Genomic DNA, 120147 nt, shown 5'->3' on the forward strand with positions numbered 1-120147 from the left:
TTCACATTTCACACATTATTTTCACATTTTATAAGCTATTTTAAAAATAAAAACGATTTCGACTCCAAAATCAACAAACAATACAACTTCGATACTCATGCTCCATTCTATAGTTTTCACATCTTATTTTCACATTTCGCACTTAATTATAACATTCCACACGTTAATTTAACGTTTTCACACGGTTTCACACGGTTTTCACACTTCAAAACCCCATAGTTATAGAGATATCCATGGTTAAAGTTTTGAGGTTGATTGATCAACAAACGATACAACTTACGGTAACTATGCTTCGATCCGTAGCTTTAAGATGTTATATTCACATTTCGCACTTGATATTAGCATTTTAAACGTTAAGTTATTGTTTTTACACGATTTTTTTTAACAACTGAGAAATAGATGTTTTAATAAAAAATGACAGGCCACTTATCGTTTCGTTCTAAAACAATATACATTGTTTTTGTTTAAATAACTGTAAAGGCAAAAGTCTTACATCATACAGCCTTGTTTCATATTATATTTTTTAATTAAATAAATAAAATATAATGAAGTAAAAAACATGACATGAATAATTTTTTTTTTACAATAATCTGACTTCAGAAAAAGACCGAAAGAAACCCATACCTATCTAATTTAAAAATTACACCGTTTGTAGACATAGTTTTGTTACAAAAAAAAAACCCTAACCTATCTAATTTAAAAATTATATCGTTTATAAACATAGTTTTGTTACAAAAAAAAAAAAATAATAACCCTAACCTATCTAATTTAAAAATTATATCGTTTATAAACATAGTTTTGTTACAAAAAAAAAAAAATAACCCTAACCTATCTAATTTAAAAGTTACACCGTTTATCGACAATTTTGTTACAAAAAAAAAAAAATAACCCTAACCTATCTAATTTAAAAATTATATCGTTTATAAACATAGTTTTGTTACAAAAAAAAAAAAAAATAACCCTAACCTATCTAATTTAAAAGTTACACCGTTTATCGACAATTTTGTTACTAAAAAAAAAAAAATAACCCTAACCTATCTAATTTAAAAATTATATCGTTTATAGACAGTTTTGTTACAAAAAAAAATAATCTACCACCTTTAAAGTTAGAGGAACGCTTGGCTCCGGCGCTGCGGGAAGTGCAGCCCTTCCGCCCTTGCGTGCGAAAGCACGCTCACTCATGCTCCGTTCCGCAGCGGAGGCTGGTCGCCTTCGGCGACCAGCCTCAGCCGCTCCTCTACGCATTCGTTCGCGCGCTTTCGCACGGCGGGCGAGGGCTGCCCTCCCTCCGCGCCTCCGCGACACAAAAAAAACACTCTAGGGGTAGGACAGACCAAGACCACGTGGACAGTGGGATGCTCCGATTCGGTTTTGGGTATTTTTCGAATTTCTAAACCTATATTCTAGCACGCAATGTTACTAAATATAAATTAATTTTGATACTATAATTTAAAATTATAGACCATAAATTTTGAAAATTAACTACATAGGTATTTATAAATTTATTTTAGTTCTATAGAATATTTTACACAATTGTTTGTTGAGATTGTATATTTCAAAAGAATGATAACTTAAAGAGTAAAAGTATGTATTTAAATAATAAAAAAAAATTTTACCACACACACACCACCACACACCTATATTCAACATATTTTTATATTTATTTATTGTCATATAAAATGAACTAAAATATTGAGTATTTTTCGTTTATAACAGTAAATAATTAAAAATAAAATATATTTAATTAAAAAATATAATATGAAACAAGGCTGTATGGTGTAAGACTTTTGCCTTTACAGTTATTTAAACAAAAACAATGTATATTGTTTTAGAACGAAACGATAAGTGGCCTGTCATTTTTTATTAAAACATCTATTTCTCAGTTGTTAAAAAAAATCGTGTAAAAACAATAACTTAACGTTTAAAATGCTAATATCAAGTGCGAAATGTGAATATAACATCTTAAAGCTACGGATCGAAGCATAGTTACCGCAAGTTGTATCGTTTGTTGATCTTGAAATCGAGATTATTTTTACGTACTTCTGTTCGAAAATAACTTATAAAGTTGCAAAACGGCGCATGAATTGCACTGCCCGCAGCGTTGGAGCTAAGGTGAAGTCAGACGCGGAGCTCAAAGGTATAATAATAGCTTTAAATTCTTCTTCTAACCTCAAAACTTTAACCATCGATATCTCCATAACCATGGGGTTCCGAGGTGGGATAGTGGTACCAGGGGTAGTGTTCCCGAGAAAAGTATCAATATAACCGCTAGAAATATAACCTTACATGACTTCAGAAACACAAAATAATCGAAAGAATACAAAAAACTTACCACTGTAGTAGCAAAATTTTGAGATTCAGCTAGATTAGTTTGAATATTCCACTGAGCACAAATTTTCGAATTTCGCGTATTCTCAACTGACACTTTTGGCGTCTGTCATTAAAAAAAAAATTCTACAGAGTCTTTGGTTTATAATGTTGCCATTTACTAAAAAAAAAACCTCCCAAAGACTTCTCGATACTAAAAAAAAATAAAAATTGGTGGTGGCAAAATAGTTGCCACTACCTTAAAAAGGGTTAAAGTATCGACTAGACAAGTCTTCAATTAAAACAACTCGTTTTCGTTGCTATTAAATAGCAGAAAATTATTTTTACTACTGTTTTAATGTTCCATTTAATTACATACTTAGGCTGTTGATTGAAAGATGAATTTAGTGACAATGGTCTCCCACCTGATTGCCAGCAACATCAAATATTTGATATATATATATATATTCTCTTCTTTCTTGCTTCTTCTATTAAATATTTAGTTAAATATCGAGTGTTATCCATAGATTTTATTATATTATAATACAAGCTTAATAATAGTAAAAAAAATGTGAGCCGTCACGTGACGGCTGGCAAATGTGAAACATCAAAATTATAATTATTGTACAAGTAATAGGCATAAAAGTACAGATTATGACAGGATATAAATATGGCATGATGTAAGATACAATATTACGAAATTTTTCCAAAAAGTGATGACAGTTTATTTAAGACTAAGTCGGCTGCACACAACATATATTTCATCATATAGCGTGGCGATGCGTCGTCACATCCTGTATCGCCACGCCATCAAGCTGGTTTACCCTCGCCTATAGATGTTTCACATCAAAAACTCGAATTAAATAGCGTAACATAAAGTAGATAGGCACATAGCTTAGAATCAATGGCGATATTTATCGCAAATGAACTGCATTCCGTGATTATCCGTTTACAACTTTGTAGGTAACTCTACTTGTGTTTCCTCGTCACCTATTTTTTCAGCCAAATATAACTTCATTCCACTACTCACTGCCATGCCTTTATCCTTATCATGCTTGTAATTTAATAAATAAATAGTAATTTTATTATATATTATTTTATTAAAATTAATGATGTATTTTACTGCTTCTATTTTATCTCATTATATTTTTTCTATATTTTGTTTTGAGAACCTTGTACCTGTGTTCAGTTTAAAGGCTAATTTTACCACAATATTTTTAATTAAAGGTTTTATATACGATTATTATGCTGTCTATAGAATTAGCCGAAAGCTCTTTTAAACCTGTCATTGACCTTTTGCACAATGCTTATTGTTTCAGGGTTGTTTTTAAGGGTACCTTTTAAAACGATGTAATACTATATTTGTTTACTTAATTTTTATTATTTATGACCACGTTCTATAGTAATCCCAAGCCCCCCGGCCCTTACTTATTTTTTGATGAACAAAATATATAGAATAGAGTAGTATTATCGTGAACGTTGAGCTGTAAATGTCCGTCAGCTCAGCTCAGCCTATTGCACTCCACTGCTGGACATGGCCTCCACAAGTTCGCGCCAGACATTCCGGTTTTCCGCAATCCTCATCCAGCCTACACCGGCGATGTTACGTAGATCGTCGGTCCAACGGGCCGGAGGACGTCCCACACTGCAAAAGTCCGTAAAAATGTAAAAATGGACAACTAACTTTAGATATTTTCTTACGTATTTGTAGGGAATATTGTAAAAATATGAAGTGGATACTGCCAGACACGTTCTGTCGGCAGTATGTATTGCCAGAAAGTAATATGATTGTATTTTTAAAATTCTTACAAAATAATTTAATATTTTTTTGTACGATAAATTTTTTACTTTGTTATTTAGAGGTGCTAAAATTAATGATTTAAAAGATAATACAAGTTTTACTCTTTAAAAGTTGTCGATTTACGAACAAACCCAGTCTTTAAAATAGTCTTATAGCTTAAAAATATATTTTGAAACTTTAAATGTTGTAAACACAAATTTACGTGTTTGAATATTTTACAAAGATTATACTTATTACATACAATTTTACGTGCTATTTTAGGCAGCTTCGTTCACTGTACACAAATACTACTCTGTTTGAATACACATTATCCATCAGAAAATAAGTCTCGGTCTCGGGGGAGGTCTTGAACTTTTTATCAAAAATATAATACAAATTAGTGTATTATTTTATTTTAACGTTGTCATTAAAGGTATTTTTTCTTCTTGAAATAGTTTTTGTACAAATTATTACTTCATTTAAAATTATCCTCTTTCCAAAGGTTAATTATTTTTAAGTAATTATTATTTTATGATTGTACAAAATGAATATAAAATGAAATAAAGAAGTGAATTTACTTTAAAAATTTTTAAATGGTGTGAGCAATATTATGTATAGTATGAGTTAAATGCAATTATTATATTCTGCAATTTAAGTTTAGTAAAAAAAGAAAGTCAGATTTAATAGTAGCTGTGATAATTGAAGTCAGTGTTTTGTAATTTGCTAGATTTTGTAATTAATATTAGTAAGTGCATTGTTAATACATTTGTAATGGAAGCTTGAATAAAGTATTGAAACAGTTATATTTATGTTTTATTCATTCGGTGTTTTTCATTTTTTTTTTTTTGCACAACTAAGTCGATAAACAAGCGACAGCACCTTGCCGACCTTACCGCCAATCCCTCTAGGAGCTCTGGTCACCATACCCACCACAGGAACACTACACTTCTTAAAAGAAGTATTATTTACCTGTGACAGATTTTGAACAGTGCAAGTGAGTATTTCTTGCTTTGCCCTACTAGTTTTTATTGATAATATCACGGTCGTATTTGATACAGGGCATTAGGGACTTTATTCCTGGAGCCTTGGCAAAGGAGGGAAACACTAAAAAGTTTGCAAATTTCGATCAATCAGCAATATCTTTGTTTTTTTTTTTATAATATAATAATCTTTTTGAAAGTTTAAAACAATTTAATTTGCAATATAAGAAAGAAATTAAACTTCATATTGACCACATTTGTTTAAAGTTTTGCAATACCTAGTTTCGATTCCGATCTAATTTTTTTTTGGTGGTTACCTTTTGTAAGTTACCTAACACTTAGTTACTTTAGTTTAACTACCAACCGTGGAGTGTAGGAATCAAATGAGTAAAAGTTCTAAATGTTGTATTATTTTAATGTAATATCAATGATAATGAAGTTAAACATTTTTCAATATTTAATTAATTATATTTACAAGCTATCAAATACATTATTTAAATCAAAACTGTGACAAGTATATACATATATTTCCAACAAAATTAAAACACCGTCTTATATCCTTGATATGAATCAACAATTTTTATATTGAAATAGTTCGTTGTTATAAATAAGTTGATTTTAATATTTATTGATACGGCAAAGAATGGAGCACTGGAATATTGAAATAAAAAATATATAAAAAAATTAACATTTATTAACAAAGTGCATTATTATACTAAAAGACGAGTGTATATAGATTACTGATTTTACGTTTGTAGACAGCTGCGAAAAAAAACAAAAAACGACTACTTAAATGTATAAATTTAAGGAGATCAAAAATCACATTTCTGTTCACGAAAATACGCGTTAATTTTGTTTCTAGTACTTATATATAAAATATCTACTTATTACAAAAACTTTTTAGGTTTTAGATATTTTTTTTCTTTTCTGGGCAATCTATAAGAATATTTAGTAGGTACACATATAAACGTGAAACTAAGATTTTTTGAAAATTAATTGGTACTTATTATACTCTAAAATTATGCTGTAATATTTGTCAATGAAATAAAAATAAGGACGCAAAAGAATTACGCTATAATATTATAGTGACTTTTATTGTGATTTTTTGGTAATAAAAATAATATTTGCGGTAAATACATTTGGTTCTTTTTAACATAATAAATTAAATTTCTTGAAAATATTAATAAATATTCAAAGTAAGACAATAAGACATATGTTATATTGCATAAATTGTTGATATATTTGAAATATTGTGCGTTTTGTGTGTAAACATTTTAACAAGCTTTTATGGAACAAGAACTACATAAAAAATATCTATATCTATCATTTTTGATGTATCTACTCTCTACTATTACAGATAGTTTTTTAAATGCAAAAAGAAAAAAAAAAAACAACAGATATATACGGAGGTATTTCGTGACTTAGCAGTTTCAGAGTTCTAAAACAGATTACCTACAGTGAAAAATGATCGGTGAGAAATAAAAGAAAACAAACAGTAATTGCTTAAATAATGCAATTTAAAACTATTATAGTATTTGATACGAATATTTAAGTTAATTTGCCTTTAACATCAAAGATATTAAGAGTTATATAACTAGATATATGGAAAGACAAAAAGATGTTATTATATCTAACTAAATTGTAGGACACAACTCACCATGAAGTTTCCTTACTTATTAGTTTAGAAATTTTATTAAAATTGAAACCAAATTTATAAATTTTAAGATATTAAATGACATTCCCATTAAACGTCACTAGTGTTTACTATTGATTGTGATATAATAAATATGATTATCATTATAAATGTTTGTCATACATTAATTATTAATATATTACTATTTAAAACTGTCTAGAATATGTTAAAACATTTATTTTCAAAGAATTCAAGTGACTATGTATGGGCACTAACCATTTCAATGGGCACTAACATCAACAACATCAGTCAATTTCTAAAACTAAAGAAATAATGATTTCATTTATTATAAGAATACAAATTTGGACATTTTGTGAAGTATAAATTGATATAATAGGGTATAACAAATTATACACAAAGCCAAAAAGCTCGCAAACATTTTAAAAATAAACATGTGACATAATGATAAAACAACATTCATTACAAGCAATAACGTGACACTCATGCGTGTTTTAATGTCTGGTTGATAAAAACGGAGCGAATTTCCATCGGACATAGCGTGACCAATCCCTCAGGCACGGGGTTTCTTATCTGGACGAAGGTCAGGGAGCTCTCGAATACTTGGTCTGGCTGTACGTCTATTAGGTCCGTTAAAGGTATCTATCAAAAAACAAAATATACTAAATTTAAATAGATTAAAAAAGATTAGTAATATAACATAAAAAAAGAATTGGAATAGAGTATGAAGACATATGGTGAACATAATGATCATGTGTCCATGTTATTTATATGAGTGCAGAGAAAAAATGAACTCCCTAGTCTTATCTTTGCACGTGGGGAACAAGCGCACATGGATGCACGCACGCGCACGCGCACACACACACACACACACACACACACACACACACACGCACACACACACACACACATCGTATACACCTATGAACTGCTTGATTATAAAGTTGTGATTTTTGAATATAAATAAAAAGCAGAAAGAGTTTAAATAATTGTGGTTTACTTTATGTTCAACGTACCTGACCCTCGCTAAGCGGATACAATTTCTCCATCGTCTTGTTCCCGTAACACGTGTCCAACTCTACCCGCTGGAAGGTCATTCCAATGCCTTGGTGCGTCACGCCGTCTTTAGTCTGCAGTACGAAGATTCGGTATTAATTAAAATAACTAATGCGCTTTATGATGACGTGGAGCCGAGACGTGGACACTGACGAAGGGAGTGGTCCACAAGTTTAAAGTCGCTCAACGTGCAATTTTGCATTGCAGAATTAGCAAGTTGAAGTGGCAGTGGACTGGTCATCTGTGTCGCAGGACCGATAGCCGTTGGAGTAGACGAGTCCTAGAGTGGAGACCGCGTCTTGGCAAACGCAGTGTGGGACGTCCTCCTGCCCGTTGGACCGACGATCTGCGTAAGATTGCCGGTGTAGACTGGATGAGGATTGCGGAATACCGGGATGTTTGGCGCGAACTTGAGGAGGCCTTGGAGGCCACATGTCCAGCAGTAGACTGCGATAGGCTAAAGTGTGTGTGTGTGTGTTTATGATGACGATTATTATTTTTATAATAAGTCTGACATATTTGGTAATAAACATTTATAATCCAATAAATCTTATATTATAGTCGGCATGCTATCTAAATATTACAAATTAGCCAGAGCTCTTAGGGAGGAGCTGTAGTCAACAACGCTTTTGCAATGTTTTGGTGTTGCAGGTTGTCAAGTTCCGTTGAGGCTACCGTATCTGCTTATCGTCAAGCGGGCCGTACGCTTGTTTTTTTAGATGTACATATACATTAATAACAAAAAAAAAAACTAAATCGCGGTATCTTCTTCATTAATTTTCATTCCTAAGTAAGAGCTGCGACTGCGACATCGGTACGTGTGGAGTGACTTTTTATTTTTTCTATTTTTTTAATAATAATAGTACTTAATGTTTACAAAAACATATTTCCAAACTAAACCTATTTAAAATAAAATAAGAAATATAAATAAAATCAACACTAAGCAAATTATATATGGTATCGTCACAATTAGGTAAGTATTTTTGCTATAAGTTACATTACCCTAAAAACTCGAAGTAACAACAAAAAAAAGAACAATTATTTACCAGGTATAGGTTTGAAAGCTATTTTCAAGTATGATCTATTATATTACTAGCTAGGTAGCTGAGCTATTTATATTAAACAGAAGCTATTTTACTCCCTAGAATTCTAAAATTATTACTTTTCATTAGTTTGCCACGAGTTGTTCAGAACTCAAAGTTACATTATACCTATGTTTTAAAGTTACATTATATTCTATAAAAGATTCAATATATAATTTTTAATATTAAGTAGGTTAAGAGTGAAATGATAAAAAATAAAAAAACCAAAAAAAAAGGTCAAGAAAAAGCATGACTCAACTCACTCAAAGACTCAAGTCACTCAAACACTCACCCTAGCCGACACTTGCGAGTGGAAGGCGGCCAGCACGACGTCGGGCGCGTTGAGCGTTGAGCGCGAGTAGGCGGGGCGCGGCGCGCGCTCGCCGGCGCTGTGGTGCAGCGCGACGAGCGGCTGCAGCAGCGCCTGCTGCGACACGTGCGCGCCCAGCGACAGCGCGCCGCGCGTCTGCGCCGAGTCTGGCGGCTGCCGACCATTGGGGTATTTAGCAGTGTTCACTGAGGCACAGCACAGCCGGAAATCATCATTACAGCCTATACAGTCCACTGCTGGACACAGGCCTCCACAAGTTTACGTCAAAAATAACGTGAACTCATGTGTTTTGCCCATAGTCACCACGCTAGGCAGGCGGGTTGGTGACCGCAGTACTGGCTTTATCGCACCGAAGACGCTGCAGCCCGTCTTCGGCCTGTGTATTTCAAGCCAGCAGTTGGATGGTTATCCCGCCACCGGTCGGCTTCTTAAGTTCCAAGATGGTTGTGGAACCTTGTTATCCCCTAGTCGCCTCTTACGACACCCACGGGAAGAGAGGGGGTGGCTAAATTCTTTAGTGCCGTAGCCACACAGCACACAGCCGGAAATATCTTGCTTAAAATTCGGAGCAGCCCGACTAGGGAAGTACCGAGGTATGATACACAGTACTCGGTAGTACCTTACAGAAGATCACAGCTAAATAAAACTACACTCAAGCAAGGTTGTGTTCCCGTGGAGAGTAAGGTGACCAGAGTTCTTGGGGTGTTTTGAGGGTAAGGTCGACAGCTCGCTTATGCTTTTAATCGCTCACCATCCGTGTGAGCCGTACGCTTAATTGCCAACCTAGATGTATAAAAAAAATCTAAGTCCCTAATTATAATCTTGATATAGCCCCACGTTATTATACAGTTTAGCCTGTAATATCCCACAACTGGGCATAGGCCTCTTTACCCGTGTAGGAGAAGGATGAGAGCTTAATCCACCACGCTGCTCCAATGCGGGTTGTATTCCCTACTATGAGTAACGATCGCTATCAGGCGTAGATGGTAACCGGGACCGACGGCTTAACGTGCTCTCCGAGGCACGGTGGGGAGACCCACAAGACTGCACAAACACCCAGACCGCGACAAACACCTGTATGGCCAAAACAAATGTTTGTCACGTGCGGGGATCGAACCCGCAACCGCCAGCGCAACAGGCACAATCCATGGGTGACCGTTGCGTCAACGCGGCGCCACGTGATTAAAAACATAAAAGTGTAAACGAAGGCCGGCTACCGCGCAGGGCCCGGCGGCGCGCTCCAGCAGCAGCCGGAAGGCGTGGCGCGTGCGCACGTTGTCCAGCACGCCCTGGTTCACGCCGCGGTTGTCGTCGCGGCTCAGGCGCCGGTCCTGCATTATCTGCGGAACGTTAATGTCATATTATACAGGTGTCCCGTAACTAGTGGACCGACGGGTTATGGGGGTAGTGAGACTTATTATCTAACAAAAATACTAAAAATCCTAGAACTGGTAGTTCTTGAGTTATGCTTTGTTTTCAAAATGTACTGAAAATATCATCCACGTAAGCTAAATATTAAATTTTATCATATCTGTTTATAATTTTATTGTTATTTTTTGTTCAAGGTAGTTAAGAATACATGAGTCTTCCTAATTAAAATGATACTCGAGCATTATTAATAACAACAAGAAAATTAGACCAAAAAATAGGTACAAATTTTATATTTAAAAGTTTACGAACTGAAGTTTGAACAAAGCTGGTGTAAAAAAATATATGGTGACCTTGCGAAACTTTATTTTAAAAACATCTACATCTCATATAAATTACCAAAAGATATAACTTTGTGGTTTAAAGTATTTAAAAAAGGTTAAATTGGCGTACAACGCTCAAACTTAAAAGTTATCAAGTAGTCAACTAATTATATTATTTCGAGAATTATTGCGCATATGGACGCACGCTGGAATTCTTTTGTATTGTTTCCCGCCAATCATAGACGACACTTGAACCCACTCTCCTTTTCTTTAACTCTCAACTCTTTCAGTGACTTGCTTATAGCTAAAGTTAAAAAGTTGCAAAACCATCTTGTGATTAACATCAATTTATTAATGGACGACTCCTCGGCGATAGTAAAACGCAATGGTCACTTTTTTTTTCCAAACATAGGTATCTACTGTAACTGAGTGGTTTCTAAGTATCACTACATAGTATAAAACAAAGTCGCTTTCTCTGTCCCTGCACATGTATGTACGCTTAAATCTTTAAAACTACGCAACGGATTTTGATGCGGTTCTTTTTAATAGATAGATTGATTCAAGAGGAAGGTTTATATGTATAATAACATCCATTAAATAGTGGAGAAATACTGTTATTTTTGAGTTTTCTAATGTTATGTCGTAAATAATTATTATTTTTTTCACTTAAATTGCAAACGCAGGCTGAACCCTACGAGATTTATCAAAATAATGTACTAAGTATTGTACACATTGAAAAGGTCTACAGAAAACTCCGCAATGGTATATACCTATCTCTTATGGATATCCCACAATAACATTTTTTGTCATTTACTTTTTACGACAAATAATGGCTAATTTTCGAAGCGATTTTAACCAATACAGCATTAATCTTTATCCAATTAAATACCTTAAATATATTTTTTATTTAATATAGATCTATATGGCCCTGTACAGCAAATGATTTAAATGAATATTTTCGAAGATATTACAGATTTAAAAATCGTGGTACGTAGTGTTTGCGGGCGGCGGTTCCGGCCGGCTTTTACTCTTAAGTTAACGCGTGCGGGTCACGGGCAGTAATGAATAAATCAAAACTACTGGATCGATTTTAATCATTTTTTTAGTGAATGACATAGGCTATAATTATATTTTATACCCGTGCGAAGCCGGAGCGGGTCGCTAGTATGTTTATAAAACATCTGTCTCCAATAGCAGTAGAGGCGTGCCTCGTATGTGCTTATAGGCCGTTGTTTGTAAAGCATCTATTCAAGTGGTAGTAGTGGTAGAGCAGTACCTCGATCTGTCCAGGTCGCAAGGCGGCAACACCCAGTGGCGTGGAAGTGAGCACAGTAAGACGAGTGCTCTCGTCCTGAAGAAAGGCGGCCGCTGACAGCGGATAGAAGTTCGCCTGCAGAGGCAGTTTTTCGAAGTAGCGCCGCTTTATCATCTGAAATATTATTTGGGACTTTATTATTTTTCATATCCGTTATATTTAATGTATCTAAAAAGCGATCGAAGATATTTCCCATAAAGGACCTTTCATAAATTACGTTACGTTAAAGGAGGGTACGGGGTCCACGAAGCGTGGTTTTGTGTCACAAGGAGCGGGGAGGGGTTCATAACTGTGACATCACATCTCAAAACAATAATTTTTATAGTCATCACAAAATATGAAGCCCGTTTTGAGATTTAACAAATGCCCTAGAACGTAACGAAGCTGTAAGAAACAATAACAGAATTGATAATAAAATATTTTTTAAAAATACGTACATTTTTTGGCGTGTTAAATAATATGATAGAATATATTGGGAGTGTTGTTTTCGCGCTGACTTTATAGTGGCATGCAATTTCTAATTATTACGAAACGTCTCAAAAACAGTTAAGTTCTAAGTCTTTTTTTTTTAAATACTAGTGCTGTAACGAATTAATTACTGAATTTCACCAGCTTTATTCAATTTTAATCGTAATTAAATATTGTGCAGTGATCTTGATAATAATTTATAGATGGAACATTGCAAAATATGTGACGTCACATTAGGTGGGGGAGGGGTCATATATGTGACCGCCTGTGACAAGGACGGGAGAAGGGTAAAAAAAAAAACCTGAAATTCGTGTGACATAATGTATGGATGGCCCCTTATAGGATACACCTCCATCTCTTTTTAAGCAATTAATTTATTAATTCTTTAAGCATAAGTAGTACATATAAGACTGACCTGCATGCCATTGAGGTCAGTATAGAAGACGTCCCCATTCTTGATGGACGTGGAAAACCTCATAGCCAGCTCCAGGTCGTCCACCTGAGGATCGATGAGCAGCGTGTTGGTGATCTCTAGCTCACTGTGAGGCAGCATCGGGTTGTTGTACACTGTGATCTAGAGAAAAATTATAAATTAGTTTTAACATATTATCCTAAGCATGAGCATTACAAATAGTTCGACTGTCCCTACGTATAATATCGAAATTGAAAAAAGGCCCTTTACATTTTTTACGCTGAATGATTTGTTAAGTATCGATATTGAGTATAAGCTCATGAAAAATGTGATTTTATGTGTATTTTATAGCATTTTCTTTTCTTTTTTCTTTGAAAATATACATAAAAAGTAGTTTTTTCATGCAATCAAAAAATAGAAAATTTTCAGTTTCGATACTGTACGTAGTTCGGACAGTCGAGTTCTTTCTTTTCAATACACTTCATAAATGAGAAAATATTTTGTAATTTATTAATAACAATATCGAAACCTCGAGATAGTAACTCAAAATTTCCTTTTTTCAAAGAATATATCAGTGATGAAACGGATGGCAGTTTAGCCAGATACCTGATATTCGGTCAACCGGATAACCGGAATACCGGCCGCCGAATATTCGGCCAACCGAATAGCCGGATGTTTGGCCGCCGGATATTCGACCAACTATAGCCGGATATCCGGCGGAACAAACAACGTGGGGTATTTTATGTTGAAAGCACTCCAGGAGATTTTATTGAAATATTTATAAACGGTTTTCGAAGAGTCTTCTAATAGCAGTTCCTCTTCAACAACGGCTAAATACAGTTGAGGGCAGAGTAGCTTTGTCATAACATAATAATGTCACACCTTCATCACACTGTTGGGATTACTTTGATGACTACTAAAATTTTTCTCATTAGCATTTTTTATTTTCGTGTTTTTGATTTTTTTACAACATTATTATAATATAACAACGTTTTTAAAATAATAATAAATTAAAAGGCAAACCAAGATTTCTGTTAATAAATAGTTATATGTTGTATAAAACTACGTTTGTTTAAGTATCCACACTTAGTTTATAAGTGTTTTTAAAGTCAATATATATGAACATTAACAAGCGTTATCAAATTATATTATCGAAAATGAATCTCTCATTTGATGTAACTAAAAACAGAGAAGGTATAGAAAAAGATTTTTCCATCAGTAGTGTTGTATGTTTGTTGTGATTGACTTAGTCTGTTTGGACCAATTTTTAAAACAATAGTCGATAACTTACCGAAAGCAATATTTCTGCAGCCTTCGGCCCGATAAGTCCAGAATATATGGTAGATTTAAATGGTCCCTCTGTGATTACAATTTCTGGAAATGGGTCAGGCTTGAAGGGCGTCGCGGGGCCGTCGGGTATGAACAAATATGCTCCACTGTTGTTGTCTTGACCTTTTTGAGTGTCATATCTAGAGAAAATAAAATTGTTAAGTTTTTAGGTATTTTTACACTGTTATGTTTTAAATTTTGTAAATATTTATGATCGTTAAGAATTTAATAGTATTTATATCATACTCTTCTATTACTTCTACTTCTACTCTTCGATAAATAATTTGGCTACTAACAATTATCTTGTACAAAAAATTACGTCTCTCCAGTTTTGTAAAAATTTGCGATCATGCGCGATAAAGATCTTCTAGATCGTTCTTTTATATTAACAATACAAATGTCAGTACGAAAATCGCGAGAGAAAAGGCTAATGTTTTTTATTAATACTTTATTGCACAGTAATTAAAGAATTGTACAAAAGGCGGGCTTAATGCTAAAAGCATTTTCTACCAGCCAACCTTTGTACACACGCACGCACGCATGCACGCAAACATGCACGCACATACGCACGCACACACACACACACACATACATACCTACATACATACCTACATACATAATACTTAATATTAAATAGCAACAGTTAATATAGTATAATGTGCGTGTGCTACACGTGTCATCACCATCATCATCTACACGTGCAATACATATAAACAGACAGCCGACGGCCCGAGCGCGGCGGCACTCACTGCACGAAGTCCATGTGCACGGGCGCGGCGCGGCCGCCGGGCGCCACGACTGCCCGCAGCAGCCCGTCGCGGGACAGCAGCAGGCGCGTGCCGCCCGCCTGCAGCGTCACGTCGTCCGCCAGGCGCGCCGCCGCCTGCTGCACGTCGAAGGGCGGCAGCTCCGCCGCCCAGTAGTCCGCGTTGTACGTGCGCACGCGCGCGTGCGCCGTGTACCTGCGCCCAGAGCCCACTTGCACACTGCACACGTGGCGCTTCCGCCTGGTGTATCCCACCGCTGGCCCCACGTAGGAGAAGGATCACACCTTAATCCAGCACGCAGCTGCGATGCGGGTTGGCGGACATAACAAGAGCAACGATCGCTATCAGGTGTACATGATAAGGGGCCATTCAGTAATTACGTAAGGGCCCACCCTAAGCAACTTAATGCTTGTTTTATAGGTAACAGCAGACCGTTTTAGGTAATTCTTTTTTTTTTATAAATATACATAAAAATAATACATATATAAATACAAATATTACACCCAGACTAAAGCGGGAATCGAACCCGCAACATGCGGAGCAGAAACCAGGGCCACTACAAACCGCGCCAACGGGCTAGTCAAACTTGTTGACACAACTATCGACCACTATACTTGAACTTTAATATTTCAATTATGCCTCCTTCTTTAAAAAATATCCTATTAAAAACTTACAACAACAATTTACTTAAAACGGCATATATGGAATTATGGAAAAGTGAACTTAACTACTTATGAAACTTACCACCCGAATCAACAACGAGGCCGAGATAAAGATGAGTTAAATATTTGTACTTTGAGTATTTTTAAGTATTTTACGTAACACCTACTTGTTTATAGCCATGCTGTCTCTCAAAGACACCGTGTACACTGTGATCGCTAAAGAGTCCACGGTCACTGGGAATGATAACTGGTACTTATTTGCCGCAAAACCAAGTCGTTTTTCTCCTGCCACCACGGGGGATACTTGAGCCATTATCGGGTTACCATCTGGGTCAAATACCTAATAAAACAAAAAATTTAATTATTCTACAGAGTTGAGCACAGATATTGTAAATTAAATAATACCAATTAGTATTTTTTTTACACTTTTATACACCTTTCAATTTTTAAAGTCTCAGCATTGCCCAGAACATTGTATATCCTTATCATATTAACATTTATAGCAATAATAATGAAAAATACATACTTTATCAATAAATAAAAAAATATATTGTAATTGTGCAAGATTATTACAGAATTTAATAAATGTTTATATTATTATTATTAAAGCAGTTAAAGTTAAACATTCTACCAGTATTATTGGAGTTTCTAAAAATAAATCTAGTAATGGTCGCCTTCTAATATCTTCTAATATCTATCTTAAAATACACAGGCCGAAGACGGGCAGCAGCGTCTTCGGTGCGACAAAGCCAGCCCTGCGGTCACCAACCCGCCTGCCCAGCGTGGTGACTATGGGCAAAACACATGAGTTCACGTTATTTTTGGCGTAAACTTGTGGAGGCCTACGTCCAGCAGTGGACTGTATAGGCTGTAATGATGAATGGTCGCCTTCTATAAATAACTTTTACCTCAACATGTGGCGTGGACACGAGAACAGTGACAATTTCATATCGTTTGAATACCAAAGCGTTATAAAAGAGCAGCCGTCTTGAAGGCGACATCGGATCTAAGGCAATGGTGATTCTAGAAGGAATTTCATCATGCCTCCGCCAGATGTCGTCTACGTCGAAGTATATATCATCTTGAGTCTGGTCCTGGATGGTGGGCTGCTTTAGGAGATAATATGCGGCTTGTTGGATTGCAGACTGGCTGTACTTAATGGCTGTTAGCATTCTGTAAATATATTTTTTTATTTGAAAATTAACTTTGTGAGTGAGAATTAGTTGAAGTGAGACAAAAGTAGTTAGGTGTCTGTGTACATTCTGTATTCGGCAAATCGACAATGCACATGAAGTGTTGTAAAATGCATATTTGTGTTCTAGTCACGTTGAAACACTACTAGTTGCACAGGATAACGTTTTACAATTTAACTTCAAGTAATATCACTTAGGTGCCGGTGATTTCACAGTCCGTCATACAGCTGGACTCACTTGCGAGCGTAATCCTCCCGCACCTCGTCCCTCGAGGTCCCGGTGACTCCGTCGTGGTGCTGGAACAGCGCCAGGGTTCGCCGCGCCTGCTCCACTCTATCTCGTAGCTGCAGGAACATTATGTAACTGACGGAGCGCGACGTACACGCCTGGGCCGTTATTATCTCTGCTGCCCTGTAAACAAATACACTACTGACTAATAATGTCAATTGACAAATATGAATGATACACAAGATCGAGCAAAGTGGAAGAATGTTAGTCGGAAGGCAGACCCTTGGAACAAAAACTGTAGAAATAATGCCAACAGAAGAACTTAATTTACAAATACCGATTACCCAAAAACTTTTTTATTACATTCCTTACTAACCGTACATAGGCTAGTAGCACTCTATCCATATTTTTATAGAAAGGTCGCGATGTGAAATATCCGCTCCAGTAGTGTTGGTTGCGATCAGCGTAAGTGAAGAAGTCTCCTGACAATACTGGAAAATCCGATAACTTGATATCTTCGTGAACTGCCTTGAAATAGTCTTGTAGAGTACCAAATTGTACCTGTTGACAGAATGATATATAGAAGAAAAAAATTGTGGTCACATTTATAGTAAATAATTTAAAAAAAACAAAGCACAAAAGATATACAAGTTAAATATGCAAAGTTAGTTTCATTCCTATTACCTTTGGTAGTGCAAATTACTATTTTTAACCGACTTTCTAAAAAGGAGGTGGTTCTCAATTCGCGTGTATTTTTTTTAATGTATCACTTCGGTTTATCGCAGTCCACTGCTGGACATAGGTCTCCACAAGTTCGCGCCAAAAATGGCGTGGGCTCATGTGTGTTGCCCATAGTCACCACGCTGGGCAGGCGGGTTGGTGACCACAGGGCTCGTCTTGTCGCACCGAAGACGTTTTAATCTATGTTACCTAAGAACTTTTTACAGGGTGAATTGATTTCGATGATTTTTTGTAATCAAAAAGTAGTGCACGTCATGTGGTCCCATTTAAATTTAATTGAGATCTAACTAGTACTTTTCGAATTATATCTAATAATGTGTGTTTGCTTGACTATTTTTTCGTCGACCCACGTTGACCGCATGTTATACCGCATAACTTTTCACTGGGTATACCGATTAAGATGATTCTTGTTTTAATCTAAAGCTGATGCTTATCTTGTAGCCCTATTTAAATTTGATCGAGATCTGATGACTATTTTTGAGTAATCTTTGATAACGCGAATTTACTCGACAATTTGTGTCTACTTACGTTGAATTACTTGTCGATGTAATTGAAGTCGGTTTTTTTTCGTATGCGAGCAAATACAATTATTTAATGACGTTTTAATGATACAAAACCAAAATATACTAAAGGCATAAAATAAAAATAAAAAAGAGGATTCTTGTAAAGCGTATCATAGTACAAATTGAGAAGTTCTTATCTTTATAATTACATTATCGTACTTTAAAATCAATTAACCACCAAAACAATTTTACTACTAACTCACCTCAGCATTCCACGCATCATTGCTGTTGATATAATCTATAATCATCTCATAGTTCTGGTACTGGTTGTCCCACTCGTTGGACCGGTCATAGCGGAAGTCATCACCTAATGGTATGAGCACCACATTGCTGCGGTACAGCTGTGCTTTCTTACGCCATTGGTCTAAAATCATGAATGACCTGCAACAGAAACTCGCATGTAATGCTGTAATTAAACATTAAAAAATATGATAATAAGTGCGAAATCAAAACAAACAATTTCTACGCTTGTGTTTAAAAAAGATATCATATTATGACAAATAGCTAGTTTGTCATAATTTGAAATAATTCACTTGTGTAATTTCCGAATCCATGGAAATGTCGCAATGTAGCCTATGTGTTATTTTAAATCTCCTGCCAAGTCTAATTACCAAATTTCGGTACATTCAGTTTAATAGTTTTTAGTGCGAAAGAGTAAGAAACATCCATTCATTCATCTTTCACAAGCTTTCGAATTTATAATATTATTGGTAGAAAAAAAAAATCTATTATCTCATCTATTTAGATATCATCGTTTATTATTTTGTCCTCGTTCAGATAAATTTCATAATATTTTGTACCTTTCAGCAACATTCTTTTGAATGATTTTCCTCGGCGCTATATTCCAGGGACAAGAGATGCCATTCCCTGGTAATCTTCTAAAATCAAACTGACAGCATATCTACAGAACAAAATTTCCATAAAAATAAAGATAAAATCTTTTTAGTAAGTATGAATTTCACAAGGATGTAGTTAATGCAGAATTGTAGTAATACATATATTAGATTTTTAGAAAATTATAAACATACCTTTGGATCCGGCCCGCAAGTATGTGGTATATCATATGAATAAAATGGCATCATATGAGTAAACATGTCAGTTTTTCCAACACCATCTGAAAAAAAATACATATATGAAAATGTATTGTTAAATTATGCATTTTGTTAAAATATAAATTCATATTTAGGATATTCCACAAAATGTACATGTCAACTCTATAAATTTTAAATTCCAATTCAAAAAAAAAAAGAAACAAAAGAAATTTACCCCACAATTGTCTCCATTTAAACTCTAATTGTCTATTTAATGCTAGTTCTTTCTTTATTCTATAATGAACTCTTTGTATGACAGTATTTTCCAAGCCAGTCAACTTTAATAAATAAGGTTGAGTACTGGAATGGCCAAAAGGGTCAATAGCCCAACCATTCTTAGGTATATAGCCAAGATTGTCGATTAGCCATTGTTGTCCCGTTGTTAGTTGCTGTATTATAGAAAGCCAATGGGAATTGGCTTCATCATTCATGACCCAACCACCAGTTACAATTTCGATCTGTCCCGATTTCAGTAAGCTGAAAGATAGTTTATAGTATTAATTGTTAAGGTCTTTATTTTGGCTATGTACTAATACTATTACAATTGCCAAAAATGAGTAAAAGTGTAGTTAGTGTAGCGTAACAACCGCTCCAGTGTAATGGTGCGAGTAGTCTCCTAAAACATCGACGGTTTGCGGGTTCGGTTCCCGCTCGGGATGGATATTTGTATTTGTAGAAATATTTCTTTCTGGTATGGATGTGTATCTTCGTGCTTCGCCGGAGAGTACGTTAAGCCGTCGGTCCCAGTTGTTATCATAAATACCTGATAGTGATCGTTACTCATAGTAGGGAACATACCCGCCAACCCGCAGTTGAGCAGCATGGTGGATTAAGCTCCAATTCTTCTCCTAAATGGAGAAAGAGGCCTATGTCCAGCAGTGGGATGTTAGAGGCGGAATGAATGAGTGTAGTATTTATAATAATATGCTTGTTTGCTATCTTTTTCATTTAAGCATACTAGGGGCGTCCATTTTGTGTAGATAAATTTTGTGTAACATATTTTGTTACACAAAATTTTATCATTTTGGACACCTCCCTTCTCCTTTGTCACTACGTCACAGTTTTAGTAATACTCTAAAAAAACGTGTGGCACTCGGGGACTGCCGCGGTAAAGCTACTGCATAGCATTTTTTATCAACTTATGCCAAAGAGCAACACGGAGGGGAGTAGTCATGTACAGGCGTTCCCCTCTGTCAAGGTATAAGTCCAAATGGCCATATGCGTACTAGTTGCAGTCGCACTCATCCTAGACATGAGACTAAATCTAGTTGCGCGACTGAATCAACGTCCTTCAAAAAATGCCAAATTGTTATGTTTTTTGCTGTAAAAAGAGATCTGCCACGTCAAATTTACTAAAATATGGCGTTACGTTTCATATGTATTTTTTAATCAAATTATTACTGTATACTTCTTTTAAACCTTTTTTAAACTTAAAAATTACAAATGTTATCGGTCGTGTTGTTTCGTATTTGTTTACCAACGCAGGCCGCTCGCCCTCATACAATAAATAAATAAATATAAATAAATAAATATCTACACAATACACACACGGTCGTCTGTTCCTAAAGTAAGCAACTTAATGATTGTGTTATAGGTAACAGCCAACTGGTATATAGCTACATATTTTTTTTCGATAAACATACTTATAAATAATACATATATAAATATATAAATAAATATTTATATTACACCCAGACTCGGGGTGGGAATCGAACCCACAACCCTCGGAGCAGAAAGCAGGGTCACTACAAACTGCGCCAACGGGCTAGTCAACGTAATATGCGGAAGACCGCATTTGTACATCATTCATTTTATGTTTTTTTTTGTTGTTTCTTTTAATGGTGTACAATAAAAAGATTATTATTATTATATTGCGAGCTATATTTTAATATACATAGTTATATAATAAAATTGCATTAAATTAAATATAATACAATACTCACGAGAGACACATTTTACTAGAATTACTTAATGTGAACTTCGACCAGGATGTTTTATATAAAAATTTGGCAGGTTTCCTAAAGATCCAAATTTAAGGGATATGTAGAATTTTTTTTATTAAATAAGTTTATTGGCAAAGACTTTTTTTCTTCTATCAGTTACCATTCACACGAAAATGATTTTACAAATCATAATTTGGAACTGGCAAGATTAACAAAGAAAAAATTAACCGGTACAAGAATTTCTTTCTTAATGAAAAAAGAAAACCCCCAAAAATGTATTTCTCATATATATAGAAAATTAATCCATTTTAAAAACCAAACCTACACTATACTAACTACTAACTATCACTGGTTTTTAAAATTATATAAACATTTAGTTTATTTTTAACATGATAATTTTTGTAGTATATAATAAAGAAAGTCTATTTTTATAATAACATCTTACCTTTGTATCATTTTAAAAACCTAATTTCCTTAACCAAGTTCTTGAATTTGTCGATAATGCATATCGACAGTTGTTACAACCACGGTTGTAAGCAACTTGTCAGTGTAGTTGCGGCATTTCATTATACTGTAATGACACAGAATGTATCTATGTGTGTGTGAAAAATGTAAGTATGTTTTTAATTGAGTATGTGTGAGTTTCGGTGTGACAGAGGATTATTTTTGTGTGGGAATTAGATAAAGTGTGCATGTGTGTAATTTCCCCCCGCAAAAAATGACAGACAGTTTTGTATCGGTAAAAAACGCCATGGCTACTCCCCTCCGTGTTGCTCTATGACTTATGCAATTATAATTATTTGTTTTTTTTTTTATTATTCATGCAGTATTTTTTTTCTTTGATATTAATTCAAGTTACACTTTTTGAACATGGTAACTGATAAGAAAATTTTTTTTTTCTTTTATTGAAACAATTAAATATCGTTTAAAATATTTTTATTATCTTACAATACATGTATGTTATTTTGGAATTTTTATCATTGAAACTATAGGTTTATGGTAACTGAAATAAGAAAACAGCTTCTTACGTTAGTTTTATATTCGTTACGGAATTTCTTAATTCGGTCGCCGTGGTCAAAGCTCGCGATAAAAGCTATGCAATAGCTCAATAAATATTCCGTCACAACATCTTGAACCCCTTTGGATTTTTTTATTTCGAAAATATAAACTTATAAAAATAAATACATGTACTTAACAATAAATAAACTTCTAAATATATACATGATGACCATCTGCCATCAAGAAAAGAATAAAAGAACTGTGGAGGTACTGCCCCCATTTGGAACCTATGCTTTAGACCCACACTTCGCCTGTGTCATTATAATAATATACTTTATTGCACATTTAAATAATTGTGTTTGCTCGCAAACGAAAAAAAAACCGACTTCAATTACATCGACAAGTAATACAACGTAGATCGACGAAAAAATAGTCAAGCAACTACGCGTTATTAAAGATTACTCAAAAAGTAGTTATCAGATCTCGATGAAATTTATATGTGACCACATGATAAACATCAGCTTTCGATTAAATTAAAAATTATCAAAATCGGTACACCCAGTAAAAAGTTATTAGGGATTTTCGAGAGTTTCCCTCGATTCCTCTGGGATCCCATCATCAGATCCTAGTTTCCTTATCACGGTACTAAACTAGGGATATCCCCTTTCCAACAAAAAAAGAATTATCAAAATCGGTACATCCAGTAGAAAGTTATGCGGTATAATACAACGTAGGTCGACGAAAAAAGCGTCAAGTAAAAACGCATTATTAGATATAACTCGAAAAGTAGTTGTTAGATCTCAAATAAATTTAAATGGGACCAATTGGCACACACCACCTTTCGATTAAAACAAAATTTGTCGAAATCGGTCTACCCGGTCAAAAGTTCTGATGTAAAATACATAAAAAAAAAAAAAAAAAAAAAAAAAAAAAAAAAAAAAAAAAAAAAAAAAATACAGTCGAATTGAGAACCTCCTCCTTTTTTTGAAAGTCGGTTAACAAACAACAAAATTTACATTACAAGCAATTGTAGTCAGAAATTTTACAACCAGGCGATCTTATTGCTAAAAAGCAATCTCTTCCAGACAACCTGATAATGAAAGGGATATTCCTTTTCAGATGGGCAGGTGGTATATAAGAAAGTAACAGAAGAATATTTAACTTTTATACATAAATATACACACAAATATAAACCTAAAATATAACATAAATGTATAAATACAATAATCGTATATTGGCAAATTTTATGATCTTTTATTAATTGAATGTAGTGAGTTTAAAATAATTAATAGACTAAGATAACACTATTTCAAATACTTTTTAAATAGAAATAAGTTTTGAGCACGTCTTATAGGGCCATAGGTAAGTTGTTTCGTAGCAAGAAAGCTTGTACAGCAAAAGAGATAAAAGAATGTTCTGTGAAGGAGTATTTGCATTTTAAGGTTTTTTTATGATGACCTTAAAATTTCACTACTTGAAATTCGAACTCATTCTTTAGATAAGCTGGTGTTGACTGATGAAATAATAAATAGTACAGAAGAGATAATATATGAGAATTCCAGCAATGGCAAATGGGTATATCTTGCTATGCTAAGGAAAGCCACCGCCTCCCCCTTATTTGTGAACATACAGTATGGACGACATCTTCTGACCTACCTTATACATATAAATTGACGATTATTTATATATTTGCTATATACATTAAGGAATTGCGTAATTACCTTTGAAATGCTGCTTTTTCCTTTTCAGTAGCATCAGTTGTCCACCACAGTGACAGGTAGCTTATTTCAGCCCAAATAAATTTCCTACCAACGCCTTCCTTTAATTTCTCTACCATGTTTGTAAATATCGCTTTCGTTTGTGTCTTGTAGTAATTTTCGAATGTCTTGATCCATCCTGTAATTAGATTTTTTTTTAATAAGGGCAATAACAGAAGGTATGCAGAATAAGATATGCAGATAAAGATTTTAGAAAAAACATTATTATAATGAAATGGGTGAAGCAAATTTTTCGGAAGAAATTTACATAACTGAGGTAGGGCACAGCAGGAATTCCCTGCTCAAAATATGGAGCAGCCTGACTGGGGAAGTACCTCGATCTTACAGAAGATCATAGCAAAATAATACTGTATTCAAACAGTATTGTGTTCCTGTTGGTGAGTAAGGTGACCAGAGCTCCTGGGGGGGATTGGGGATTAGGTCGGCAACGCGCTTGCGATGCTTCTGGTGTTGCAGGCGTCTATAAGCTACGGTAATCGCTTACCATCAGGTGAGCCGTACGCTTGTTTGCCGACCTAGTGATATAAAAAAAAAATGTAGTAATTTATGATATTAATAAATGCCTGACATTTAACTGCCTCAGGTACAATAAGACTCCGGCAACTGGAAATACAGTCTAATACAAATGCCCAGGTAACAATAAATATCAGTATGGCCACTAAAGTAACATATAGTTGATAGATTAACCTATCCTCATATAAGACTCTTATACTTCTTTCTATATGAGATTGTATACAACTATATATTATGATACTGCTCTCAATTAATGTTGTGTTCCTGTGGTGAGTAAGGTTGTTCAAAGTGGTTGAAATGCTTCTGATGTTGTAGGTTCCCATTTTCTATGCTATCTCCTTATTATCAGATGGACTGTAAGCTAATTTGCCATCCTTATAGTTTAAAAAAAATTACCAGGATCATTGTGTGAGTGGGGAACTATGAATACTTTTAGTTTGTTTTTGCTGCTCCATTGGTTATCTTTATACTCTATGTTCCATCCTTGCTTCCAGACTCCACCGTCAATGTCATCAAACATTATTCTATCATACATTGAGAGCATCTGTAAGTTAGATTAAGGGGACATCCATTAATTACATGAACTCAGAATGGGTGGGGAGGGGTCCAATGAAATCTCACCAAATCTCATTTAAAACAAGGGGGGATAATCAAAAATCTCACTTCAACTTCAAAAAATATAAAATATTAACAGCAAAAAAATAAAGAGTCTCCATGGATTGAGTATTTTATTGTTGTAGTTGATTGTGTATTTTAGTGTTGTTTTTATCTTTTTTTTGCTTTCAATTTTTCTTGATTTAAATTAACTATAGTATACCTGAACGGTTTATTATTTTCCTGAATAATAAAAATAAATTTAAAATACTTTAAGCATCAATCTCACGTAAGGGGGAATCTCACAGAGGGGGGTTTAGGCAAATCTCACCTAAGGGGGGAGAAGTCGAACCTGATCCAAAAATAGCTTACGTAATAAATAGATGCCCCCTAAGTATTATTGCACTAGTAAACCATTTTTATAACAACATTTTTTACAAAATTTGATAAATAATAACAAATTTTGTATTGTTGATAAAACATAAATTACATTTTTTGTGACATATTTGGAAAACATATGATAATAGGTGATAAATACTTTACAGCTAATATGCAAAAATATCAAACTACTAATTATTTCACTGTTTAATTGTTATTAACATTCTTTATTTCTATGAAATGCAACGTAACAAGTAAAATATTTAATTGTACATTTTTTCAACTTTTTTGTGAAAATATTTATCATAGATGTAATATATAAGTTACCTGAACATCTGCTTTAGCCGATGTCTGTGGAACAGGACAGTAGGACATGTTGATTTTTCTTTGCATCCTTGGTGGTTCATCTCCGACTACTTTAAATTCCCTGATCTTAGTTTCTTTGTGAACGGGCAGTCTCTTTTTTGGTGGATGATACTCGTGAGATTTCTCCACTATTTGGTTCATTGCATTTTTAATCTCTCCAACCACAGCATGATGTTGATTCAATTCATTTTCTATGTTTCGAAGTTTTGATTCAAATGAAGACCATTTATTCTAAAATTATAGATATGTTCTATTAATTTATTAATTCAAAAGCCATTAACAATCATTTTTACCAAAAAATTTTAAAGGAAATAATAAATTAAAATCATGGAAAACTATGAAACATATTTTTTTTTTCAAACTAGTCTAAATATGACTAAGTAGGTATAACTTACATCTTCAAGATCCACTATAGCAGGTTTTATACTAGGCAACTTAAAACTAAGGTCTGTTACAACGTATAAAATAAATATAAAGGCTATGATACATGTCGCCCAGAACAGGGCAGACAGTCTTCGTATTCTCATTCTGTGAGCTTATCAAAGAAATTTGCAATTTCCATTCATCACATGTCGTTTTTAATATTGTAAAAATACACAAAAACACGTAGCTTTAAAGGTAGATTAAAGATAAAAAGAAATTATAACTAATGACCCGGACCGATAACAAACTAATGTGATAATTTTCCAATTTTAATAAATATTATATTGTGCATATTACTCAAATACCACAATTTGAAAGTAAATGAATTTTTATAAATTATTTTAATACGAAATGTAATAACAAGGACGTAGTTATCGCTTAATTTTATTTTTACTTTACTATTTATATTTGCTTACGGGTTTCTGCTTACATTATATGAATATGTCAAATACATGTCAAACTTGTAAATCGTAAACTACAATCCTTTCTTAAACCTGTAATAAAACAATCTTGTATTTTCATTCTAATTGTGACCATAGTTCTACATATTTATTTATTATTCTTAAATAATAATTTAAGTCGTTATAGAAATTACTTCTCTAATATAACACAGTTTTAAAGATAATATCGAGTGTATCCGAACAAGTAACGTTATCGATTTTATAAAACATTCGATACCTACGAAACGTCAACAACAATTTAAACGTCAAACTGTTTGTGTGTGAAAATGGCGTCAAAGGAATCTCTTGATGTAAGTACATTTTCTTTTTATTTACGTCGTAAAGTTCACAATTTGACTAACAGATTTATTCCTATGTAACGGAAGATATAATTTTATTTTACTAAATATAAAAATCATCAATATTGTCTCAGTATTCTACGAAAGACCACGCCCTAATAAATCTTACTAGATATTTTCCAATAATAGCGGTTTTTCTACCAAAATTTGAGTAAAACATAACATAACTTTAATTCTAACAAGAATATAACGCAAATTTTTATTACATTTATTAGATTTTTATGTTTATTTGGGAGTTATACAATACAAAATCTCAAAAGTTTCCGAATATACGACAACAATACATACCTTTACTCGCCGGGTTATAAAACGAAAGCAACAAATATATTTGTCGGATATGATCTAAAAAAATAGCTCGTAGTTATGACCGGTATGTAGGTTACATCATATGTATTGATTTTTATCACTCAGTTATTTTAGTCAACTTGCCGAGACAGAACAATACCTACTGGAAATCAAATTCCAACTTGCTTTAATTGAAATAAATTAGATTTAGGTTCTTATAGAATTTATTTATTTATTTGTTTAACAACCGCTGTGGTGTAGTGGTGGTGTAGTAGTTGCCTAAAACACCGACGGCTTAGGGATTCGATTCCCGCGTGAAATTGGTGTTAGATTTGAGATTGTTAGAGTTGATGTTGATTTGATCATTTCAATTATTTCCAATTAACCGCAGCTTAAGCGGCTTAACCCACTATTGTACTGTCAAAAACGGACCCTGTCTCCGGACTTAAATACACTTTCAGCACTTGTCATTGGCAAAATCATCGGCGAAAAGCTGATGGAGCCACGGTGTTTAAAGAAGAAGATTGAGATATTTCTTTCCCGTTTTGGATGTCTGTCCTTGTGGGTTTCCCCACCATGCCTTGGAGAGCACTTTTAAGTCGTTGGTCCCGGTTGTTATCATAAATACCTGATCGCAATCGTTACTCCAAGTAGCCGCCAACCTGCAGTGGAGCAGCATGGTGGATTAAGCTCCAATCCTTCTCCTGTATGGAGAAAGAGACCTATGCCCTAGTAGTGGGATGTTACAGGCTGAATGCGTAGAATTTCATTGATAAAATAAGCTAATACAGTACTAAAAGTTGCAGAAACTGTGTAACATGTATAAATACATGAACATATACATATATACCATATTTCCTCAAATGCTTATTTTCTTAATATCCTATTAAATCTATATTTATTAAATTTATATCAATTATAATTAAATCTAATAATATCCTATTAAAATCCTATGATAAAGGGTAGTCTGACCCATCGTCAGGCCTATAATCACCTACGGTGCGGTAATCTGGTGGCAGAGAACAGAACTTACCACCGTTAAAAATAAGCTTCAGCGGTTTCAGAGCTCTGCAATCACTGGTTGCTTGCGCACCGCCCCCACGGCAGCTCTTAAGGTTATGCTTGACTTGGCACTGCTTGATCTGTTCATACAACAGGAAGCGGCTATGTCAGCTATCAGGCTGAAACACTTGGGCCTGTGGTGTAACCAGGAGGGTCCACACAATAATCTTTGGAGCAGCCTAGTGAGCTATGAACCACTAGTTGCCGCTCCAAGTGATAGGATTCCCAAACAACATATTTTCGAAAGGAAATACAACATACAACTATTTGAAGCTGAAAGAGACCAGGCCGGCATACGGGAAGTCCGCATTTATACGGATGGCTCCAAAATGGGGTCTGGCACCGGTGCCGGAGTGTACTCACAAGACCTTAATATCAAATTATCACTAACGCTGGGCCAACACAGCTCCATCTTCCAATGCGGGTATTGCGATAACCCACGCAGCCACCGCCGTCCTGTCAAAAGGCATTAAGGATTGTAACATCCGTATTCTGTCGAACAGCATGGCTGTACTTAAAGCGCTAGGGAGTAATTCGATCAACTCTAGTCTTATATACGAATGTCACCAAACCCTGAAAAATTTAGCCTCACATAAGGGGGTCCTCCTTCAGTGGATAAAAGGACATAGCGAATCACACGGAAACGATGCCGTCGATGAGCTAGGAAGACAGGGGTCAAATACAAAGGTCGCTGGCCCAACCATTTTAATGCCGCTACTATTTGGACAATTGTGCTCATGGGTAAGACAACGTACGAGTGCAACTCACAATGCCCTTTGGGCAAACCAAATCGGCTGTAGACAGTCCTTATATAATGAGACTCACGGAAGTATCACCGCACCTATCGTGCCGACTGCTCAGTCTAAACCGTCTGAACATTAAAATAGATTTTTATATTTATTAAACTAATTATTATTAATTCCTCCACACGTAACTGGATGATTAAACCGAATATAAAAATCATCATATCAAAAATTTCGAACTAACGGGTACATCGTTCCATAGCTTAATTGGCTAGAGCACCGACACGGTCAGTCGGAGATGCAGGTTCGATCCCCGCTAGAACGATCGATTTTTGATATGATATTAAAAAATATTTATATTGAAAGTTGTTACTAGGAAGAACTAGAAAGCTTGTAAGAAACTATAAGCTTACAAGAAAATGATAATAACCAGACCTTTGATGAGTTTCGTCTGTCTTTAATGTAATATAATATTACAAACTAAAGAAAACTTACAATTTAAGATGTTAATAAATTTGACTAGCCTCAATAGGCTAGGTCAAATTTTTTTACAAGCCAATGCTTGTCGCGTGCGCTTGCGACGCCGCGTTGGCGCAACGATTACAGCCATGGATTGTACCTGTTGCGCTGGCAGTTACGGGTTCGATCCCCGCACATGACAAACATTTGTATTGGCCATACAGGTGTTTGCCGTGGTCTGGGTGTTTGTGCACCGTTAAGCCGTCGGTCCCGGTTGTTATCATGTACACCTGATAGCGATCGTTACTCATAGTAGGGAATATATCCGCCAACCCACATTGGAGCAGCGTGGTGGATTAAGCTCTGATCCTTCTCCTACATGGGCAAAGAGGCCTATGCCCAGTAGTGGGATATTACAGGCTGAAGCGGTAATGCTCGTCATATGCTGGTTTCTGCTCCAGAGGTTGTGTGTTCAATTTCTGTCCTAATTCTAGATGATATATGTATTTATGTATGACCATAAAGGAACATTTGTTTGTTGATATGTACATTTATAGTATTTCATTAGTCTTTTACGTAAAATAAAGTCATTAAATTGCCTACCTTAAGAACTGAATCAAATTTAATCATAAATTAATTTTTAATGTATTAAAACAATTGCGACTACAATTATTTTATTTCTGCAAAAAAGTATTAGAATTTTACCGACTTGAGAAAAAGCGTATACAGCCTTGCACGGTGTTTAGCGCGATTCTATACGTACCAGCGCCAATTGAACGCATCCGCATTTGTGTCAGAGGACACAAGCATGCTCCAAGACGCGTTCATCTTCGACCAAGGTTAGTTCACCGGCATAGGAAAAATACCCACATGAGCGAGTAGGTTGTATTTTATAGCGGATATTTCGATCTTAATATTTATTCTATCTTTAAACGTTATTTTTCTAACAACTTATCAATTTCTCTAAAAAAAATATATATATTTTTTGTTACATAAAATTGATTCAGTTACTTATGGTTTTATTTGGAATTAATGTTAATAAAAATCAGAAAAGGAAAGGAGTACAAAAAATATGTGATCAACGGTTAAATTAGTACATTTAGAAGCGAAACTCGTAAGAATAGCTTATAATATTAATCTTTCTTAACGATAATTCATTTATTAAAATGATTTTCTAAGAATATCCTAACTACCTACCTACCTACCTAATAAGTAAAATAGTTTTTTGCCTGCAGGTAAATTGAACGATGAAATTTAAATGTGACCACATGATAAATATCGGCTTACGATTAAATAAAAAATCATCAAAATCGGTACACCCAGTAAAAAGTTATGTGGATTTTCGAGAGTTTCCCTCGATTTCTCTAATATCCTATCATCAGATCCTAGTTTCCTTATCATGGTACCAAACTAGGGATATCTCCTTTCCAACAAAAAAAGAATCATCAAAATCAGTTCATAAACGACGGAGTTATCCCCGAACATACATAAAATATATATATATACGGTTGAATTGAGTAACCTCCACCTTTTTTTGAAGGCGGTTAAAAATAGTTTATGACATAATTTGTATTGATTTTATAAAACGTTGCATACGTCCAAATAAGGTATGCATTACCATTTCATAAAGAGATTATTCATTACATAATATGCTCGTTACGATCGCAATAAAAAGCATTAAATCGTCGCTTTGAAGTACATAATAAAACGTTATGCATATTAAATAAATAGCTTCTAGATTCTATCGTTCCAATCGATCCGATGTATGGCCATTACTCAGACGTGAATAGCTCGACCTTACCAACCCATCCCAACATTGTGTGATTCACTTCACACGTAACTGGATGAATGGGATAACTTGAATAAATTAATCTCATTTTTTTGCTCTCATGACTATGTCGATACTGAATAAATTATTTTTTCAATGTAAATGAAAAGCAATTCTAACTATATTGTCTGAATAACGAGACTTGAAAGCTACTTACTTTTACTAATTTAATGGACTTGACCAATATAATTGCGGGGTTATTATGTCTTGTTTCTACCTTGGTTTTTCTTGTTAACATTTGTTAAATAAAATAAAAAATACCCATCACGTAAACTAATAAAATATCTCAATAATTGAACAAAAACTCGAAGTTTTTCTTTCCTTATGTGAATACGAAATAATTATTTTGCTCATGTAAACGTAAATTTATATTTACTACAATGTATCAAGATATCTTCAACATTTTTTGGTTTGTAATCGTCTGACATATCGTCTAGTGCGAGCTAAGGTCCTTAGCGCTGACGCAAGTAGTCATACTTCCCGTAGGATGTCGGGAATGAGAGCGTGTCCTTATAAAACTATCGTGGGTAGCCGCTGGCGACTGAATCCGGTCGGTTCTAATGGTCAAATTTAATGTGCAGTCTAATTTTTACACGATTGCCAAAGGCGGGTTATATTTTCGAATGTTTGTTTGTGACGTATTGAATATGGCAAGTTGGGAACTCAGGATTTTTGGTTCTTTTTTTTGGTGTTACCCTATAACTATTTTTTAGCACCAAACATTTGGTTTCTTTTTGGTCACATTTGTAAAGGATTCGTAAATAAGAACATTATTCAGGAGATCAAGACCGTCTTGACTAAGTCGCATCATTTTTTCTAGAGATTTTAGTTACAATTAAAACAGCACGTGTCTGAACTCTAAATAAATTCGTAAAGAATATTATTATTTCCACTCCTTTTACAGTGAACAAAGAACAAAGGTTTTGTCCACTGGCGCCACACTTGTATTACTTTGCTGGTTGATTATCATTAAATTATACAAAGATAATATTCGATAACTCATAATCAGGACTATGGAGGATTTGCATATAAAATACATATGCAAATATCTGTGATTTAGTTACTACCAAATCCGTCACCTGAAACTCGAACAGTTGTTTAATAAATTTTTACCGACGTCTATGTTGTATTTTTAACGTTTTCTATTGTATGTACAAATAAGATATTTTTTGTTTCGATAACTATATAATAACTTCTTATAATTTGAGGACCAATAATCAGAAAAAGTATTAATTGTCATAGCGTGATGCTCCAAAACAAACGGCTTATAAATTGAAATTTAAATTCATAAATTCTTTTGAACTGACTGTCGGCGTGAGCTGACTGGATCAAATCGAATTAATAACTCAATTAAATATAGTTCAGATAATCTCAATTACATCAGTATCAATGTTGTATCAGTGGAGTCGTATGAATTATTAAAATATGGCTTACTACAAAATCGATTGTTTTCGTCTGCTACCGGCATAAGACAATCCATTTTATGAATTATTGGAGTCCAAGCAGACTGTAGACGATACGGAGGCAGATAGGAATAGATAAAGGTTTATGCTTGCCAGACGCAGGCTTGTACGTGTATTACGTAATGCGGTTGGAGTACCAGAGCTACAGGCGGACTGCGAGGTTACGTAACAATGCGTACGCTATTCTTCAAGAGCTAAGCACCGACACAGCTAAGGATTTTCAGTAACAGAGCTGCTGACTTTCAAATTCTATTCAATCTGAAGCTCGTCAAATTTTCTACTTAGCGAACAAAAATGCGTATTAAGGTATTAAAGATTTCAGGTTTAAACATGTTGGGAAACCTTTGTACTTAATTATGAATATTAAGTGACATCTCAAGTATTAAAAATTATTTTATTTTTAATCTATAAATAAAAACTCATTAAGGGATTGAGTTCAACTTAAGTGTTCTCATTACTATTAGTAATGAGAACACTAAACAAGTTCTAATGACATACATTTATCGTTCTGTCTATAAAATGCAACATTGCAGTTTCATTTTATCAGCACTACTTCATTCATCAAATAACAAAAAGAAAAATCACCTTTAACCCTAATTCATTAAATCGCTATAACGATTAAATGAATCGTAAAAGATTTTTGAATAGTAGAGTTATGTGTAATATTTCTCACATAATATTTAATATTAATGTCATGATTAAAACTATAACGTAAGGATTGTGCGTAATTGAATTAATAGGTAAGTTAAGAATTTGTATTAATTCCACACAGCCTTATGACCTAAAAACGATACGCACTGTCCACACATATTGGTATATCCACACGTTTTTTTACATTACCATTATTTGCAAATTTCGTTAAATATTTAACCGTTAGTAATAAAAGTTACTTATACCTTTAAATAGTTCATTTCCTTTATTTCAACATTTCACTTACTTCATTTTATGTAAATTAATCATGTATGTTTTTCTTTGACTTTATTTTTAATAGTTCCTTTGCTTACTCAAATCAAATATTTCTTTATTCAAGTAGTATATAATATTCTTTACTTAATAAAAATTCACTAATGTAGATTGTGGTGAAAAAAAAAATCGGTAAGAAATTCAACTGTAATTCTTAGGAACCGACAATAAATTAATCAAATTTATTTCTAAGCTGTTGCTACGCTTTTTTTTAAATTGTGTTTTTATTTTATTTTTTTGATCTTACCAACTCAGAAACCTCTGTGGGCTCACGCACAACACTGCTGAAAATCGTGACATGTATAAAGGACAAACAGACAAACATTCATTTAAATATAGATGAGTAATATAACGTTGAGTCTACTAAAACATTTCGATACTTCTAAAAATCGTGTGAAAATATCTTTCGCCTACAGACCAAACTCCACTTTCAATTTTATAACATGCATATAAATACGACTAAAGTAATTTTGGTTGTACCGAATATCGTATGTAACTTTAGTATTTTATGTTGTTCTCCTAAGTGCTTTGATGGACTATATAAAATTGTACGGATACGTAGCGATACGTAGCGATACGTAGATAGTAACAGAAGGAAAATAAAATACTACGTTCATCATCATTCTAGCTATCGATTCGGGTCAACATTACTTAACTACGCCATCTCATCTTTCAAGCCTGTCCTACTTTAGTTTGCCGTTTCTTGGACAAACCCTTACACAATGTACTTACATCATTTCAATAAATAAGTAGATCGGAACACAATCTTTTGTTAAATGAAATTAGTTTTTGTGTATTCTTCGGAGTATATTAATTTTTCTTACTTGTAAAATGTTGTTGTATATTAAAATCCACTTTAGAATATGGACTCTGTAATCAAGTATATCCATAGACAAACGTGGATTCCAATTTTGTTTTATTTTAAAGTCTTGTTCATAGCTTATTTCAAATTTTAACCGAACGTGCCAAATGTCCAAGCCAGTAACATCGACATATCTTCTCTCGCCAACATAAATCTGAACCATGTTTGTAATACTTTTTCAATTGGAAAAAGATTTCAAATGTTAAAGTACGAAATAGTTATATAATATAGAACAATGTTTTCCCGGGCATTCAGCTAGGTGCATTGGTCGGTAAAGGGGTCGCCATCGATCGGGCAACTTGTCGCATGCACCCTGGCTAGATGCACTGGCACCAATTTGAGGGTAGTTACATTTTATGCCGTATTTTCACACGTTTTTAAATACAATTTTCATTTCATTTATTGTATATAACGCGTTTTGTTAATACAGTGTATAACAAACTTGTATTTTTAAATATTAAATATACACATGTGTTGGGAAAGATTTTTAAGGAAAATTATTCCAAATCAAATTTTTAGAGATCATTCTCCTTTTTTTGCAGTATTGAATTTTATGGGAAATGTAGTAAATATTGGAAATAGCGTATAAATGGAGAGACGGAAGTAATTAGTCGTCGAAGTTCGATTACTATTCTGAGTAATTTAGTGGGAATTAGGCGCGGCGTCATGGAATAAAATGTTTTTTATTACATTGTTTATAAAAATGATTACTTTAACCTTAGACTAGACTAGAGAAAACTTTACGAGGAGGAACTTTTAACATATTAATTATAGGTAATTTTAAGGGTTTTTAAAAACTTATGTAACGGTTTGCTTCTGAATCCTTTGTTAATAGAAGCTATATTGAAAGTAAAATGAACAAATTGTTTAGTAAAATGAACAAATTGTTTAGTAGTCCTTCGTTACGCTTAGGCTGTACTTTATTTTTGTATAATTTACTTCCTCTTTTTTAGCTTTTGTATGAAAATGGTCACGGGGCAAAGGATTTGCATTTGAGTATGCGTTGCTAACTAAAAAGTTAGACTTGTAATGGTCCTTGAAACGAAACTGAACGACCTGGAAAATGGTTTAGTTCTTTCGTGGCCATATTTTACCTAATAGAACTGCTGGTTGTAGGTTTACTTTTATTGCAAATTAGTCTACGTTGCGAAGACGTATATATTTACAGAACAACAATTCTTATAATAAAGTGTACCATTTTATTAAAACACTAATGGAACAATAAAAATAAATATTTAGGTCGTGTTTCAATCTGTTTCTAATAAAAAAATAAAGTACTGACCTAAAGTTTTTGTATGCACATGTTGCGAATAAAAATATCGGTTAGGTTAGGTTAGAAGATATAGTGGATTTGATTGTAATAAGCTAAACATATACATTTTATCTGTTCACATCCGTTGTACGTCAGATAGCTTCATCAGCTAGCGGCTAAACTGACCCTTAATATCTATACAAATAAATAAAATTGGAGTGTCTGTTTGTGATATTAAAATAACAGCTTTTTACTAAATGCATATGGATGTATACACGGTACATACCAAAATAACATTTTTTACACTTTTTGTCTGCCTGTTTGTTCCGGCTAATCTCTGAAACGGCTTGACCGATTTTGACGGGACTTTTACTGGCAGATAGCTGATGTAATAAGCAGTAACTGAGGCTACTTTTATTATAGAAATTTATTTATTTTATAACTCTGCGAACTAAAAAATAACTTTTTTTGTTAAATTCGACGCGGACGAAGTCGCAGGCACAGCTAGTTCTTTAAATAAAATATAGACAATTTTTAAATGTGCCAGGAGTTTTTTTTTTCTTTACCGTTTCCACTGATTTTAGAAAAAGGAATGGAGTGCACGTAAAGGATCGCGATATTATCTTTCACCATCCCCTTGTTACTAAAGATCGATGTTAAGATAATTTATCAAGAAGCGTTGCGAGCTTTTTTCCGTGCATTATCTTTACTTGAAGTGCTGCCGTATTGATTAGGACAGGACTTTGATGTTATATAACAAGACGCGACGCGCCTTACGCCTGCAGACTATCGTTGTAACTTACTGTAACCTACTTTTAATATAACACTGTGCTCAAGTAGTAACTAAACTTTAAAAGGATCATATAAATGTACTTGAACAATAAAGAACAGAATTTGCAAAAGATACAGTATAATTTAGAAATAAGATTGGTAAAGCTTTATTTAATATCGGATGAAAAATGTTTTATACATTGAGACTACAAAGACCATTCTTTCACGACTTAATTGAGTATTGAGCGATACTCAGTGCCTTCATTATGGCAGACGAAGCGGCTGATTAATATAATCTTATATATATATATATATATTTTATATCACTAGGTCGGCAAACGGCACGGTACGGCTCACCTGATGGTAAGAGAAGAACACCAGAAGCATCACAAACACGTTGCCGACCAAATCCCCAATCCCCCCAGGAGCTCTGGTCACCTTACTCACCAACAGGAACACAATACTGCTTGAAAACAGTATTATTTACCTGTGATCTTCTGTAAGGCCGAGGTACTACCCCAGTCGGGCTGCTCCGTATTTTGAGCAGAAAATTCCTGCTGTGCCCTACCTCAGTTAAAAACAAACAACAGCATAAAAATGAATCCTAAACTGTGTTCGTAAGCGTATAACTCAACAACGCCTGGATCAATTTTACCAATTCTTTTTTTTTTTAATGTTCGTTGAAGTCCAAGGATGGTTTTTACGGCGAGAAAAATTCGAATAATTCCCGTGAAAACCCTAAAAACAGCCCTTTTCTTTTTCCCATACAAACGTTTTCTAACTATAATGTAGAGTCAATTTGAACTTTATTGCTATTCGATAAATTTGATGTTAAATAATATATTAGGGCGCATTTTACGTAAGTTATTAATGATTAAATTGATCTTATTCGTAGACCGCATTTTATTTACATACAGTAAAAATGGTATTAACTAGCAATTTCACATTACTTATTATATTGTTGCGGGGGCGTTGACAATGGAAAATTCCCGTTTTTAAACTATCGACCCAAATTTTGGTACGAATCTCCTATATGTGATGTAGAAAATGATCGGTGAGCGGATTTGAGGATAACTCATGCCCAATAAGGATTACGAGGGTGGGCGTTAACAATGAAAATTTTAAATGTATGTAACTCCGAAACTACTGAACCAATTTGTATCAAATTTTTTAAGCATCTGTAATTTTATCCAACTTGGGAAATAGGGTAGTTTTTATCTCAATCGGACCTGGTAGGTGGCGCTGCTATCAGTATGTAACTCCGAAACTACTGAACCAATTTTTATCAAATTTTGTACGTATCTATAATTTTGTCCAACTTGTGAGATAAGGTAGTTTTTGTCTCAATTGGACCCGGTAGGTGGCGCTGCTATCAGTATGTATGCTATCAAATTTGGTAGCTGTATTCCGGGCAGGACAACGTCTGCCGGGTCCGCTAGCGGTACTCTAAAATTTTGTGTAATACAATATATTTTTTAACGTAAAAATAAAATTGTTCGGCTTCTTGATAATAGTTAAGTATGAGAAATAAAAAATTTTAATAAAAATTTAGTCGAAGAAAAGAAAGAAAATACTTAAATGTTTTTGTCACATAATTAATGAATTTTTTGTTGGATTATATACATTAATGTTCTATTAACAATGGGATACTGTTTTTCTAATACTCGTTGTATGTACCTACTCATTTTTAAAGTTGTTAAATGAAATATTTATTTTCTGATAAAAAAAAATATATATCTTTTATATCTTTTATTTTATGTCACATTTGAAAAGTTTATCTCAACACGTCAATTTTTTTTTATTTTAATGAGGTTCATTTTAACGATATGTCGCTTCTACCAGATTTTTACTGCATTTATAACTGCGTTATAACTCGTAAAAATAGACAAGAGAATCCTTATAAGGATGCAGCTATTGACACAGTTTCCTTTGAACTTATTGCACTTTGGATTTGCGAAATTAGTTTTGTCTAGATTCAGTTGCACTGCGCGAGTAAATGCATTAAATCTGAGCCTTCTTTGATGCACGCGAACTTCAGTGCATTCTGATATACTCGTTAGCTCATTTACGAGTTCATCTGTCTGAATATTTTTTTTACATTATCACTCTTTTAGAACGAGACCGATTAGTGACAGGGATATTTTATGAACAAATTTGTCAACATTTGTCTAGATAATTCTATCATTATGTAGTTACTAGCTGTGCCCGCGGCTTCGCCCGCGTTGAAATTAGTGTGTCACAAAGTTTTTCCGGCAAAATTATAATTAAACTCTCATCAAAATCGGCTTAGCGGTTCCGTAAACCTTCCTATTAGCCCTCTCTCCAATGGTGAAACCGCATGAAAATCCGTTCAGTAGATTTTGAGCAAATCGGTCACATACACTTTTGGGGACTTTGTTTTATAATACATTAACTGTTACCCGCGATTACGTCCGCGTGGTTATGAAGATATGCATTACCATTAAGTTGTTTAACGCAAATTATTTTTTTTATTTCAGTCACTTGAAATGCTTATCAAACTGAGTAACTTTTTAAAAGGCACAATTTAGTATAATTTAATAGTTATTTTTATAAAACCTCTATACACCACATTTTTAGTTTTATTTTCAGGTTGTATATGTTTCATACAAACTATCAACCCCATTAAACCCCCTTAGCGGTGGAATATCGTAAAATCCGTTCTTAGCGGACGTCTGTTAACTATAATCTACCTCCGTGCCAAATTTTATCTTTGTCCAACCTGGATGGATAGACCATCCAGCGGTTTTTGAGTTCTCGTGATGAGTGAGTTAGTGACCTTTCTCTTTTATATTTATAGATTACGATGCATTATTTGGACACCTCCTCACCATCTATAGAGCATATATTTTAAATTTCAAGTCTCTTACTTCAAAAACATAAGACTTTCATACAAACTTCCGACCCCCGTTTTATCCCTTTAGATTAACGGATGTCTACACCCTATAAGGAACGTACCTGCCAAATTTCAAGTTTATAGCTGTTATAGTTTTGGAGGTTTCGTGATAAGTGAGTCAACATACCATCTCCCGCTTTAACTCAAAAAGAGAGTTGATTTCTAAGATACATTATTTGGACATCTTCTCATCATCTATAAGGTATACATTTTAAATCTCAAGTCTCTTACTTCAAAAACATGGGACTTTCACACAAACTCCCAACCCCCGTTTTACACCCTTAATGGTCGAATTTTATAAAATCAGTTCTTAAAAAATGTCTACGCCCTGTAAGGAACCTACCTGCCAAATTTCAAGCTTGTAGGTGTTATAGTTTCGGAGATTTCGTGATGAGTGAGTCAACCTACCATCCCCCGTTTTAACCCCAAAAGGGGGTTGATTTCTAAAAATACAGTATTTGGACACCTTCTCACCATCTATAGAGCATACATTTTAAATTTCAAGTCTCTTACTTCAAAAACATAGAACTTTCATACAAACTTGCAACCCCCGTTTTACCCCCTTACTGGTCGAGTTTCGTAAAATCCGTTCTTAGCGGATGTTTACGTCCTATAAAGAGCCTACTTGTCAAATTTCAAGTTTATAGGTGGTATAGTTTCGGAGATTTCATGATGAGTAAGTGACATTTCGCTTTTATATATATTATAGATTAACATGCATTATTTGGACACCTCCTCACCATCTACAGAGCATACATTTTAAATTTCAAGTCTCTTACTTCAAAAACATAGGACTTTCATACAAACTTCCAACCCCCGTTTTATCCCCTTAGGGGTCAAGTTCCGTAAAAGTCCGTTCTTAGTGGATGCCTACGCCTTATAAGAAACCTACCTGACAAATTTTAAGTTTATAACTGTTATAGTTTCGGAGATTTCGTGATGAGTGAGTCAACCTACGATCCCCCGTTTTAACCCCAAAAATGAGTTGATTTCTAAAGATACATTATTTGGGCACCTTGTTATACATTTTAAATTTCAAGTCTCTTACTTCAAAAACATGAGACTTTCATACAAACTTCCAACCCCCGTTTTACCCCCTTAGGGGTCGAGTCTCGTCAAATCCATTCTTAGCAATAGATTACTCCCTATAAGGAGCTTACCCGCTAAATTTCAAGTTTGTAACCATTATAGTTTCGGAGATTTCGTGATTAGTGAGTCAACGTAACATCCCCCGTTTTAACCCCAAAAGGGAGTTGATTTCTAAAGATACATTATTTGAACACCTTGTTACCATCTATAGAGCATACATTTTAAATTTCAAGTCTCTTACGTCAAAAACATGGGACTCTCATACAAACTTCCAACCCCCATTTTACCCCCTTAGGGGTTGAGTTTCGTAAAATCCGTTCTTAGCGGATGTCTACTTCCTATAAGGAGCCTACCTGCCAAATTTCAAGTTTGTAGGTGTTATAGTTTCGGAGATTTCGTGATGAATGACCTTTCGCGTTTATATATATTATAGATATAGATTAAATTACCTGCCTATAGACGTTCCACGAAGAGTTAAGAGTTTTCAGAAATGTTAAAATCACTTAGCATTTCATAGATTACAACCAATGCTACAACTCGTGAGGAGTTTCTTTCAATAATATATTGTTGTTGCTTACCATATAAGCAATACAAAGCATTCCCTATTAGTAAGATGTACTAAGTGTACTGTGCTTAGAACAATGACTTAGTACCAGATTACCATACAAAGAACTTAGTTGTATGAATTAATTGAAATCAAGGTTAATTCATTTTGACAGTCTGCGTTAGTGCTAGGTAATTTGGTGACTGATGATGAGGCTTAACTGTTCTTTTCCTCTTACTCACGTCTCACTTATACCAATGAACAGTCCAAAGGCCGAAATGAAATCCAGATTTAACTGCAGTTAACAATTGCTTAACTTAAATTACATTTTATAAAGATCAGTTATTCAACTAGATGTATGGTGAACCAGTAAATTTCACACTAAGGATTAAATAAATAAGACATGATTTATACTTGATATAAAAAAACAAATAAAAAAATCAGTAGTTTTCTATTACTGTCCAGTTTTTTTAAACATAAAATTCTGATTTCATTGTTTGTTATAAAAAGGGTACAGCAGTTTTCATACTTAAACAATAATAAATAATAAAAATAGTTCATTACATGTGACAAAGAGACTTATTGCGGTAAACTCGGTTTTCTATTACACGAGTATAACACCTTATCTTTATTAGAAATCTTGCAAAAGTCATTACTATGTTTTTATCTACATGTAATTAGTAGTGTTTTCTTTGACATTGTTGACATCTATAAATTTATTTTAGTGTTATTATCATTTATTTTTTACTAATTATGTCATGATATAATAACACTATATTTTCTCTTTATGTAATCGTAAGATTTATTAATACTATACATACGAGTATATCTATGTCTCCTTTCTTACTACAGTTTATTAAGAAAGCCAGAAAGTACATATAAACTTATTTTGTATGACTTAGAATATTTTGAATAATTAAAGATTATAGTCTATTTAGACGTAAATTTTCGTAATAATCAATTTAACTATTAGATACCTCATTTTCAAAACTGTTAGACGAAACTTTGAAAAGTTTTCTCAATTTTGCATATATATATGTATATATATGAAAGACTTTTTAACCGACTTCCAAAAAAGAAGGAGGTTCTTAATTCGATTGTACCTATTTTTCCTGATTATGTCCTCAGAACTTTGGACTAAGTGGATCGATTTCGATGATTTTCTTTTAGTCGAAAGGTGGTGTGTATAATGTGGTTCCATTTAAATTTAATTGAGCTCTGACATGACTGACTCGAGGTATATCTAATAATACGTATTTTATTTACTTGACTATTTTTTCGTCGACCTACGTTGTTATTATACCGCATAACTTTTCACTGGGTGCACCGATTTTGATGATTCTTGTTTTAATCGAAAGCTGATCCTTGTCTTGTAGTCCTGTTCAAATTTGATCGAGATCTGATCAATATTTTTTCAGTTATCTTTAATAACGTATATTTACTTGACTATTTTGTCGTCTACCTAGGATGTGTTACTTGTCGATGTAATTGAAGTTGGTTTTTTCTTTTCGTTTACTAGCAATCGCAATTATTTACTGTATTTTTGCGTCGGTGACGGTCGAAAGTTCTGCTCAATAAACCAATAAAGTTTTTTTCTAATATTTGTTATTCTTCGTATTAAATTACATATAAATTAACGTGTTCTTAACCATAGATATTCTATTAAGTAATTTATGAAATATCTCATTTGATGTTTTATACATCGTCCTTATGTGCTTAACCAGTCTATGCAGGTACTCTTCGACAATGGCAGCTTAATTCACAACGATCATTCATGCGCAAAACCTACGCGCAATTTTATTTGTAAACCCAACGAACTGTAGAGTTAGCTGTTTCATTATAGTTCTTAAGGTCTAATGAATTAATTCTCTGAGAGGATTATTATGTTATACTTTTGTACCATCAATTTTCAGAAAAGACTAATAGAGTTGGTCTGTTTGGAAATAGCTGTAAGTTTGTTAAAACAGTTTCACAACTCAGCCAAGTTGCCAAGAGCTTCTGCCAAAAGGCTTGTCGAAACACTTCATCATTACGTAAAATGGTTATAAGTTTAATGCCCCCATTCATAACGTACGTTGATAAATTGTACGCCTGCTAAAGTGCAGCTCTTGTTTAACTATTTCAAGAGTGTTCAGCTTGATATTATTTTATATTTGCACTTTATTCTGTATACCTACAGTAGTACCTGCGATTTTAAAAAGCTATGGAACGATTACAATTTGATTTCTGTTTTTAAAGTTGGCAGTAGGTACTACACAAACAATGTTAAAAATACACTTAAAGATACCTAGAAATCAAGTACATAACTATTAGCCCTCGTATTTGGATTAGGGATATTTTATGATACTGTGTAGTTTTTACACCTTTTGATTCATTGTCGTATTATAATAAACGAAACTGAACTATGAAGATCAAAATATTCTCTCGACTTCGTCTCGTCTCGACTCGACTCGAGTCGACTTGTTGCAACTATAATAAATATGGTCATTGAACTGTTTGGCGTTAACGGATACAGAGAGGTGGACTCTGGATCGAACTGCCTTGAGCGGATTATACTGACGACGGCTAGTTTTAAAGCATTACACCAATTTTAGGAGTGGCAAAGGTTAGAGATTATCTCATAAAACGGACACAATATAAAATTCTTATTGACATAACTGATTTAATTAAAAGCAGTGTTATGTATTCGCAAGAAAATCGCTTTAATGCTTTAGTTCGAGGGAAACGTTTCATTTTTTTCAATTAGTTCCTATTTGAGAGATTCAACTGTTCCCACGGGTCTAACATTTTATCAGACTAAGTTTATTCTTCATACAATACCTTTGCGAGGAACCGACAGGGTCATAATTGAATTATGTCGACAACGGCAATTCTCGCGTGCACTTAACGCGAGCTGACTCATGGCTGATTTTACATAATATAAAATATAATACTCTTCACACTGTTTAGCAAAAATCCGACCCCGTCCCAGATAGCGAATTATCTACTGTATGTGAATACTGAGATTTGCGATAAGTTTAAATGTTATATCGCTAATTCTAAAAAGTAATATTATTTTTGAATATCATATCAAACGGTCGTAATAACGGGGCTAATAAATAATTATATTATCGTATCAACGGTATGGAACGGTCAATTTTTGATATGATATTCAAAAATGTTTAGAATTCCTAATGTGTGGGTAACACAAAAATAAAATCGTACATATTAAGTAATATTATTCAAATATAGGATAAAAAATATATTGGAATTTGAAATGACTACAATGTACCATTTAGTTCTAGTAGATTCTAGTGGTAGAGTTCTAGTGGTATTACTTTCGTGCGGGAGATTTAGTTAAGAATGTTTTATCTGACCAATGAGCCAAGAGATTTGCCAAATTTATGGATACATTGCCAAAACTTTAAGATCTAGTTAAATAAAGTGTAAGTAGATTCATATGCCAAGTTTAGGATATAAAGTAGAATTCTGCAGCCTACATTATTCTTCCTTGTATGTTTGTTTTCTATTATACAATACGATTGTACTAGTGATATCATTGTATTTGAAAATTGTCTATTGTTCCAATGCATGATTATAGGAATACAATAATATGGAGATACTACATAAGCCTATTTATTTAATTTATTATATGTTATAAATTATTATTTATAAATTAATTTTAAATATATAATCTATTTTCGATTTTGTCCTGTGTAATTTTGTTTTGTATTTTTTTGGAGCCTATATTTATCAAATCAATAAAATAAAAACATTATACAACCATATATTTGACACACTCGCATATATACTATTTTGTTTATTGTTAAAGACTTTGGTCAAATTGAAAATTTTTAATAAAGGTATTCTTTATTTTAATCATTTTCGGTATTTTAAAATTTAAATTTTTAATTGTGGTCGGACAACTGGGCGTCCGCTAGTTCAATTAATTATGTAAATGTGGTCTAACATTATTCCAGATGTAGTTTTTGCTGAGAAGAATCGGCAGGAAATTCAAAGTACGCAAGTACTTATTATATTTTAGTTTTTAAAAATTTTACTACAATAATAAAACAAAACACTTCTTAGTGTAAATAAAAATGTTACGTAATAAAAAGAACTGTAATGTATATTTGGTTTGTGTAAATAATTTGCAAGTAAATTTTTTACGATTTATCTTTCGTAAGCTACTTTAATCAATTACAAGAAGAGCGTTCAACTTTACCCCAGTTAATTTCGCACACTGCGACTGCGCTGTGTTCTAACGAATGCTGTTCTTTTTTGCCTAGAAAAACAAACTAAACAACACAAAATTTCTGCTCTTATGTTTTTAGGACAAGCCCTTTCAAGTCTCATTTAGCTTTTCACTTTACTTGTTAGTTGAATTTGTGGGAATGTTATATAATAGTGCCGTTGTTTCGACTTCGTCCATAGGACTTGTCAGAGATTGAACTAATTTACTTTGAATACTGCATCGCAAATTACCGCAGCTCTCAAATGTCACCTGGGTTTTATTTACGTATGCAGTTTCATGTAGCTGAAGGTTGATAGGTTTCAATGTGTAACGCGACCGCATTGTATCTCTGTAACCGTGCGCTTGGCCTTTTCTTTATTTGCTTCATTTCAATAACGTTATTATGGTATTGATTAAAATAGTTTATTTCCGTTTAAATAAATGTCGTTTATAAATTTAAAACGTATCTCCGTTAAATGAAATAAAATATATGTAGCAGATATCTACGTGTATATCTGTGAACGTTTGAACAAACTAAATCTTGCCTGCCCATACATATTCTATTAAACTCCCCTCGTCTTCACCTTCAAATGTAAATATATGAAAGGCTAGTGAATCGACAGAAACAGCTTAGCAACGGCCATGACGTGATTTGTTTATATTCGCTCATATTCTGTTTACTCTATAATAATTTCATCGACTACAACATTTTAGAAATTTTATGCTCATGCTTAGCAATCGCCGACTTTGAATGTTACCCATAGGTATACGTTTCTTCGTTACTCGCTAGAGTTTCTTGTACAAAATTATATAGAGAATATACGAACTTTTTATTACTTAATAATGTATACAATTTATAAAATTACCTTTTTACTTTGTAATCAGAATCACCTTTGCACTTAAGACGGGGTTTTTAGAGTATCAGTGATAATTGCTTCCTCTTATCACTTCGAACCTCCCACGAATTTAATCATCCATTTTTATCGCAATGAAACAGTTTTTAGGACATCTTGACATTTTTAAAGGTCCGGTACTCGTCACAAAAATTTGCGACTTCGAAACTTCTACGAACAAAACCAATAAATATAATTTAAACCAAAATATTCTCGCTTTTTTAATTTTAGAAATCCAATCTAAAATAGTTTAATATGTTTAAATATTATTAATTATTAACAATTAATTAATTATTTAACTACTGCAAAGAAATGCAAATACATACTAAAATAAAATATACATTATTAATAGAACAATATTTTAATTCAAACATAAGTAGTAAATTTTTGTGGAATAGACTAATTGTCTGCTGGACCCTTCAAATTAATTTGGATTACGTTAATTTCATGCAAAAGAGCTCACTAATAGAACTTCTTAAAATACTCATTTATTTTGTCAGAATACTGAAATGAAATCGTTTACCAAAATAAAACTTTAACATATATTGTCTAAGTTCTTATTTAATTGATCAATAAAATATAATTGTTGCTGCGTCATATTAATTTGATAGTTTCAAAAAACTTCTAATTATAATAACAATTTTAGTAATTACACTTAAGGTAAATGAACATAATAATTATCAACTCTAAACATAGATTATTTTCCTGTTTTAATAAAGAAGAGCATAAAAGAATCAAAACGTTACCAGTTTTAACTGATAATTATTAAAATTACTCCTCGCAATTTCAACGTATAATGCTACACTTAGGACCTTTTAATAATAAACTTAAAAGAATATTTTTAACATTTAATAATAATCTGGTATGTTTAGTCTGACTTTTTATATGACTAGCTTGGCAAACAAGCCGAAATGTCAAACTACCAAAAAATCTGGTGACTAACGCCGAGTTGGACGAAAAGAAATTAAAATTTAAGTAGTGCTTAAACTAATTTAATCGCAAGAATTGTATGAAATTCTTGTGATTAAATTAGTTTAATCTCTACTTAAATTTTAATTCTGTTTCGTGCAACTCGGCGATAGTCACGTGCAAGCCTGAGAACAAGCTTTCCAACTTATGATAGAAATTTCCTGCTCAAAATATGGAGTAGCCCGACTGGGGTAGTACCTCGACCTTACAGAAGATCACAGCTAAATAACACTGTTTTCAAGCAGTGTTGTGTTCCTGTTGGTGAGTAAGGTGATTAGAGCTCCTGGGGGGAACTGGAGATGGGGTCGACAACGCGCTTACGATGTTTCTGGTGTTGCAGACGTCTATAAGCTATGGTAATCGCCTACCATCAGACGAGCTGTACGCTTGTTTGCCGATCTAAAAAAAAAAAAAAAAAAAAAAAAAAACTAAATACCACGGGATTAGCAGTACCTTGAGATTCCTAAAATAAAAGTGGCGAGAAGGATAAAATACGATTAGTTATATCGACGCCGACTGTCTTTCAAAGTTTTATCGATAGAATTTAATATTGGAAATCGACATCCGACTTGAGCTATATTCGCTTTAACCTCGTCTACTTGCGAAATAGGTGACGTTGGAATACTATAATTGTGCTATTTCCGTTTAAGTACTGTACTGTAAAAAATTTTCATCTTGTATATAAATAAAAATAAAACGCTGAAATGTTTGTATGCGCATAATTTCCGAAGACATTAATTACAATTTTGGATACTTTTTTTTTTGGTTTATTATTGTCTATTATATTGGGAAGGTTTATCAAAAAGGTATTTTGAAAGTCTTACTTGATTTAAATTTGATTGTAAGAGATTTCAAAGGAATTATTTTTTTCAGCTGAATGTTTAAATATTATTCCACGCTTTCAATTTGCATACGTTCTGATAGCACCGCGCCACTTTAGTCAAATTATATGAACTTAATTTTTAGTAGAAAAATTATTCGCCAACCCGCAGTTGAGTAGCATGTCGAATAAAGTTTATTCTAGAGTATTTAAATAATGTTTTAGTTCAGTTCGTAAAGACTACAAAATCTATGAAAACCTAATCAAAAAAGTATTAATATACAGGTATCCAGTAGATACTCGGAGCCTAATGCCATTCCATCTTATTTTAATATAGCTGAGATTGAAATCTAATTAAATTTATTTGACCTGGAGGAACATTTCAACCAGCCACAGATTTTGCTGATTGCGAAAGAGAACCCTTATTTAAAATCCTTATATAAAATTTTTCTAAATGTAATATATAATTATTAAGACAGCGAAAAATATATTTCTATTCCTTGTTCCTAAATAGGAATTGATTTTAATTTTTTTATTTTACTTGCCCATCTATCATACCCGTCTATCATCTCTCATACCTATTCTCTCATACTTATCTCTCGTACCCGTTTATCATACCTACATAATATTTTTAACACATTCGTTTAAAAGTTAAAAATACTAATACGAGTAAAAACGAGTGATTTAATTTCATTATAACTCTGTGATTTATGCTGTAAATTTAGTCCAGTCATCTTAAAGTAGAGTAAATTAAGAAAATTTAGGAGAGGAAATAATTAATTTTTTAATTGTAAGCAGTATGAGTTGACTGGATGAAAAATCTACATTTATTATACTTAAAATATGGTAAAGATGTTCGTGAGCTTCCGTTTCTTTTATTATCTTTATTAATCTTATATATATAAATAAAAAAAATGTATCGCCTAATGTATCCTACGCACAAATTTCTGAACGACTCCATCAATGCGGATAGTTTATTAAACGGTTTTATTTAGCTCACCCCGTTTGTTTTATTTTTTATTCTTGGGTCAAATTTAGTAATTCAAATTTCACCCTCTTCCTGTCAACCGATTAATCTGAAATTTTGTATACACTTTGGATTTTGGTGACAATACAATTATGTTTATTCATTATCATTATAAATTCAAGATGGCCGCCGCTACAAAATGGCGGATAATTTATGTTTTATTAATCCCATCAATATGGGTATCAAATGAAAGGGCTCAACAAGCAGAATACAATATACTATAAAAAATTGAAATCCAAGATGGCGGCCGCTACAAAATGGCGGATAACGTAGGTTTTATCAATCCCATCAATATGGGTATCAAATGAAAGGGCTCAACAAGCAGAATACAATATACTATAAAAAATTGAAATACAAGATGGCGGCCGCTACAAAATGGCGGATAACGTAGGTTTTATCGATCCCATCAATATGGGTATCAAATGAAAGTGCTCAACCAGTATAATCAATGTACTATATAAAATTAAAATCCAAGATGGCGGCCTCTACAAAATGGCGGATAACTTAGGTTTTATCAATCCCATCAACATGGGTATCAAATGAAAGGTCTCAACAAGTAGAATACAATTTACTATGCAAAATTGAAATCTAAGCTGGCCGCCGCTACCAAATGTCTGATAACAATTTTTTATCAATCCCACCAATATGGGTATCAAATAAAAGGGCTTGACAAGAATACAGTGCACTATACAACCTCAATATTTAAGATGGGCCTTGCAATAATGAAGCACTAAATGAATTAAACAGAATGCGAAATAAAAACTAAAAACTAGAAAATAAAAATAGGTAAAAAAACTTTTTAAGTTAAACGGTTTTATGTTAAAAATACATTGCAATGTTTAAGATAAATGTACTAAAAACCAAAAAATAATAAAATAGATACAGTCGTGGGAATTATAAACATATGCATAGACTAGACTAAAATAAAACCGTGGGGCACGTCAATTGTCTACAAATTATCGACTTAATGTGCGATAGAAGAATCGTTTAATTCGTCGTTAAAATAGGCAGTTGGCCCGCAGACGGTGAGGAAATTACTTACTATTTTCTTGCTCATGGAAATTCCAATAGTTATACACTCCATGTAAATAAAAGAGATGTTTCAACTAGTTTATCGTTGGACATTCACACTGCTGGCTGGCGAGGAATCGTTTCACTGCTCGTAGTTTGTCTTTAATCGACAAAACATATGATAAAAGTACTACTCGCTCACCACTATGAAACCCTAAAACTCGCTTACAATCGAGCTTGCTATCTTGTTTCCACATTCTAGCCCTACTTATCACACGTCCATCGTTGTCGGTTGAACAACTGCCTAATTATAGTGTAACATTACAAAACAAACATTTTAATCAACGATTGTAGACAATTGACGTGCCCCACGGTTTTATTTTAGTCTAGTCTATGCATATGTTTATAATTCCCACGACTGTATCTATTTTATTATTTTTTGGTTTTTAGTACATTTATCTTAAACATTGCAATGTATTTTTAACATAAAACCGTTTAACTTAAAAAGTTTTTTTACCTATTTTTATTTTGTTCGTTATTGTCTGGACTACGTAGTTGTCTGGTTAGTATACAAGAAAATGAAAAAATCGATATATTCGCGAAAAAGCGGAGTATGTCGGTGCGAAGTTTGCCGACTCAACTAGAATATTTTACTATTAACGAATTATCAAATTGATTATATGGTATTATATTAAAATATAAGTGGATTTAAGTAAACAAAATATAAATTATTGTATACAGATAAAGTAAATACCAAATGTTATCCAATATAACATTGCTTACTTTATACGTTCTAAAGAAACTTTATAGCCGTATTATCTGTGACCTAGATGTAATATTTTATTTTGGAATACTACATATCGTGCAAGTGATTTTAGTAATCAAATTGAGAGCTCGGTAACAAAATCGTCACACGTAAAATAAACATAAAACGAACACTACCTCCATTTTAATCAATCAAACGTTTGGTCGAATGGACTTTAATTGTATTAATGTATAGAGATTACTAGCTGTCCTAGCGAAGTTCTTTTGGGCCTTTTTCTATTATTTACTGTTATACAAACCTTGTCCTGATAATAACGATCATTAAATATTTTTAATCTAATTTGGTGGAATCATTCAGAAGTTATGAGCGTACATACATATCGCTGATTCATTTATATTGATACTAGCGACCTCTGTCCGTTCAGATTTTTTACAGGATAAGTAATCACCAACATATCATATACTTAAACCTTCTCCGAAACACGCTGCATCTTATGGTATAAGCATTATTTCGAGTGGTTCAGTAGTTTTCGCGGTATAACCGAACAAAAAAACCGGCTCTCCATTTATTAGTAGGTATAGATTTGACCAGTGTCAAGTAGAATTAACGAAATTAATATCACGTCGTTAAACGTCAGCAATGTCAATTGTGATCCTGTAATCTAATATTGATGTAGGTATTGACGTAATAAGCAATTGCTGCGCCTGCAGCTATTTCCGATTCGAAGCCGTTCAGAGCGCCGTATGCTCGTCTATAAACGATGCCTTTATCAAGTAGGTATTATGTAAATGATTACTAAAACACTAGAAAAATTATTTCTGAGAAACATTACTACGACGCTACCCATTTACATTTTGTATATTCAATGTTCTTTCTTCTAAGGTTATTGCATCTTTAGTTATCATCATCATTTCTATTCGCCAATGTATGTGCCCTTGACTGATTCCAAAGGCACAATGTCAATTCAGGGCTATCTTTAGGGTTTTTTAAGAAACAAAGCTGTCATGAAAATAATAGAAAAAAAAATATATTTGTAAAATAATTTATTTAATCATCCCTATGCAACTTTCGTAAGAAAATAAATTTATTTTAGAAATAAATAATATTTCATAGGATTATTTTCTTGAACTTTTGCTAAAAATATATTTTTACTCAATATCAATAAAACTTTTAACTCGATCACCAATATTTTTAAGAAACATTTATATGATAAATACTCTTTTTACATCTTTTTAGTTTATATCTGGAAATATCATAAGAACCTATAAATCAGACTAATAAAACGTAAACAAATGTAGCAAGACGATATATTATAAACAAGTTCTAAATACAATTCTTGCGTAACACTAAACTTAAATCTACCGTCATGTTCATGTTCTCATAGTTAAAGAAGTCACGAAAAGAGTGAAGTTTTTCGCTAGATTCTATAAATTTGTTATATTTACTAACGAGACGTTCCGTGAGTTTTTACCATCGTTGCTATAGCTCAGTTGCCGTAAGACATTGCTTGATTACTTATAGACTACTTGTCTTTTGCTGAATAATATTGCTTTCTCCACTAATTACAAATATTTTACGATACAATTTTTGTATAAACAATGTCACTATTAATCTATTGGTATTTTCGTGATGCAAATAGAGATAGAAAATATATTTCTTTTCGCGGCTATTTATATTAATATTTGTTTAAAAATATGTCACGTAGAGACCTACAAATCACCGAATTATACCGTATTATAAAATTTAACGTAGAATAAATATAGATTATGGACTCGCTATTTAATATTTGTTACCGACAGCAATGCTATGAATATTATATTTTATGTCATACTAAAGTTTAAACATAAAATACAGACTACTGTCATAGAATTTCGAACGTATTGTATGGTTTTCTTTAACATCAACATTATATTGTAAACTGGCTCATTATTTTCATAAAAATACCGATATGAAGAAAATAATGTGATGTATTAAAGCAGTTTTTTCTCAAAACAGCGCTATTAAAAAAAAGATTCGGTATGTGATAATATTATACGGATTTCAGAAAAATTACCATAGAGCATAGCTTGATGTGAAAAGTTTTCCAAACTCGATTCAGTAAAAATGCAAATGGTCGGAATACATCGAGTATCCTATTTTCATGAAAATACATTCTTTGTGGAGGCTGAACCACAAGACGTTACATTGGAAAGCATAATATCTTGATGCTTATGGAAATAAAATGCACATTAAGCACTATTTTAATATTACATAAGTGAATTAACTTAACTTGAAAAAGGCCTGTGTGGGCTAAATGTGTCTATTACAAATAAGAGAGTAGATCGAACCTGTGATTGAAATAATGACAAAATGACTAGTGACAGCGCATCGTCGAAATAATTTATTGAATATTACATTTAAGGGCTACAGGTGCCTATGTGTTTTATTTTGGAGGCATATATCCAGTATTCCTGCGGCAAATTCTCAGAAAACAACATTTTCATGAACCAGGCGGATTTTTTTTTAAACTTTTTAAACGGTTACATAAGGCTTCACGCAATACTATTTCATGTTTACCTATATAGTGTTATCTAAAGAGTTTTATCTAAAAAGTATCCTAATAGCTTAGTTTATAACGTTGCATAGCAAAAATTTCTTCTATTTTATGCTTTCAAGACAAACAATTTGAAGTGAAGTAGTATGACGGATAAAGTTCCAATACGCTTTTCTTTAATAAAAAAGGCCGTAATCCAACCGTGGGACATTTACAGTCTGTTACGTGGAATATACGACAAAAGGACCTGCCTACCTTATCTACTCTGGCTCGTCATCGATTTATACGATTGTAAAAACTCTATATTTTACATTTATTCGTGTATTGAAGTGCTTCCAGGTGCTTCATTACTTCAGGCTTTGATTTTTAGCTCTTTTTATATGACTCATAGTGTTGGCAAAGAATTTAAGCCTTCAACTCTCTTTTAAACATAAGCCACTTGAGATTTTAAGCTGGCTAGTGATTTAGTGTTTTCTCCGCTCCTGTTACGAAACGTCTGCTGAATGAAAATAGTCCAATTATTATTAAGATTTATCTCTGTGATATATCTTTAAAAAATAAAAGAGCGACTCGTTTTTACTATAAAAATTACTAGGGAAGGTATTTTTACATTAAAATTTTTAGGTTACAAAATTATTAAAATATTTATAAATTTTACGTTACGTAAACATTCTATATTCTCAAATAGATAAAAACTTCATGGCTGTCGGCAAACTTAGGGCGGGTCTTATTTTTCCGTATTCACTGCTATATGACAATTCGCAACACATTTCTCTATATAGCCTTATGAGAATAGTTTTGAACATTGGTATTGGTATACATTATTGTTTAAAAGAATTAATAATACAATAATTAACGTCGATAGAGCAGTACACGAAACGAGTTAGGTATATGGAAAGGCGGCGCAAGTAAGAGGGTAAACGGCGCGCGCCGGCTCCGCTTATTGATCGCGGGAAATGACGCCCGGGGTGACCCAAATAGAGCCTTCGTACGCCTCCACCCCCAAACCACATGATCCACCCCCTACGCCCCACAAATGTTCCACGGTGAATTTTCATATCAGCCGATTCTCCACGCCGAAGGAATGGCCCGTTGCCCCGGCTCTGATACTAATGCCTTACATAATACATTACGGCCGCCTTGTTCAATTATCGTCGCTTAAAATCTCTTTGTCCTCTCAACTTTTGACATGTGTCAAATATTATTAGCGATGGTATTAAAATACTGCTATTTTGACAGCTATGAACTTGAAGTTTTATTAAAGTATCAAATACGTATACTGTTTTTAAGTTTTTCCACAAAATAAATGTAATCACAGCTTAAGTATAATAAATGTATGCATTTTTAATATTTATAACTTTTGCCTCCCCTTAGCATTATAACTGACCTATTCCTGGGAAAACTCAGACTGGGCGGTGCATGCGGAGTTTATGTTATTTCAATATCTGACAGACTGCACTAATATTGATTGGTGCGTTTCAGTTTCAGGTACTTATAGGTTCTGGGATTAACACATACATATGAATTTGAAGTGTCGTTAAATATATTTATTATTAAAATACAAAAGAGGATGAACACCAAATCGTTACAGATTTTGATTTTATACTACAATATGTAATATATATACAAACAGCTTCAAATTTTTTTAACGGAAAAATAAATTTGATTGTTTCTATCATGTGTGTAGAGAAATAAAACATTTAGATTGGTTTTCACATTTTAATATTGATAAATAAAATGATATGGTGGTCTACACAATAATATTTGAACGCGAAAAAATGAGTGAGTCGCAAAAATCCTATTGTTTAACATTCCGGAGCAAAGCTGCTCAAATGAAAAATTTCCACAAAAGCAGGACACGGCGGACGTTGGGAGTTGAAACGCAGGCAACTATGGGTATTGTTTTCTATGTGTACATAGCCTCTATTATACCCTTATTACAAACGGAACGACTCGTCCAATTAAAACTTTTATTTTAAACAATTGTTTCTGTTTATTTTACTAAAATAATAAGAAAAGGAAGTTTGTTTCTTAAGTGCCTGTCTGAATTCTACGTCCTTACTTAAGGCTACACATGAATTGGGGTGTCATAATATGTGAAGTGGAAATTTTTTCCATACCGTGTCTCATGTTTGAGTTTCATAAAAACTTGAGGGTGTACTTACTTCATATAATTTTTAACTTTTGACTGTGTGACGGATACAGTTAATTTAAAAAAGTTGTTTTACTTGAGTTTTTAACTGAGGTAGGGCACAGCAGGAATTTCCTGCTCAAAATATGGAGCCGCCCGACTGGGGTAGTACCTCGACCTTACAGAAGATCACAGCAAAATAATACTGTTTTCAAGCAGTATTGTGTTCCTGTTGGTGAGTAAGGTGACCAGAGCTCCTGGGGGGATTGGGGATTGGGTCGGCAACGCGCTTGCGATGCTTCTGGTGTTGCAGGTGTCTATAAGCTACGGTAATCGCTTACCATCAGGTGAGCCGTACGCTTGTTTGCCGACCTAGTGACATAAAAAAAAAATAGTATAATTTTAATGATACTTTTTTGTACTTACAAACTTGGTCGATGATGTCGTTCGCCGAAAATGTAAGAATGTTTGGATTTCATTTGTATAACCACACTTTACCACGCTATTATAAATATGAAAAATAACGTGGTGTGTTACAACTTTCAGTTTTCCGTAATATGATATAATTATATTGTTTACCAAATATTATTTTAATCAGTAGAGTTATTAAAGTGAAGCACGCTAAAACACACTGATCGACCTTCTAAATATAACGTGGACTTAAAGATACGAATTAGCCTTACGTAAAACCATATAAATTAGAATTAGATTAGTAGTAAATATTATAAGAATATATAAATGTAACAGTACATAAATACTTCATATTTTTTGTAAATACGTAAGGTACAAGGTATAACGTATTGATAAAGATAAAGTATCTAAGCATACGTACGAGAAGAATTATTTCAGTTAATTTTTGGGTCGCATTATACGACCTTTCTCCTTTCATAGGGAAAAACCAGGGGCGAATATTCCGTTGTGGGCACGGTGGGCAAGTCCTTAACTTTCAGCGAATCACATTTACCCTTATTCGATTATTTTATGAAAATATTTCATGGGCAGCTTAAAAAAGTTAGCGGAAATATATTCAGGATATTTCCCTTATTTTTTTTTTTTATCCCTTATTTATCGAATCACGATTAAGTCTGTAACATCCCACTTTGGCATTTTCCACCGCCATTTAAATTTATATAAGCTCAGTGCTATTCAAAACAATACTTTCAGGTTTTAATTATGATGTCCTTATGACAAGTACTATCCATTAATCAAGTGTAATTTAAATATGGCCACGTACATAAGTGGTGTGGGGGAACCTGACCGATGGTTAGCAACGAGCTGCCAAGTCTACATTTGTTGAGGAGCGACGTCGAGTGCCGGAAATAAATATCTGACAGGTGGCGCCCCCTCACGACTAAATTATACCCGTATTTGTTATTTCCACCTTTAATTACGTTTGCATTCGATGTTTCGAGATTTACGCAATAGCTGTCGTGAGTTATTGTTTTTATGTCCGAAAATAGGAAATAACTGACGAAGTTTGTTTAATCGTTTTCACTTGACAAATTCTATGTATAAGAAATGAATATCGTCAATACTTTATAGGTACTAAAATAATTTCGGGATATCTTTACTAATATGGAAATACTTAAGTTACACAAGTCCGTTAACCAACTTTAAACCACCGCATTATATTTCATTTTTACCGTAGCTTCGTATTCTAAAGATGAAGTCAATAAAAACCTCCTTTGTATGAAGACATCCCCTTTTAATGTGTACTTTTACTCTTACCAAATGTATTGAATTGAATTCTGTTTTACTAAAGGTATAATAAAATTCACTTGGAATTTGGAGATGACATTGCAAATATATATATTTATATCAAAATTGTAATATTTAGTTAAAAAAATAAAAAATATGTTGATAAAAAATAAATAAATAATAATAAAAGTTGATGAACTTTCATGTGTACTTAGAGTTTAATTACAATAGCTGCAGATCGTCCGTTCGATTCCCGCTCGTAGCGGTATTACCCCACGGCCCCTCATGTCTCGAAAAACGAGTAAAACAGTGATGTCCTATTGTTACTATCATGATAATCATGACTTCTCTTGGTTAAAAAATTGTCTGCAAATCACAGCAGATTTATAACCAACTTATCTTAGATAGAAGCCTTTGCCCAACTGTGTTACATTAACAGTGTAATTCGTTCAGTGCATTTTTTTTTTTAATATAAATTTATTCTTTAATCAGGTGTCCCTGTAATATTGGTATGAATTTAGAACAGGTAAAATAATAAAACATTTTTTTATCTTTCTATTTAAACCTTGCTTTCAAGGTCTCTTGATATAAAGATTTACGTCTAAAATTTATTTATATACGGCTGTTATGGCATAATCATAATGCGAATGCCATAAAACAGCCGCAAATGTGTTTGCCATAAAACTGTTTTACTGTCCACAGTAGCCCTAAATGGTTAAGACCTGAAGGCTGAAATACTCGTATTATAAAATAAAGATTGTCTTATATAATTTGTTTTAATATCGATCGGTCTAAAATTTAAAACATAATCATAACTCTATCTGTTTAATACGTTAAATAAATAAATTATTTGTACAGAACGAAATTCATGTAATAAATTATTGCAATTATGCAACTGAATTTTTATCGATTAATGTATGTGTAAGTAAAAAAAGTTGTTAAAGTATGTGTAAGTATTGAATATATACAATGTGTTCAATGTTAAATTAATATTGGGTGCGTCGTTTTAACTGACCTAAGAATAAAAACCTGTAACAAATTTGCATTTTTTTTTTTACTTTATTATTCGGTGCAGGATTTCAGTAGAATATAAATGTTTTAGTTAAGCTACGGAGTCTATTACTGGTAAGCTGTCTTATTGCGTGAGAATATAAGTGTTATCGAAGGCGGTTGTCATCGAGTCGGTTGTGGAAGGTTACGTGCGGGGCGGCCGGTGCGGCGGCGCTAGAGGGCGCAGAAGGGTGCGCGCGCCGGTGGTGTCGGCGGCGCTGGCGTCGTGACGCAGTGTGACGTCAGCGCGCCGTCGGCTCGATACACGCCAGCCCCATCGTCAGTCGCCGCCCGAAACAGGCCGCCGAAAGACGCGCCCTACGCGCCTCCTCCACCCGTACACTTCTCTCATACCGGGTTTTAGTTTCGTACCATAATGACATAGCCCCAGTGCCGTGCGACGAGACTACGTGAAGCGCACATTTTAGTTTTTTCGTTGAGACGAGGAAGCCGTAACGGTCTCCATTGTTCCAGAACTAGCGACGATCTACTTCATTTCGTCGAGGAACGCAGAAGAGACCACAAGGCGGTCTACTCTTTTAAGTCCGCCTTTGCATAAAGACTAGCTAAAATGGGCGAGGTGAGTGCAGTGCGCTTGCAGTAGTGTTTATCTGGGCGTTTAAAATAGCAAAAATTTCCTGATGGCGCAGTGCTTTCGTGAAGATGTGAGTGCATGCAGCCGGTAGTGAGTGTGAAGAAACTCCTTGAATACCTACATCAGGGTCGTCAGCAATCGTTGCTTGTGTATAGTGCTCGCTTACAGATTTGCCCCCTTGCCATCCTTTCGAGGGGATCCATCTGCACGTTTCATTGTCTTTGTTCCTCTACATATTCAAGAACAGTCTTAGCTTGTGCACCAGTTAGATACATTATACCAATCATACCTTGATAGCTTGTGTTATCTTGATTTATTTTTTTTATTTTGATAATTTATTGCAACTTCTTAAGTATACACCATTGTTCTTCAATTCTATAATGAATAGAATTAAGAATATGAAAGACAAGAATGTGAAAAGTGTAAATTTAAACATCAGACATAGCGACAGTTGCGTAACAGCTCGTATCGATCTGTGCGGCGAGACACTTTGCTTTGTGGTCTCCTCATATGCCATCCTTCACTCTTCATACAGTCTGAAACTTTCAATTATTGTATTAAGTCTTACAAGATTAGAACGTAACGAATTGAAATAAGTTTTATTTTAATTTTTTTATATTTTTGCAATCTAACCAAATTAAGACATTTTCAGTCTCTAATATCTAATCTCTCATCTCTTATTGAAAAATAAATGATTTTACTGGAATAATTCAACCTATTAATAGCTTTACTAATTAAAATGAAGGTATATGTCAAGTATCATATTTTCTGACGTACAAAGCGAAAGTACATCATCATGTCTGTCTGTCTTCATTTAATTAAAGTCGAATAAAATAACATTTACATAAAAGTGAACTGCACGAAGGACTGCTTCGAGTAACTTCGATTTTTGTCTGCCATTAAAATAATTTCTCAAAAGGTGTCCCAAAGGAAGTACCTAAACAGGTTGTCGCGGGAGGCGGTTGCGATTCGAACACGAGAACTAGATATAAGAGCACCGAAGGTTTATTAGAAAATTGCCATGTCATTATGTCATTTAAATCGCATAGAGTGCCGTCGTTCTATTGGAGTATTTCCTTTATCCTTTATGACGTTAACACGCACGGAGCAATTAGGTTGCTAGACAAAGTCCTTCAAGTTCATTTCACACGTAATTTGTATGAAAGTTGAAAAAATTGAATCGTGACCCAGTTATTTTATCGCAGATATCACTCATCCCTTTTAATTCTGGAAGACAGGAAGTGTTGAAGTTGAATGTGAAGAAACAGTAATTTACTGTTTCTTAAGTTAGTCTTAAGCTTACGTAGAAATTAATTTGGACCTTTGTACTTTTAATAGCAATAGATTAATTTTCATCGAGATTTGATTTTATAACGGATTTCGTTTCATTAAAAATATATCTAAATTTCTTTAAATTTACAATTAATTAAATTAATTAATTAGTCCGTGATATCTCATCTGTCATAATTTCAATTTAGTAATGATTAGTTGTTAAAATATGAGACCATAAAATAAACTATTTAAGTTTCTTTTATCTCAAAGGAAATACTTAAAATCGAATAATATGTCTTAAAATATTTTTCCTAATATTCAATCGCAACTAAGTAATTATAACTTATTTTAATAAGGAAAAAGAACAAAGTCACTTCGCATGGAAGTAAAAAATAAAGAATTTACCTTTTTGTTTTATATCGTCCCATTAGTATCAGAAATATTGTTGTTTTCGATTTCGTTATCACTATAATTAATGCATATTAAAATAACGTTTACGTAAATAAAACAATACATGGCTCAAATAATAAAACATATTCGAATGTGACTGCAACTATCTACAATTAGAGTACAATGACTTAAAAAAGATTTTTCATTTCAATGTTAAATTACTAATCTAGATATCTGAAAGTCAAAATCTTTGAGAAGGCAATGTACCGGTATTTTTTTGTATTTTAGACAGTATTTTGATACAAATTAAATTGGAAATACAAAAGTAAAAAACTTTAGCTAACGTGTCTGCTAAAAAATAACTGGATGCACCGTTGCCCTCTCTTATCTCGAATGCCAAACGTTAAAGATGCACTGACGCACATGTTAGACGGCATCAACAAACACACGTGAATTTGGCTACTAATAGTGTTTTGGCAACAGCCACGTATTATAATTGCATGTCGGGAATCACGCGTCGAGCGTCGCGACGCCGCCTTTAGATAAAAATAATTGTCTCATTCATATGTTGAGGAACTACTATAATAGTAACCACAAATTTTCAGTTTAAAGCAGTTTCGTGACCGTGGCAATGAATTTCTGATCGCTGACATTTCGTGTTATTGGTTCCAATTTTTTTCATTAAGTATTCAGTTTGTCGAGCGAACTCTATTACGTTATACTCTCTGCGAGTCATAAGAGCAAACAAACTATTAAAAATTGTTACAGAAGACATCTGGTACATAATTTTAAGCGAACTGTCAAGTAACTTATCGATTTAGAAGAGACGCGGTAGCGACTGTTTAAGTTACTAAAATAAAATATGTATTTTTTATAAAAATCATTCTTTTTGTCGTTCTTTAGTCACAAGGGGAGCCCTAAAACTTAACATGAGATAGTTCTGATCTCGACAGAATGGACTTCCACTTTTCACCATGTATTACGGTTTAACCTTTACAGATATTATAGAATGCGGTCGCTGGGGCCCAGGGGTGGCAACCTTGTCTTTTAGCTATTTATGTCGAGGGTAGCGGGGGTTGAGGCTCAGTGCGCATGCGTACTGAGCGCCTATTATGTAACGAATCGAGCACGCCTTCCTTCCAACGTGCAGCCGTACTTCCATTTCCATCGTATGAATTTTTCATAATTTTCATACCTTTCCATTTACTATAACAAAAAATTGCTACTTTAGTCGTTTATTCGTACTAAAATTGCAATTCTGTGACTATAAAGATAAAAGATAATAATGAAAGTATAATATGGCAGATATTTAATATTAATACATTGTTAACTATGTATATTATTTATGAAAAAATATTTTAAATAAACATTACTCTGCGTAATATTGCATCTCGTCTATTATTCCTGTTCCGAGTGTAACCTTCATGCAAATTCAGGGCGCGGTTTAATGAGGTCCGCTATGAAAACGTTCATCAATTATCGACTGTGACGGCTGGCTTGTTTACGGCATCGAGGACGCATTTAGCATCAGTGACATTATGGCTAGTTTTGCACACAGCGTGATCGTCATTACTCCCCATTAGCTCATGCTCTTTTACACCCAGTGCTAAAACTGGGGTCATAATTTAACAATTTCTAACTTAATATTTGAAACGGGCGATAACGGGTGTTGCTGAAAAAAATGACTTTAGTTCAATAGTGACTGAGTGCGCATGTGTAACGGGGCAGTACTGCACGAAGCCGCACGGTGCCTTGCTTCCATATTGTCGCTGTCAGATTCGCACACGCAACTAGTTCAGTTCAATTGAGCGCTATTGAGCCGGTGATCCCTAACAGGACTGTAGAGCAGTTTGTCAAGGTTAAACCTCGCGGACACGCTCCCTGTTGCCGTGTGCTCTCTTTACAATACGTCGTATTATTACCGCAGCTTACAATGGTCATTGAAATATTTCGTTTACTATTTAGTCTTAGGTGTTCGTTTTTTTATATTTTGAATCGTTTTTATATGCTCGAATTTATTATTTGCTTGATTTTTTAATAGTGTGTTTTGCCTGTTTAAGTTTACCATTACATTGTCAACAATAATTTAAATGTGTTCTGTCGTTAATGAATTTTATATTCATATCGTCTTTTAATTTTATAAACCCAAGAGATTTTGAACGTTTTTAAAATAATCAATTTAATTTTTCAATTAAAAACGGGTTCGAAAACTCTCGGGTGTGTTAACTCATCCTCACTCTCACTTAGTTCCAGTGCATGACCCTAGGGTCGCCTTGTAGAATGTGTCTAGCCCCTAGTTATGTTTGCAGCATGGCCGTACCGACTCGTACCGCGTCGCCACCATCGGCCCCATAAAGGATGATAATAGAACTGCTGATGGACAGTATAAGGTTTATAATTTGCATTATCACCTCTTGCTCTAGTGAGTGATGATTGACAACTACAAAATTAGTGTTTACAGCTGTCAACCATCATCCCTGAGCGTGCTTTTAATCATTTTATAACTATATGCTATAGAATCATCTATGCTTAAGTTTTTCATAACAAGCAATAAAATTTAACATAAAAAGGGCAAATAATATATTATTTATATCAAACATTAATATTTTCTTGCCGTACGTGTGTTGTAGACCCGTCGGAAACCTCCTGCGAAAAAACGGAAACCCGGAGATTTAGATGACCTTAAACAGGAGCTAGATATCGATTACCACAAAGTAACGCCCGAAGAACTTTACCAAAGATTTCAAACACATCCCGAAAATGTAAGTGACAAACGACAAGTTTTAATGTTCTTTTACATTTCGATATTTTGAGTAGATATTTGAATATTATTTCTCATGATTAGTACTTAAATAATTATTTTCTAAATTTTGACAGGGACTCAGTCATGCAAAGGCGAAAGAAAATCTTGAACGAGATGGTCCAAACGCACTCACACCTCCAAAACAAACTCCCGAATGGGTGAAGTTTTGTAAAAATCTATTCGGCGGCTTCGCTTTATTACTGTGGATTGGTGCTATTCTATGCTTTATTGCCTATGGAATTCAGGTCAGTATTTTATGACGAGCAATATAGTTATATGGAGAGTTGGTAAGAGTTGCTTCGAATGTTCCATTACAGGATTTAACGATTATGGTCTAAAATTTCATTCTTTTCAGGCCAGTACGGTTGAGGAACCATCGGATGATAACTTGTACCTTGGTATTGTATTGGCGGCTGTTGTAATCGTGACTGGAATCTTCTCGTACTATCAAGAAAGCAAGTCGTCCAAGATCATGGAATCTTTCAAGAACATGGTACCTCAGTTTGCCACCGTCATTCGCGAAGGAGAAAAGTTAACGCTCCGAGCTGAAGATTTGGTACTTGGTGACATTGTTGAGGTATGTTGGTCGTGTGCTAGTAGTAATGTGTACTGTAATTTTACAAAATCTTTTAAATTACGTATTTTTTTTTTTTTCATTTTGTTAGGTTAAATTCGGTGATCGGATTCCTGCTGACATTCGCATCATTGAAGCACGTGGTTTCAAAGTAGATAACTCCAGTTTGACTGGCGAGTCTGAACCACAGTCCCGAGGACCCGAATTTACCAATGAGAACCCCTTAGAAACCAAGAACTTGGCATTTTTCTCTACGAATGCTGTTGAAGGCACTGCTAAAGGAGTGGTCATCTGCTGCGGCGATAACACGGTAAAAATATTACTTTTATATTCAATGATAATCATATACTTATTTTTAATTCTTACAAAATACTTGTTTAATGTGGTGCTAAGTTCAAATTAAAATATTATTCAGGTCATGGGTCGTATCGCTGGATTGGCATCAGGCTTAGACACGGGAGAGACCCCCATCGCTAAAGAAATCCATCATTTTATTCACTTGATTACTGGCGTTGCTGTATTCCTCGGAGTTACCTTCTTCCTTATTGCGTTCATCCTCGGCTATCATTGGCTCGATGCTGTTATTTTCCTCATCGGTAAGAACTTTCATTGGAAGTAATGTTTCTTAACTTAAATATTTTATTATAGAACACTATACTCATTGTCCAATTATTCCATAGGTATCATCGTAGCTAACGTACCCGAAGGTTTACTGGCGACTGTAACTGTATGTCTGACTCTCACTGCCAAACGTATGGCCTCCAAGAACTGCCTGGTTAAGAATTTGGAAGCCGTAGAAACTCTCGGATCAACCTCTACCATCTGCTCTGATAAGACCGGAACTCTGACCCAGAACAGGATGACTGTGGCCCATATGTGGTTCGACAATCAGATCATCGAAGCTGACACAACTGAGGACCAGTCTGGAGTACAATATGGTAAAGTAGTTTGACTATAACTAAAAATATATGAGTGAAGCTATGAGGTGATTTTATTATTGTCTTGAGTTTTACCACGTCTTCGGTTTCAGATCGTACAAGCCCTGGATTCAAGGCCCTTGCCAAAATTGCTACTCTCTGCAACCGAGCTGAATTCAAGGGTGGTCAAGATGGTGTACCAATCTTGAAGAAAGAAGTTGCCGGTGACGCGTCTGAAGCCGCTTTACTGAAGTGTATGGAACTTGCTCTCGGTGACGTCTTGTCAATCAGAAAAAGGAACAAGAAAGTTTGTGAGATTCCATTTAACTCCACCAACAAGTACCAAGTTTCCATTCACGAAAGCGATGACCCCAGCGATCCTCGCCACTTGCTTGTGATGAAGGGCGCCCCCGAAAGGATTCTGGAACGCTGCAGCACTATTTTCATCGGTGGCAAGGAAAAGGTGAATAATTCAATTTATTAAATTTCATTTATCTGATATAAATTGATCATGTTTTAACTTTTTTAATATTTTTCAGGTTTTGGACGAAGAAATGAAGGAGGCTTTCAACAATGCTTACTTGGAACTTGGCGGTCTCGGTGAACGTGTGCTTGGTTTCTGCGACTTGCAACTGCCTTCCGACAAGTATCCGATCGGTTACAAGTACAACACCGACGACCCCAACTTCCCCCTGGACAACCTCCGCTTCGTCGGCCTCATGAGTATGATCGATCCTCCCCGCGCCGCCGTACCAGACGCTGTTGCGAAATGCCGATCTGCCGGTATCAAGGTAAGTTAGAAAATGTTACAAATTAATTAATGCTTAGAGTATGTATCATGCATGTATTTACCTAAAAGCTCGTCGAAAATTGTTATATTTTACAAAATTTCACTTTTTCTTGCAGGTTATCATGGTAACAGGTGACCACCCTATCACTGCCAAAGCTATTGCCAAATCTGTAGGAATTATCTCTGAAGGCAACGAAACTGTTGAAGATATTGCCGCCCGCCTGAACATTCCCGTCTCTGAAGTTAACCCACGCGAGGCCAAAGCCGCCGTCGTTCACGGAACCGAACTCAGGGAGCTCAACTCCGATCAACTCGACGAAATTCTTAAGTAAATATGAATCTATCTATCATATTCAGCTCTAAACTATTCTAAAAATTTACAATGTACAAGGCAATACGTCCTATATCTATTGAGAATCTTCATTTATCGTCTGTTTTTTTTTTTCAATTATATAGTGACTGTGTATACCAGTAGTTCTTAACCTTTTAAATTATAATTTATTTTTAGCCATTGACCACCGATTATTTTTGGGTAACATCTGGAGTACTTAATTGTAGTGTAGCGGGACTCGCTTAGTACCTCGTTTGCCGAACCACTTTGGGTGTTTTTCGGACCACTGGTTGAGAACCACTGATCTATCATCATCATCATCAGCCTATTACAGTCCTCTGTTAGACCTAAGCCTCACCCGGGGTACGTCACAAGACCCCATCACCCGCCTTAGACATCCAGTCACTACCAGCTCTTCAAGTCGTATCTACAGGAGGCAGGCTGTATATCTGTATATATATCTACAAATAATTGTTTTTGAAATCAGGTTCCACACGGAAATCGTATTTGCCCGCACGTCCCCACAACAAAAGCTGATCATCGTAGAGGGTTGCCAGCGACTCGGAGCCATCGTGGCTGTGACCGGAGACGGAGTCAACGACTCGCCCGCTCTCAAGAAGGCCGATATCGGTGTCGCTATGGGTATCGCCGGTTCCGACGTGTCCAAACAGGTGAGCATATCATGAAATACAAAAAAGAGAAATTTTAATCGACCAAGGGTTTGTCAATTAACCACGTAAGGCTCGAAAGGTGGAGGATGTTGAGTAACCTGGTTTTGAGGGCGTCCACAGGTGACGATATCCACTTACCATCAGGTGGACCGTATGCTTGTTTGCCACAAAAAATATTCATAATTGGAATAATTGTCACATAGGCCGCAGACATGATCCTGCTCGACGATAACTTCGCGTCTATCGTTACTGGAGTCGAGGAAGGTCGTCTGATCTTCGACAACTTGAAGAAGTCCATCGCCTACACGCTAACGTCGAACATTCCCGAAATTTCGCCCTTCCTCGCCTTTATCCTGTGCGACATTCCTTTGCCCCTCGGTACCGTTACGATCCTTTGCATCGATCTCGGAACTGACATGGTAAGTTCGACTCTAAATATGTATAAATATAGTTTAAATTTTAACGAGGTTTTTGCAAGTGAATATAAACTTTCTTTAATAGATTACTTTTGAGGCATAAAAGATTGAAAACGCAGAGATAACTTGTCTTAAGTGTCGGTGAGATCTATTTTAGAAATTAATATAAAATTTGAGCAACCGGCAACAATTATAGAAATTATTTGTTACTGCATCTGGCAACGATAATACAAAATGCGTAAACTAAAGATAATACGTGTGCGTAGTTTTTTTTTGAAGTTTCATTTTAGAGAGTATAGTCGATCTAAAATCGGTTTCTATTCACTTACAATGTAAACGACTACATAATCAAAGTATAAGGGGTGTTGAATATTGTATCGATGAAATTTAGTATAGAATTTGTTATTGCATTCCTAACACCTGCACGTTGTTTATGTAATCAACTTTATACAGACATATAAGATTTACGATCTTCTGTATTTTGTTTTTTTTTTTGTAATATTTGTTAGATGAATTTGAAGAAATCGAAGATGAGAAGGTCCGGAAGATATAGCTTATGTTTAACTTAAAGCTTAAAACATAGTTTGAAATTTATAATTATTACACTCCTAGTGGTAATGAGATATTTTTTATTTTTTAATGAATGAATAGAGAAACATAATTTTTCAAATCGTTTCCTATGCTCCTCGAATTCTCGTATTCAAAAGAAAAAGAAACAAATTTCAAGTTTATTTATATTATTACTACCTGATCTAAACGGTAATTTAGAGCGAGACTGATTTATTGCCAAATATAAGCTATAAATGTGCTAAGTTTCATAAAAATCGGTCTAGCACTTTTGATATATGATGTACTGGAAACAACAAATAGAAGCATCAGAAGAACAAATGGTTTTAAAAGTATATTCATAGTATAGAATTGACGCTGCTACGATTTTATTGTATGTATAGAATATAGATGAGCTATTGACACTAGGTGCCCGCCATAGCGCTGGCGTACGAGGCAGCCGAGGCGGACATAATGAAACGTCCGCCTAGAAATCCGTTTTGCGACAAACTTGTCAACGAGAGGTCTCTGTCATGTTACACTATGTTACAATATGCTGCCTTGACCCTAACTGGTCCTCAGCTAACGTCGCTGTTGTCGGTATCGTGACGGTTGCAGTGTGAATTAACGCATTATGCGCGTATGTAATCATAAAACTAAATGAATCTGTTTCTAAGAAAATTTCATTTATTGAATACGCGAGACGTTTGTTTTATGATTGCAAACAGTTTGTATTAAAGAATGTTTAAGGTTTTACTCTAATCAGTTGAGTTTTAGCGAACGTCGAGTACTACTAATGGAGTTATGCTTGATTCTGTGATGTGTGTTAAGGTGTTATAGTTTGTTGACAAAACGATTTAAAAATAAGCGTCAGATAAATAACAAAAATGCATGTCAAGTCTAGTCACCAAAATATAATACCAATTTACAGTTCTTGATAGAAAGAACTGATATATGTCTGATAATATGTGTTAGTAAATGGGTAAGCAATTGAGGAATCCTAATCAAAACAAACCTCTTAGGTGTAAATTTAAAAACGAGAGTTAAAGTCGTACATGAGAAAAGACACAACACATCGATTTTACAACAACCATATTCATAATCATTTTCACCGTCACCACGTAAAGTTCGTCACATATTTTGTATATTTCGGACATTTATGTCCGAAGGCAGTTCCGTATTCATCCACAAATCATTCGATTAAATTTTGTTTTACATTCCGGTGTTAATGAACAACGAATCGTCATATCATGGTCTATATTTTATGTGTTTAACATTTTGTTTTCTATGATAATTTTAAATATCGCAAGATATTGTAAGCTAACGCCCGATATAATTGGTCAAGAAAACATTTCAAAAATTGTATCTTCATAATTTTGGTGATATTAAGTTGGGCGTGTGCTTGCAAAGGTCTTGTTAAGTGTTGGATGTTGTGGACACGTGAGTGGCGACGCACGCTTGCCGATCGCTCTCATAGCTAGTGTTTGTGTAGGTGCCCGCCATTTCCCTGGCTTACGAGGAGGCCGAATCTGACATTATGAAGCGACAGCCGCGTAATCCTTTCAATGATAAGCTCGTTAACGAGAGGTAAAAACACGGCGAGTGACATCGCTCGTACAAAGATATTATTCTATCCGCTATTTGCTTGCTACCACGTGTATATTAGTCTTCAATGTTTGGGGTTTGGTTGTTGCCTGCAGTGTGAGAGGTGTCCTGTAGGTACACGACGTAGAGTGTGGATATTAAAGGCGACAATCGCACCGCTCCAGTTTTCTGCCTTGCGTTGTCTTTAATACTTTATTTCTATATTAACTGATTTCCTCTTTCCTTTAATGTAGCTTGATGTCGTGGAATAACGTGTTTAGATTCCCGTGATTGACCGGATCCTGTCGGTTCAAACACGTTGTTCCATGTTTTGTGGTTTTATTAATTATTTATTACTATTTCTGGTGTATGTGAGTGTTCGCTCTTAAGGTAAGTTGTCGATATCTTCCTTGTGTCTGCCATCTGTCTTTCGTGCATGCATTTTAAACACACCTTAACATTGTTTTGGTACAGATTATTGTTTCTTACGGTTTTCTTTTTATCTATTTTTATTTCTCATACCCTTCATGCACACAGCACACACACCATGACATACAGTTTTGTTTACATAAGTATCGTCTATCATTCGAGAACTAAATACAAATCATTTCACCGCATTTACCGTATATGTCGCGGGTAGGCTACTAAATGTATCGTAATAGTACATCATATACGTATTCGTAATAATATGTACACTATTTTAGGTCTGGTTTGAACCTGTCATCATTAGCGTAGTATTTCAGATATCCTATACTGTGCTATTTTTTAATAAATATTAACGTGCTATTTTACATCTAACACGCTATATCTTTCTATTTTATAAAAATTTCTAGCATTTCTTAATACGATTGTAATATTAAGTAATAATAGTTGTATTGTATATTTATTTATATGTATACCGGAGCTAGAGTTATAGCCGGAGCGGACGGGGTGTGTAGGTGACCGTACCGTAAGAGGAGCGCGATCGTTGTGTTGGTTTGTGCTGATTGCTTGGTGTTTACGAAGGTACCCGCTATATCATTGGCGTACGAGGCGCCTGAGTCCGATATCATGAAGCGGCAGCCCCGAGACCCTTACCGTGACAACCTCGTCAACAGAAGGTCGGCCGCACTCGCCACCGCTGTCGTGGCAACGCTTACTAGATTCTCATTTGGGTGTAACACCATGTATAGCCCCACTATCAAAATTATATACAAGGTGCAATTTATCAACGGAATGTCACTTACTAGATGAAAACAAAATACACTCGGCATTAACAACAATAGAATTAATTACTTACTTTTTCACTTAAAAAAATATTGCGATGCAATTGAGTGAAAAAGTAAATAATAAGTAAATTTCACCAATTAAAGCAACAAGGCAATGAATTCATGATTTATACACTATTTCAAAATTTAAATTTGAAATAATAACACTTCATTCGTTAAAAATAATTGAAAATTGTACCCTGTATTATAGTCTATGGAATTGGTTTTAATAAATGATAAAATATTTTAATGGTGCGGCTACTTGTGGTTGAACAGTTCCATTTGATATGGATGTGGAAGAGTGATTATGAAGACGCCCCCACCCTCAATCCAGCACTACGCAACCACCTGTGTAGAGTCAGACAGAGCCCCAGTAAAACAATTTGAACCCAAAGATACTCTACTCCGTGTAAAATACACGATATATTCTGTTTCCTTTTAGCTTCTTGAGAATGAACTATAACGATAGTTTCTTTTTTAGAACACCTTTAATCATAGAATACTTAGAGTATAGTCTATATCTTTACAATCTTCACTCTTCCATATTTTAAAGATAGATTTAAAAGACATTTAGCAGTGAAATGTCAATAATTGCACGTTAGTGGGAAATTAGTGAAAATTAGTGATCATACGAAGTACATACTAGTGAGTTAACTGTGTGTGATTGTTTTTAGTCTTAGTAGAAGATATACTTAGATTATTTTAATAGAACTTTTGTTTTTTCAAGGAATGATTTAGGCGAGATGGAGCGTACTGTAATAGTTTTCATATTTTATTTTCAATATTATGTATTTATTAGTTCATTATGCGGGTATATATCACATAATATATTGCAGTTTTATTAGAAGCACGACGCTGAGTCGATCACAACGCTAAAGAGCTTACGTCACCAACACAACACTCATCTTGCTAACTGCAACTATTCTTAAGCTATCCTTTTATTTTTAATCACAAACGCTAAACTTTTCGTTTGCTTATGCTTATCGATGGTTCCTACTAATAACGTTAAGCATGTTTGGCGTAAACTGTGAAAAATACTCATAACACAATATGCTATTTTACTTAAAATGATGAAGTTAAAACTGACACTTTTAAATATAACGAAATTTAAATAAACATTTTCTTAGAATTATATAAACAATCTTTGCACAGTTCGAACTTCATTACTATGTCACCTAAATAAGACAAATGCTGTGACAATGTGCTTTTAATTAAATATACCAATATTTTAATTTGGTGCACGTCAACATTTTTATTTTACTGTATAATATTTTGAAGTTTGTCTTATTTTGGTTCGCAAAAGTATGAAGATACACATTATAATGTTTTATTGTATTGCTAACTGCTAAAATATTCCAGACTATCCAAAATTTTGCATGAATCTTAAATTGTACAATCTATTCCAAAAGAATCATAGTAAAGAAGTCTTAATTGTGTTTTAGACTACAGAAAAGATAAAATTAGAGTTTTGATTTGCGTAATATTTTTTTCAAAAATGCTTAAAGCACGTAAAGAAAAATCAAAAGTACTGGCTTTAAGTTGGACGTTATTTAAAACTTTGAGTATTCTTGGATCAATACTCATTGAAAAATTTCAACAATTGTTAAATATATCCTCTGATTTTAACATAAAGCCGGTACTATGTCCTGAAGCATAAACTTTTTTCGATAAGTTCTATAATATTTATTGCGGATATCAACAGGCTGATTTCAATGGCATATGGCCAAATCGGAATGATCCAAGCAGCCGCTGGTTTCTTCGTGTACTTCGTGATCATGGCTGAGAACGGGTTCCTTCCTTTGAAACTGTTCGGTATCAGAAAGCAATGGGACTCGAAGGCCATCAACGATTTGACAGACTCATACGGACAGGAATGGGTATGTCGCTCAATTCAAATACAATTGTTTAGCTTTTGTGAAATCATTGATTCTTACATAATATACGTTTCCTTCGCAGACTTACCGCGACCGTAAGGCTCTCGAATACACCTGCCACACCGCTTTCTTCGTGTCCATCGTAGTAGTACAATGGGCCGACTTGATCATTTGCAAGACCCGCCGCAACTCGATCGTGCACCAGGGAATGCGCAACTGGGCGCTCAACTTCGGACTCATCTTCGAGACCGCGCTCGCCGCCTTCCTCTCCTACACGCCGGGTATGGACAAGGGTCTGCGGATGTATCCTCTCAAGTGAGTGCTTTAATGTTGCTATCACGTAAGAAACGTATCGCACGAATGTCGTTAGCTATTGGTAATCGTGATGGTAAAACTCGATCTCTCGACAGGTTCGTGTGGTGGCTGCCCGCCATTCCATTCATGTTGTCGATCTTCATCTACGACGAGATCCGGCGCTTCTACCTGCGTCGCAACCCGGGCGGCTGGCTCGAACAAGAGACTTACTACTAAACTGCACCGACCACTGTCCACACCGTCGCGTCGTGCAACAGTTAGTTACTGCGTACATAAGTTTTGTGTTCTTATATCAGACTGACAGAGGTCGCGGTGCCGTCTCGGTATATGTGTAATCGCTGTCGTGTACGCTTCTCACCGCTTGTTACCGCATCGCCGAACCCGCCGAGCGTCTGTCTCGCGCCGTCCGCGCGTCTAACGAACTATCTATGTATATATGCAGTGTGGAATGAAATGAATTTGTGATGATTAAAATATTATACACATAATATAATTTTAAATTTGTGAGTCGCGTTATTTTTGTATCGTAACTTGAGTAATATCGTTGTTAACGGATGTCTCCGGGAACCTTGAATCTGCGCGCTCGGCCGCGACTCGGTCGCTGTGGCTCGCGCGGCGCTACGATAGATGTCACTAATGATGTTGTTTTCACACCACGCTAAGTTCCGGACACCGTCTAGCGGTGGGCTCGCTCGCGCTCGGCGGCCGACGAGAAGCATTTGTTGTAATATTATTACAGTTAAGAAGCCATGAGTAAAATTATTTAAGTGATTTAGATTAAGTTGATTTTTTCGAGTGAATAATGTTTAGTTGACGATTCGAACGGGTGCGTGGTGTGTGAGAGGTCGATGTGGAGTGCCTGAGTTTTAGTGTACTACTGCTTACTGTTAGGTAGGTAGTTGAAATTTTGAGCCATATTTTCGATCGTAAAGTAGATAAACGAAGCATACACAGTCGCGAACGCTTGGAGGACCGCGGACGGCGGCGGGCGATCGCCGACGGCGCGCCCTGGACCGCCGCGGACCTGCACGGACCGGTGCGGACCGGCGCGGACCGGCACGGGCGCCTCCGGTCGCCGCGCGCCGGCGCCGAACACTATGCTTTTCTTTTTCTAAAATTAACTGAAAACTTAGTGATTTTCGTGAAGTTTATTAAAATAGGCTGCTCATAATAATTATGTAAGATTTTATTTCTTAATTAAAAAATAATAAACAAAACGTAGAAATGCGTAATTAGAAATTTTTAAAATTATACAGTTATGATAGAGTCATCTTGTTTTAGCCGTCGCTCGGTGGCCCACCGCCCTACCGCGAGCCACCGAGGCCAACGGCTCATTACAATTTTCGTAACGAATACATATAACATATAATAATGGTTACAAAAGTAATAATTATATTACATTATAGCGACTATAAATTAAATTATATGAAATGTTTATAGATTTAAATGATGTTTGTTTCTTTAGAGTGACTTTCTGTGCTTGTTCGAAGAGAACGATGTACATTTCACAGACAATAGTCGTTGATTATTATTGATATTATTGTAATGATTGGATCTTTGTAAGCTATTCGTTTAACGTACACTGTAGAACTAACATTGTTTTGCGTTCGACAGTTCTTTACACCGTTTTATTTTATAGTATTACTCTGTTGGCTAGGAACGCTGTAAAAATGTAAGTGTTAATAAAAAAAACATTTTCAAAATATTATTGCGATGTTTCATTCACATTAGCTAATACTTATTAAATTCTATTTATGCTAAACCTTGGTCTGATTTGTTGTATGCAAACTTATACCTCTACCTTTTCATACACACATTTCTTGATAATGAAAATGATGTGCACTTGTGGTCGAATATATACATTTTACATTTTTAAAACCATTAACATGAAAAAATGTTAACTCTAGTAATCAAAGAAAGTTAATAAAAATGTATATTACAATGAATATTAATAAACGAAAACAAAAGGAAAATGAATTTATGTATCTATATTGCTGGGTTGAATAGACAACTTTAACAAATAACATCGAACTTGGAAATTTTATCACTCATTTAATACTTATTGCAATCATTGTACTTGTCTCATTTGAGACAGATATGCTTTACTTTTTATAAACTCAAAACATGCATATCTACGATGATTACGTCATTGAATCAGTCTGTACAGTCCCACTACTTGGCAAAAGCTTTCTTCCACATATAAATAAAAGCTTCACACTCAACAGCCCCCAGTAGAATTTTCTCCTGTGTCAAGGATCCGGAAACACACACAAATACAAAAGCACAAACGCCTAGACCACGATAAACATCTATATGGCCAATACAAATGTCTGCCATGAGCGAGGATCGAACCCGCGACTGCCAGCGTAACAGCCAGTGCTGTGACGCGTTGTGAAGTTGGCGAATAATTTATCTGACGATGAGGCCCTCCGGCATCCTAGTAAAAATAATCACGTTAGAATTTAATTTTAATAAACCACTGTACAAAGTAGTCACAAAACTATTAATAATATTATGTGCATTTTAGTAAAATATCTACTTTGGTTTTTTTAAGAGCACAGGTTATACAAATATTCATAATGAAATAATAATTTACTTTTAATAAGATTTTTTTACTAATAAAATTCTTTTCCCCGAGCTTTCTGTTCCGCAAAAGTAGATATATGACATCATTAAAGTTTAAAGATAATAGACAACAGCCACGTTTCGTAGCTGGTCTTGTGCCATAGAGTTTCTTAAATAGGTTTTATTAACTTTAGTTTCGAAAATGATCGTTCAGCACTAGCTGTAGTCACAGTCCGCTTCAGCCTGTAATATCCCACTACTAGGCATAGGCCTCTTTCCCCATGTAGGAGAAGGATCAGAGCTTAATCCACCACGCTGCTCCAATGGGGTTGGCGGATATATTCCCTACTACGAGTAACGATCGCTATCAGGTGTACATGATAACAACCGGGACCGACGGCTTAACGTGCTCTCCAAGGCGCGGTGGGGAGACCCACAAGGACTGCACAAACACCCAGATCACGGCAAACACCTGTATGGCCAATACAAATGTTTGTCATGAGCGGGGATCGAACCCGCAACAGGTACAATACATGGCTTTTATTTTGAATGTGTTCAAATTTTAATGATTTGTTTGAATTTGTATGTTGTCTTTAGTTGTGTGTAGTTTGCATGGAGCATAGAGAAAAGGAGAACGATCGCTATAGAAAATAGTGTCCCGAAAATATCGACGAAATAGCGTAGCGCTACGATCGCTAAGTTGCCTCAATAAAAGCGCGGGCTATTGTGCGCTAATTTGAACTGATCTATCAAGTCTATCAACGTTTAGTTCGATTATTTTATTAGACATTCGAAGGTTCATAAATTCCTAACAAATTGAAAAACTGTTTCTGAGCTACAACAATTCAAAAAGTTGTAAAAGTTGTTATCGTCATACTATACACACGTTTCTACGCTTTTACAGATGTTGTTTCGAATTTACACTAGCGTATAAATTAAGAGACTGGGTTTCATTTTACCTGATATTCTTTTAGTTTTAACTTATGTATATTTTAAGTATAAGTTACAATGACCGATAGAAAAAAAAATTCAACGTATATAACAACTCCAGAGATGTGTATATACGTGGCGAACTCATGCGAAAATTTCGCATAAATTGAAAAGAAAAATCAGAATACAGTGATTAAACTTCGATAATTCGCAAAAAAGGACGTGCCTTTCGGATCAGATAGTACTAAATAATAATTATAGAGAAGACTGTCTTATTTATAAGTCTGTGAGGTGTTTGCATATTTTTAACCATGGGCATTAATTTAATTCACAATAAAGATTCATTCAGAAGTAGACGATATTGGATTAAGTTACGTAATAATAATCTATTTCAATGCAAATAAGGATAGGAAGCTTAGTATAAAACTTTACAGTCAATATAACACATAAATTTTTTATAACCTTTATTTTTAACCGACTTCCAAAAAAGGAGGAGGTTCTCAATTCGACTGTATTTTTTTTTATGTATGTTACATCAGAACTTTTGACCGGGTAGACCGATTTCGACAAATTTTGTTTTAATCGAAAGGTGGTGTGTGTCAATTTGTCCCATTTAAATTTATTTGAGATCTAACAACTACTTTTCGAGTTATATCTAATAATGCGTTTTTACTTGACGCTTTTTTCGTCGACCTACGTTGTATTATACCGCATAACTTTCTACTGGTTGTACCGATTTTGATAATTCTTTTTTTGTTAGAAAGGAGATATCCCTAGTTTGGTACCATGATAAGGAAACCAGAATCTGACGATGAGATCAAATATAATTATTTGACAATTTTATATATAAATAGCTTCTCAAATACACGTCAATAACTTTATGAAATTAACAAATTGGAATCAAATAATATCAACAATTAAATTACTCTAGTAAACAATTAGCAATGAAGAAACTGATCAATCTAAATCTAAAGACATGCAAGCCATCAAAAGTAATGTCAAGGCCAGAAATTTTTGACGACAGATCGTTATAAGTACCTACGTGCTAGTCGATTGTGCGATTCAATTTGTTAGTGGTATTTTGCTTGTATGCTTCAGCCTATAATGCTCTAATATCCCACTGCTGGGCATAGGCCTCTTTCCCCCGTGTAGAAGTCAGAGCTTAATCCACCACGCTGCTCCAATGTGGGTTGGCAGATTTATTCCTTATCAATCGCTATCAGATGTACATGATAACAACAGAAACCGACGGCATAACGTTCTCTTCGTGGCACGGTGGGGAGACTCAAAAGGACTGCACAAACAGACCACAGCAAACATCTGTATGGCCAATACAAATGTTTGTTATGTTCGGAGATCGAACCCACAACCACCACAAACCAGTGCTCTGACCGTTGCGCCAACGCCTTGTCCTGTATATTCCTGTATATTCTATAGCTTTTTTTGTACAAAAAGTACATTATTGTCTCTCATTAATTATGAACAATATTATGCATATTTTGACATGGTTTTATTAATTTTTTTTTTCAATAAAAATCATAAAAACACCACAATTACTGTTTTTAACGATGCTTACAATACGTTTCTTCACATAATTTATAATTATAAATACAACTTTTCTCAAAGTAAATTAAGAGTCAATAAATAGTACTAAAATTATCGGAAATATATTATCCATATTATTAGACTATCTGTTAATTATTTAATTAACAAGGAGACAATATAAACATGGCCTTTGCATTGTGACTACTATACAGGTTTACTGGCGAAGTGGTGAATTAGTATCAATATTGAGTGATAGTTAGTAGAAATGAAAGATCAAAATTTGCTATATTTAATTTTTTTATTCCATAAAATTGCTTTATAAATGTACAAAAAAAATCTGCTACCTAAAAAACTTTTTATCTATTGACTTGCAAGATAATTTAGAATTTTTCAAAGGTAATGTAGATACTCTCTTTCTTTTCACACTACTACTAAAAGATGTACTTGATGCTTGTTTTTACTTCAGGTGTCATAGTTCTAGATTGAGCCTCGATTTAGGTGAATCTTTAAGTTTATTTTCAATTTTCACCTGATGTGTAATAGTATGAGATTTTTATTTATATTAAAAGAAATGAAAGAAAATATATCGTACCTATAGTGTATGTCAGTTCCTTTACATAAAATAGTGGCTTGCAGAGTTTCCATATACATTTTTATATCTTCTATAGATGATATAGTATCATCAATAACAATTTCTGGTCGTTGAGAGAAAGAAACCTGTTGTATCAGAACCTGCCAAATTTCAAGTTTTTAGGTGTTATAGTTTTGGAGATTTCGTGATGAGTGACCTTTTGCGTTTATATATATTATAGACTAGCTGTGCCCGCGGCTTCGCCCGCGTTGAAATCAGTTTGTCACAAAGTTTTACCTGCAAAATTCCAGTGAAACTCTCATCAAAATCAGCTTAGCCGTTCCGTAAACCTTCCTCTTGAAGCCCTCTCTCCATTGGTGAAACCGCATGAAAATCCGTTCATTAGACTTTGAGGGAATCGATCACATACGCTTTTGGGGACTTTGTTTTATAATACACTAACTATTGCCCGCGACTACGTCCGCGTGGTTATGAAGATATGCAACACTATGTATTAAGGTGCTTAAAGCAAATTATTATTTTTATTTCAGTCACTTGAAATGCTTATCACTCTGGATAACTTTTTCAAAGGCACAATTTAGTATAATTAAATAGTTATTTTTTTAAAACCTCTCTATATACCACATTTTTAGTTTTATTTTCAGGCTGCAGTATAAATAACCTATCAGGCGAACTTATAGCTGCTGTATATGTTTCATACAAACTATCAACCCCAATTAAACCCCCTTAGCGGTGGAATATCGCAAAATCCGTTCTTTTCAATTTCATCTTTGTCCATCTTGGATGGATGGACCATTCAGCGGTTTTTGAGTTCTCGTGATGAGTGAGTCAGTGACCTTTCTCTTATATATATATATATATATATAGATTACGATGTATTATTTGAACGGTGGGGAAGTCCCCACCATCTATAGAGCATACATTTTAAATTTCAAGTCTCTTACTTCAAAAACATAGGACTTTCATACAAACTTCCAACCCCCGTTTTACCCCCTTAGGGGTCGAGTTACGTAAAATCCATTCTTAGCGGTAGTTTACGCCCTATAAGAAGCCTACCTGCTAAATTTCAAGTTTGTAGCTGTTATAGTTTTGGTGATTTCGTAATCAGTGAATCAACCTATGATCCCCCGTTTTAACCCCAAAAGGGAGCTGATTTCTAAAGATATATTATTTGAACACCTTCTCATCATCTATAGAGCATACATTTTAAATTTCAAGTCTCTTACTTCAAAATCATAGGAAGTTCATACGAACTTGCAACCCCCATTTCACCCCCTTAGGGGTCGAGTTTCGTAAAATCCGTTCTTAGCGGATGCCTACGTCTTATAAGGAGCCTACCTGTCAAATTTCAAGTTTGTAGGTGTTATAGTTTCGGAGATTTCGTGATGAGTGACCTTTCGCGTTTATATATATTATTATAGATTATAGATAGATAGATAGATAGATAGATAGATAGATAGATAGATAGAGATTGCTGTTCGTTAATCTCGCTGAAACTCTAGAACGGCTGAACGGATTTATCTTATCTTGGTCTTGAAATGTTCGTGGAGGTCTAGGGAAGGTTTAAAAGGTGAGAAAAATTCGAACAATTGCCGGGAAAACCCTAGAAACAGCCCTATTCTTTTTCCCATATAAACTTTTTCTAAATAAAATGTAGAGTCAATTTGTACTTTATTGCTATCAAATAAAGTTCATGATGAATAATATATTAGGGCACATTTTACGTAAGTTATTATTGATTAAATTGATCTTATTCGTAGACCGCATTTTAATTTAATTTACATACAGTAAAAATGGTATTAACTAGCTATTTCTCATTATCTATTATATTGTTGCGGGGGCGTTAACAATAGAAAATTCCCGTTTTTAAACTATCAACTCCAAATTTCGTACGAATCTCCTATATGTGATGCAGAAATGATCGACGAGCGGATTTTAGGATAACTCATGCCCAATAAGGATTACGGGGGTGGGCGTTAACAATGAAAATTTTAAATGTATGTAACTCCGAAACTACTGAACCAATTTTTATCAATTTTTGTACGCATCTATAATTTTGTCTAACTTGGGAGATAGGTAGTTTTTATCTCAATCGGATCTGGTAGGTGGCGCTACTATCGTTATGTACCTCTGAAACTACTGAACCACTTTTTATCAAATTTTTTAAGCATTTGTAATTTGGTCCAACTTGGGAGTTAGGGTAGTTTTTATCTTAATTGGACCCGATAGGTGGCGCTGCTAATGGTATGTAACGCCGAAACTTCTGAACCAATTTTTATCAAATTTTGTAAGCATCTGTAATTTTGTCTAACTTGGAAGATATGTTAGTTTTTATCTCAATTGGTCCCGTTAGGCGGCGCTGCTATCGGTATGTAAGCTATCAAATTTGGTAGCTGTTTTCCGGGCAGGACAACGTCTGCCGGGTCCGCTAGTAATTAATAGATATTAAATGTTACTTATGTTCAACTTAATTCTAATTTTTTATAACAATTCAAACGATGTTTTTAATAGTAAAAATTGGTTTTCTGTAAAGTTGGTTTACGGACGATTGTTTAGAGATGTGATGTGATGTGCCAATCGAGTGGAAGAGAGATAGATGCGACGCAAGCGTACAATGAACGTAGCGGGACAATGAGTCATCCTTTTTCGTGCATAGCCTTGCGCCGGCGTTCATCGATTTATTAGACGTTGTCACGTCAAAAAAAATTGAACTTAAAAATTTAATATTTTATTAATAAACACCAAAAAAACTTACTATAGAAAAAAAAGAAACAATGAATGTAATCAAAATATTATTGCAAGTAGATTAAAAACGAGTTCTCTTGGCCAAAATGTCAGTGAGTCACTAAAAGATACACAAAATTTCGTTAAATATCAATGAAAACTCAATGCCTTATGAAAAAACTATCGCTCCTAGCGTTTTGGCAATATTCCAGGGCGTCCTGATTGCAACTCTTGTAGATGTAGTTCAAAACAACTATATTTCTCTTTAAATATTATTCGCCCCGATACAGCAAATTCTTATTCTTCTGTCAAAAGTTAGTCGTAAAAATATTTTTTTTTTCTTATTTACCTTCAGGGAATATACAAAAAATATATTATCCGAATTGATCGAGCCATTCTCGAGTTATGCGCTTAACACCATTCATTTTTATTTATATAGATTTTTAAAAATAAGGTTAGCCCTACAGTTATAATTTATTACTTAAAATTTTCTTTAAAAAATGTTTATATAAGCTCACAAACTTACTAACATAATTATTATAATTACTTTGTTTAAGCCTACTAAGATGAGATATTTAGTATGGTAATCTACAACGCTTAGCCTACTTATCCTTTTTCCAATCGTGTACCGTCACGTCCTACCGAGGTCACTTGCCCTCGGCCTTGACGACGCTCGGCATTGTTCTATAGCTGTTTAGATATCCAGATACCTGTAAGTCCTTCGTCCTATCACCGCGCAGTATTACACACGCCTCGCCGTGCCCCTCGCCCACAGCGCATGTGCGCAACTGACAGCAATCGTGCCAACGCGTTCCATTTTTTTCCTACATAAAAATTAGTAAAAATTCGATGTTGTAAATTCCAATTTGTTTTGCAAGCATTAAATAAAGAATAAGTGTGTGAATGTCGCCCAGCAATGACCGAGTGAACCAGCATGGTGGGCAACATCGGTGTCATCACCACGACTAATGGTAAACAATGTTCCTACATAATGCTTTGTGGAGTTGTCAAAGTATTTAGTGTTACGTTTTGTATAGTAGAGGCAACGGCATATATAAGCGCGGTAGCGGCATTTGCCGTGGTCGTATTGGTGGTGCTGCTGTTTCTCGGGAGGCGGTGGTGCTACTCCGCCGTCTTCGGGCGCAAGTGCTGCGATGATATCCTCACCGTCAACGCCGCTGTGACATCACCCGGCCTTCCTCTCGACAATGCTCAATTTGGTCAGAACTATTTAATATTTTTTTTGTGTTTATATAGATATATGTATCATTTGTAAACTTCTTCATTACATAGTGTATTTTCTTAAGATATGTATTTTATACCTATTAAATAATGAGTATAAGTGAAACCATAGTATAGACATTAGAATAATCCTAATCTTGAAGCTTCGTTAAATATTAATGCATCCGTTGAATAATTTGCTTTTTACATAGGGGACAATAGAACCTTAGGTCAATGTTATGTGTAGTTGCAAGGATAGCGAGTGCGTCACAAAAGTGGTTCGTTAATTAACGATACACGGCCGCTGGTAAAATAGTGCCTTGTTCACAAGCACAATTTTGTAACTTTTAATTTGTAGTAAATAATTAGTTCCTAGTGTTATTATATTGATTGACGTTGTGCGTACGTCTGTGTTGTTATAGATGCTTTGTCGAAACCGAACCATTATCCAGAACGCATATTCACGTTTGAAGCCTCCGACTCAGATGAAGAGCTGCGCTTACGCATACAACAGGTAAATAAATGCAACTCCTAGTATGCGTCTCGAATTATGTTTATGGAACAAATTAATAATTTTAATTATCTTATGTCAAAATATCTAGTGGTCGCCCAGAGGTCGAAATTCGACCATTATTAAAAATTTATATTAAAGAAAACAAAAAATACTTAATGAAAAAAGAACCTCAATTTTTGATATGATATTCAAAATGTTTTGAAAAAAGAACCTTTTAAAAAATTTTCAATTTGACTACAGCCTGACAATCAACAAAAAGAGTATAATATGCGTGTGTGATTCAAATACATAGGAGTGTGTAATGTTTTTTTTTATTATTGATTTAATATATTTTTATGTATAATTAAAAAAAAAATAGGATTCTGCACTCCTCTATATAAACTATACGTGTACGAAATTTCATAAACCTCCGTCCGCGCAATGTTCGTAAATAGGGATACAAAGTGTTTGATTCACGTATTAATACGAGTATATAGATACTGTGTTTGCTGGCAAACGAAAAAAAACCGACTTCAATTACATCGACACGTAATACAACGTAGGTATTCGAAAAAATAGTCAAGTAAATACGTATTATACAAATACAAACATTGCTCCAAAAGTTGTAGTCCGATCTTGATGAAATTTGAATATGACCATGTGGTCATATCTAAAATATATAATATATATATATATATATATATATATATATATATATATATATATATATATATACATAAACATCGGCTTTCGATTAAATTAAAAATCATCAAAATCGGTACACCCAGTAAAAAGTTATGCGGATTTTCGAGTGTTTCCCTCGATTTCTCTGTAATCCCATCATTAGATCCTGGTTTTCTTATAATAGTTCTACACTTAGGATATCTCCTTTCCAACAAAAAAAAAGAATTATCAAAATCGGTTCATAAACGACGAAGTTATCCCCGAACATACATTTAAATATATATATATATATATATACGGTCGAATTGTGTAACCTCCTCCTTTTTTGAAGTCGGTTAAAAATAAGATATCAAGACTGAAAGAAAATTTATGTTTAGAATTTACTTTGATCTTGCAACTTGTGTAAACATTTTTCTTATCAATAAATTTCCACTTACCAGCCTATAAACGTTTATAATACGACTGAATCTCATTCCACTTTCGGCACCTGTAGAGCGCACTCAACCCTAATGGCTGTATTGATCTCCTAGTTTTCTAAGAAACCATCTGTTTTCTAATATCGGTTAGGTTTAACTCATAAACTCAACATGAAACTGATAGTCTCTTCTATGTGTATTATATTTTGTATAGCGTACCGGCCGGCTCCTTTGTATATTCTCAGTTTCAAAGGTGAATTAGCAATAATAATAATAATAATAGTTTTTTATTTTGCTCAAATTATGAAGTTTACAATATCAAGAAGCCCTGCGACCCGTGCTAGCTTAAAAATCTGTGTTACAGGCCACAGTGTCTTCCCCAAAAATTAGTTTATTGTTACATAATCAGACTTCGCTTGTTCAGATAGCGAAAACATAAATGATACTAGTCTGTATGCAAAGATGACAACACAATAATAAAACAAGGATTATAAATACAAAATTTGGAAAAAAATAAAAAAGGTTGACAATTATTAAAGTTTGGAAATTTTTACTATCAAAACAAATTTGTTTTTAAAAATAAGATTTTTTTTATTAATATTGACAAATATATTTGAGAGTAAGTGCTCGCATGCAATTTTAAGTGCAGATGAGATTTTCCGTGTGTCACAAGACAAGCTCAAAAAATAGTTAAAAAATTTTGTTTTACATATTTTACTATTGTCAGAAGAAACTTTAAAACAATAAAAGGCCTAGGCTTGATTTTGGACAAAAACTTATCGTGGATAGCTCATGTCAACGAAGTCAGCCGAAGGATGCACTACACCTTCCACTCTCTTAAGCGTCTCCAATATTTTCTTCCCTTTCAAACCAAAATTCTGCTTGCGCAATCCCTTCTTTTACCTATCCTCGATTATGCAGATGTGTGCTATTTAGATGTGACAAAGGAGCTACTTAATAAATTAGAGCGTCTACAAAATCTTGCGATACGCTTCATCTTTGGTTTACGTAAATACGATCACATCACCCAATTTCGCACTCAACTTAAGTGGCTCCCAATCCAACTTCGCCGTGATATGTACATCCTTTCTTTTCTCTATAACATACTCCATGACCAAAATGCTCCCTCCTACCTTCGGTCCCGTTTCCTTCTTTCTCCTACCCCAACACGATCTAGAAGGTCTTGCATCACATCGATGCTCGAAATCCCCAGACATAACACCAACTTCCTCCTCAATTCATTCACAATACGCGCTGCAAAACTTTGGAACCATCTACCGAGAGTGATCCAAGACAGCACTTCAATTTATGCTTTCAAGGACAGGCTAAGGAAACATCTTCTCTCCGAAGCTATGAATCTCTCATAATTGTTGTACTCTCAATATATGTATGTATGTATGTATGTATGTGTATGTATGTATATGTGTATGTATTTATGTATGTATATGTGTATGTATGTATGTATTTATGTATGTATATGTGTAGATATGTATGTGGGTATGTACGCATGCATATGTGCATGTAACTGTGTAAGTATTTAAGTATATATGTATTTTATATCACAAATGCGCTTATGAGTCCCGCGATAACATTTTCTCTCACCACCATGGGTAGACTGGTAGAGATCTCTTACAGAGATAAGTTCGCCCTTGCCAACATTTTTTGTAAACTTGTAATTATGATTTTTTTTTAAAGTGCAATAAAGAATATATATTAAAATTTATGAATAAACGCAGTTCGAAAATTTTGATTGTTGGAACATATTGTATGATTTCGACGTTTATTTAATATTTTCTATGTATATTTATATAGCTCTGAATGTTGTTTCAAAATAATATGAAGTAAAAATAACTGTCGAACTGTAAGGACCTCACAATATTTATATATTTCATTCGTTGGATAAAGAAGTGTCTTGAAAGTACTAACTTTAAGTACCTACTGCACGTTGAGCTATCTCAAGAGATTTTTAAGTTGTTTTTGATGCTCCACTCCAAGATACAATGCAATATGAAATGATAGATTGACATAAAGCTAAATTATAAGCTAATTATAATATATTAATAATATTCTTTTTAAAATAGTCGGTTCAACAACGGTTCGAAGATTTCTAAAAATGTATGTTAACTTTCGAATATTACTTGATAAATCATAAATTTGCCGTTTAAAGTTAAGGTTACAGTCTATAGTAATACCTAAATATTTGACAAAATCCACTCATCCGCCCAATAAAAGGGCAAGCGCAGTTTGAGCCTCGACCACAGGAATGACATATCAGTTTGTAGACCTCACCCGGCCCATTTATGTTGCGAATCGAATGCACCACATACTTGGTCTTTTCAATATTTATTGTTAATTTGTTACTTTGAAGCCATTCAATCACAACATCAAAACCGTCGTGTGCAGCTGCAAAAACCTCAGACCATGTATCACCGACGAATACTAATGCAGTATCATCAGCATACGATATCAATTTACCTTGTGAAGAAAGCAACAAAGAGAGGTTATTGATATAGATCAAAAACAGTGTAGGATCTAGAATACTACCCTGTGGAACGCCATACTCGACCTGAAGACAATTACTAATATAATTACCGACACGTATACACTGTGTACGTTCCGAAAGGTAGCTTTTAAACAACTCTAGTTGTTTACATGTGACCCTCAATACCTCCAATTTAGAAATTAATTTCGGTACAGAAATAGTGTCAAAGGCTTTCGCCGAGTTCAAAGAAATGGATAAAACTTTTTTCCTTTATCTAAATTTTGACTTATATAATCAGTTAGTGTAAATACTGCATCATCTGTTGATTTCCCCCTACGAAAACCAAACTGAGTTGACGAAATAATATTATTATTTTCTAAATAAACAGTGAGCCTATTATTTATAATTTTTCCCAAAATTTGTGACAACGAGGGCAAAATAGATATAGGTCTATAGTTCGCAGGTAATTTTTTATCTCCACTTTTGTGAATCGGGTGTATCTCCGATTTTTTGAGAATTGTAGGGAAAATTCCCATATTCAAACATAAGTTAAAAATATGTGTTAGTGGCGGAATTAAAAACTCTTTATGTTCCTTGATAAATATGTTAGAAATACCATCCCACCCAACAGTCGCAGAATTTTTCAAGCCACCTAGCCGACTTATTTCATCCTGAGTAGTGTCTAGAAAAACAAAAGAACTTAATCGCGATTCATTATTCCGCACCGATGATGAACAGTTATTTTGTTTATTTTGGTGAATGTAGGATTTTTCTGCTAATGTTTTACCAACTGTAATGAAATTGTCCTTAATTTCATTTAGTGAGTCGACGAATCAGAAATATTTAACAACTCAATAGATTAATTAATTACTGTTTCTGTTTGAAGTATTTAAAAACCTACTCTTTATTAATTTCCACAACTTTTTGCTATCATTTTTAGCGTTACTTATTTCATTTTTTTCATAATTAATTTTTACTTATTTTAATAGTGCATTACAGAAGTTTCGGTATCTGCTATAAGATATTATTTGGATTAAGTTAAGAAGAATGAGTTTATTTTTTTATGTAATTTGCCTCTATGTTTTATACAACGTAATAGGCCCGGCGTTATCCAGGGTTTTAATATTCTCTTTTGTGATGACAATATGATGGAGATGGTATTTTTGTAAATGACCTCTTTAATCACATTAATAAAATATTCAATAGCATGGTTAGGATCATTAGAAGCAAAAATAGGCATAAGATTAATTTTTAACAAATTAGTTTTAATATTAGGCGTGTTAACTTTTCTATATCTCGTGTTTCTATAGACACGATCTACATTCATACTTACTGATATCATAACAGGAAAGTGATCAGTTATTCTTACCTGCGGAACAATAATTAAAGATGGGAAATTGGTCCTTTTCAAAAAGTGATCCAAACAAGAATCGCTTACTTCGCGGGTTGTACGATTATGACCAAGAAAAAGTCCTTGATAAGCAGCTAATGTTAGATATCTATCACTAATTAAATCCGTTTTTTTAATATAAATGTTTATATCACCTGTCAAAAAAATATTTTTAAAGGAATGCTTAACTTTAACTTTTGAAGAACTATGTTTAACGATGTTAGAAATAAATCAATGTTATGATACGACGGCGATCTGTAAATAGATATAATTGCAATATCGTTTCCATGTGTCGCAAAGTTGCCTTCTTGAAATGAAGGTTCCTCTACAGAAAAAGACAAATTATCCCTGATATAAAGAGCAACGCCATCATTTTGTTTCTTGTTGTTTTGAGTTTTAAATGAGTTATAATTATTAAGTCCAGGTATAAAGAGAGAGTTACCATGCCAACTTTCAGTACGAACCACCACATCAAATTCAATCCTCAACCTATATGAATCAAGACCTCAAATCGGACATAAATGCTACGTATGTTTTGCGTGAGGATTTTAAAACTATTAGGGGAGTTCCCCACTAATTTATTACATTCATCAATATCGCATGCATAAACCTTAGAAATGGAAATATCTTCAATTTCTTCCGAAATTTTTATTATATTATCGAATTAAAGAACACGAGTATGAGTACGTATGAGTTCCATTAACAGTACGGGTAAACCCTTGACAAATAGTAGGAAATGCCATTTATTATTATATGCCATATACTGTTGTTAAATGTGTAATTGTAAATTTTAATGTATGTAGATTGTGGATTAATTATAAAAAAAAAACATCTTAGAAGCAAAAAATAAATGAAAATGGATAACTTACGATTAACTAAATTATACAAAAATAAGTTGTTTATTACAAAATCTAGTCATATTGAACTTTTTAATTTATTAATATCTGCTTCCGTATTTATATGTTTTTGTGGTGAATTTTCATCCTTACGGAGGTAAATAACGCTATGTTAAGTCCAGCAGTAAGTGAAACCGTGACTTTTTTGGAATGTCCTTGCCAAGTAAAATAGTTTTTGAGTCCTAGTCGTTAGTGTCTCCGTCACGAAAATAGGATTTACGGGCTGATTAAATTGTAAGTGTGATGTGTTCAATTTTTCTCTTTTTTTCTTAGACTTATTAAAGGTCTTGATGTTTTGCAATATTTTATCCTTCAGTAAAACTATATTAAACTCCACAATAATTGGTTTGTGAAATTTATCTTTTTTAGGATTAGTTCTGTATATATCCTTAATGCTGTTAGAATTAACATCCAAATTCAATACTTTACCGAGATTTTTTACCACATTACAAAGTCTTTCTTATGTTTCGTTCTCCGATTTAGAGACATTTTTAATTTCAAGACCAGTTGGTCTAGATTTACGCTCCAAGTACTCTATTCTGTCCTCAAGGTGCGTTATAGTGTTTTTCCAATCCCTCAATAACAGCCCTAAGTTGCGCAAAGTTTCCTTCCTGATTTTAAAAAACGCTGCAAACTTATCCTGAGTAACAAGAGACAAAATGTGATCTCCATCTCTTTTCCTTTTTTTCGTTCCGTGACGCTTATAAGGTTCACGAGAGACGACATGTCAAGTTCCGATGAGTGCTGTCGCAACGGAGACACGTTTTCAGTTATATTTTCAGTCTCGGAAACTACGTCACAAAGTGCCGGCGAAGCAGGTCATTATTCAAATGCAATTGCATTTGAATAATGACAATTGATACACTTGACAGGATACATTGACAGGACAACTTGATAGGAAAATTTTATTTTTGCTCCATTCGGTGTTGTAAATTTGTTGGTCACCTTGTGCTTTGTTAATATCGCTATAAAAGTTGTGCAGTCTGTGTCGCCTACTTTTTGATACAATACGTAAAATACGTCACCGCGCGTCAAAGCACACGATAATGTCGCTTCTGCTCGCTAAATAACCGTGAGAATTCCGTGTACTGCGCGTAAAGTAATTTGTTATTTACCCACCAGCCGATCAATTGTGAATTAATAATGTTTCACTGTTAAATTTGGTTAACTTCAATTTATGCACTGATTAACTATAATCACTATAACTAATTGTATCTTAAACTACTTGGAATTGAGATTGAGTATAGATATATAAACACGAAATAATTGTAGACGGGTGATGACTGTGCGAATGCCGGGGGAAGAGGGAGGAAAGCAATAAATAGGTGTTTCCGCCAAATATATATAAATATAGCGTATCTGCTAACCCGCAGTGGAGCAGCATGGTGGATTAAGCTCTGATCCTTCTCCTACATGGTGAAAGAGGCCTATGCCCAGTTCAGCCTATTGCAGCTCATTGCTGGACATAGGTCTCCCCAAGCTCGTGCCAGACATCCCGGTTTGCCACAATCCTCATCCAGCCCACACTGGCAATCTTACGTAGAAGTCGGTTCAACGGGCCGGAGGACGTCCCACACCGCGTTTGCCGAGATGCGGTCTCCACTCCAGGACCCGTCTGCTCCACCGGCCATCGGTCCTGCGACACAGGCGACCAGCCCACTGCCACTTCAACTTGCTAATTCTGTGGGCTATGTCGGTTACTTTCGTTCTCTCGCGGATAGTTTCATTTCTAATCCTACCTTTGAGAGAAACCCCAAGCATAGCCCGTTCCATTACACGTTGAGTGACTTTAAACTTGTGGACCAGATCCTTCGTCAGTGTCATGTTAACGCAGGCAGGACGCATTGCTCGAAGACGTTTGTCTTCAAACATTGCAGAGGCTTTGCCCAGCAGTAGGATATTACAGGCCGAAGCGTAATAAAAGACGGTAAAACTATTTTAGATGAGAATAACCTATTATTAAAATAAATCATTTGTGAAAGTTCGTAAATAGATTGATTGATTGATTGGTTTCAGTTGTGCCAAAAAAGCACGGTTGATTCCGCCAATGTCACGTAGAGTGGAGAACACACGAAGGAGATTAATTGGTCGGTGCAGTAGAGATAACAGTCTCTATTTAATTTTGAAAACAGGCAAAATAGTCAGACTTTCATTGTTACACCATAACCTAAAACAACACAAACATTTAATGTTAAACTAAGACTACAGCTGTTAGTAACTAAACTATTACAAACTAATTACACTAGGACAGACAAAGTTCGTAAATGCGTAGTTAGGTGATTACTTTGACAGGTAGGTACGACGCGTAGATCGCGTGTATGTCACTATATTCTCGTACAGTGTTGCCAACTCCCAAAAATTTATCCCCCTAAAACCCCAATCAAAAATCCCTAAAATCCCCACAATTACTAAGGATTACCCCTAATCTTTTTTTTACTACTTACTTTTGTTTTAAAATAAATAATTAAATATTTTTAAATAAATAATACATTAAAAATAATTAATAAATAGTATAATATCATTAAACAAATAATAGTATATTTTTGACAATACTTTTTTTTCTCTAACATTAGATGTTTTAACGAATGACTTGCTGCTAAACGTACGAATTGAACAAGCAAATAACAAATAATAATCAACGTATTTGTAGTAAACATAAACGCATTTTTACCTCGCGTTTTATTTAACTCTGCTTTCTTAATTCTTAGTAATAAGCAATCGCACTAGATGTCGCTAAGGCGGTATGTATAAAAATGAATATGATTCGCTACTCACTAGATTGGATTATCCTAGGGCCTATTCTATTACACCTTTATTTTGCTTATTTTGAAATAATAAATAAATAAAAAATATTTGAAGTTATAAAAAATACCCCTACAAATATGACACCCCTAAAAAAACCCATCCCACTTTTTCCCCTAAATTTAGGAGGAAAACCTAGGAAGTTGACATCAGTGTTTTCGTATAAATGGTTGGTATGATTTTGGTGATTTTTTCACATTTTTCGATTTAGTTTTAGTTCAGAATTGGATTTGTAAGGAGGAGCTGCACCGAGCGCAGTTTCTATTTTTTTATAGACAAAATAAGTCACAAAAATTTTTTACTTTTTATGTGTGTGGATTTTTTGTATTTCATTTTTGTAAATACTTAAATATTTGAATAACATGAACCACGACGATGTAAATATAATTGTTTTAGCTTGTAACTAAGTGTTAATCTTACAAAACATTACAATAAACCTATTATTAACAAAAATATTATTTTGTTTTGTAGTATCACATCAAAAAGTATTGTCTAGTTTAATGTTTTTTTATGTTTTTCTTTTTTATTTTTAGGAACAACTTTGTGGAGCAAATGATTTACCTAACAATATTTAGTTAAGGAACTATGATTTATGAAACCTCAGAAACTCACAAAAACACCTCAGAATAACCTCAGAAATATATAGATTTTTTTTGTTACAAAAAAAAATAATTTCATCTTGCCCGATTATATTAATCGCTATATTCCTTTTGTAAGACGTACTTTAAAAAAAATTATGTATTAGAATAGCACCAATATAATTTATTATATTAGAAATATTTACCGACAATTATTTTTTGTCATCTATTCCAGGATAAAGAAGAGGTGGAATGTAGATACGAGGAGAAGAATGAGAACCAAACACAAGCAAACGTGGAAGTTGAAGTCGTAGAAAACGCACTGCGGAAGACAAGCCTTCGGGAGACCAAGATTGACGAGATTGTGCCGCAGCGCGCTGAGTACATCCATACCTTGGAAGCGCAGAGCAGCGTCGAAAGTGATGTCATCGCTCACAATGTAAGTTTTTTTCCAAATTATTATTTATACATAAAAATATTTTTCTGTATTATTATTTTCTCAATACCTCTACCCCTATGGAAATGTGTGTCTCGTAAAAAACGATGAGATAGGTATATATAGATCTCATAGCCTCTTATTACTCGGTATGAGAATTTAGTGTAATATCAAAAGGTAAAACAAAGACCAAAAATAAAATTGAAACCCTTTATGTATTCTATCAACTATCAAACTACCTCCTAGCTAAGCATAACATAAACATAATAGCAGCTTTAATTTATTGATTTATTCAAATACAAAATATTGACAAATGTGGAATAGGACACGTCTTTGCTTTGCGGAGAAAGCGGCAGCTCCCAAGAGCGTGGCTCCGTGGAACTGACGTTACTGTACGACGCGCCTGTAAGAAGTATGACTGTGCACGTATTACAAGCACGCACGTTGCCACAAAAGACGCAAGGACAAGTGCTACAAAGTCAGGTATGTACTAGCACCTACCTTCTAGATTAGAGAATTCATAAAAAAAACATTAACAGTTAAGATAGTATGAACTTTATTTTATTCTTATTATTTTAGGTTCGAATTGTGTTACTACCATTGAAGAAACAAAAATATAAGTCGAAGATTCGCAACGGAGAAAACCCTCAATACATGGAAAGTTTCGTCTTGCATAAAATTAATCCGGGTATGTTGCTAGAAGTTAGTTAAATCTTTATTCTTAAGTATCGTAAATGCGTAAATGCGTAGTTGACAGTAGGTTTATTACTTTGACAGTTACGACGCGTTGGCGCAGCGGTCACAGCAGAGGCTGTTGCGCTGGCGGTCGTGGGTTCGATCCCCGCTCACGATATATATATATAGACATTTATATTGAAGATATAGATGTTTGTCGTGGTCTGGGCGTTTGTACTTGTGTATTGTGTGTGTTTCCGGACCCCCGAAATAGGATTAAATCCTAGTGGGGACCGTTGAGTGACAAGCGTTTACGTTTATTTATATTTATTTATTTGAAAAGCATACAACATACATATAAAAACTTTAAAATTAAACAATATTATACTTATAATAACAATATATCTAATATGCATGTCACTTACAAGTGTACATAACACTTTGGAAAACATAGATTAAAAACACAAAAAAATCACAAATAATCAATATATTTGAATTTTAAATATAAATTATACAATTCAATATTTGTAATATTTAAAAAAAAGGTGACACTTTATCATCATCATAACCAATATTATCAAAATCAAAAATAAAGAACAATAAAATTATCATAACAGCAAAAAATTAAAATATTATATTTATTATTATCTACTTGTCTATTTTCATCTTATAGTCTACTAATTCACATTTAATTGGCAATTTTTCTGTTGTTTTCAGAGGATGTTCATGGTCTGGGACTCCGTATTAGAATTTACGGATGTGAACGAATGCGCAGACAGCGCCTACTTGGTGAGGCGACCGTCAGCTTCGCCTCACTTAATCTGGAACTGGAGAACAACCTGTGGTTACAGTTGACACCTCGTCAGCATCATCAGCCTAGCTTACAAGTCGGTGTCATATATTAAATATTAGATTGAGTTGATTAATTTGTTAAAGTCAGCATTATTATCTTATTTTAAAAGCTTTATGTAACTTTTAATGTATGTAAGTATGTAGGTAAGTACGTATGTATGTTTGTAGGGGAGAATCTTATAACTCAATTTTGAAGCATATATCTTTAACCGATTGAGCTGAAATGTTGTATATGTTTAGTTTGAATGACAATGCTATGTGTGTAAATAAGCTATGTGACGTAATTCTAAATCCAACATGGCGTCCACACCCAAGATGGCAAAGTAGTTATTTTTACTACAACTACAATATGGGTATCAAAAGAAGGGGCTTACTGAGAATAGCTCAAAACATTAAGTGACGTCACTCTAAATCCAATATGGCGGACTTTTAAAGATGGCAAGCTAGTTATTATTAATCTACTCCTACAGTATGGGTACCAAATAAAAGGGCTTGTTAAGAAAAGAATAACGGTGGACTTGTATAGATGGCGGATTAATTCTTTTATATATTTTTTATTGGATTTGATGAGAGTAACTCGAAAAATCTCTATAAACTCATCTAAAAACTGGTGTGTACGGCGGACGTCTTAGGATGGCGGACTAAGTTTTTTCTGCTTTCCTACGTTATGGATATCATATGAAAGGATTTGTTGAAAATACTAGACTGCGGAATATGTCCAGCGCTAACTATAAAAATAAAAAATAAGTTTAAAGTAAAAAAATCTCTATAAATTTTTCATCATTTCGATCATAATACCAAAAAAACTCTTCACCTTCATAATGTTGCTGTTCATTATAGAAAAGTGCAATAATTTTCTCCTTGTCAAATGTCTAGCTACCGAAGTTAGATCTGAGTCAGTCGGTGCCTGGCGTGTTGGCGTCACCGTCATCTATGGCAACGGTGTCGCCGGGCGGTGAGGCGTGCAGTCTAGCGCGCTCTGACTCCGCATCCTCATGCTGCAGCACACGCTCAGCTCCTGAACTGCTGTTAGGCTTGCAGTACAACCCCACCACCGGACACCTATCCGTTGAGGTAGGATGTCATATGTTTAGTCTTTGACGTAGACAAGTGTCACCTATCAATATAGGTCACACGAATATTTCGGGATTTCAGTATTGAAACTCCTTTGACCAGGTCCTAGGCAAGTACACTGTACAATTTATGTTATTAAAATATTTTTATTTTAAACCGACTTCAGAAAAGGAGGAGGTTCTTAGCTTTCGAAAACTGTCTTTTTTTCTACATATTCGGTAATTGTATATGTGCTGGTTGCCTTCGTGTAGTAGGTACGTTTCTAGCAATTATATAAATTTTTAGGGACTATAATATTAATCACTGCCAAAATTTAAATAATATATTAACGCAATTAACATTTTTATTCAATTAACGCAGATCATAAAAGGCACCCATTTCCGTAAACTATCTCCCAACAAGGCGCCGGATACGTACGTTAAGCTGTGCCTCATCAGCTCACTTGGCATGGAGATGGGACGCTGTAAGTCTACCACGCGCCGAGCTCAGTCCAACCCGCTCTACAAGGAGCTATTCATATTCCAGGTTCGTTACCAGATAACAAATTTTTTGTAAATGTGGCAAAACAAGAAAATAAAAGTAAGCTCTTTCAAGAGGCTCCACAGTAAGAAAATTATAATCTATTATAATACTTATCGATAAAAACATAGCAATATCCTAAAATTTAATTAATGTCAAAAGCACAGCCTTGTCATTAAGAGTATTTACAGGAATAGACCGCGTGCACAAAATTTTAATAAATATTTTAATATATTTATTTAAAACGAGCTTCCCGCCCCGGCTTCGCACGGGTATTTAACAAAAATTTCCAATCCCTAATTTTTTTTAGAATTACTTTTTTCCTTTTCGTTCCGAAATCGCTTGTTTCGCTGTTCAAATCGAACTAATCCGGCGGGCGACACCGGGCTCTTATATATTCAGAGAGCTAGGCTCTAGGATGTTCGAGAAAGTTTGAGAATATTTTCTTTCTCACACCTTTTAGAATGTTCTCGACATTATCGTCCGCCATTACAATAGCTTCTGCAGCTGTAGCCTACGTAGTAAAGGCGCGAAATTTAAAAACTTAAATTTTAAAATGTTTTCAGAACTAATTTGAATAACTAAAATTCTCCAAAATATAAGTTAGCTACTGCTGTATAAATACATAAAATTTCATAACTTTATAATAGTAACAAATGTAATTTAAGACTTTATGGAAATTGGAATTTTAAATTTCGCGCCATTACTACACATGCTGCAATTGCTCGCAGCGCCTTTCGAAATTCAACCCAAATAATCGTTGTTCTGAATGAAGTTCAAATACTCGACAACAGATAGCGCCACTACACTTAATTTCCAAGTTGAAGGGTTTGAAAAGCCCTTATATCTTTAAAAACACGCCCTTTAGGTTAAAACGGGAACTTTCTTGTTCAAGGGGGGATAAAGGGCTATCACACTATATTAGTCTCTTTATCGTACCGGGACTCCTTTTTAAGTTTTATCGGCACACACATTTTATCAACTTAGTTTTATTATTATTTTTTTTTATATCACTAGGTCGGCAAACAAGCGTACCTGATGGTAAGCGATTACCGTAGCTTATAGACGCCTGCAACACCAGAAGCATCACAAGCGCGTTGCTGACCCAATCCCCAATCCCCCCAGGAGCTCTGGTCACCTTACTCACCAACAGGAACACAATACTGCTTGAGAGCAGTGTTATTTAGCTGTAGTCTTCTGTAAGGTCGAGGTACTATCCCAGTCGGGCTGCTCCATATTTTGAGCAGGAAATTCCTACTGTGCCCTACCTCAGTTTATATAATGATTAATGATAATGATTTAACTTAAGCTATTAGTGTACATGTATGCTTTATTGCTGATTGTGTTTTGTTGATGATGACGATTATGAAATTAAGCATTACAATATTTTTGTCTTATAGAAGGATTGTAGGCTATCTAACTAAATAACTGCAACTTATAATAAGAAAAGTGGAAAAGAATAAAGGAATATTATTTTTTACTGATTCTTTAGTTTTTATAACCTTGAATACAAAACTAATTAAGTTTTTTGTACGCGTAACGTGATCTATTTTACACCTACAGAATTTGCATCATTTGATTGAACACACTTCGGAATCGATCACTGTTTATATATACATATATGTATTTGTTGTCTCGAAGGTGGCTCTGTTCCAACTGACAGAGGTGACGCTGATGGTGTCGGTTTGGTGGCGGCGCAGCGTGAAGCGCAACGAGATGGTCGGGTGGTTCTCGCTCGGACACAGCTCCTCCGGTCGCGAGGAGGAGCGCCACTGGCAGGAACTGTGCGAGAGACAGGGCCAACAGGTAACTATATACTACTCGATCGTTTGTAGCAGCCAGTTTTTTGGGAGCTCTTATTGATTTAAAGTTGTTGGATTTCTCGAAATTGTAATTGGTCGAATTCATAACTTTAACATGACATGACATGAAACGAGATATCCCTAGTTTGGTACCATGATAAGGAAACCAGGATCTGATGATGGGATCCCAGAGAAATCGAGGAAACTCTCGAAAATCCGCATAACTTTTTACTGGGTGTACCGATTTTAATGATTTTTAATTTAATCGAAAGCCGATGTTTATCATGTGGTCATATTTAAATTTCATCGAGATCTGATTACAACTTTTGGAGTAATCTTTGACAATGCGGTTTTTCTTCGTTTGCCTGCAAACACAATTATGTATTCGTAGTATAAATCGTAATCTTAAATAAGTTCATCTTTATCAGACATTATTGTTGTGAGCTACAATTGAAAGTACCTACATGTTTGAAAGAATAGGCACGACCTATGCTAAATTGTAACTTCTTCGGGAAACAGGATATCCAACTCTACTAAAAAGTGGACAATCCATATGCTTGGTGATAGGTAAAAAAACTGTTGCGAAACCAGACTTCATTTTTAAGATATTAAGTTGCTACCTTAGACAAAGATAGCTTCATCCCAAGTAATACAGAAGTCATGCTGCAGTCCAATATTACGTAATGTTTTTTAAAGTGTTATACATACGCAAGGTTTATAACGAATTACAAAAACATCAACCTGGTAGCTAACGGTTTATTGAACGACTTGGTTTTGTTCAAAATTTGACTAAATAAGAGAGAAGTAAAAAATGCGTGCTGGAAATAATTCGAAAAAGACCACGTTAAGTGCGATACGTGTAGATAGTCAATGGTGAACTAGCTGGATTGGATGGGCGCTGACTCCAATAAGCCGCATTAGAGGTTCGTACTAATACTGGTGGCACAGGTGCAGCGCTGGCACGTGCTGCTGGACTCCTGACGCTCGCCCACGTAGCTCGCGCGCGCCGCGCCCGCCTGAGCCCGCCCGCCCGCCGCGTCCCGCCCTCTGGCCCCGGCCGCACTGACGTGCTTTCACGCTGCGCCCCGCGCGCGTCCGCCGGTCCCGAGCGACACTCCGCTGGCCCCCTCGACGTCCTTCTCTCGATCTTCGGATCTTTTTGAGTTCGGTGTCACGACGTTTCCTTCGTCGGCGACGACCGCTTTGTTCGTCGGAGTTCTGTCTCCGACCTGTACCGTCTTTCGGTTATAATTTGGTGTGCTAAGTGTTACCGTGCCCCGCTCCTTGCGGGGCGCGACGTTTTCGACTGATCGAGTTTTGATGTTACCGTGTTCTATTGTAAAAATTAAAACACTATTTATGATAGCGATTAAAATGGAATCCATTATTGAATTTGTATAAAATACGCGACAAAATAGAGAAGATATTAAACGTATTAGAAATATCTTAAAAAGATGTAAAAGCTTATTAAATATTTGAAAATATTTATGTATTTCAATTTGAATCGTAAAAATTTGTAGAATTTATATGCGATGATGAAGACTTGGAGCGCACAACACTTGTGAGATAGGATAAAGTAGTGAAAGAATATTTATTGATATTTAATATATTATACAATTACTGATAGCGTCTACTGTCTACTATATATAAAATCGTACGAGAATTTGGAACGTATCGACGAGTTGAAGATCGATTATAAATACTTACATGATTCTTTATCGAAATAGAATAATTATAAGCGAAACATGCACAAATATAACACTCGTTTCTAAATACCCATCCAATTAAATATTACAGCATTTGTATACAAAGTAATATAGATAAATTATATTCAGTCCTATTTCTTATGACTTTCTTATGTCATTCAAGATATGTATTTTATTCGATATTGTTCTAATGATACTTTACTATTTTTATGATATGCTGTAAAATATTTCTGTTAAAACAAAGTTTAACAATGGATTAGGCTATTAATGCATATACTTAGTGCATAATATACATTCGCCTATGTTAAAGATATTATTTATTTAAGATATTCTTTATAATATGATATTTAATAGCGATAATTGTCAATTTATTCGTAATACTTTTGCAGAATTTTAAATATTATTTATATTTAGGTAGGCATCGGCAATTGTAGCAATTTTTCAATTTTATTAGATGTTGTGACTGATATTTTCAAAAAATGTGTTGAAATAAATTTAAATGTATGAACTAAAAAAAAGTAATGGTCAACTATAAACGCCATTTTTATCTTGTATTTTTTAAATAAATTGAACGTATTTACACTATTTTTATTTGTAAGAAAATAATTTTATTACTAGAAATTGAACGTATTTACACTATTTTTATTTGTAAGAAAATAATTTTATTACTAGGAATTCATGAAATTATCATCATTGTTTGTTTACATTAGAATAATTAAATGAGGATATGTAATATACTTATAGCTTGCTTATAAACGACCAATGTTTTGATATTACAAGAATACTTATTACTCGTAAGATAAACTTTTTACATATTTGAACGACGGATCTGTTTGATCGCGACGCGTTTTTCTTACATTTTAATATTACAGTTAAAAAAAATCTCTAAATACTCAAATTATAGGTACTTAAGAATTTAAAATAAATACATTTAAAACATTATGCATATATTACTACGCAGCTTTTGTTTTTTAGTCAAGCTTAAATGTTTAATATTTAAAATCTTAATAGTCCCTTTTCTACACTTGTCTTCGGTATCTATCATAGCTCTTTAACAGGCAAACAGTTTGTAATTTCACCATGTTTATTAGCTGTGTAATCAAACCGTTTAAATTATATCAAGTTTTTCGTATTTAGTGTAGAGGTATCTGGGATGCTTAAAAAATTTGTCATCATTTTGGTCTACAGTAACCTACCTATAGTCCTTGTAAGTTTCCCTCATGCCTCGGAAAACACGTAAATCTGTCTGTAACGATTGTTATGATAGGCGTACACCATTACACATTCCGTATAGCAGCAGGGCGTTACAAACTGATTTTATCAATCTATAAATGTCTATGTCAGTATAATCCCGTGAAAACTGTGTTTAGGGTAACAGGAGGTATGAATTTGATTCACAATCGAAGAAAATGGAAAATCACAGTTGCATTTAGGTACCATTTCGCAATATTAAGATTTGTTTGTAATTGAAGAAATATAAACTAACAATAATTACATATTTACAATAAAACGTTGACATGACACACTTTTCGGAAGCGGCGAGGTACATTTCTAGTTCATATCGATCTTATTTTGTTAGAACAGTCTCATTAAATATCAAAACATAGGTATTAAAATTAAACACTATACAAGTTCAAAATTATGATAGTGTATTACCAATTTTAATTCACTTACCTACCATAAGTCTATAAATTGCAGAATTAATTACTTAAAATATGTATCTTGCATATTGCAATTTTTTAGTGCTTGTTGAATACTTTACATGTACTATAAGGGGTCCGTTTTTTGAAAAAAAAATTATGGTATTATTATGTACCCACTTCACCTATTTAAGAATTTTAATTTGTTTGTGTTTTAACACTTGTTGATCGAAGTAACTGTCTTCATTGTCTTGTTCGGCGCTATATATTCGTCAAGGTATAATATATCTGGAATGAAAACACAATATTTTATTAATATGTATGAGAGGAATTGGATATAGCTTTTAACGTTGTTATCTCGTGTAATTTCTAGAAAACAAGAAATAATTTTAATGGCAAATATAGAATATTCGCACGAATAAAAAGCTTGTATGGTGTTTTTTTTGTTCACGAAATTGTTTATATTGTTGGTCATCACAATATTATTATAGGCATATATAGAGCTGACTACTCGTCTACTAAGCTTTCTAGATAGCTCAGGATTACAAATGTGACTTTCCCAAGAATTTAATAATTTCACGAGAAATCAAAAGTAGTTTTTAACACTACAGTAGTTTACTACAATGGGAGTTTTCTAATACCACTGCTTCATTTACGTCGTAGTGCAAAAATTATCAAAATAGTCAAAATGTACTCACATTACTTATAATTTACATGAGACAATCAATGCTAATCACACTAGCACAGTCAAGATTACGGTCTATTTTAAGTACGAGTAAAGAACATGATCTTCGAACAGCTAATCTAGATGTGACAGAGGCATTAGAAATAGTTTTCATATATAGGTACGATGTCTGTATTTGAATATTTACCTCTACTATCTCAAAATATTCCTATCAACTATTGATTTTGTCATCGATGCTTACTACTCTTCGTAAAACGATAAAATAAATATGTTTTATCAACGATATTAATTTCTGATATTGTAATTAATCCACAAATAAATATTGAATTGTTAAATAATCAAAGTTAAACAGTTTTCAATAAATCACTTTATACAGTTTCCTATAAATTGTTTTATTTCTTCTACTGCTTTCCTATATGTATCAATTGTATTTTTTATTTCCATCATAGTTTTCGTTAAAATGAAATGACATCAAAACAATGAGGATGTTCTCAATTCGACTGAATTTTTATGTGTGTGTATGTGTATAATGCATATTGTTATAACTGAGTTAGGGCACAACAAGAAATTTTCTGCCCACCCGATTACGGGATACCTCAACCTTACAGAAGATCACAGCTAAATAATACTGTTTTCAAGCAGTGTTGTGTTCCTGTTGGTGAGTAAAGTGACCAGAGCTCTTGTAGGGGGTTTGGGGATAGGGTCGGCAACCTACGATGCTCTGGTGTTGCAGACATCTAAACCGCTCAAGTAACACATAACAATGAAGGTCATTTTACAGTTTACATGTACGCAGAAAAAATGAGCGTGAAGCTTGTAAATTGGATGCAAACCATGCATCTAAGTAGTGGGATGGTAGAAACGTAACGACGACACCATATCTAAGAGTTATTGAGAATACCCCATAATACAGAAGGTAAAAACTGACAGAGACCCAACGTACACACAAGGTATACCTTACAGTTACAGGTTCTAAACCGTCCGTATATTTGCGATCGTCGATAATGCGAAAAGCCCAGCATTAGATGGAGTCAAATAGCTGGAGTTGATATTCAGGAGCACCTGCCCAAGAGTCGAACAATACTCCACGTGGAGACCGACGTGAGCTTTGTAAGGCAGAGGCCGATGATCTGACGTTAAGTAAATATATGTCCCGATAGTGGAGCGAGATCAATCAACTACTTTTGACAACGGAGTAACGCAACCCTTCAAATCAAACAAGGATTCTTTTATTTGAAATTATTTTATAATAAAAAAAAATTATAAAAATTATGTTAATGAAATAATGATCTAATCAGAATCACTAGAAATCATAAATCTAGTTGTAGCGTGACAAATCAAGCAAATCAAGAGTCGTGTTAGAGGTAGCTTAAACAATCAGATCAGAAAGACGCAGGTGTTTTCAAGGTTTTATAACTATAATGATTTTAAACATACTCGCCTCACGGATATACTTCTAATTTATATTAAACCACTGTTAAATGTATAAACTTTTAATATGTTATAATAGAAATAATACACAGCAAAGAAAGATTTTTTTTTAACAATATATTCATAAGGTACAAAGGGTTACATACATACGTGTATACATACATACACTCATACAAACATATAAATATTTTATGTAAACAATAGCAGCAGTTTTTAAAAAATGAGCGAAGTATTTCCTGGCTGAAGCACAGCCTGTAATATTCCACTACTGGACATAGGCCTCTTTCCCCATGTAGGAGAAGGATCAGAGCTTAATCCACCACGCTGTTCCAATGCAGGTTATCGGATATATTCCCTACTATAAGTAACGTTCGCTATCAGGTGTACATGATAACAACCGGGACCGACGGATTAACGTGCTCTCCGAGGCACGGTGGGGAGACCCACAAGGAGTTCATTTCTTAGTTATTTTGGGACGTATTTCAAATACTAATAAATACAATACAATATACTAAGAAATGAGCAAAAATCGTACCGACTATAATCAAAAGTCAAAATACTTCTGAAAACCTACTTAAATAAAACCTAGTTAAACCCAGTTAGGTAAACGGAGTAATTAAAATGAATGTAAATAAATTAACTGTATATTTTAAACATGAAAATAAATCCTAAAAAAATGTAAGTAGTCATATCGTGAGTTAGTGGTCATTAATTATTTAAAAACAGGTATTCTTATTAATTATGTTATTATTGTTAATTTATGGAATCTTTACATTACTTTGTGTCGTAAGAGGCGACTAAGGGATAACACAGTTCCACTTACTACCTTGGAACTTAAAAAGCCGACCGGTGGCGGGATAACCATCCAACTGCTGGATACACAGGCCGAAGACGGGCAGCAGCGTCTGAGGTGTGACAAAGCCAGCCCTACGATTACCAATCCGCCTGCCCAGCGTGGTGACTATGGGCAACACACATGACTTCACGCCATTTTTTGGCCCGAACTAACTCCTATCTCCAGCAGTGGACTGCGACAGGCTGAAATGATGATGATGATGATGATGATGATGTACATTACTTTGTGTAACATAAAAGAAATCATAATAATGAAAATTAAATCTATACAAAATAATAATATTAACATGATAGAAGTTTATAGATTTAATAGTAACCTTTGTGTACGTTTAACTGTTATTATCATTAATTAGTCTCAGTATGTGGTATTTAACTACATTTTTATATATGGCAGCTGTAATTATGATATCCTGTTAAATTTATTGTTAATTCATTCATACTTGAACATTTATTGTGAATTGTGACTGCAAGCACAAAAGCAAAAACATGAAAGGAGGATTTAAGACGTTATTTAGAAGATTTTGTCTCGAAAGTAGCATTTTAGGTCTTAAATATTTTTATTTGTACCCTGACCTGTTGTCAAGGTATGTTTTTTTTTTTCATTAGAAAATCGAATTTATTTTTAAGCGGTATAAAATATTGCAAATAGCCTAAGTTAGATACGGAATAAATAGACTATAGAGTTCGTAGATTCTGGAAAAAACTTATTTAACTTCCATCATAAAAAATATGAAAGACATACCTAAATATAAACAAAATTTTAATAGATGCTTTTGGGCGCTAACGATGGTACTAATTCTGTACTTCGCATGTCTGCTCTCATGGTTGCTGCACATTCGATTCGAGGAAATGCCAACGCGCATAGCTATTGAGAATCAATACGAGCCCATACTAAACGTTACATTTCCAGCTATCACAATATGCACTCCAAATCAGATAACTATTAGTGCCATGAAGCACTTTAACAGAACTCTTGTGTAAGTATCGTTTTGATATATCATGTGCCTGTGTATTTTATTATAACATAATCTATTGCTTTAAAAAATTATTAATATTGTCTTAGTAATAATACGTGTACAAAGCGTCAAAATGCATAAATTGTTAGCTTTTGGTATGTTTTCAGAGACGGTAACAGAACTCTTGACTTATCAAGTATTTTACCACAGCTATTAGGATTCTACGAATTAGTTGGAGACTTGAGCAAAGATGATCTAATCAGCTTACAAAATTTAATAACGCTCAATCGATACCATGTGAGTTAGTAATTACAATAGCACTTTTTTAATGCCAGACAACGGGAGTGGTGGCATTGTGTAGAGGCTTGGGGGGCGATTTAAATCATCCTTCACATTAGTTTTTATATTAGGATCGATTATGTTTGTTTTATTTTGAATAAAAGATACTCCGTCTAAATACATAAGTAAAGTTGCGTTTCGATAATCTTTCTTATTGGCAGGTGTAGCCCGTAAGAGTTAACTCGAGACCTGCAGGCCTAGCATGCGCGCCACGACAAAATTATGTCTACCCCTTTTCTCGTATTATCTCTCTATGTCTACAGTAGCTAACATGCGTGCACGCGATACTCTTCTCGTTACGTCAATAGAAGAGATATTCATTAAATTTTAGTGATCTGTGATATTTATCTCTACGGAAGCTAACATGACATCGTAATTTTGTCGAATTTTGTCGTTTTAGGAAGAGAAACTTCTCGTTTTCAATATTATCGACGAGAAAGACGATAAATAAAAAATAAATAAAACCGGGTGCCTATTTTTTGTATACCATGGCGTTTCCCTATTATAATTATATAATTTCGGTATACGAAGAGCGGGAAATGCGAAAAGTCGAGTGAAGTGTGCCATATAATGACACAAAAAACGTATTTGCGCCCTGTTGCTTCTTATTCTAAATAATAATAATAATAATACTTTATTTCAGACCAAAGTATAAGTCCATATTGGGTTAGTACAACAAGACAAGACATTCAAAATAAAAAACAAAACAAAATTATATTAAAAAAATCAATAAGTAAAAATAAAATTAAATAGAATAAAAGTAAAATCAATAATCAAAAAAAAAAAAATCAAAAAATTTTAAAAATTAAAAAAAAAAAAACAATGCGTGATAGAATTACAGTTATCTAATGTGCGACAAGATATAAAGCACAACACGAGCATATTGTTTTACATATACCTATATAATTAAATTCATTTACTTACGCCGTTTTATTTTCCATATTAGATTTTTTAAATTAGATATACACTTTTTATCTTAGCCAAAAGGCCGAGAACATTGTTAAATAAAACATGTGTCACTCGTTTGAAATTATACAAACGTTGGCTCATCCCGGTTTGGCTCGATTGGTCAATAACCTTGTAAATTCAACTTTACGACATAAGAAATAAGAATGATATTCAGTTGTGATTATGGTTGATAATGTTTCTCTACTCGACAAGGCGAAGTCTTCGGAAGAGAATTTTGTCTCTCGTAGTGCGCATGTTAGGGTAATCGAGAAAATACTCGATGTCGACATTATCTCTCTCTCTCGTCAAGAGATATCTCGTTGTATGCATGCTAGGCCGGCAGCCGCCGGTATAATTTCAAACGAGTGACACATGTTTTATTTAACAATGTTCTCGGCCTTTTGGCTAAGATAAAAAGTGTATATCTAATTTAAAAAATCTAATATGGAAAATAAAACGGCGTAAGTAAATGAATTTAATTATATATGTAAAACAATATGCTCGTGTTGTGCTTTATATCTTGTCGCACATTAGATAATTGTAATTCTATCACGCATTGTTTATTTTATTTTTTTTAATTTTTAAAATTTTTTGAATTTTTGAATTTTTTTTTTTGATTATTGATTTTACTTTTATTCTATTTAATTTTATTTTTACTTATTGATTTTTTTAATATAATTTTGTTTTGTTTTTTATTCTGAATGTTGTCTTGTCTTGTTGTACTAACCCAATATGGACTTATACTTTGGTCTGAAATAAAGTATTATTATTATTATTATTTAGAATAAGAAGCAACAGGGCGCAAATACGTTTTTTGTGTCATTATATGGCACACTTCACTCGACTTTTCGCATTTCCCGCTCTTCGTATACCGAAATTATATAATTATAATAGGGAAACGCCATGGTATACAAAAAATAGGCACCCGGTTTTATTTATTTTTTATTTATCGTCTTTCTCGTCGATAATATTGAAGACGAGAAGTTTCTCTTCCTAAAACGACAAAATTCGACAAAATTACGATGTCATGTTAGCTTCCGTAGAGATAAATATCACAGATCACTAAAATTTAATGATTATCTCTTCTATTGACGTAACGAGAAGAGTATCGCGTGCACGCATGTTAGCTACTGTAGACATAGAGAGATAATACGAGAAAAGGGGTAGACAAAATTTTGTCGTGGCGCGCATGCTAGGCCTGCAGGTCTCAAGTTAACTCTTGCGGGTTATAGTAAAAATCTCGTTTAGAATTAATGTTTAATCTCCGCTAATATAGCTCGCAATAATTAATTTAATTTGAAGTTACAATGGTTTTTAAGTTGGTGGAAAAATGGGGGGCACTATAAAATAATTCATTCTCAAAGTGGGCAGTAGACAAAATAGGTTTGGGAACCCCTGGTCTAGACGAATCAATTAGCCCTCCTTTAAACTCTATCATTACATCCATGTCTTTAGATAAACATTTAACGTTAAAATCCAATCTAAAGTTGAAGATATCTTTTGTTTCTAATATTAATATTATTCTAGAACAAATATTAATGTTATTGCTGGCTTGTTTAGTAAGTAATAGATGTCGTTGATGCAAGTTAACACAAATTATATATATATATATTAATTTTATCTGTGTAAATAATAGTAAATGTTTTTGTCGTCATATAAATGATTTACCATTTTCAGTCTCTGGAAGTAATGGGTATGTTGCCACAAAGCTGTGACGATTTCCTTAAGTTGTGCTATTTTAAGGGAAAGCGATATCCAAAGTGCAAAGATCTCTTTGATCTCATACTGACGAAACATGGAATGTGTTGTATATTTAACAGTATTTACCATTATAGAAAAACGAAAGGGTAATAAAAATTATGATATTTTTCTTCTAGTGATATTTTTTTACATTTTCTTCATCATTCGTCAGTAAGGAAAACCTACTAAATCTAACAACCGTTTTGGCGGCGGTCAAGGTTACTGGTGACGATAATTAATACCGTTATCACCAACACCGAATGTATCATTACAGTGTATCAACTAATGATGTTCATCATAATTTTTACAAAATTTAAATCCAAAATTTAAAAATATAACAGTCACACGCAAGAGTCCTGTAAAAAATTCAAATGAAAATCTTTTAAGTTCAAAAAGATATTTAATTATAAACAGTAAAGATACTGATAAAGATAAAAGATACACGGGTGTGGCCGCACAGATCAGCTTAATTTGATGGTAAGCGTTTTCTTTTCATTTTAGAAATGAGAGAAAGTTTGATTTTAAACCAAGAACAACATCGAATACGGGTATTGGTGAATCTTTGACTATAGTCACGGATTATAATCCCGGTGACGCTCTCATGAGGACTATTCTCAATGCTGGGTCCATTCGGGTTTGTACACTATTATAATATCTAAAAATACTTCAGTAACATACATAAATATATGAGGTGACAACCTTTTAAACATTTTTTATATGCTTTGGTTGCGCTTACGCTTCAGCCTGTAATATCCCACTGCTGGGCATAGGCCTCTTTTCTCATGTAGGAGAAGGATCAGAGCTTAATCCACCACGCTGGTGCGATACGCGTTGGCGGATATATTCCCTAGCCTATGAGTAACGACAGTTTAACGTCCTCTCCGATGCACGGTGGAGAGACCCACAAGGACTAATAACTAACTAACAACCAGACCAGAAATAAATATTTGTATAAACTCAAATATCCACTCCGAGTGGAAATAGAACCCACGACCGTCTGTAGTTAGGTGCCGCCAACACGGCACACGTAGCATTAAATCAGAGCGGCCGTCATTTATATGTTTTGGTTATTTTCTTTATACAATAAAGGTGACAAACAAGCGTATGGCCTACCTGATGGAAAGCGGAGAACGCCTGCAGCACCCGGTCCACCAGCGCGTTTTTGTCCCCATCCCCAACCCTTCCCACGAGCTCTGGCTACCTCACTCACCAGAAGAACAACATACCTACTACTTTAGAGCATTGTTATTTAGCTCTGATCTTCTGTAAGATTGAGATACTTCCGCATTCGTGGAGTTCCGCATTTTGAGCAAAATATTTTCTGGTGTGCCCTGCCACAATTAATTTACTACGATATTCGAAACATTCTCAGGTAATGTTTACCGATTGGACAGAGTTTCCCGCAGACGATGAATCAAACTTGGTGCCTCCTAATTCAGAGTCTTGTCACCTTATGTATCCTATATACACGTACTGCTCCGAGGACGTGATGACTCTTCCTTCCTGGAGGTATATTTAACATAGTTTGTATTAGTTCAATTCGCTAACAATACATTTTATTTATTTATTTATTTCATTTGGACAAACAGTAGTTGCTACATTACAATTTTCACATAAAAACTATACCTACTACGATTGAGCTTAAATGAGCAACATTTTAAACTGTCACAACATGCACAAAAAGAAATGTAACAATAGTATTATTAATAAGATTATATCTAGAAATTGAAATACAGATGAAAATAATTAAAAATAGATGTGGTTAAAGTTAAAAACAAACACAAACAGCAAATCAGTCTCGCTTGTGACGTCGTGCGAAACAGCTGATTGTGTTTGTAATTCCGAAGTTACGTATTTCTACCCCCAACCTAAACATATATAATAAATAAAATACAAAAATGCCTAAATGTGATAACTGCAACAAAGTGATAGCTAAGAAAACTGCATTTCTCGAATGCAACAACTGTTCAAAAACAGTGCACGCCAACCAGGCTTGTACTGGCTTGTCATCCAAGCAATTAGCAGCACTGCGCAACGCTGAGAATTTAGAATGGACCTGCGAAGATTGTTGTCGCGAATCTCCAAGACGGAAGTCGTTTATGATACAAGAAGAAGAAGAAGAAGAGGAAGATGCAGAGGAGCTAATAAAGACACAGGGAAATGATACAGAAACAAGTGTGATGAAAAAACTACTACGCGACATTTCGATCGAGGTTAAAAAAGCAGTAAAGAAAGAAATATGCTCAGTGAACGATGCCCTTAATTCCTGTTGTCAAAAAATGGATGGAATAATGGATACTTTGGCGATAATTAGTGGAAAAATAAAAGAATTGGAAAATAAAAATACATATTTAACAAATAAAAATAAAAATCTGGAGTTAAAAATCGATGCAATGGAACAACACATTGGAAACCTAGAGCAAAAGCAGCTTAACAACATTATCGAAATCGCTGGTGTACCCGAAATGATAGAAGACAACACGGAAATTATGATAAATAACTTAGCTACAAAACTTGCTATGAAGAAAGAAGATATAATTTTAACTAAAACTGTGAAGGGAAAAAATGGGAAGGAAGGCATACTCCACGTGTCTGTAAAACAGGAAGAACTAGTGGACCAGTGGATACGAGCGGCAAGAAAAGGAACCATTTATGCAGGGGACATTGTTTCATCTTCAGACCCGTCTGTTGCTAGATCCAAGATTATGATACGCCGTGCCCTATCTCACGCCAATAAAACCCTCTTGTGGCAAACTAAGTTAAAGCTCAAAGATACCCATAAATATATATGGTTTCAAGGCGGTAAAATTTTAGTTCGCAGGAGTGATAATGATAAGCCTGTCGTCATCCGAAACTGTACGGATATAGACAATATAGTGATGGAGAAACAAGTGAGCCGATAATAGAAATCTTACGCGCTAGGCACTGTATCGGAAATAATTGAAATTCATGATGCAGCAAACTTAAATGACTTTAGTACCTATCTTCCTAAACATACTTCTTTATTTAATGTTGTCCATGTTAATATTAGATCCATTATCAAAAATTTTAGTTCATTAGTGCAGATATTAAATCAATCTTTATTATCTATAGATATTGTTATTGTAACTGAGGTAGGCATTTCAATGAGTAGCGATCTTTTGAAATTATTTAATATTAACGGTTATGAAATGTGTAGTGTGCTTCGGGAGCGGCGACGTGGTGGTGGTATAATTATGTACATCAAAAATTGCCATAATTTCCAGATAGTAAACGATTTTAAACTAAAACACTGTGAATCACTAATAATAAACATCCAAACTACCCGCCACTACCCGACACACATCTGTGCATTGTATCGACCACCTAACGAAAGCAAACACCTTTTTATAAATGAGCTTAAATTACTATTATGTCACAATTCAATCAAAAACTCTGATTTATTCTTCTTTGGCGATATAAATATTGATCTGAAATTAAAAAATAACATACGAGATCATTACTTAAGCTGTATGTCCGAGTGTGGTCTGATAAGCGCGATATCGGATTACACGAGAATAGAAATTCGAAATGAAAATATTACGCGGAGTTGTATTGACCATATATTTGTTAAGTCGCGCTCGTCAGACTTATACTCGGCCGCGCTTGGAACTGTAGTGGCGGATCACCGCATGTGCATACTGTCGTGCGCCTCCGCACAGTTTGATAGCAGTGTACAGGATGATACGAAAATCAAAGAAATAATAAATGATACAAAATTAATATCTCTTCTTGAAAACGTTGAATGGAACATAGTTGAAAAAATGCAAAATCCATTGGAAATATATAATTTTATAGAAGATAATTTTAAAAAATATTACGAAATTTCCAAATATACTATAAAAATTAGTCTTAATAGTAAGAGAAATAAGTATCCGTGGATAAACAATAAAATTAACTTTCTTTGTGAAAAAAGAGACTTTCTATATAGGGAGTGGAAAAAAGATACAAGCAATAAAATATTAAGGTTAGAGTACAATAAGGTAAGAAATAAAACAAATAAAATTATTGAATTATCGCGAAACAAATACTATAATCAGGAAATAAACAATAATATAAGTAACCCAAGAAAGCTTTGGAATATCTTAAATTCCCTAACAGGTAGAATAAATAAATCTTTGGATGCGGCAATACTAAAAGCTTTTAAAAAAAATGATTTAACTATTAAACAACTGGCAAATAATTTTGGCAATAGTTTTAAAGAAAATGTTATAAAAATATTACCTAACTGTAAGAAAAAACTTTTAAATGAGTCGACGTATATATTTCCTCAAAATAGTTCAATAAGATTTAAAGCGGCAGATGCAATAAGCATTAACAAAATAATTCAGAAATTAAATACAAGCAAAGCACCCGGGGCGGACCAGATTCGATGCATAGATATAAAACGCTTAAGTAAAAAAATAACAGCTGTAATTGCAAAGCTAATTAACACTAGTGTTAAATCTGGTATTTATCCAATACAACTAAAGGAAGGAATAGTAAGACCTATCTACAAAAAAGGGTCTCATAACGACTATGACAATTATAGACCAATTACCATATTGCCAGTGGTCGATAAAATATTTGAAAAATACATATGCAATCAGATACAAAATTACTACGCATCGAATGACGTCTTATCCGGGGCTCAGTTTGGATTCCAAAAAAATAAATCAACTACTTTATTATTATCAAAATTTACCGACGAAATTAATAATTATCTGGACAGTAAACAACACGTAATTCTTTTATTTATTGACTACAGTAAAGCGTTTGATACACTCGACCATAAATTATTAATAAAAAAATTAGACAATACCGGCGTCCGTGGACCACTTCGTAGATGGTCTGAAGATTACCTCAAGCACAGAAAATACCGAGTGAGAATTGAAAATGAACACAGTGATAAAATATCTTTCACTACGGGTACAGCTCAGGGATCTGTCCTTGGTCCTCTTCACTATCTGGCTTTTGTAAACGATATGGGAAATGTCGTTAAGTATAGTTCGATGTATCAATTCGCTGACGACACATGTCTAGTAATAGCCAATAAAAACCTAGCAAAGGCAGAGAAAATGTTACAACTTGACTTTACCAACCTTTGCATGTGGTCGCACGACGCAGGATTAGTATTGAACTCGCTTAAAACCAAAGTTGTACATATCCGCTCGACGCATTCTAACAAAAACGAAAGACCAATAAAAATACTGGCACACAGCCACGACTGCCTTCACAAACCAGATGTTAGGATAAACTGTAATTGTACTTCTTTAGAACAGGTCAATCAATATAAATATCTAGGCTTAATTGTGGACGAAAGATTTCATTGGAGTAAACACGTTGAGTATGTATGTGACAGGCTACGGGCTGTGTTAGCAAAATTTGCCATTCTAAAATACAAAATTCCGTATCCCATTCTTATGAATCTCTTTAATGCACTTGCTGAGTCTCTTATTTCATATGGAATAACGAGTTATGGTAAAACATTTAAAACTTACTTAGATAAAATACAAAATCTACAATTAAAAATATTAAAAATTATAATACCCAAAAAAGTTAAAAATCAATTTTACAATGAAAACAACCTAAATGGAATATTTAAATATTGTAAAATATTACCTGTGCATACGAAATTTCAGATGCTATTATTAATGGAACAATTTCACAAAAAGGAATTTCAAATTAAAATTAACCATAAAATCACAACAAGAACAATTACACAAAACAAACTCGCTACACCTAAAGTTCGTAACTATTACGGTAAACGCACAAATAGATATTTGATACCCACTTTAATTAACCAAATACCCAGAACTGTACTTTTCGATATTACAAAAGATAATTACAAATACAAATTTAAAAAATATTTCTGTGAACAACTGCAAAAAAATGAGAAATATTAAAAAACTCAAATTTAATAAATGGATATATCTATGTATGAATAATATGTATTTTATTGCTATCTGTTTTTGAATAATTAATAAATAGAAGTAAAATATATATGAATATAGTAACTAATTTACCATAACAACCTGTATACTGCTAGCTAATTCTGAGCAAATAAAAACAAATTAACTATCTCGCTTACACCCGTATGTTTTTTGTAATCGTTTTTGTGACCATACCGTCGATGATAGTATTGTTTAATTAATAAAAACGAAACTATTTTTAATAAGTAGGGTAGACGTAAAACTTTGTTTAGCAAAAATTATCTAAGCGTAGTATAAATATGTTTTTTGTAACCACTGTAGATTGTAAATGTTATAGCAATATATTACAAGTCTTATGTAAAATGTGAGAGACTGTTACTTGCGGACAAGCTTATGGGCTTTTGCAAGTAAATATAATTTGATGTATGCTTTTCTTAATGTTACAAATAAATAAAAAAAAAAAAAAAAAAAAAAAAATACAAAAACTAACAAATGCAAAATCATCATTTATTAGTAACTAGCTGTGCCCGCGACTTCGTCGGCGTGGAATTTAACAAAAAAAGTTATTGTTCAGTTCGCAGAGTAATAAAATACTTATATAAATTTCTAAAATAAAAATAGCCTAAGTTACTCCTTACTATATCAGTTATCTGCCAATGAAAGTTCCGTCAAAATCGGTCCAGCCGTTTCAGAGATTAGCCAAAATTTGTAAAAAACACTATTTTGGTGTATGTATCGTGTATACAACCATATGCATTTAGTAAAAGGCGACTATTATAATATTACAAACAGACACTAAGTCAAGACAATTAAGTTTATTCCTTAGTATATTGTAAAGAAATAGTATGTCGTACAGCTTTCTGCGCGTCGACAGCCCGTCCATTTTGAAAAGTGCCAATCTATCGACCTATGACTGAAGACGTTTATGTAACCCACACGAAAAACCAATGTGCTTTAGAAAGCGTTTCAGAATGCGCTCTATTCTGAGTTGGTGTACATTGTAATGCGCTGACCAAACTACATAACAGTATTCCACCTGACCCTGTATATTCTTAGATAGTAATTTTTGTGGTTGGCTTGCGAAATAGTTTACTATTACGAATGACAAAGCCCAACATTTTAGAAGCTTACCTAATTATGTAATTCATATGAGGTAAAAACGACAATTTTGAATCAAAAATGACTCCTAAATCCCGGATCTCCCACCTTTGTTGCAAGAAAGTTCCGCAAACATGGTATTGATTTATTACTTTATTATGGTTTCGCGTAAAAGAGATACTGTAGCATTTACCAGTGTTTAATAACATTTTGTTAGCTATGCATCAACTTCCTATAGCATCGAGGTCCACGTGGAACATACCGTTATCCGACGAACATGTTATAGTCTTGCATAGTTTTTTTTTTATTTGTTAATGTTGTTGTTTAATAGCCAGGGCTTAAATGTGAACCCTGTGGAACTCCAGATATGGCTGAATATGTCTTAGATTGAAAGCCTTAATCGCAACATATTGCGTTCTACCTGATAAATAAGATTGGAACCATTTCAGTAGAGTACCGCAAATACCATAACATTTTAACTTTGCCACCAACATTTTATGAGAACCTCTGTCTAATGCCTTGGCAAAGTCCATATTTTAATAAATTACATTATAATGAAATTATTATTTGAGGTTACGTATCATGATTTTGATACAATATATTTTGATATTTTTTTAACTCGCACTCAACAGCCCCTAGTAGGACCCCTGTGACGGAGGTCCGGAAACACACACAATATATAAACACAAATGCGCAACTACGGCAAACATCTTACACTGCCAATACAAATGTTTGCCGTGAGCGGGGATCGAACCCGCGACCGCCAGCGCATCAGCCAGTATAGCATGTATTATGACCGCTGCGCCAACGCGTCGTCGATAGTTATACTTGTTGTATGAACGTACATTAGGCATCTACGGGTTAGCTAACATTATTTACTAATTTTAGTCGTAAATGCTACTTTCAAGACGAGTATCAGCTGCCACATTTCCGGAAATATCACAACTCTGACTGCGATCTCCTGTGCCACGTAAACGATCTGGAGCGTCTGTGTGGCTGTACCGTGGCATACGTGCCCAATGTCAGACAAAGCCGCGTCTGTAACCTAACCAACATCGATTGCATTGTGAAAGCTAAGAGTAAGTTAGTGTTACGATGACAATTTAATTATCACACGTATTTAAGCTACGAACCTACTGAAGTGAACTGAACTAATACAGCCCTTAAAGTTACAACAAACGAGAAAGCTTCGTCTATATGTATAAATAAATTATCCATTAAGAAATCTGTTGTTTTACACTTTTATTTAGCAGTACTGTGATCTAATATTCATTTGCGCAACTATTAGCAATTACACTTGTTAAAAAATGTTAATGATAATTAAAAATTATTTTCACAGTGCTATTGAACAAACGGCACCGTTCCCAACGCTGTGATTGTCCTCGTGATTGTGTGTCTATAAGCTATCGGGTCGAGATGATCATCGGCAACCTCGACGCACTACCTCATTTGATGGTCGACCCCTTGTAAGAGGAACACTTTTCACGTTTCATTTTTATTTTATTTTTGTCAAGAGTATAGAGTACAGACATAAAACAACGTCACCATTTCACACGATATAATGTGTCAAAAGTTCATTAAAAATAATTAAAATAAATCAGCAGAAAATTGAACTAGGACAGCATTATTTTCAATTAGTTTTTTAATTTTCGTAATGTCGAAACATTGACAAAATCCATCATGTTATAGCAACAAGGAACACCTGATGGCTAGGTATGGTAGGTAGGTAGGTATAGGTACTGTAAGGAGTGCTGGACTCTAGGTACCTAAGGATCTGGGAAACAACTACACATTTATTTTGTGTTTATCGTTATAATCTTATAGATATTATAGTATTATTTTTCAGCTCGGATATCGTATTTAACCAGAGTACATCCATCATGTACTTTTTCTTTCCAAAACCAGCATATGTGAAGCAAAAACAAGAAACTGTTATGTCTCTGATAAGTTTATCATGTAAGTAAAATTATACTCTTAGTTTTTAGGTTATAGTAATATTTATTTTGGCAGAGATATGTAAAGGGCCTCCTGTTATAAATAATTTCTTACGGCTAAAACTAGTAACTAGGTATACAAGCAGAATTCTAAATTTATTTTACTATATTACTAGCGATTTTTTTATTTATTTTTATATATCTATAAACTATGGCTAACAGTGCAAGATCCAGAGTAAGAATTTTTCTTCATTATAAATCAATGTACCTATGTTGTTATCACGATTTAGCTAATAACATGCCACTGTTGGGCATAGCCCATTTTCTCCATGTAGGAGAAAGAATAGAGATTAATCCACCACGCTATTCTACTGCGGTTTGGCAGGTATATTCCCTACTATGAGTAGCAATTGCTATTTATGATAACAACAGGGAGCGACGGCTTAACGTGCTCTCCGAGGCATGGTGACACCACAAGGACAGCCATCCAAACCGGTAAAAGTATTGACCCGAGCGGGAATTGAAATTGGGTACACGTACAACTACACGAGAGCAGTTTTTATATGTAATATATAACAGGAAATAATTTGGAGGAAGTTACAGCACCCGACTCGTGCTCTGCTTCTCAAAGGCTATGTGACTGACCTTATCGCCTATAAAATAAGTTTAGACACGGGAGATAGAGCATGCTAAGGGCCGCTATTTCATTTTGTTTGTCCTTGAGCTTGAAGCGTTCGGGAGCTGGTTTTCAGTTTCAAACAGGAGGTACTAAATATCCGCCTTCTCTACATAAATGATTTTAAATTGCTAGTTCGTAACGCAGTACGCTCGGTCGAATTAATTTCTGGAAATCACAACTAAAATCATGCAGTCGTGCATGTGGGAATGAAGCAGACTATGGAATCGGCGAAGCGAGATGTCTACCTTCAAGATACTTTGTGAAGTTTAACCTTTTCCGTATCTGAGTATGTCAAATAGTATAAGTGTAATTAATATATGTAATAAAGTACTATAGCAGGTTGTGAGGTCTTTTTCATGGCTGACAGAAATTTTGCGGGATTATTTGTCGCACGCAAACTAGGTCCGAGCTTATAAGAGAATACTTTAAGCTCATTAGGTACGAGCCCTTTTTTGGTATCGCGGGGGAACCTATTTACGGGTGATCCAGGATGCCCGGGTAGGCATTCCTAAACCTATGTCGGCTTCAGCACTTGGGGGTGCAATACCGACCAAAACCCGTGCGGGAGCCTTCAGCCGCTTTAATTAGAGGGTCCCAGATCTGCAGGCAACAGGGTCCCTCCAGCGACAGGCTGGCCTCGGCGAAAAGGCCAGACTTCTCCTCCATGGGGACTGTCCGGCTCACCTCTGAACAATCCCGACGCCGTGTCTAGCAGGACCGGGTTCCCATCCTGGTCCGACACGGGCACAGGGGCGTCACTGGAGGCGCATTAAGTAGCGCCTCCTACACACCCGTTCGCACTACGCACGCGTTCATCGCCTGCGGACGGAGGCCTCGTAGGCGGCCTCCTCTCTCATCCGCTCGTCATTCTCCTTCTGGGATATTACTGTCTCGCAGAAGGAGACCATCGCCTTCCAGGACTCGTCGTTGCCAAGCATCGCGGTGATGACGCTCGTCAGCGTAATACGAGCCCAGAGTAGCCTTTTATAGCCTTTTCTAATAAGTATGAAAGCTTAGACTTAACCTATTCAAACCCGTGTGAATGTTTGGCGTACTTAGATGACTGAGACCAAACGTTCATGACACTGTATATATCTCGAGAGTGAGAACCTAGTAAGCGCTAATTCTTAATTTGAACTTCTAATTTGAATCAAAATGTGATTTTCTCATTTGCATAATTATGCGGCTGTTATAAAATATAACAAAGACTCATCCTCCTATCCAAAAACCTGGGACCTTATTTAAGAATTGATGATATTTTCAGTGCAATCTTAGAACGGGTGGTAATGATGATCAACTTCCGCAAGCAAGTTCTAAAAAACAATGCTTAAAACTTCACTTTAACTTTGTCGAGCGTAATGCAATCCCGGCCAATCAACATTTACTCTAGGGCTTTTCTGTGCTTGAAATTACAGAGGCTAAGATTTGACAGCAGGAGTTCACTCTTATTTACGGTCTCTTGAAATAATTGGTACCGTATTATCAGTAAGCACAGATACCAGTACCTACTTGAACGCAACAGATTCAGAATATACGGAAAGTTGGGACAGACAGGACGATACTGGAGAATAACCGTGATATTGATTGATGGTGACGGATGAGACACAGTGGAGTGTTTTTAGTAGAATTAAATAAATAATCACTATAATTTTTTTTAACCTTAAATGAAATTAAAGTAATAAAAATTTTGACCCTTTTAGCAAACCTCGGTGGCGTGTTTGGACTGTGCTTGGGTTGCAGTGCTATCAGCGTCTTGGAAATTTTATTTTATCTTTATTGGGCAACCAAGAATAATATTAAAAAATGTATACATAAAGTTATAAAAAATAGGGTAGGTCCAGCTCCAACTAATTAATAAAATTAGTTGTAAATATCGTTTTTTCATACTTTTATTAATAATATATTAGTTTTCTTTTATATGCGTATTTAATACATAAATATTATAAAAATTATAAATGTAAATCACAAATGAAATTGTAGTCGAGTCTTACTATGAATGTTGCTTGTTTTATTAAGTTGAAACTTTTTTTTCCATTTTGGTAAACTACACATTTGCTCGGTATGTTGGTCATAATGATCAGTGATTTTGTTATTATTATCTAATACACTTATTTACTAAGAATGTGACTTTCATTTCCAAATAGTCAAATCTTTATTAATTATTATAGATTTAATATAATAGATTGAAAGATTTAATACAATTATTAATAGATTTAATATCAGTAAGTTTTACTTGTAAAACTCTTAGGTTTAAAAATCCTTTACAGTAGATTCAAAATAATATTTCCGTGAAAAATGTAATATGCATCTTTTTTTCAAATATATCATTTTTTTTAATTTCATTATTAAAAGGAATTAAATAAAAACTCAAAAGTAAGTGGTGTACATAAACAAATTTATATATTCTGATTTACATACA

At 34.2% G+C, this 120147-nt stretch overlaps 4 protein-coding genes across 6 annotated transcripts; 3 read left to right on the forward strand and 1 right to left on the reverse strand.

Annotated features, from left to right (window-relative positions):
• Positions 1-7009: 7009 nt before the first annotated feature.
• On the reverse strand, positions 7010-27078 carry LOC123662181 (alpha-mannosidase 2). Its single transcript, XM_045597064.1, has 20 exons — positions 26614-27078; positions 26180-26449; positions 25277-25424; positions 24311-24485; positions 19823-20124; positions 19585-19670; positions 19357-19457; positions 18760-18937; positions 17629-17813; positions 17262-17435; positions 16740-17004; positions 15999-16171; positions 15152-15364; positions 14365-14542; positions 13077-13235; positions 12155-12307; positions 10408-10527; positions 9149-9340; positions 7735-7848; positions 7010-7360 (listed from the first exon to the last, which is right to left on the reverse strand). The coding sequence occupies exons 1-20, from the start codon at positions 26743-26745 to the stop codon at positions 7202-7204; spliced, it is 3477 nt and encodes a 1158-aa protein (XP_045453020.1). The 5' UTR covers positions 26746-27078; the 3' UTR covers positions 7010-7201.
• Positions 27079-27346: 268 nt separating this feature from the next.
• Positions 27347-74819, forward strand: LOC123662342 (sodium/potassium-transporting ATPase subunit alpha). 3 transcript variants are annotated; one of them, XM_045597193.1, is made up of 17 exons: positions 27347-27392; positions 63353-63433; positions 63674-63805; positions 63921-64091; positions 64202-64423; positions 64512-64730; positions 64836-65016; positions 65101-65358; positions 65451-65800; positions 65877-66128; positions 66244-66455; positions 66946-67129; positions 67333-67548; positions 68521-68615; positions 72625-72799; positions 72879-73111; positions 73207-74819. In XM_045597193.1, exons 1-17 carry the CDS (start codon positions 27369-27371, stop codon positions 73325-73327), a joined length of 3126 nt encoding a protein of 1041 aa, XP_045453149.1. In that variant the 5' UTR covers positions 27347-27368; the 3' UTR covers positions 73328-74819. The 3 variants fall into 3 exon arrangements, with proteins under 3 accessions (XP_045453149.1, XP_045453150.1, XP_045453151.1); XM_045597194.1 differs by lacking the exons at positions 27347-27392; positions 63353-63433; positions 68521-68615 and adding exons at positions 59072-59366; positions 69584-69678; XM_045597195.1 differs by lacking the exons at positions 27347-27392; positions 63353-63433; positions 68521-68615 and adding exons at positions 59072-59366; positions 70681-70775.
• Positions 74820-82401: 7582 nt separating this feature from the next.
• Positions 82402-97848, forward strand: LOC123662108 (synaptotagmin-16). The gene is made up of 9 exons (XM_045596993.1): positions 82402-82687; positions 83111-83202; positions 92665-92868; positions 93190-93348; positions 93445-93553; positions 94258-94427; positions 95269-95466; positions 95827-95991; positions 97627-97848. The coding sequence occupies exons 1-9, from the start codon at positions 82402-82404 to the stop codon at positions 97846-97848; spliced, it is 1605 nt and encodes a 534-aa protein (XP_045452949.1).
• Positions 97849-104890: 7042 nt separating this feature from the next.
• On the forward strand, positions 104891-116585 carry LOC123662109 (sodium channel protein Nach-like). The gene is given in 7 exon segments (XM_045596994.1): positions 104891-105081; positions 105228-105357; positions 108025-108194; positions 108589-108721; positions 109460-109596; positions 116004-116224; positions 116470-116585. Coding segments are annotated over 7 exon segments (1098 nt in total).
• Positions 116586-120147: the final 3562 nt, after the last annotated feature.

Source organism: Melitaea cinxia, chromosome 18 (assembly GCF_905220565.1).
Source record: "Melitaea cinxia chromosome 18, ilMelCinx1.1, whole genome shotgun sequence".
Taxonomy (NCBI): Eukaryota; Metazoa; Arthropoda; class Insecta; order Lepidoptera; family Nymphalidae; genus Melitaea; species Melitaea cinxia.

Excerpts from the sequence above, each read along its gene's own strand:
- LOC123662181 (XM_045597064.1), bottom strand. The coding sequence starts at position 26,745 with ATGAGAATACGAAGACTGTCTGCCCTGTTCTGGGCGACATGTATCATA. Across the intron at positions 16,172-16,739 it reads TGTCCACGCCACATGTTGAG|GTATTTGACCCAGATGGTAA; the intron begins GTAAAAGTTATT and ends TTGTTTTATTAG. Across the intron at positions 9,341-10,407 it reads AGCGCGCCGCCGGGCCCTGC|CCGCCAGACTCGGCGCAGAC; the intron begins GCGGTAGCCGGC and ends AATGGTCGGCAG.
- LOC123662342 (XM_045597193.1), top strand. The coding sequence starts at position 27,369 with ATGGCGTCAAAGGAATCTCTTGAT. Across the intron at positions 27,393-63,352 it reads CGTCAAAGGAATCTCTTGAT|CATGGCCGTACCGACTCGTA; the intron begins GTAAGTACATTT and ends TTATGTTTGCAG. Across the intron at positions 65,801-65,876 it reads TCATCGGTGGCAAGGAAAAG|GTTTTGGACGAAGAAATGAA; the intron begins GTGAATAATTCA and ends AATATTTTTCAG.
- LOC123662108 (XM_045596993.1), top strand. The coding sequence starts at position 82,402 with ATGGTGGGCAACATCGGTGTCATCACCACGACTAATGGTAAACAATGT. Across the intron at positions 82,688-83,110 it reads TCTCGACAATGCTCAATTTG|ATGCTTTGTCGAAACCGAAC; the intron begins GTCAGAACTATT and ends GTGTTGTTATAG. Across the intron at positions 93,349-93,444 it reads GACAAGTGCTACAAAGTCAG|GTTCGAATTGTGTTACTACC; the intron begins GTATGTACTAGC and ends TTATTATTTTAG.